General features: G+C 46.0%; 1 long non-coding RNA gene across 2 annotated transcripts; it reads left to right on the top strand.

The window, feature by feature from the left end:
- Nucleotides 1-998: 998 nt before the first annotated feature.
- Nucleotides 999-75,045, top strand: LOC146797805 (uncharacterized). Of its 2 annotated transcripts, XR_014968538.1 has the most exons (8): nt 1,482-1,614; nt 1,741-1,882; nt 21,714-21,822; nt 42,755-42,850; nt 67,453-67,581; nt 67,711-67,810; nt 74,741-74,879; nt 74,982-75,029. It is a non-coding gene; the product is annotated as an uncharacterized LOC146797805 (long non-coding RNA). The 2 variants fall into 2 exon arrangements; XR_014968537.1 differs by lacking the exons at nt 67,453-67,581; nt 67,711-67,810 and having other exon boundaries at nt 999-1,614; nt 74,982-75,045.
- Nucleotides 75,046-105,943: the final 30,898 nt, after the last annotated feature.

Here is a 105,943-nt window from a genome sequence, read left to right on the forward strand (position 1 = left end):
TAAAGAGTTTTGATTTGTGCGAGAGTGACAAAGATAAATTCAAGACCAGTATCCCAGCTGAACTTTCAAACTGGATACAGAGATATTTTCCTAGTTTATTGACTCATAATTTTATTCAAGACATACAGAGACCATTGTTATCTCCTCAATTTTGCAAATATTTTCTTGTTTCCCCTCCTGTTTAGTCCCCCATTACAAGTTTCTTTGTCTATTTCAGTTACAGCTTTGCCAATAGAAATGAGAGGACTTCTGATATATGGTTGTCATGGAAACACAGGCCGGCAAATGTATATTTGAGCGCCCCTGTTGCTACAGCATTGAAAATATAGGATAAGGTAGCGAAATTACATGAAATGATAGCCTCCCCTTCACACTTTACCCCAATACATTTTAACACATCTTTTCCACTGCAATGGCTGAGAGGGAGTTTCATGAATGGAGGACGGGAGGGTGATAGCTGACATGTTTGATAAGGGAACAATCAAAGCTTCCCCAAGGTAAAGAATGTATAGCATCCTGGGACCACCCTCGAGGACCTGGCAGTGCCCTCACGTGGATCAGGGGGTCGGCATCTTCCCAGTTGTTTTGCAGCAAAACGCCACCGCACTGTTCCTAAGCAGTCTGTCTGACTGGTTCCATGAGATACTGAGGCGGTGTGCAGCAGCCTTCTTTTTCCTTGTCGCACCTGCTGCCAGTGCAGTCCTGGCAGGGTAGCTGTGACAGGGCCGGGTGTGGGATGATATTTGAGGCCGTTTCCTGGTGGGTTTGTTCATCTGGTGCAACGGGTTTTACTGTTGATTTCTTCATACAGTCCATTCCTTTGCAAAACACCTATGCATAGTGTTTTGACAATTTCAAAACAGCCCGATAATCACATGTTCAGCACTTTTTAACTGTCTGATTTGCTAATCGGGGAAACTTTAATTTCGGTGCCAGGGCTTATTATCAGTCTCAGTGCGGCCTTGTCAGCGGGATGCTTCCTCTCCAGTTTGGCTGGCAGACAGGGTGAGCTCGCAGACAGTTCAGGACTTGACTGTCCGCAGCTCCTCAGCCAACATGAATTACGTTACCCGCTGCTAATTCCTGGTCCCCCCTCCCCATCCCCCCCCCCCCCCCCCTTCCACTCAGAGTAGCTGAAGGTCTTGGAAGACGCTCCCTGGCAGACACACTGCCTGGCACTTCTGCTGAGGCAGCCTACTCAGGTGCATGAGGTACTCTGCCTGCCCGGGTGTCGGCATCTTCCCGAATGTTTTGCAGCAAGACGCTACCCCACTGTGTGCCTGACCGGCCCCATGGCATACTGAGGTGGCGAGCAGCAGTCTTCTTTTTCCTTGCCAATGTGCAGTCCCCGCAGGGTAGGTGTGACCGGTCTAGGTGTGGGCTGATATATCAGGCTGTTTCCCGGTTGGGTTTCTGTGTCTGGTGCAACAGGGTTTACTGTTGATTTCAACATGCAAATTTCCATTGTTTTGTGATGTTGCCCCACCCTCAATCAATTTATATAAAAGTAAAATAAAAGAAAGGGCCAACAGCACCGATCAGACACAGCTGAATCAGAGCTCAGGATACATGTGAATCCGTTCAGCATTTGACCGTCGGCGTCCGGGACATAAGGTGAAGTTTGCTGCTGCGGCCAGTGTTGCTTTTGTTTTGTTTTTACAGTAAGCCACATTTTCTTCTTTTTTCCACTTATTCATAGTTCTATTTTGTCCCATTCTCCTTTTATCTTTCTTTTGGTAGGTTTATATTAAGCCACAGAAAACGGTGGGCGTTGACAGTGAAGACACTAGTACCTTAACTCTCCACTAGTGGGAAGGGTTAATCTGGAACAAGACCAGCGAGATGACTTCCTGAAACCTGCTGAAGAACCCCAGCGCTACCGGTGAGTTCCAGGGCTCAGTACGTTTCTCTGCAAGTATTGCCATATGTAAAAAAAATTAAAAAAAATACTGTAAAAAATAAAAGTGCTGCAGCCTTTGCTTTTTCTTGCTGCATAATTTAGTCAACCCTGTCACATTGTTTGGTGCTCCCTGGCCGCATAATTCCAGTGGCCCTACCTATGAGGTTACCTGTCCTTCTAACAGCATTTATATAGAGCCTTTTTACCCATGATGATTCGTTGAAGCGCTTTACGTTGGGCAGCACGCTGCTCTGGGATACCAAGGTTAGTGGTTAATTAATTGGTTATTGGGTTGATCTGGTTTTTTAAATAATACCATTCCATGCATATACGTACTCCAGTTTCTTGTGTGGTCGATTACATGAATAGGAATTAGGCATGCTCATTGTGGGGTTGGTGTAAGATGGTGTGGGGGGGGCTCTGGGGTATGTGCAGGGCACAAGTCTTCAAAAACAGAAGTGGGGGGACTATCCAAGTTAGGCAGTGTGCAAGTGAGATCATGGTGCGTGACATCAGTGCTGCATCACAGGAAGTGGTATCAATAACCCATGACCTCTTAGGAAATGACATCACAATACGTGATATCAGATCTTAACACCTCACACATATGTTTAGCAGGTCTATCGTGAGTACATTTGCGTGCATTACGACGTTTAACAAAATAGATTTTGCATTGGGGTTGTGCCAAAGAAGTGACACACCCCGATGCAAGATCTGGGCCTCAAGGTATCCATTTATTTTTTTAAACTGCCACAAAGAATTTGGCAACTAGGAGAAATATGGTAATAAATCTCTGATGCTTAATTGGTTGCAAAGTCTAAATTTTAAGATATCTTGTGGGGTTAAGGTACCTGCTGCAGAGATCTTTGTGTGCCCAGTCAGGGAACAGTAATAATGGTAAGATAACTCAGGAGGTTAACACATTTGCTGGAGAGATCTGGGTTTCATATAGCCCCAATTTTGAATCAAAGTAGCAAAAAGGGTTAATGTATTTCCTGAAAAGTACAGCATCTATCAAACAGATGACAGATTCTTATTTTATTTAGCTAGGTAAGTGAGTTACTGCTTTTAACTCAGAGATCCTTTTGTGACTTGCAGTTCATAATTTGTGATCCTTCTAATCTTGCACCGTGAGCGATGAAGGACATGTGACTCCTATACCTTGTAACCCTCACTGTCTTATGTAACACGTCATGTAGATTGATTTACACACTTATGATTCATTGTCAATGTATAATGTGTACATGTGTTGTAAAGTGCTCAGACAACCTGCACTGGGATGAGTTGCGCTATAAAATAAAACAAAATAGTTATATTTAAATTGTTATTTGGGTAAATACTGGGACAGACTAACACAGATGGCATTCCTACAGTGCATGCATTACAGGGGACTGAACAAAGTCAAACCATGCCTCTCTTAAGTACTTGTGAATTGATAAAGTAGTAACAGGTTGTGTGCCTTTCTTTCCAGTGGTGGCTGGCAGGGAATGGCGGCTGGCAGGGAATGGGGGTGGTGAAGCGGGGTTTGAAAAAAACAAAAGATAAGAAAAACCACTTAACTCTTTATGCCGCCGTCTCTCCTCCATCGTTGCTTCTCTTCTTGACGAGTCCAGGAAGCACACAGGCTCTCATAAGCCAATCATGACGCTGCTGTCACCATGACAGTAGCATCGTGATTGGTCTGAGCACCTTGGTTCGGTGCTCAGAGAGGGACAGGTTGCCGGTGCATGTTCACCACCCAATCTGTGTATTACAGCCTGGTGGAGAACATGCTTAGTGCATATGACTGTTTGGCCGGCCCAAGACGGACAGCCAAACCGCCATGCGCAATTAAGTGCATGAACCACTCCACCGCCTGTGAGACCAGCCCCGCCTCACCCTAACCCAGCCCCGTAGCTACAAAAAATAAAATGATATTAACAATGTTATTATCAATTTATTTTTCCACTGGTCTCAGAGCAGTGGGGTGATGCTTCACTGCCTTAGCAGAGAAGCTGCCCCTGTTTGTTTCCACTAGCATGTGTAAAGCACATGTTCACCTGTAGATATCTTGGTGCTGAATAACAGATGTTTCTTGTTACCCAACGGTACTCATTTTATTGACCTCAGATGGATGAAAGGCTGAGTGGACCTGCTGGGATTTGAACCTGTGATCTTGAAATCAAGCACAGGTCCCTGAGGTGACGCATTAGTCCACTGAGCCACCATACCCCCTCTATTGCATTTGCATCTATGTGTGAGGTAAAGCAATTTTTTTTACTGAAATGCAGCCCATTTTAAAATGGGAAAACGGAATGCATTTAAAAAAAAGTAAATGAAAAGCTACCTTTTCATTTACTAAGAGTAGGTAGTGCTCTGTGGGATCACTGCCTGCTCTTAAAAAATGTTGATGCCCACATTCGGAAAGGGCCCCTTGAGGACCGCTTCCCGTTTGCGAGTTACCACCTCGTTCACGAAGTAGGCAAAATATGAATATTTTGCAACCGCATTCCGGTTGCAAAATATTCATATATGCCCCTGCGACTCGTTATTAGTAATAGATTACTGACTCGCAAAATAGGGTTAGTACATGCCAAACAACTCTTTAGTGGTCGCAAACAGCACGATTTTCTGTTTGCAACTGCTAAAACGGATTGTATATGTGGCCCTTAAAATATTAAATCCCCCTTCTTGTCTGCATGTTGCTGCCCAGAACGAAGGCAGACAACATGCAGGCACTGAGGAATGTGTCCTGGTGTGGAAACTTACACCGGGACCAGTTCCTCATATTTCAGTGGGGCCCAACTCCTTGGCAGGGTGGTGAAAATAGTGGGTGGACACCATCTACCCATGTGTACCTCCGACTTGTGCCCTGGGTATGTGAGTTCATGCAGATGGTTAGTTGGAGTGATAGATGAAAGAAGAGATTAGGTATTTGTTGCATATATGACTTTAAAAGACGAGATCATTTTTTAACATTTTGGAATCAAACATGGACAATTCGCAAAAATACAATAATAAAGACTAAGGCAAATATGCACGTGACTTAAAGTAGGCTGTGGGAGGGAAAGTTTTTAGAAAAACGAGAGTGACTTTCTGGTTCAACAACTGACTGCAGGTCAGTCAATCAATAATCTGTGCAAAAAATAATTAACTTTACAAAATAATTACCTTTGGGAAACAAGTAGTGAGTAGGGCCGAACCAGTGATCTGTAGAGCACATATAGATCTCTTCTGCAAACACTAGCCATGTCTCATTAATCTGAAAACATCATCTCTCTTGGATCTGCGGTGGGTTTGAGGAGTGCCTGACATTTTGAGAACGCTAATCTACTTTTTGAGGTAAAACACCTACGTTTCTTTTTTGGGAGGGATATTTCTTTATTAAGATTTTACATTACACAGTGAGTTCAGTATACTTGTCAATATAAAAGACCCACATTTCAAGAGTAAATGAGCTCGGTTTATCAAAGACTGACATTGAAAGGATAAGGGTCTCTTTAGGAGGACAGGGTTCTGTCTCCTGCATAAGGCTTACAGGCAGATTGCTATATCTGCAGCTGAGGGCTATCAAGAATCTTCAGTTTTTCATTGATGGTAAGGGTAGAACCTGGAGCAGGGGCAGCAGGGGGCAGCAAAGGGAGTGAAGTTGGCATTGATTAGATCAAAACTTAGTCATTCTATTGTCACCTATTTTCAGTACACATGTATCTAAACACCCCAGTCTTATGAAGGATTGCAGTGGCGGCTGGTGACATTTGAAAGTGGTAAGACGTAAAGTTATCATGGTACTGCACTGAGGCGAGCGAGCGAGCCCTAACAACTCCTCCGAGAAAATTTTGAAAAAAGAGTGGATAATGGAGCATTTTCAAGCAAATTTGAGGAAGCAGGAAGGTTGATAAAGCACTTGCGAAAGTATTATGACAGGATCTGTAATAACATCCTTATATCCATCAACTTTACCCCAACACAAGTACAAACACACACTCAAACTCTTTCAAGTACACACATAAAGTACGAGTCACAAACATTTGTTTAGGCTTAAAGACCTATAAACAAAAAAGTATACAGAGACCGCTGCAGCTGCAAGCAGACGTGAAATACTCAATTTACTCACAAAGTGACAAACACAAAACCCGCAGCCAGACATACTGGGCCCGGTGCCACCTCATAAGCACCCCTGGTCACACCTTCCCCTTTCTGGGAGCTTCCAGGAGACGAAATCAAGGAGAAATTTAAAAAACAAATTGTTTCGGGGTTCTCATGTCCCCCTCTCATTTACATCACACAAACTGCTCTGGATGGCAAGGGAAAGGGCAATCACCATGCGCCTTACTAGGGACACATGCTTAAATCTGGGGCTCTCCGTTACCATGGGCTCCCTGTGATGCACCAGGACTACAAGACCCAAGAGTAGGCCAGTACTCAGCGCGGCATGGCTAAACACTTATAAGGTCCCTATTGGCTATGCTTGTTTAATAAGAGGTGAGCAGCCACCACCCGCAGTGCTAAATTAAGTCTTCCGGAAGGCCCAGAGAAGGGCTTTTTGCGTAATTCATCTTTCAAGTGATAAGAACATCGACCACAATTCTCTAGGAGTAAATCAGCAAAATAAAGTAATTTCTTGAGGGACTGCAAAAACACACAACACGAGCCCACAACAGCATCAGCCTGGGGTAGGAAGATGAGTTGTTGATCACATTTTACACCCAAGTTCTTTGCCACTGTGGCTGGGGGATGGGGGAGGAACCACAGACTTGCCAATTCCCACTTGGCACAAACTTGCTATTTTTCTCTGTGCATACACTTGCCAATTATGTGTGCTGAAAGGGAACATATTTAATAATGCGCACCTACCGGTCTGCCTAAGTAAGCCTTAAAATTGCATTTGAAACACTGGTAAATCACAAGACACTTTGTGCTACTGAAACTAGTCTTTTCATAAGATTCTTATGGATTGACTAGATAGTTCAATACACTTGAGTTCAAAATCAATTTAGGAGAAACTGGAAAGACGCAAAGTGCAAAACAAGCTTGTGCAGTAAGTAGCTTTAGCAGTAAAACTATTTTTGCAAACTGAGTGGCCATTACAATGGGAAAACGTGCTGCCTGTAACTGACAGTGTGCCACCACACACCATGCTTAAGTGATATTTTTGCAAATGTTTTGATTTCATTTATTTGTTCAACATGTGAGAAAGTGTCACTCTAAGTGTCACACATTTGTTCGTCACTCATAAGAACCCTGAAACCTTGGAAAAGGCACTCATAGGCAATCTCTAAACTTGCCAGCTATGCTTCGGGTCCATGAAAACAGGATGCAGAAAGAGCTCTGCATTCAAGAAACTGTGGCGAACATCTGCAGCGGCTCAATTGGAGGATGCCGTAACCTTGTCATGGCTCAAATCATGAACATGCTCCGCAAAATCGCCGCCATCTTGATTAGTGCGCGAGCCACGAACCTCGGAATAAAGATGTGGTTGACGCATCATGCACTATTAGTTCATAGTATTGACCCATGGAAGTTCAATGCTGTGTACCGTAGCGATATAGCACTCATCTAAAATACAAGAGGGAACTACTCTCATGAAACACGTGCAACTGTTAACTGGAACTGACTGAACTGAAGCACAACTATTCTACAGGCACCCCGTCCCTGTTATTACGAAAACTTCTTACCTCTTATCTTCGCCATGCTAAGAGATATAATAAATTATTTAAACTTTAAAAAACATATTAATAAAGACTAGGATTTTGATCTCATATTTTCGGAGTGTGCCGACTTATTCTGGGTTAACAGGTATTAATTACCATGGCAGAAAGGAGCAAATGAGTGTTTCATCTCCGTTGGTGCAATCTGATGTCTCAATAAATGCTGTCTTATCTGCTCAGGGCACCAACATTCTGTGCAATGCTCCTGCCCTGCAGGATGTGACGTCACCGTTCTTAGCACATCAGGGAGTAATGAAACTGACCTCCCACGGGTACTATCCGTTTGCAAAGCGTTTTTTTTTCAGCACGAGAGACATGCATTTAATGGGCCCCTGCACCGCTCTGGACATATCGCCGTTTTGATCTGATAATCCCCAAATGTGTATCTCTACGTGTATGAGAATTCAGCGGGTGCATTGGCAGGAAATAGGTGCCTGGGGAGTTGTCTGATCTCAGCCAGGGTTTTCCCTTTTTCATTTTCAAGAAGTAATTATGCAAATTTGAAAATAATCATTTCCTGGATCTGTAATTAAAAATCAACTGCACGTTAGGGCAATAGGTAATATTTATGGACGTAATTAGAACACAGCTGCTTTTGTAGCCCGTGTCACCTGTGTCCAACAACTAAAAAATTAACGCTCAATTTGCAGGGAGCTGGCATTTATTTCACTCCATGTGTGTCTTTTCATTGAGTTCTCAATACCATCACAGTGAATCTACATGTTGAATATCGCTTCATATAAAAAACCTATCATACGAGACATACATTTACCATACCTGCTGTGAGCTGCAGCTTACAATCAGTTTGTTATCTCCGTGACATCATAACAGCCGCAGCTCCATTCCACAGCTGCCCCATGTGCTTTGAGGCCCCTTCTCACACCTCTAAAGCTTGTCTAGCAAAAGAGTTCAACGACGGAGTGTAGAATATATAACGTAAAACTTGGTCAGTAGGTATTAATGAGGGAACGTTGTTAAAGGAAAACCACAGAACATGAGTACATTTTGTGTCTTTTTGTGTAAAGCTAAGCTTACCAGACCAGGTCAGCGCGGCGCCTCTCTGCTTCTCGGCCGGGTCCTGTTGGCGCCTCTTCTAAGGAACAGCACTGGTCGGTTGGCAACCCCTCTAAGCCAATACTGACGCTGCCCCAGCAGCGCCAGCATTGGCTTAGAGCAGGGTGACTCACCGCCCGCCTGCCCATTAGGAGACCGTGGTTTGAGCCTTTGCTCAACCCTCGCTCTCCTAATGGGCATACGCCAGCTACAGCAGACAGTAGTGCGCATGACTGGGCACGGAGCGAAAATTCGCCTCCTTCACCCAGCATGCGCACTGCTGCCTGCTGTGCGCTCTGCGCCACCCCTGGTCCGCTGCATGTCAGTCACTCAGCAGCATGACGTCGGACCGCCCTCCCCCTTCAGAATCTGAAGGGGTGGGCAGTCCGAGTTCGTGCTGTCTGCTGACTGTGACTGACATGATTGCAATTCTCCCTCGACGCCGAGGGAGCTGCCGGTGCGGGCGGCTTGTGGGGCAATGATTTGAGCCATGACAAGGTTACGGCATCCTCCAATTGAGCCGCTGCAGATGTTCGCCACAGTTTCTTGAATGCAGAGCTCTTTCTGCATCCTGTTTTCATGGACCCGAAGCATAGCTGGCAAGTTTAGAGATTGCCTATGAGTGCCTTTTCCAAGGTTTCAGGGTTCTTATGAGTGACGAACAAATGTGTGACACTTAGAGTGACACTTTCTCACATGTTGAACAAATCAATGAAATCAAAACATTTGCAAAAATATCACTTAAGCATGGTGTGTGGTGGCACACTGTCAGTTACAGGCAGCACGTTTTCCCATTGTAATGGGCACTCAGTTTGCAAAAATAGTTTTACTGCTAAAGCTACTTACTGCACAAGCTTGTTTTGCACTTTGCGTCTTTTTACAGTTTCTCCTAAATTGATTTTGAACTCAAGTGTATTGAACTATCTAGTCAATCCATAAGAATCTTATGAAAAGACTAGTTTCAGTAGCACAAAGTGTATTGTGATTTACCAGTGTTTCAAATGCAATTTTAAGGCTTACTTAGGCAGACCGGTAGGTGCGCATTATTAAATATGTTCCCTTTCAGCACACATAATTGGCAAGTGCATGCACAGAGAAAAATAGCAAGTCTGTGCCAAGTGGGAATTGGCAAGTCTGTGGTTCCTCCCCCATCCCCTAGCCACAGTGGCAAAGAACTTGGGTGTAAAATGTGATCAACAACTCATCTTCCTACCCCAGGCTGATGCTGTTGTGGGCTCGTGTTGTGTGTTTTTGCAGTCCCTCAAGAAATTACTTTATTTTGCTGATTTACTCCTAGAGAATTGTGGTCGATGTTCTTATCACTTGAAAGATGAATTACGCAAAAAGCCCTTCTCTGGGCCTTCCGGAAGACTTAATTTAGCACTGCGGGTGGTGGCTGCTCACCTCTTATTAAACAAGCATAGCCAATAGGGACCTTATAAGTGTTTAGCCATGCCGCGCTGAGTACTGGCCTACTCTTGGGTCTTGTAGTCCTGGTGCATCATAGGGAGCCCATGGTAACGGAGAGCCCCAGATTTAAGCATGTGTCCCTAGTAAGGCGCATGGTGATTGCCCTTTCCCTTGCCATCCAGAGCAGTTTGTGTGATGTAAATGAGAGGGGGACATGAGAACCCCGAAACAATTTGTTTTTTAAATTTCTCCTTGATTTCGTCTCCTGGAAGCTCCCAGAAAGGGGAAGGTGTGACCAGGGGTGCTTATGAGGTGGCACCAGGCCCAGTATGTCTGGCTGCGGGTTTTGTGTTTGTCACTTTGTGAGTAAATCGAGTATTTCACGTCTGCTTGCAGCTGCAGCGGTCTCTGTATACTTTTTTGTTTTATAGGTCTTTAAGCCTAAACAAATGTTTGTGACTCGTACTTTATGTGTGTACTTGAAAGAGTTTGAGTGTGTGTTTGTACGTGTGTTGGGGTAAAGTTGATGGATATAAGGATGTTATTACAGATCCTGTCATAATACTTTCGCAAGTGCTTTATCAACCTTCCTGCTTCCTCAAATTTGCTTGAAAATGCTCCATTATCCACTCTTTTTTCAAAATTTTCTCGGGGGAGTTGTTAGGGCTCGCTCGCTCGCCTCAGTGCAGTACCATGATAACTTTACGTCTTACCACTTTCAAATGTCACCAGCCGCCACTGCACTTACCACGGATTGAAAAACAAGGATTTCTCCCAACATCTTCTCATTATGAATTGCCCTCATTATGACTTGTCCGGGAGACTATATTCGGAGTGGCATATAGCTTTGCACAATTAAAAATGTTCTGGTGCCTCTGAGCTTGATATTAATGGGACCACAAATACCAGTCAGTAATCCTGGACAGAAGACTTGGACTCAAAGAGGGCCAGGTGGGACAACCGGCGGCTGTTGTGCCCAGCCTGTGCTTGCCCTACTGCATGGGGGGAGCAGTAGAGCACCCTTCATCTCTCTTCTTTACTCCTAGCTGTCCCGCCAGTCCTTAGACCATACCTAAAACAAAGCCCCTAGATCCATTTACCACCTGTTCTAACCAGAAGGTGAATGATTCTGTGATCTGGTCCATTATTTTCCACGGTTGGAATAAAACACACAGTTTTGGACCAGATACTCCTGGGGCAAAGTATTATTCCCCATTCCCCAGAAGATAGCACATTCCCAATTATTTGGCGCATGGATATTGTTCAGCATAGGAGATTCAGGCCGCCGGTAAGCTCACATCAAATAACAAGCCTTTTGTACCGAGGCCCTTAGTGCAGTATATAGAGTTACATTTAAATGCCAGGAAATATGATGTGTAAGGTTAGATTATATATTGTACTGCTAGCCAACGCCATCCAAACATTGACATCAACATCTTCTCACATGCATATGACCCAAAACTCATAGTCTCCTTCTCAGACGAAACCCACAAGCTCAGGGACAGGTTCACTGCCTGCTTGACTAACATCACTGGCTGGATGACGTGCACTGTCTCAAGCTTAACACCTACAGGACAGAAGTAGTGATCTTTTGAAATAACACATCACTCTGGAACTCCACATGGTGGCCTACCGACTGGGAAGCACACCCACCCCCAGTCCCCAAACTTGCTACCTAGACATCATCATTGATGACAAACTGGACATGTCCACACAAGTCCATGCCTTCACAGCCGCTGCCTTCATCACCCTGAAGTTGCTGAAGAAGGTCTTCAAATGGCTGCCAAGCATTTCCGGAAAAACCATTACCTGCACCATCATCAAACTGGACTATGGGAATGCCCTGTATGCTGGAATCACCAAGCGGTATACCAGAAGACTACAGACTTTATAAAAAGCACACGGCCAGACTCACGGTCAGCCTTCTTCTCAGGGCTCACATCACACCACATCTGCAAGAGCTCCAGTGGCTCCCTATACACAGGCACACCCAGTTCAACTCCTCACACACACATTCAAAGCTCTACCCATCATTGGACTGGACTAATTAAACAGTCACATCTCCTTCGACCGACATGCCAGACACCTCAGCTCAGACATACTCCCGCTCACACTTACCCCACAAATTCACAGAAATAAAGCCAGAGGTGGAGCCTTTTCATACATCCTGCCTAAAGCATGGAATGACCTCCCACCACATATCAGAGCCCCCTCTACGCGTAACATAACATCATTTAAGGCTAGGGTACACATTCTTATACTTAATTTATTCAACATAGTAATATTCTCAGTAGTGAGTGTGATACCCCTGTGAGACTCAGTGTTGAACCTGTCAGCCCTAGGGATGTCTCCCCTTCCATTTTTGTATCGTGCCTCATTTTTTCCACCCTCATTTTTATGTTGGACTAGGTCTCCGGGCCCCTTTTCATTGCCAATCAGTGTTAAGGTGCAGGTGCTCCCTTCTCCCAAGATGGCTGCCACAGACCCCTGCTACTGCAGAGTGGTCTTTCATAGTAGCACCCTAGCTGCCAGGAGCTGGCTGGAACCCCACAACAATGTTGCGACACCAGCCCGCCTTTTTGTCCCATAGGTAGAGTGGGGAAGCTCCTGGAATGTGCTGGAACCTTCTAGAAGGGAGGTGTGGTTTTTCTTTTGCCGCCTTGGCTAGAGGTCACCTGACCTAGGATTATTTAGGAGAGGGAGGGAACTTTTTGTGGTGAGTTGGCCATTGGGGTGAAGCAGAGCTGGAAGAATCCACCAGGAGTGTAGGCGGTAGGGCCTAGCCAGGGACTTATGCCTCTGAGAGTGACAGGATTTAGGTGCTGCCTCTTAAGTGAGTGAGGGACCCTGTGAAACCCACTGATCTTGCCCAGCAGTAGGAGGACCCAGAGACTCTCTGCCCAGCCTGACTAGGAAGGATCTAGTCGCCCTCTCCATTCCTAACCCCCTGTAACAGAACCCCCTAAGGGCGCCAGATACATCTGCGCCAATAAGACTTCATCTAACAGCTGAGAACAAAAACTGAATGCTGAGACTGCGTGTCCAGATTGAACTCTAAAACCTATTCACCAAGCACTGAGACTGCGTGTCCAGATTGAACTCTAAAACCTATTCACCAAGCACTGAGACTGCGTGTCCAGACTGACCCCTGAACCCTGATGCAAAGCTGACTGGAGAACCACCGGGGATCGACCAGGGATTAGCGCTGTGACCCCTGCGCTCCCTGTCCTTGTCCGGGACCCCACGGCAGCGGGCTCCGCTGAGCACAGAACCCCATCCTTAATTTGAGCCCCCCCCTGCGACGACGAAGCCAGCGCGCTCACCGCCGTGGCCTGGAGGCCTGGAGGAGTGCCCTGCCGTGTCAGGAGGCCCGCGGAGAAGCCCGGGGCCCCGTCGCTGCCGTCGCAGCTGCGTGAGGAGGTGTGCGAGGCCGGGGCCGAGTTCCCCCATCATCGTGGGAGCGGACGCCTGCTGACGCCGAGATCGAGGTAAGCCCGGAGGCTGAGATCGCCCCCGGTGCGCCCCCTGCTGGTTGGGAGCTGCACCGCACTCTTAGCCCGGGTTCCCCCTCCGTGGGAGTCCTCCCCTGCCTTCGCGAGAGAGAGACCCCGCCGAGGGATCCTTTCCGTGTGCCCCCTCGAGCGGTACTGAAGCGCAGTGCCCTACGAACTGCACCGGAGCCTGGAGACTCACTCCTCAAGTCCCGTTGCGCTCCCCGCTGGAAGCGCCATCCTAAAGTACTGACTATCAGTGATTACGAGGAGCGCTTTGATTTATATGCTCCGCTTCAAAGTACCAAGAGTCAGGGATTACGAGTAGCTTTATTTTACATGCTCTGCTTGACAGTATTACATGTCATCGATTACGAGAAGCGCTTTGTTTTCCATGCTCTGCTTGAAAGTATTACATGTCATTGATTACCAGTAGCGCTTTGTTTTCCATGCTCTGCTTGAAAGTATTACATGACATTGATTACGAGTAGCGCTTTGTTTTAGATGCTCTGCTTCAAAGTATTAAGTGCCATTGATTACGAGGAGCGCTTTGTTCTACAGGCTCCGTGTTGAAGTATCCAGTGACACCCCTCACGAGTATTGCCCGGTGCTAGACGCCCCGTTCAGAGATGGTCCTTGCTTCACGCGCACAGCGCGATAATCATCCCCAGGGCCCTACAGGTAGTTAACCCTAATAGGGAGTCCCGCGCTGGTATAGGTGAAGCGTGCCTCGCCATATTCATGAAGTGCATGTATAGATTCTGAACGGCCGTTACATCTCATGTCTGGCCTGTATACCTTGCTGGATTGTATTACCTCGCACGCATTGCACTGATATCTCATGAACTGCATCTATCTGGCTTTACTTGGATAAACTTGAAGTATTTGCATAATTTAACCTGTGTGGCGTCACTTATTGTGTGTGTCCCTCGTCGCATGTGAGGTGCGTGTTGTATGGTTGCTTTACACACAGTCCCCTGGTGGCCCGACCGCTCGTGTCACGTTACCGCCCCATAGGGCCTGGAGACCCCAGGTCCTACACTCAGGTAAAAAAACACTTGGATGCAATTTAATGTTTTTTTTTTTAATCATATTTTATTTGCATTTAATTCTCAGTATCACAGACATTGTTTAATGTTGGATAAGTCCATGACATACACAGCGAATGATCCGTTAACTTTCATGAATTCGTACAATCAGTTTCCCCAATAAGTAAAACAGGTCCCCCCTCTCCCCCCCTCCCCCCCCCCCCCCGGGTTGCAATCAAACAAACAATATATAAAAGAGCAATTTGTTAGTAGCTGTCCGTGCGTGTGAAACTCATCAGCCGTGCGTGGTGGTGACCTAGTTCGAGTGTGTTAAGTTTGGTTTCCTCTCAGCTCATTGCCTAGGGGCACGTCATCTGCTCTAGGGGAGCCCATCTCTTCAACGTCCTCCTGTCCAGAGGCTATTAGTTCATTCACCAAGGTTTCCCATGCTTTGACCTTGTCCGTCTTACCAATCCTCCAGCTAGCTTCCCTAAATAGTAGCCTACTTTCTGCGCCCGCCCACTTTTCTAGTTCTTTTGTCCAGGTGGTGACCTGCGGGCCTCTCGGGGCCTTCCAGTTTCTAGCTATCTCCCTCTTGGCTAGGACGTAAGCGAGGTCCTGAAGCTTCCCCGTTACTTTGTTCCTGGCCGTGTGCGGAAACCATCCTAAAAGGAAGTGCTCTGGTGTCTGTGGCAGCTCTTTTTCTATCACGTCGCCTACTATCTGCCTACGTCTCCCCAGAAGGTCGCAGTAGGGGGCATTCCCAGAACATGTGGAGTATGTGTGCGTGCCTCTCCCCGCATCTCAGGCAGGCCGCTGATTCTGCTCCGAAGTACCTCCTAATCCTGGCCGGCGTGAGATATGCTCTGTGCAGTACATAATAGTTAATTAATTTGAAGCGTGCGTTCCTGGACGCCTTTGGTATACGTTCTATACTTTTTTCCCAGTCCCTCTCTTGTATTTCTTTACCAAGGTCTTCTTCCCATTGTAATTTCAGTTGTTCTAATGGCCACCGTGCATCTGTCTGTATGGCCTTGTAAAGGAAGGACACCATTTTAATTCTGCCTGCGGAGAGCGCTACATATCTGCACCCCGCCAGCGCTCATGGCTTCGTGCCCCCGCCCCTCCAATGTGCCCTAATCTTGCGAGTCAAGGCCCTATGTTTCAGGAAGTGACCCCCAGGGATGTTCTATGTTGCCTGCAAGTCTTCGAAGGTAATAGTGCATAGTGTCTGTAAAGGTCTCCCATTTCTCACAGTCCCGCTTCTACCCAGTCCTCCAGCACTGCCCAATGCTCCCCTTGTGGAAGATACTGCAACATTGCCCGTGGTATGGCAGGAGAATAGGGAATCGCAGCGCCCACTTTCCTCATTTATCTGGACCAACAGCACAGTACCACCTTGGTAGCAATTGTGTCTGCTGGCGCGGTGCGGCAGACGCGTAAAAGGATTTTTGCTAGGTTGGCAGTGTCTGGTGCATCTGGGCAGCGTTCTCTGTCAGGATTGCGGTCTGTCGCTAGCCATTGGATCAGCCAGTATAGTTGCGCAGCTAGATAGTAGCTCTCAAGGTCAGGCACTGCTAGCCCGCCCTCTGCTGTAGGGCGTCGCAGTGACAACAGTGCCACTCTCGCCTGCCAGTGCCCCAAATAAAAGAAGTGACCATCGAGTCCAAGTCTCTAAACATCGCCCGCGGTATCCACACTGGCAGTGTCCCGAAATAATTTAAAAGGCGTGGCAATGTTATCATCTTTAGGACAGCTACTCTACCAGCTACAGAAAGCGGGAGTGTGCCCCAGAAATCCAATGCTGCTTTCGCCGACTCACTGCATTGCCTACATTACCTTCCAAGAGGTCCGATGCATCATGGTAAATTTTTACACCCAGGTATTACAGGCAGCCAGGCTCCCACCGCAGTCTTTCCAAGGTAAGCGGTGGAAGGGTATCCGGGGTTAGTGGAAACAAACTGGATTTTTGCCAGTTAACCCGGAGGCCAGACACAGTACCGAATCGTGCTAGCATGGTGGGCGCCCCTGAAGTTCGCCCGCAGTGTCGCGCAAGAAGATCAGAATATCATCCACATATAATGCTATCAGATGACGGCCCGTTGAGATCTCTAGCCCCCTGTAATCCTGGCCGCTCCTGGCTCTACATGCCAGCGGTTCCATGGCCAGAGCAAACAGGAGAGGAGAGAGGGGGCATCCCTGTCTCGTTCCCCTTTCCACCCCCATCTAGGTGAGCTGACTCTTCCAGTGCGCACCCGGGCTGTAGGGGCTGTGTACAGGAGTTGCACCCATTTCAGGAATCCCTCCCCCAGGCCCATCCCAACCAGGACTGCATACAAATATTGCCATTCCAGGCTGTCAAATGCCTTTTCAATGTCTACTGCAAGTACTGCTGCTTCCTGCTTATTGTATCCTTCAGAGTCCATTATCCGTAAAAGGCGTCTGATGTTTGTGGCAGTGTTCCGCCCTGGGATAAAACCCGCCTGGTCGGGGGTGGACCAGATGAGACATATGTGGCAGTAAATGGATCGCGAGGATCTTACTCAAGATCTTATAGTCCATGTTCAACATGGACAACGGTCTGTAGTCGTGGGGTTCTTTCCCTGTTTTAGGTATGGGGATAATTATGGCCTCCCTGGTGCTGTCAGGTAACTGCCCCAGGTCTCGGGCCTTCTGGTACAGTGCAGCCAGGTGGGATGTCAATTCTTCCACATACGTTGCGAAAAATTCGGCCGGTAGGCCATCTGTGCCCGGCGTTTTATTACGTGCCATTTCCTTGATGTCCACCCGAATCTCCCGTTGCGTGATATCCGCCCCTAACAGTTCCGCAATTTCAGGGGCCAGGCGTGCCAGGGGTAGATCAGTCCGGTAATCCCCCATGTCTGTCAACTCACATGTACATGTTTTGGTTTATAGTGAGGTGTAGTAGTGTGCAAAAACCTCGTTGATCTTATACTGGGCAAAGTGTCTGATCCCCCACTCATCTTCTATTTCCACCGGAGAAGAACCCCCGGCTCACCGGATTCATCAGCGATGCCAGGAGCGATCCAGACTTGTCTCATTCATCAAGCGTGCGTTCTAAATATTTTTTGTAGTCAAAGCTCCTGAGCCTCTCCGTTTGCTTCGCTACCTTCTCTTTGGCGTCCAGGAGCGCTGTTTGGAGCTCCGGATGTCCCGGCCTGGTGCGTTCCACTTCTCGGAGAGCTGACTCTGCCCCCTCTATTTCCTTCATAATAACCCTCCTGACTCCTGTGGCATGCGCAACGCACGGGCACCTTACAACCACCTTAAAAGCGTCCCATTCCGTGGTTAGGGATGCCGTCGTCCCAGTATTCGGTCGGAAATAATCCGCTATTTCACCCCTGATCTCCTCCCTAAAGACCTGATCCTCCAGTGTGTCTGGGCGAAGGCGCCAGGTGGGGATCGCCGCTGGTGGGTGCGCCCATTTCAGGGACATAATCAGTGGATTATGATCTGAAATGGTGTGTGCCAGATATTCTGCAGACGTGACCTATTGCTGAGCATCCACTGAGCACAAGAGGGCATCTAGTCACACGTGCACTTTGTGGACCGCCGAAAAATAAGAGTAGTTTTGGTTTGCGGGTTCAGGGTTCAGGGTTCAGGGTTCGCCATGAGTCCAACAGCCCCCAGCTCTATCTCCGAGTACTGAACGCATGGGAAACACGCGCTACTTAGGAGGTTGGCAGCAGAGGGTGGGACCGGTCCAAAAGTACGTCTTCTACACTGTTAAAGTCACCCCCCCCACTATCACAGTACCTGTAAGATATTGTGCTAATTTGTGGGTTAGCGTCGCAAAGAATGCAGGCTGATCTACGTTAGGGGCGTACACACTTATCATGGTAATGTCTAGGCCTTCCAGGTTTCCCTTGATGGCCATGTATCGGCCCTCCGGATCAACCACTGAATGGAGTAACTGGAACGGGACTCCTTCCTGGACCCACACCAACGCCCCCGTGCATAAGCCGAGTAGGTAGTGTAGAAGAGCTGCCCTCGCCATCTCCTGTGTAATGCCTGCCCTTCCTTTTGTGTTTGGTGTATGTTTAGACATAGTGTGTATGCCCCTAATGTTCCAGGTCATATATTTGTAATGTCGATTGTCAGCCATTATCGAATATGACCGTGATTCGAGCCCCTCCCAGGCTGATTAGCGCCCACCTCTCATTTGAGCCCACATGAGGTTTAACATTTTGCAACCCAGTGTTTCCCCCCGAACCCAACAATAAACTTGCCCTCGAACTCCCACTCCCCAGGATAAGTAGGAAAAAACAACCCCCCATCCAAACCAGTGTATAAAGTCTACAAGTGACTGCTTGTAGGGTAGTCAGTCAATCCCAGAGGGTGGCCAGCCGTTGAAGCTCTCCCAGTCCCAGCAGCCGCCATCGCTCTCCGCCCCTTCGGTGGTCCACCCCACAGCGCTTCCCCCTTAGTTACCCTCATACCTGTATGCAATAGTAGGGGTGTCCCGTTATGTTCATGTTCCGCAGGACCGGGCCCGCTAGGTCTCACCATCATATGATGCCATCCACCGTCTGCGGTGTGACACTCAGAAGTGACTCACTCTGTGCCTCAGAGTCACTGGAGCCCCCCTCAGGACTGGTGCCCCCTGAATGGTCGCTGTCTTCGGGAAGGTGCGAGAGAGTCGGTTCTAATCCTCTGTGGCCTGGAACATGACTGCGCCATCATTTTTTCGCCATGTTCTGCGGTGGTCGAGCTCCGGCATGGCAGTCCAGCCAGTCAGATGCCTCCTCTGGGGTTTTGAAGAACTCTGTGCCACCCGCTGTTAGCACTCGGAGCATAGCTGGGTATTGCGTCACACATTTGTAATCCAGCTGGCGCAGTCTCTGCTTCACATCTCCGTAGGATCCCCTTCGCCGTTGCACCTCTCGCAAAAAATCTGGGAAGGTGCGCACCGTAGAGTTGTGCACTTGTGTGTCTCCCTTGAGGCGTGCCTGTGTCAGGATGTGGTCCCTGTCTTTATAGTAGAGGAGTTTCGCGATCACCACTCTTGGCGGAGCTCCTGGCAGGGGCGGTTTCGCAGGGACGCGGTGCGCGCCTTCCAGAGCGAACAAGTTCGACAATCCCTCAGGCGCTATCTCTTCTTTGAGCCACTTCTCAAGGTAGGCCATCATGTCGCGGCCTTCAATTTTCTCTGGCAGGCCCACGATCTGCAGGTTGCTTCTACGTGATCTGTTTTCGGCATCCTCCGCCTTGTCCTCCAGTGTCCGCACTTTCGTTTCTAATTGAGCCATTCGATGCTGCATGGCAGTGAGCGACGGTATAGCCTCCGCAAGTTCTCCTTCGTTCGACATGACCCTGTCCGCCAGCTTCCTATGGTCTTCTCGGAGCAGCCCCATGTCTAAGCTCAACGAGTCAATTCTACTTTCCAAGCATTCACTAGATGTGGTGATAGCCTGTAGGATGTCCTGTAGTGTTGGGACTACAGGGTGTGCAGTCATGGTGGGGTCTTCTCTATCCTTCTCTTTAAGGGGTTTCCCGATGGCGTCTTCGCATCCTGCGGTGCTCCTGGTATTGCGCGCGCTCATGGGATGTCCCAAATTACCGCCTGAAATGCACCGTTCTCCTCCAGCAAGGTGTCCCCGTCTCTTACCTGTCCTCTAGATCAGTGATAGTGCCAGTCGCTATGAGACACACCCAGAGTCCAAGGCCCTGTCGCTCCAAGTCTCTCTCGCCTCTCGTCCGCCGCAGCTGCTGTCGCAGGCAGAGGCCGGGTCACGTATTACTGCGCATTGGGCAAGGTCTCCTCCTCAGGCGTTTGTTGTCCCCAGTCCCTTACGCCAGAGTCCTACGGGAGGGAGGGCGATGCAGACCTCAGCACCCAGGGCAGTTCCGCACTCGGGGGGGGGGGGGGAGTTTCAGCTTCTCTTCTTGCTTTGTTCCCGCCTGCCCCCACTGTTGTGCCGCTCTACACACTGTCTCATGCCGTCTCTCTCCCTCGAGGCGTACGCCGCTCCTCTGCCAGTCACACACTCCACGGGGCCGTCCCAAGGCCTGCAGGCGGTGGATCACCCACAGCGTACTTCTGCGCAGGGAGTCCTCAAGTCTGGCGCTCTATCTAGCAGCAGGAGCCTGGTCAGCTGGGCAGGTTAGGGCACACTATCGTCGCGCAGGACTCACTCCTCCATCCCAGCGCTGGGCTTCAGTGCGGTCGGCGGAGTTTGCCCGTCAGGTGCGACTTTTAACGGGAGAGTGTCCGGGCCCCCCCCGCCTGTTGCGCCTCTCCCCGCAGTGGGAGGAAGGGAGGGCACTCCGCTGACAGTGTTCTTCTGCGTCAGAGGCGGGAAGCGGAAAGGAGGGAGCACCCCAGGCCCTCAGGAAGGTCGCGCCAGCAGGAATGTACCGGGTACGTCTCTCGCCGCCCTACACTCAGGCCGCCATCTTACCGCAGGGCTTTGTTGCGGTCGGCGATCTCAACAACCCAGGCGTGGCTTCAGCAGGGGTCTATCCAGGCGCCCCGACACGCCGCGTTGTTCCGTGTAGAGGGAGGGAGGGAGGGAGAGAGAGCACCCGGTTGCTGGAGTTTTACTCCCCGGCGTAGGTAGTTGGCGCTTGTTCTGTCTTCTTCAGCTCCCGTTGGGCGCCGCCATCTTGGGAAGTCATTCGGCCGCGCCGTTCCCAAGCATTCCCCACCGATTTTCGGCTGTGTGAGCGGCTTGTTTCGCCTCCGAGACACTCCAGCTGTGTCCTCAGTGGCGTGGGTGAGCTGTGGGGTATTGTGCCCTCTTCAAGGGTTCAGGATGGCCTTCGATGGCGGCTGGCCGACGGGGAGCTCGCAGTTTGAGCTGCTCACTCCATCGGCGCCAAGCCACGCCCCCAGCAATTTTATGATTAATGACAGAGATTTTTTTGTTAATAATTTGCTGTTCAGCTTTTCATAATTGATTTTGTTTTTTCAAAATATATCATCACTTTTGCACCACTGTTATCTGAAGAAGAAATGTGAAGGGACCCGAAATTCGATGTATTGTAGTAGCATAGTTTACTTTTTATTTTGATAATCCAAAAAATAGGTATCACCACACGAAATATTTTAATAATTTTATTTAAGGTAGTCATTTTAGTTTCTATAATCTAGTATTTTCTTTCTCTTGACTTTTTGCAGAAGGATTTCGTCACTGGAATCATAAAAATCAGGGAGACGGATGGAAAATTGTTGATGTGCAAGGCTGTTGTAATGCAGTGGCGTCTCATGCATTTGCTTCTTCATTTGGGTAATTGAACAAAAATCCTACATGCGAGCTATTTTCATGACTTTTGTTCCTATCTTTCATTTTAGGTTTACATCTGTTTTATTTATTTGCAAATGTTACAAAACACGAACTCTCACTTACATCCAGTGGCCGGTGAGGTGAAACATGGGTGGCGCGGTCAGAAAAATGTGTGTGTGGGGGGGGGGGGGGGGCGGGGGGGGGCGGGATGACTAAAATGTGTTTTCAGGTTTAACAATCCTGCGGGGGGGGGGGGGGGAGGGGGGAATGAAAGAGGCTGAGCATGAGGGCGAAGTCCGGAGGGGTTGTACTGGTTGACGTTTTCTTGCTGCATTGAGCAAGTCATGTTCCTGAGGTGGTCTGAGGTATCTCCAGCTCTCATTCCCTTGCTGGATTATGCATCTGTCTAATTTATGATGACTCATCACGGAGAGTGTCTGCTGCTACGTGGGACTTCAAGGATGGTGGACTATTATGCAAGGCAGATCAGCAGTGTATCAATGCCCCCGTATGCATTTGCAGATGCATGAGTGGACAAATCTGGCTTTGGTAATTTGTTAAAAGGTTATTGCGCATTGGTAATTTTGAACCTTTCTATGAAAGGGAGTTTGACTCTTGTTCATGATTGGTAAATATGTACTTAGTCTGCTATTTATATCTAGGTTTACTACTAATGGGTAAACACATGCACTATACACATTTGTTGGGTGTAAAGCCATGGCAGACTGCAACTAGCGACTACCCTTGACCTTGCACGGTAGGTCGCTCCCCCCCCTGCTGCAGCTCCACCAGCGCTCTTGGTGTTTTGTGCTCTGTGCCCCACTGACCATTGTATTTTTTCCCCTTCTTGTGTATCCTTTTTTGCCTTGTGTATCCTTTTTGCCTTGTGTAACCTTCTTTTGCCTTGTGTATCCTTTTTGCCTTTTGTTCCTCCGTGCCCATTCCCCGTAGTTCCGCCGCTGCTGCCCCTGCGGGCCTGCGCCCATTCGCTGCCCCCTGCCACCCGCCTCCCGCCTCCCAGCTGCTCCTCCCTCCCACCTCCTCTTATAATGGCGGCCGCTGCGCGGTGAGGAGAGCGACCCTTGACCTTGCACGGTAGGTCGCTCCCCCCCGCTGCAGCTCCACCAACGCTCTTGGTGTTTTTTGCTCTGTGCCCACTGACCATTGTATTTTTTCCCCTTCTTGTGTATCCTTTTTTGCCTTGTGTATCTTTTTTGCCTTGTGTGATCTTTTTTTGCCTTGTGTATCCTTTTTGCCTTTTGTTCCTCCGTGTCCATTCCCCGCAGTCTCCGCCGCTGCTGCCCCTGTGGCCCCGCCCCCCAGCGCCCATTCGCTTCCCCCTGCCACCCGCCTCCCGGCTGCTCCTCCTGTGGTAAATATTCTTTTTACCTAGACTGAATTTCATACGGAATCTAAAATAAAGTAAAATAGCTCAGAATAACAAGAGGCAGAATCCGTGGTATAAGAGATTTTCTGAATGGGCTTTATTCCAAAATGGCCGACTCGAGTGGCGGCCTTCAGGTTCCGTCACCACGAGGGTTCAGGAAGTGAAGTACAATACTTTATTGACAAGAAGTAACTTTTATAGGTCATACATTACAATGAAACGAATGCAATAGGCGTAACAATTGATAAGAGAAATGACATAGTAATACGTAATTGAAACTAGGCGTAATAAGGAGCAGAAAGAAACATGATTGGCTTTGATTATCATACATAGGTGGATCTATAAGATAATACTTAACATAGATGCGCGCGCAGCAGCATGACGTGTGATTGACGTGCAACTAGGGGGTGAAGGGGACTTGACATTTAGCTCTACATGTGGAGACGAGAAGTCTGGGGGGTCAAGTCAACCTAATTCCAAATCATATCTAACATCCTATGTTTAGAGAACTATGTTATCCACAAGGAAAGACTCTCGGACAGAATCTATTCTATACTGACTGTGTGTGCGTGTACAAGCGTCTAAGTGTCTATATGAGATGCGAGGGGCAGAAAACTTTCCATGGCAACAGGGCTATGAATTTCTTGCAGGAGGACGGAAAGGCCGAGTCCTTTGCTTGTGAGCTAAAGGAAATGTTTACCTAAATCACTAGACAGGAATGCATCGGCTGAAAAGCAAAGTAGATAATTCGAAGGTGAAATACAGCTTTTTGGCAGGCGGGCGAAACTGGCCGAGGCAGGCACCGTTAGCTGCACAGGGAGTAGGACAAAGTTCATGGATACAGATGCGAGCTCAAGCTGAAGCTGTCAGAGACAGAGAGCAGGGAAAAGCTTTGAGGACAGAATCGGGCCTACTTGCCTGAACTGTAAAAATGGAGTAACTTAGCCATATAAAGTCGGTGGCCTTTCATACTTAGGAATCGAATATCCAGCCCATTGATGGCGGATCTGACAGAGAACATGTTGACGGTGGACGCACATATGTTTGCGTCTTGGAAACTGGAACTGGAGGGGACATACATGTACTTGTAACATGCATATAGAACCGTTGGGGTCCAAGATAGGGGACGTAACTGATCAGGAAAATCCACATTTCCACATTCCCTCCTTGTCCCCTACTTGCCCTTCAAGAGATATCAATCTTCATCATTCCATTGATTTGCTCATGGAGCATCATTTCTTCTTCCTTCTTCTTCTGGCATTTTGAACGAGAACCTTGATATGGAATGCATGATGTGGCACACAGACCACAAATCGCTGGTCCACATTGCAGGCATAAACAACAACTGAAGAGCATAAGAAGGCCAATACCTAGGAAGGATAGAACTCTCCATCCCCAGGCTGATATCACACTCCAAAACCACCCGGACCACGTCCAAGTGCCTGGATTCTCGTGTATCTGGCTCACAATCTTATGAAGGCGTGTTATAGCTTTATATACAGATGGCAAATTTTCTGGTATGAATATGCAGCAGCTGGATCCGATGACCCTGCAAGCTCCGCCCCTATCGGCCAGGATGACGTCAAGGACAAGACGATTCTGGAGAACAACAATTCTCATCACTGATTGTTCCTCTGTCAGATTGCCTAGGGCGGCTATAGTCTCGTTTACTACAGCTTCAAGAGTCTTGGTTAGTCTGCGTATCAGCTTACTATTTGATATTGTACCTATATAGGGAAAGATACCTTTATTGAAATCTACATACTTGTCCCATGCTGTCTCAGTATAATCGACAACTGGGAGATCTCTTCGCTCTCTATTCTGTACTAAATGAACATTTCGATAATAATCAGGGGGAGCTAGGAAAACAGGTGGCAAAAGGAATGCTATGTAACAGGTACCGTCCCAATCTAGAGGCAGACGCATATATGCCGTCTGACCACATATAAAGTAAGAATGGCGAGAAGCTCTAAATGAAGATTTACCTTGATCACTATATTCTACTGTAGTAACGCATTTGCTATGGCCCATATGTATGGAACCAACTTTTCTCACACATAATTCACCCTTAACTGGAAATACTGACATAGTGGGCAGAATTAGCTGAACTTCGGATTTGACATTCAGAATCATAAGATTAGGCGTAAAATTACCTAATTTATACACTTCATTTTCTAGATCAGTTCCTGTTCTACTGGGGTGACCCTCCTTATTAGGATGACAGACTTTGAATAAAACTAGATTCAGATTTCCCCATATCCAATGTTGTTGATAAACTGCTGTGTCTGGGTCTATGGAATTTAGTAAACTAAACCATGCTCCACAGGAGCCATTATGTGTGAACGGATGTGGAAAGAAAGGCAAAACTCCTTTGTTATTCTGATAGGGAGGGAGTCGGCCACACACCCAACAATTGGTGGCATTACTAGTCTGATGGGAATGATGTAACATACTAATGAAAGTGTTATTGCGCAGCGCAAGTCTATAAGATAATTCATGTGGCGGTAGGTCACTAAAAGAATGTTCAGCAGCAATATTATAAACATGTCTAGAAATAGGATGATATATGTGCAAAATCACACTCGTAATAATTATTAAAACACTCAATAAAAACAGAATTAATAATGTCCTCATACAGTAGCTACGCAGTGATTTACAATACGCCTGTCGTTTCAACATTTCTCGGGTATTTTCTCTACTCAGGTCCAAGGGATACATGTCAGAGACAATTCAACCGCTTCACCTTGGAGAGGACTTAAACAATCAAATTGCTCGACTGTTTGGGCCTAAGCTTTAATTTTTAACACTGAGAGTCATTCTGTTCAACAAAGGGAAGTTTTGAATCAGTCTGTGAGGGAGTGCAGGGCACAGTGTCTATATCCGAGGATAGTCCATGAAATTTCTTAATGTGGCTGGAATGTATCCAGCCCTTGCGGCCCTCAACTTTCACGGCTGTTCTTGTGGTCAGCAGGACTAGCTTCGGTGCTTTCCACCTGGGCTCCAACTGGGTTTTTCGATCAAAATTCCTCACAAACACCAGATCACCCGGAGCAACGTCATGGGGTTTCACCTCAGTGTTGTCAGGAAAAGCTGCTGATACCTGTGAACGACAAGATTGTAGTGCAGACATCAAGGAAGCCAAGTAATCTGTCAGCATATTACAATTTACATCAGTTATTTTACGTGGTATAGGCGTCCCCCACATATTTGGTGGTCTTCCGAAGATCACCTCATACGGGGATAGCCCTGTTCGAGAGTGTGCTACCATTCTTATGTAAAATAGTGCAACTGGTAAGGCTACTATCCAGTCAACACCTTTCTCCTTACATATTTTAGACAATCTGATTTTCAAAATTTGATTATGTCGTTCCACGAGACCTGCTGCCTCGGGGTGTCGGACACAGTGGAATTTCCACTGATATCCCAACAAAAGTGAGACATGTTTCATTAATTCGGATGAGAAAGGCTGGCCGTTATCTGAATATACAACACGTGGTAAACCGTACCGTGGGAAGAATTCTCGAACTAACTGTTTGGCAGTAGTCGGGGCCGTGTAATCTGATACTGGGTACGCCTCAGTCCATCGGGAGAGAGCGCAGACAACTACAAGAACATATTTGAATCCTCGACATCGTTCCATCTGGATATAATCCATTTGGAGCACTTCAAAAGGATGATCAGGAGTCTGGAATCCACCCTGTTCTACGGGAACACTTTTTCCTGGGTTGAACTGACAACATATCATACAGGTACGGACTTTTTGTTTAGCTGCTGCTCGTAAATGTTTATTGAACCAAATGTGTTGAATGCTATCTAGCATAGCTTTCTCTCCTAAATGCGCTGGGCTGTGAATTGTAGCTATAATGGCTTGGACCATAGAGTCAGGAAGAAACCATACAGATTTCTCCTTCGTCATCCATCCCTGATCTGTCTGGATCCCTCCTAGTTCAGTCCATTTCTTTAATTCTTCTGCAGTAGCATGTGTCTGTATGTCAATTACGTCAAGTGCGGGATCCTTAATTGTCATACACTGTGTTGGTGTCTGAACTATTGGCTTTGTCATGTCTAATGTGCGATTCTGAGCAGTCTGTTTAGCTGTTCTGTCAGCTAAATCATTGCCTTGAGAAATGATATCAGTAACCTTCGTGTGTGCTTTACATTTCATAATCGATATAGCAGTGGGTAGATGTATTGCGTCTAACAAGGCATGAATGAGGGGTCCGTGCTGAATGTGGGCACCATGGGAGGTTAAATAACCTCTCTCTCGCCACAGCACGCCGAAGTCGTGTACAACTCCGAATGCATAACGTGAGTCAGTGTATACATTAACTTTCTTATTTGTGGCTTGAATACAGGCTTGTGTTAGAGCAATAAGTTCTGCTGCTTGGGCTGACAAAGTATCTATACAGTTTGTCTCAATAACTTCAGTGTCTGTTGTGACTGCATACGCGGCCACTAAATCTCCTGTACTTGTTCTCATGCACGATCCGTCTACATACAACGTCAGGTCTGGATCTAACAATGGAACGTCTGTCAAGTCTTGTCTAGGTTTCGTCTTTATTTCAATGATTTCAACACAATCATGAGCTAGTGGGTCTGTTCCAATTACAGGTAACAGTGTAGCAGGATTCAATGTATTACACCGTCGGATCTCTATGTGTGGCTGAAACAATGTCAGTTCATAACCGGTAAGTCTTGCTATGGTCAAGTGTTGTGTTTGTGTTCGGTTCACAAGAACTTCTACTGCATGTGGTACTTGTACTGTCAATGGATGTCCTAACACTATGGCATCGCTTTGTCTGATTGCTAAAGCTGTTGCCGCCACTGATTTCAGGCATGCAGGCAAAGCCTGAGCTACGGGATCTAATGTACTGGAAAAATAAGCACATGGCTTGCGTGATCCTGCTTGTTCCTGAGTGAGTACTGACAAGGCAGTACCTTCGCGTTCTGTAACAAAGAGTGTAAAATGTTTGCTATAACATGGTGTTGCTAAAACAGGTGCTTGACATAAAGCTTCCTTTAGGCTTTCAAAAGCTTGTGTATGTTCCTGAGTCCAAGGGAGAACAGTCGATGTGGCTGCCTCCTGTGTGGTCAACTGAATGAGTGGTTTTGCTAGGAATGCGTACTGAGGGATCCACTGCCTACAATATGAAGTGAGGCCTATGAAAGCCCGCACCTCCTTTTGTGTCTGGGGTATTGACATGTTAGCAATTAACTGGATGCGATCTGGTGTAAGCTGCCTTCCCTCCTTGGACAGCGAGTGACCAAGATAAATAACTCGCTGGACACAGAATTGCAGCTTAGAAGGAGACACCTTGTGCCCCTTGTCGGCTAGAAAATGTAAAACTGTCAGAGAAGCCTTTTCACATTCAGGTTCGCTTCTCGCGGTGATCAGCAGATCATCGACATATTGAAGCAGTGCAGTATTGACTGGCATGTGGATACTGTCAAGTTCTCGTTTCAGTGCTTGGCTGTAGATGCTGGGGCTTTCTGTGAATCCTTGGGGAGCGCGTGAGAATTTAAAACTGCGCCCATTTAAACTGAATCCGAACAAATATTGGCTTTCCGGATCTATTGGGACGCTGAAAAAGGCATTCTTGAGATCAATTACAGTAAAGAATGTTGCTTCGGAATCAATTGCTGTCAATAATGATGATATATCGGGGACCACAGGAAATTGTGGCACAATGCACTTGTTTAGTTCACGCAAATCAATAACCAATCGGTATACTGGCGGAGCAGTAGGATCAGTTCGTTTAAGAATCGGAATTATCGGTGAATTACATACATTGGAGTCTGTTTCTACAACTACTCCTTGGGCAATTAACTCATCAATGATTTTCAGCAAAGCCACTACAGCATCTTGCGGTAACTTGTATTGTCGCATTCGTGGTAATACCACTCCTGCCTTGAGTGTGACTCGGTATGGTGTAATGTTCATACAACCAACATCAGTAGGGCCTTGTGCCCATAGATGCGCTGGTAAAGTCTGTAGTCGGGGATCCATGTCTCTAGACACATAGTGACCTTTAAAATCACGTAAAAACAACCTTACTCCTTCCGGAGAACAACATATTATGGCTCCTAGGGCTTTCAGAGTTTTAATTCCTAACAGATTTTCTGGGCATGATTTAGTAAGCAATAAATCTGTAGTTCGTGTCAAAGGTCCTATCGTAAGTGGAAGAGGCTGTGATACTTCATTAACAATAGGTTTTCCTGAAAAACCAAGGGAAACATTTTGAGAGCCTGAGAGGGGTGCCCCTGGAACTTCACTACGTTTTATAGTTGTTCGACTTGCCCCTGTATCGAGTAAGAATTTTCTATCTTGACCTAATAATTCACTATGTACATAAGGACCTTCTTGATCTACAGGAATCTCGATAAGGGGTAAGTCAACTTCCCTCTCTAGGCTGGTTCATGCGTAACGCTGATACTCAGGATATTCATACTGTGCAGTCTGATACATTTGTCGTGTTGTGGTTTGTGTGGCAGTAGCAGGCAACGGTGGTGCAGCTGGCACAAACTGTATTGGCTGTTGTGCGGCTGGCATGGCCTGGGGATGCGGCATAGCTCCTTGTTCATTCTGATCTTGTCTGAGTGGCCGTGATCTTTCTTGTGTTTTACCTATGGCGATATTATGTTTTAAAACTGGACAATCGTGTACGTAATGACCTGGCTTTTTGCAATAATTGCATGTCCCTTTTACCGGTCCTGCTGAATCGGACTGTGTCATACCCTTTTTATGTCCTTCAGCCGGTACTGTCTGAGACACTAGCATTTTCATTTTTGTATCTTTCATACGTCTTTGTTCGTGTTCTTGTTCATCTCTAATTCTATTGTGATGATACTGTAACATTTGTAGCATTTGTGACGGAGTGTTACTTTGCCAGGTACTTTCGAATTTCAATATTCTATTCTTTACTGGAGGTAATGCATTTTCTACTAATTTTGTCACAAATAAATGTGGGTACGACTCACTACTTGTTTTTATACCACTATTTATTCCAAAACATTTTTCAAATCGGGCATAATAATCACTTGTGTCTTCATCATGCTTTTGTTTACAGGCCGTGATTGCACCCCAATCTTCCTTTTTCGTAGTTAATAAACGTGGCAGTACTTGTACTAGTAAACCTGGTAATGCTTTGACTTTATCCCCGAGCCCTGAACCTGCAGTTCGGGCCTTTTCTTCCGTTTCTAATGCTGTCCAATCTATCTTTTGGTCTCCCACTTCCCACTCTTTTTCTTTCAGTTTTTCATAAATGCCAGCAGGCAAGAGCACCTTTAATATCGTCATAATATCAGGATAGGTATACTCTCCCATCAGTAACATGTCCTTAATTTCTCGGTGGAAACCCGCTGGGTCTTTGTCATGACTTGGTACTACTTTCTTCATTTCTAACAATTCAATTTTTGATATGGGTGTGTATACAAATACACGGTGAAACTGATTGTCTTCGCCTTTTATTGGGTGCACTTCTCGTAAGGGATTTTGTCTATCCATATAATACGGCGTTCTTTCTCTGCGGGGCAGTGAGAAAGAATCCGGGCTTACAAAAAGGACATACTGTTTACGTGACACTAATATTTCTTTAATTAACTTGTTACTAGAACCTCTCCATCTGCTCGTGAGTAGTTCCGTTAATATATCAGGTAAAGGACCAGGGTCAGCATGTTGGCTCTTATATAATATAAGGAGTTGCTGAATCATATAGATTCCAGCTAAACGTTGTTCATCTGCACTGAGGTTAAAAAACGTGTGTGCTACGGTCTCATCACCGTATTTTTCAGGACTGTCAATCCAGTGAACGGCTGATCTGGCTAATTCTTGCTCATCCATGGAATCGAGGAGGTGGTAACCCCTTCGTTCTCGTAGTATTTTATCTGCGGCTTGAAACAAATGTTCAGGAGACTTCAGATTTATTACAGGCGTCGGATACGTTCTGCTATTTGGACATACAGAGTGTATGGGATCAGAAAAGCATCTAGTATTATCACAGGATCTTCCTCTGCCTACGTAGGCTATGGTCTCTGACTGTCTTGCGGAATTCCCTGATTCGGACACTTCATCTGGCTCGAACTCGTCTGTTTCCAATCTTTCTTCATGAATACGCTCTATTTCTCTACGGATTTTTCGGCACATGGCTATTATACAGTTTTTCTTATCGTGTCTCCCTTCTGATATATTCTGGCTCCATCTTGTAAGAATAAGCATTGCATTCGGGTCTACCCCCGGTCGGTCTTGATTTCTGATCACACAGTTTATGAGGAAACGTAACAGTTCCCCCTGTATCTCTACTTTCTGGAATTCCATGGCTCTGTTAATACATTCTGGGTCTCGCCCTGTTTGGACAAAATGATATATTTTATCTAGATGCGTAGTCATTCCTGGTAACCTCGCTAAATACTCTGCGGCTCGTCTGATACGTAATGATGCCAGGACCATTTCGTCCTCTTTACCGACCACCGGGTCATATCTACAATCTATAAGGAGTTCCTTAAGCGTACGTTCACTTACGAATTTGGGTGTACGTGAATGCGCTGACTCTTGGAAAACAAGTTTATTTATTCTAGGTGGCGTAAAAGTATTGCTAGCACCTCCCGTGGCCCCTTCAGGGGCGTCGGGAGTGAATGGATTCGTCGAACGTGACACAGCAACTATGGGTGTCGATACCACTGTAGAATCGATTGCGGAGACAGATGCGGAAACAGATGTGCTTGCCGGAGCTTGTGTCGGGACTTGCTGTTGCACGGGGACAGATACCTGATCCTGACGTTGAATCCCTCCGCCAGACGGTCTATGTGGTGCGGGGTTAGCATACTCGGGAGCTGCGTCATCTAGATATGAGGAAAGAAAAACATCTTCTGCGGTTCTGGGATGCCCTTTTGGATGTACCTTAATTGGAAATAATGGGGGTGGCAAGTCCTTTGGCATCTCTGGAACAGCCTTAGGTAGTCCTTCGGCTAGGAGGGGATACATACCATTCATAAGAGCATTTCTTTGTCTATCTACTTGTTCTGATTTCACTCGGATACCTTCCTCAATTAATAGATTTTCTTGAACTTCCTTTGAACTTTCTTTACTCCTCTCTTCTTGTCTACGTGCTTTTTCTGTACGTCTATGAGATTCTTTACGCCATAACTCAACAGCGTCTTTCTGTGACTGTCTGACTTTTCTTTTCCATAACTCTTCCTCCACTTTCATGATGCACTCTGCATCCCAGGTTCCTGCTGCGGGCCACCTTTGACTTTCCGGCAATCCCTTGGTATAATCTACCCATAAATCAAGAAATAATATGGCATCTAAGCCATGCTTGTGATACATAAAATGCCCTGGAGTGTCCCTAGGAGGAATAGGAACTGCTTCTTCAAGCACCCCTTTTCTGGTAGTAATCTGTCTTAACTTCGAGAAGAGCGGCATCTTGACAACTGATCTGATACTTACTCTTGAACTCACTTAATACGAAAAAACACAATAATGAACAGTGAACAATGAGCAATCATTCATACCACAATATGCAAGACATTTGAACACTTTAAACATTAAACATTAAACATTTTAAAAATGACCGGCAATGATGACAGTCTGCATAACTAATCACCAAGCTGAATTCTTGACAATAACTGAATACTTCGGAATACTTGATATACTGCTAAACAGTACATATACACTGCTAAACAGTGCAGACCGGATTTGTGTACCCAAATCCGTCTTGACCGGCACAACCTATGTGCGCGTCAACACGCCTCCCCGGCGATGGTACTCACCGAGTAGCTCCTTGAAACGGAAGGCCTCAGAGAATGGACGGGACTCGATGACTGCGGACAGCGGACCCTCTGGACATCGGGATTTCGAAAACCTGGTGGGCCTCTGTATACCTCGGATCTTGCTCTCTCAGCTAGGCTCTGGTCGGGATACTTCGCACTTCTCACCGCCTCGTCTGGGTTGATCGCAGCCTCAGTCGCCCCCGCTTGACCGGAGGGAGCTACAGGAAATCCTGCTGGTACGCGTTTATGGTCCGTCCAGCTGTGGCAGGAGACCGGGCCTGCAACGCACCGCCGGCGCGTGAGATGAGAAAGTGTCCCTGTTCGGGCGCCATTATGTGGTAAATATTCTTTTTACCTAGACTGAATTTCATACGGAATCTAAAATAAAGTAAAATAGCTCAGAATAACAAGAGGCAGAATCCGTGGTATAAGAGATTTTCTGAATGGGCTTTATTCCAAAATGGCCGACTCGAGTGGCGGCCTTCAGGTTCCGTCACCACGAGGGTTCAGGAAGTGAAGTACAATACTTTATTGACAAGAAGTAACTTTTATAGGTCATACATTACAATGAAACGAATGCAATAGGCGTAACAATTGATAAGAGAAATGACATAGTAATACGTAATTGAAACTAGGCGTAATAAGGAGCAGAAAGAAACATGATTGGCTCTGATTATCATACATAGGTGGATCTATAAGATAATACTTAACATAGATGCGCGCGCAGCAGCATGACGTGTGATTGACGTGCAACTAGGGGGTGAAGGGGACTTGACATTTAGCTCTACATGTGGAGACGAGAAGTCTGGGGGGTCAAGTCAACCTAATTCCAAATCATATCTAACATCCTATGTTTAGAGAACTATGTTATCCACAAGGAAAGACTCTCGGACAGAATCTATTCTATACTGACTGTGTGTGCGTGTACAAGCGTCTAAGTGTCTATATGAGATGCGAGGGGCAGAAAACTTTCCATGGCAACAGGGCTATGAATTTCTTGCAGGAGGACGGAAAGGCCGAGTCCTTTGCTTGTGAGCTAAAGGAAATGTTTACCTAAATCACTAGACAGGAATGCATCGGCTGAAAAGCAAAGTAGATAATTCGAAGGTGAAATACAGCTTTTTGGCAGGCGGGCGAAACTGGCCGAGGCAGGCACCGTTAGCTGCACAGGGAGTAGGACAAAGTTCATGGATACAGATGCGAGCTCAAGCTGAAGCTGTCAGAGACAGAGAGCAGGGAAAAGCTTTGAGGACAGAATCGGGCCTACTTGCCTGAACTGTAAAAATGGAGTAACTTAGCCATATAAAGTCGGTGGCCTTTCATACTTAGGAATCGAATATCCAGCCCATTGATGGCGGATCTGACAGAGAACATGTTGACGGTGGACGCACATATGTTTGCGTCTTGGAAACTGGAACTGGAGGGGACATACATGTACTTGTAACATGCATATAGAACCGTTGGGGTCCAAGATAGGGGACGTAACTGATCAGGAAAATCCACATTTCCACACTCCCTCCCACCTCCCCTTATAATGGCGGTCGCTGTGCGGCCGCGCGCAGCGTGCGTGCCTCTGGCGTGCCGAAGGCGCACCTAAGGCAAGCCCGTCTGTGCCCGTCCGCACCTGGACCGCACCCAGTGCCAGAACCGCTGGCCCCCGCACCAGCCGTGAAGACCGCCTCCGATACGACGCCAGCACCCTCATCGCTCTCAACTCAGGACGGACCCCCACCTGCTGCAGGGCCACCCCGAAGCGCACCCACGGCCCCTTTACCTGCCAGAACTGCAACTTCTCCTGCATCGAAGACACAGAGACTCCCGCCATGACAGAACACAACAAGCTCCGATGCATCCTGATCAACACCCGCTCCGCACGCAAACACGCCGTCGAGCTCTGGGACCTACTCGACACTGCATCAACAGACGTCGCCTTCCTGACCGAGACCTGGATGAACGAAGCCTCCTCTCCAGACATCGCCATCGAGTCGGAGGAGGAAAACACATGCGCCATATGTTAGAATGAACAAAACATCCTGTTGCACAAGTGTGTCATTAGCCATGCTGCCGTCTTGCTAACTTCCACTTCTATCCCCACACATGTTCAGGGCCGGACTGGGAACTGAAAGCAGCCCTGGCAAATCTTTCCAGACCAGCCCCCGGCGCGTAGCGAGCGTGCCCAACCGCTACTAGGGTGGTTTGGGGGGGTTCTCCCCCCAAGAAAATTTTGGAAAAAGACAGACCAAAATGGTGAATTTTACAGCACATTTTTCATTACATATTCAATTGTATCACCTTTCAAAGCACAGTAAATAGTAGATGATGACCTTAAAGAGCACCAGGTTACCCACCCAGTCATATGTACCCATAGACATTCTTTCAGAGAGCACCAAAAATAGACACAAGTAGTGAATCGGAGAGTAAAAGTAAAAGTGAGACCAGCTCCCACATGTTGTGTAGTGAGCAAGCGCAGTGAGCAAACACTACTAGGGGGAGTTTGGGGGCTTGTCCCCCGAAGAAAATTTTGGAGACAAAAAGGCCAAAACATATCATTTTTCAACACATTTTTCATTACATATTAGATTGTATTAACTTTTAAAGCATAGTAAATGATTACCTTATGGGTTTTAGGCTTTTTTTTATAAGACTGTTTCAACGTCAACTTTACAGCATAAAAACTACATTCTGATATTCTTTTTTGTATTTTCAATAAATTATCACTCTCGTTGTCACACATTAAGCACTGACATGTGATGTCACATAAGCACAAAGGCCACTGAGGCCAGAAACTGTGGAAATGTTACACATAAGCACCTAGGCACTGACCCAGGCCTGGTCACACCAGGCCAGAAAGCACGGAAACGTCACACATAAGCACCCAGGCCAGTAAGCATGGAAATGTCACACATGAGCCTCCAGGTCACTGAGGCCAGAAACTATGGAAATAGCACACATAAGCACCCAGGCCAGAAAGCATGGAAAGATCACACATAAGCACCCAGGCTGCCAGAAGGCATGGAAATGTCTCACAAGGCACCCAAGCCAGAAAGCATGAAACAATCATACAAACGCACCCAGGCCAGTGGCACTGGAGCACTTTTCAGTGAGTGGATGCTGCCATCAATGTTGTCTGTACATCACTGAAGTCATGGGATTGTGAAAAATTCAGGAATCACACAAAGAACAAGGTTAGCAATTTAGCCATGCCTATTCCGGGACATTTAAAACTTAAAAGTATATGCCAAACCATTTAAATACACTGCACTCTGCATACTGCATCATGCCTTATGGAAAGGGCTTGCGCAGGTGGTGACATCCTGGTGACATATGTAGTAAAAGGGAATATTTTTAGGCCTGGCAGGTCAAAATGGCAGTTTTAAAACTGCACAGGCAGACTGCAATGACAGGCCTACTTACGTGGGTGGCACAATAAGTGTTGCAGGTCCACTAGCAGCATTTAAATTACAGTCCCTGGGTACATGTTGAACCACATTTCTAGGGACTTACAAGTAAATTAAATTTGCCAATTCGGTGTAAGCCAATTTTACCATGTTTAAAGGAAAGAGCACAAGCACTTTAGCACTGGTTAGCGGTGGCAAAGTGCACTGAGCCCTAAGTGCCAACAAAAATAGCCTTTTTTGATGCAATAAAGCAGATCAAACCTGAATTTAATTTGGAGGAATCTGAGGCCGACAAGGACTATCTAACCATGTCTCAGCAGTCAGTATGAACAATATGTATCTAAAAAACACTTCACAAGGGAGGCCTGTGGAAGACTAGTGCTACAGCTCACCATCCTTGAAGAGCATCTCCCCATGAAGTCCCAGTATCATTTTGAATATTTAACACAGAAGAGAGTTTATGGATGCATATTCTTTAAAGTTCTTTTAAAGTATTCTGAGTGTTATGTGAAGCAGATTAGCAGATACGTATGTCCATTTACTTTGAGGCATATCCCACTGCCATTGTATCAGCAGCCAATGGTTACAGACCCTACCAACAACCATTTAGCCCAACCATGAACATGAAGCATAGGTTGTTCTCAAAGGCACTTATGTGACAATTCACTTGTGTGACAACTTGTAGGACACTTTATGACAGGCATGTGCTTCAGTTCACTGAAGCAGACTGATGTACATGCAGTGTGACGTGGTGGATCTGTGATTCACAGATCCACCACGTCACACTGCATGTACATCAGTCTGCTTCTGCTGGCACGTCATTCACACCCTGCACTGCACTGCACTCCACCTTACCTAGCAGCAGTCAGGCCTGGCAGCAATGAAAGTCCTGTATGTGCTCTGCTTTATTACAAGTGTTCTGTGAGTTTAGTGCTGTTGTCACTCGATGCTGGTGCTGGTGCACTCGGAGGGATAGTACATGCAGGTTACACGACTGATGCAGGATCGGCGATAACCGATAAGTACGAACTGCTGGCTGCTCCCAGATAAACGGGAGGCGTGCGTCAGGCCACTAATGATTTACCCCATGGTCTGGATCAGGGGGGGATATGTCTGCAAGGATTTTGGACACTTGCATGGGACTTTACACATCGATCCATGGTAATTGGTAAATCAGTTGTGAAGTGACTTCACGACTGATTCACCAATTACCATGGATCGATGTGTTGTGTACACTAGCATCTAGCATCGGCCGTGCCGCAAGCTCGCTCAAACCTCATAGCCTCTAAAGCCAGGCCAGTCACAGACTGTAAAGTTTGACGTAAATTCTTGAACAATATAACTGCACACTGGTCGGACTCAACTAACTATGAGACTCCATGTCAAGTCTCTATGGTATTCCATTCCACAGCATACTCGCATCCAGTTAGCGCCAAAGGTTCCGCCAGCACTGGGTTCAATTGTCACGATTGCCAACACTGCTATTTCTAGGAGCCTTGAGCATAATTCTGAACTACTATCGATCCTGCTCCCACCAGGCACAGGAACCTTCCCATCAAAACATTATCCACCATTTCACGGACGGCTAATGCACATGAGTGCTCTGGGTCAATCTACTGGGAAACAGAGAAGCCACCCCAGTGTGTTTCCCCAAAGGACCTGCCTCGCAGGCCCAAGGTAAATGTCCTCATAGATAACACATTTCTCGGACGCTAAGGGCCCGGCCGGTCCATGAGAGGAGGGAGCAAAAGTTATGAAAAACAATCATGTTATCACGAGGGCGCATGGTCTGCGGGAAGTAATTAGTCACCTTCGATGAACAATAAACAGCCATTATCATCGGAGCTTCCAGTAACATGGGGGTTCGTAACCTGAAATGGGATCTGCGCCTCAGAATAGGCAGTGATGTCATGCCGGAAAGGGGTGCTTTATACAGGCACATAGTGATCGGTGGACGGGCAGAGGCATTCATGGTCGGACAAGCTGCACCCTCTGAGGCCAGCCACCGCCACCTCGCTCCGCCCTGGGCTGCTCACAAATCCGCTGCAGACAACCTCAGACAGTGCCATGATCAGGGTGGGATTGCATGCAAACGACTGGACCAGGACTGGACGGACACTCAGGAGACTCACCTGCGGGCGCCGGGTAACAGACACGGGGGCAGGCTAGAAATAATTAAATTATGGGGTGCCTCCAGCCTCTCTTTCTCAGTCGTCTCTGGCCTCCTCTGAGAAGCCTGCCTCCTCGACCTCGCCTCGCAGTCACGCGCACTTTTTATTGTGCGACCCCCAATGCGCATGATCACCAGGTCCACTCCAGACCCCACCCTAAGGGTGCACTGTAACGCGGCGGCAGAGAGTAGACATCACTGCGCGCTTCACGCAGCATGGTGCAGCCACCCAGGTGGATTTTTTATAAATAATAGCCTAAATGAAATAAAATTGGGTCACTCACGGACACGGACGGTGCATGCAGCACCACCAGCAGCTGCATTTTATGCAGATAGTTGTGCTTGTTGTTTGCTCAGTCACGCATCAGGGTCCAAATCGGCCCCAGCAACAAAACCTGCCCCCTGTCACAAAACCGGCCCCCACCCCATCCAGCCTACCGGGGGATTGCCCGGTGCCCGGAATTACCAGTCCGGCCCTGTCCACCAGCCCAAGACACCACACACCCGCATACTTTCATTTGCTAGGAGTGCCATCTAAGAATAATTCATCTGATGTCATCAGTGTGGCCTCTTCGAATTCCTTCAACTTCTGCGTCTTCACCTTCCAGTTCTGAGCCTGGTTCTTTTGCTTGGTCAATGACCCAGCCTTCTAATGCGATAGTTCCTCTGCCGACTTGGATTATTCTTCTCTAGGCTGCTTCAAGGATGTGTTGGGATCTGTGAGTGGTTCTTGTCATCTGTGTAGCTTTTACTTGTACAAGGCCTCTATGGTGCAGGTCATGGTGATACCTTGTGCTCTGCAGCCCAGGTCTCTGTCCATGGCCCTGTTTCTACTGGGTTTATGAAAAACCCTGTCTATTTTTATCAGTGATTTGTAGCTTTGCAGGAAAAAGGAGCATGTATTTCAGGCCAAGCATTCTGAGTGTCCGCTTAACCTTGAGGAATGGATTTCTTAGTTGTTGAACCAATATGGTGTAACCTGGGAAGAACAGCACTTTAGTGTACTCCACTGCTTATGTACTGTTTCACTGCGTTATGTGCAGTATGTTATCAGCATTCATCCATCAGTCGAGGTGATGATATGAATCTTGGTGATCATGGTGGTTCTTTCTATCATGAAAAATGTAGACAGTTCTTAGGCTGCCAGCTGTTTGACAATCCATTCTGCTAGAAGGAGTTCCATGTTGTGCTCTTCTTATTTTTCCAGGGAGATTCACTATCCTTGTGTTATGCCTTCTTGAATGTCCCGTGGAGTATTCTGCACTGTACTCTGAGTTTTATTTTGGCCTCTAGTTCAGATTCTTGTTTCTGGAGTTCTATATTTGTAGGGCAGGTGATGGCTATTGTTGACTTCACTATAATAAATCTGTCAGAGATCTTGCGCTCATCCACTCTGAGAAGATTCAAGTCAATTGACACTCTATTTATCTTGGCTTCCAAGGCCTCTCTAGACTCCACTATGACTGCCAGTGGCTAGTTCATCCACATTACTTCCTCACTCCATGTTTACTGGGATTATTGGGTCTGCCCTGCTTGGACCACCGCTTGGTGTTCTTTGGTTTACACATTTTATTATTGCTTAACCCTCTTGTGCAGTGTGATTGACTCAGAGTTGTACGGTTTCCTACTGGCCAGTGTGACATTTAACTAGCCCCAACACTGTACCTCCAACCCTGGCCACCTCCGAGCCACCTTGAACATGTCCCTGAGTTCCTTCAGCTTTATTCAGATGTTATATTGCTGTTTTTAGCAAGCATGCAACTTCACAACACCTGTGTCAATTTTGGAGAGCAACTCTCATAATATGTATTATGTTATTCTGGTCCACTACGGTGTAGGCATGGCTCCATGGACTATCGTTTTCTAGATCCATTATATTAAGTGGGTGGTGCAACCTGCTTTGCCCAGTTTCTGAGATATTTTGATTCAGGGACCATGTAGAGCAATTTCTTGCTTTATGGCTGACCTGTTGGCTCTAGTTCTTTGCCCTTCTTGCTCCCATGCCTTTAAATGGCGCCTTTGCACCTACTTCATTGCATTGCAATCTCTCCACTAGCATAGCACAAACTATTCCTATTTCAATGGCCACTTGCAGATGGCCAGTTTGCATTGCCTTTGTTGTGTGATGCTGCCCATATTTTATCATACATTTCAGTCTGCTGTACTCTTGTTCCCCTTCTGGGGCCCAGAGGAGTGCTTTCTTCATCAGCTTCTCATTACTTGTATTATGTAACCCGCGCTACCGCCTCTGTTGTAGTAATAGCCCTGTCACTGACTCCACTCCAGCTGCGGACATAAGTCAGCTCAGTCTGAATTTCCACATCCTAAATTCCACTCATCCTGGATGCCAGAGTGCTGTCATGTCAGGTCTGCTGCACCAGGCGACTCACCCGATGTGTCACATAGTGGTCTTGGTTTTCCACATGCTTCTCACGACTGATACGGGATTGTAAAGCAGCTGCATTGTCATGGACGAGTGTGTGTTGCTCTTCGTGGGGCAGCCTGTGCTGTTCCTCAGAACCACTCCACTGCCCTGATCTCTCTGCTGTCCAGCAACTCAGGATGTGAACCACTCCATTAATTCAGCTCTGCCACTCTCCTGTGGACCACATTCTCTCCTGGCGTTATCCAAGATGGTGGCTCCACCTGGCCCGCAGTTCCAAACTCTGTGGTCCGATGACTCCGGACACAGACTGCTTTCTCACATCAACTCTTCCACCACCCCGTGGGCGACACTCTCTTCCAGCACCATCCAAGATGGTGCCTCTGCTCGGTTGCGCTCATGTCTGGAACATTTTTACCTCAAGCCCTCTGTGGGATAGCTCAGTCAAATCAGTGGTGCCTGGGCGTTATCTCGAATGCGTTGCTGCCAAACAATGGTTCTGTGCAGCCAGTAGGTTAGGATGCAGCCGGATTACTTGGTGACTGCTCGAGCCTCAGCGATGCACGTCTAGTCGGCCATGGTGTCTTGGTCACACACCCCCATGGCAGCTCTTCAGATACTACCACTTCCAGTAGAGAGCTTAGTACTAAAAGTACCTCTGCTGTCACTGTTTCCCTTATTATGCTTTCACCATTTCAGCTGATACATTTAAGGTCTTAAAATAGCATTATTGTTAATGCTGCAACTCTGGAACTGTTACTAGCAGTGCTACTGCTGTTACTTTTAATGCTGCTGTTACTCCAAGTACTACTACATGTCCTACTCGTACTGTTAATGTTGCTAGTGCTACTACTACAAATACTAGTGATGACACTCTCACTACTCTTAAAGCTAAAGTCTCAATAAAACACTTTAATTAATAATGAGGATCTTGATTTAAAGTCTGGTTCAGATTCAGATTCCAGAGGGAGCTCAATCCTGCGGTGAATCGTGCGGTGGAATTTCCTGCACCATACAGGAAAGATATTAGACAAGTGGATTATCCACTGGACTTTGCATTTCCCCACAAATTGTGAGATTTTCCATTACAACTAACTTTAAATCGTGCCCTAGGTTTTCTGCAGTTTTTGGTGACTTTTTAAATGTATTCTCTTTACGTTAATCCTCTGTATACTTCTTTGGGTTTAGGGTCAAGTCCTCTGGTAAATGATTCTAACAGAGGCAAAAGTGGGCAAGATTACCTTATGTATAACTTTCTGTAACTGGAGGGCAGGTAGGTATTTGAGCTTTTTGATGGGAAGAAGAGAGCTGCAAATTTTTATTGTTCTTCATTGCTTCTATAATCTTTCCCTCCTCGACGAATGCCTCTTGCTGCTTTGGTGGCCAGGGGAGGCTCAGAAATAGGTGGAATACTTAAGCAAAACCCAAAACAGAGACTGAACACGAGAAAGATGAAAATGTGATTTCGATGGGTACATCTGACGAAATGCAAAACTATAACAATAAGTAAAAATTTGTTTTTATTAAAACAATAAAATGGTACAATTAGAGCACCACTTTAGGCTTATCTGCTTAATCATTGTTTAATTAATGCTGGAGTCTAGGATTAGTCATTCAGAATTCACTTTGTGTGTGTTTGAGGCAGTTTCATTGATGCAGACTTACAAATTGTGTAATGCTTAGCTGCTATGATGTTTCAAACACATCCATGACTGGCTGAAGTCCAATAAACACACACCTCGTATCTACTAAAAATTGGAATGGTGAAAATGTAACAACCTGAAAATGTCTGCAGATTACATTTTTCAATATGTACTTCTTATCCACAGGTGGTGCACCAAGTGGCAAACTATTGACCTCTATAGTGAAGGGTATTCAAAGAAGTATCTGGATGAAAAGCAACCAGAAATCCTCATCTCTGATTGGTAAGGCATAATGCACACACCACACTTCTTCGCAATGCATCAGCCAATTATGTTGTTATGGCTGCAAAAAGACTCAAGTAATCCAGTGACACCGTGTCCCAGAGATCTCCTATCTCTGCTCACAGGTTATTTTTTGCTTGTGGTCGACTCTCAGTAACCAATCAGCATTTTGCTCATTGGTCTGCTATCCCTTTCCCCAAAACATTGTATCATAACAGATGTAGGGGCTTATTCAAAGGTAGCCGACCAGCCCCAACATGGTCAGCAGAGATCTTGGCCTCCTGCCCTGGCAAAGAACTGCACGCCTTATCTAGAGAGACCTGTTTGGCAAGGATTTCTGTAATGGCAGCTCATCTGGCAATGCAGGGAATGTACTTTCTTCACTGAAGAATGCTGAGTGTCAGTCAATAAAAAAGGCCTATATTTAGTATTTCACAACCATAAAGCACACAATAAATAATTTTAAAACAGTCAAATTTAAAAGAATGATATTTCCAAAAGTGTAATTAATTGTTAACATTTTCAAACTTTTTATAAAGTTTTCAGTCCTGTATCGACCTCGTTTATTAATTTCATGCCCGCTTTTAGGAGAAGGTAGTCGATCAATGTGAAGAACTTTACCCCGCAGCAATTTAAAATGTTTGATGAGCCCCCCCATCCAGCGTGTTACAGCCTGCCTGCAGGTGCAGATGTTTAATTCATTTAAGATCAGTTTTAAGAACTTCCTTCTTTCGTCTTTTACTGTGGGGCAGACGCACATCAGATGGCATATCGATTCTATGTGGTATCCACATAAGCGACAGTTTTCGTCTTGATGTTTGCCTTTCCAGGTTGGTAACAAGTCCTTTGAGTTATGATCTCCTAGTCCGTACAGCATAAACTTCTTTTTTAATGTAAGTCGAAAATTTGCTGCTAAATAAGCTTGTGGTTTGGGCTTTGTATATGAATTTATTACTGACCTGGCATGTCGACGTTTAATCAATCTTGTTTTGTCTTCCAAAAAAGACAGTTTCCTTGCAGTGGCATTACACACTCTAGTGAATGCTGTTCTTTCCATCTTACTGTCCCAAACCTCTTGAATGCCTAATGCTTTCAGGGCTGCACTCAGGTATTCACCACATGTAATGTAATGTAATGTAATGTAAAAAGAATTTATAAAGCGCAGCTAACACCAGACGGTTTCTTGGCGCTGGGGGCAGAGAGAAAGAGAACAAAACAGTCCAGGGGGCTAGGAGATTCTAATTGTAAGCTATACGGAACAAATAGGTTTTCAGGAGAGACCTAACATGGGTTAAAGGGGAAGCCAGTCTCAGACTTAATGGAAGGGCGTTCCAGAAGGAAGGGGCAAGAATTGAGAACCTTAGTCCTCCATGTTTTTTACGTTTGAAGATAGGGATTTGAAGTAGGGCCAGGTAAGAAGAACGAAGGTTACGGGAAGGGACATATGGGTGCAGAAGTGAAGAGATAAACAGGGGTCCTGTACCAACAAGGGACTTAAAAATAATACAGCCCAGTTTAAATTTGCACCGCTCAGTGATGGGGAGCCAGTGGAGAGATTTCAGAAGAGGGCGTACGTGCTGGTGTTTGGGTTGGTGGTAAATGAGCCGTGCTGCCTGGTTCTGGACCAGTTGGAGCCTCTTTAGTTGGTATACAGGTAGACCAACATAGAGAGAGTTGGCATAATCTAACCTGGAGATAACAAGTGCCAGTAATACCAGGGTAAGGGCCTCGGTGGTCAGGAAGCGGGCAATCTTACGGATTTTTCTCAGTTGAAAGAAGCCAGAGGACACCACCGCACTGATCTGTGATTTCATTGAGAGATCATTGCTGATGATGATCCCGAGGCTCTTCACTGAGCTGACGGGGTTAGGGGCGGTGCCCAACCTGGAGGGCCAAAAGGTGGAATTCCAAGGGTTGACTATGCCCCCGACAAGCAGAAGTTCAGTCTTGTCGGGGTTAAGCTTCAGATGGTTCACCCCCATCCAGTCGCTGATATGACAAAGAGTGGATTGGAAATTGTCGATGGACTGGGCCGTGGAATTAATGTTGAAAACCAGCTGGATGTCATCCGCATAATTAAACGCGGTGACACCACTGCCTTGTAACGAGCGGATAAGGGGGGTGAGATATAAATTAAAAAGGAGAGGGGATAAGGAAGATCCCTGCGGGACACCACAGGTTAGCTTAACCTCATCCGCAGAGAACTGAGAGAGCCGGACCGCCTGATGGCGGTTGCTCAGGAAGGAGCGGATCCAGGCCAACGCAGGGCCCTGGATGCCGGCCTCCCCAACACGGCCGACCAGAATATCATGGTCGACCGTGTCGAAGGCGGCCGACAAATCCAGGAGCACCAGGACCTGACTGATGTTAGAGTCCGCCCCTCTCCGTAGTTCCTCCATCACTGAAAGTATGACAGATTCTGTGGAGTGGTTGGGTCTAAATCCAGCCTGTTGATGGTCGAGGAACTGAGAGTCCTCGATGAAAGTACTCAAAGTGTTGGTCACATGGGCCTCAAGGACCTTGCTGAGGTAGGGGAGGAGGGAAATGGGTCGAAAGTTGCTCATAATTGCAGGGTCTGCCGTGGGTTTTTTAAGGATAGGCGTGACCTCAGCTCGTTTAAATGATCCGGGAACAGTGCCAGAGGAAAGAGAGTTATTCAGCAATGCCAAAGGGGGAGAAGGGCAAGCTGTAAAGGCCTCACAAAGGACTGAGGGGGGACAGCAGTCAGTAGGGGATCCTGACGGAACCTTCTTGAGAAGGGCTAAGAATTCTGTCTCAGAAATTAGATGGATCTGGGTCAGCTGCCTGGGATTGAGAAAAGGCAAAGAGGGCTCAGACCCATGATGGTAAGAAAGGGCTGAAGATAGAATGCTGTTCTTAATCTTAACTATCTTTTCGACAAAGAAAAGGTTTAGAGAGTCACAGAGTGCCCGAGATAGGAGGGGTTTAGGGGTGATCCTGTCTGGTTTTGACAGCTCCTCGACATTAGAAAAGATGTCCTTGGTTTTAGTGGCGGGGCTGGCAATCTTATTTGAGAAATACGTGGATTTAGTTTGCAGGACTGCTAGTTTATAATCTTTGAGCAGGGTGGCGAAATGTAGTTTCTTGTCAGGGGCATAGCCTCGTCGCCACTGGCGCTCAGCCTGCCTAAGGCCCAACTTCAGGGCTTTAAGGTCGTCCGTAAACCATTTTTGGGCATCATGAGGGCGTCTAAGTTTTAATTGTCTATGAGGGGCCACGATGTCGCTAGCTGACTCTAGCCAGTGTGTAAGGGCAGAGGCTTGGGTGTCAATAGATCCCAGACTGGAAGGGATGGAGGTTTTAAGTAAAGTGGCAAAGTCGTTGAGATTAGCCCTGTTCCAATTCCGGGCTAAGAGGTTTCCCTCCTTGAGTCTACTAGGACTGGGACTGACTATAATAGAGAAGGAAATTATAAAATGATCTGACCAGAGGCAGGGGAAAATGAGGGGGATAGAGATGTCCAGGTTAGATGTCCAAACCTGATCCAAAATATGGCCCTTGATGTGAGTAGCTGTCTTTATGTGTGAAATACAATTAATGCTGGACAGGAGCTCAGTAAATGATATGGAGCAGGTGTTCTCCTTAGCATGAGAGGGCCAGTAGTTAAAATCGCCCAGAACCAAGATTCTGGAATTATTAATGATGAGTTGGGATAGCATATCGCCGAACAGCAGAGGGAAATTCTGCATAGGTTGGGGGGGGCGGTAGACTAACACACAGATGAGTGGGGTGGTAGGGGATTCCAGTCTAGCCGTAAGGAACTCAACTGAGGGAATACCGATTAAGGTCAAAGCGGAGAATCAAATGGGATTTTTAATAATTGCTGCTACCCCACCTCCCGGCCTTCCAGAAGCTCTATTTACATGGAGGATGTAGTAACCAGTAGGGATTGCAGCAAGTAAATCAAGAGCAGAGTCATCGTTCAACCAAGTCTCAGTGAGCAAGAGTATATCCGGCTGCTCAGAGTCTAGCAGTGCAAAGATTTCCAGCTGATGCTTTACCAGTGATCGTGAGTTAAGGTAGATCACGGTCAGCTGATTGGGTGAAGTCTGATTATTGGATAGGAAAGGAGTGTTAGGAGTATTAGAAGTGTTAGGGAGAGAAGTTAGGAGTGAACCTGTTATCTCAGGAAAAATGTCTCTGGTGCAAAGAAGTCCCAGTGACTCACAGTTTGACAGAATAAGAGGGGGGGGGGCCCTATATGAAGGAAGTCGGACCAAATCTATGGAGGAGTATTTCCTCAGAGCAGCAGGGGGACGTGCCCCGTGCCCCGGCCGGCCGCAGACGGGCGCAGTCGGGCTTGCCTTAGGAGCGCCTTCGGTGCGCAGACGGCGCGCCCGCAGCGCTCGCCCGCTGCGCGTCCGGCCGAGGCACATCCTTTATGGCAATGAGGGGGGGTGTGGCATCGCAGTGGTGGGCGTGGCCTCGCTTCAGGCTATGGCGGCGAAGGCAAGGTTTTTCCCGCGACAGCGTTGATCAGCTGTGCGGTGGAATCTAGAGCGAGTATTCCAGAGAGGGAGAGTGCCCAAGGAAAATATAGCAGTAAGTGATGCCACACACAAAGTAAAAGACAATATAGTTTTAAAAAGCGCTAAGCTATCTCCCGGCTTCCGCCTCAGGAGCAATTTGTTTCAATCTCAATGCTGAGTGGTCCACTATATTTTTTCGGCCCGCTCGACATTCTTTTTTGCTTTTCAGCCACACTCCCCCCCAAAGCGGGCTCTGTTGCCTGTAAAACGAATGAAAAATGTCACTGACATGCATAGGTTTTCAAGTTGCATGTCAGGGACATTTTAACAAAATATCTTTAAACGGTCTGCCATCCCTTGCATGGTGGTCCTGCAAAACAAAAACCAATGATGCTAGTCCCACCCTTATCAGGATGACCCTATTGTCAGTGTGACCTGCTGGCTTGGCGGTGGATGGGCCGCCTAGTCAAGAGTTTCCACTGGCAATCCAGCCAAGGCTGTGTCACAGGAGGACCTGTGGTTCGCCCTTCTTAAAATGAGGCAGGGGAGCCATCAGTTTAGAGGGTAGTCACACCATAAATTCATGGCTGTGTTCCCATCCAATTTAACCCAAAATGAGCCTCACAGTCTTGAGGTGTACTTTGGATCCAGGCCACACCTAATCACAGTGTGTGTCCTGTAAACTACATACTGCCACATCATGCTTTGCTAATCACTCTGTCCTACACTCCAGGGATGACTCTTACCTTTGTGTACAGTGGCAGAGGACAACTCGTAGAGACTGTCAAGACCACAGGGATATGTAAACCAGTATATTCTTTGCATGCAGCTTCTCAAGAGGTGTAGGAAGTCTGTTCTTTTGCCATCTATTGCGCTTTAACCAGAAATTAGTGGTATGGTGATGTTTAGGGCAGTGTGATGCCTTTTGATGTGCTCCAGTGGGAATTGAATAATTTCTTTGCATCCCACTTTGGCCTTGAGACACTGTCCTTAATTCTATTGTTTTTGACCCCTGCTGTAGTAAAGAGATTGCATATCAACTAACCTTTTGACTCTTATTCACTTTCAGTTCCAAGTTCAACAGTGCTATGACCCTGAAAAGTGTTTTTCAATATTGCTAGATTGGCAATTACTTGGCCTGGGTGGTGAACTCTGCTCCGTTTACAGAGTTTCCCACACGCCGTGCTCCGCCGAGTATGCAGAGTTCCAAAAAACTCCACTCCTGCTCTCGCTTGCCAACTTTAGGTTGGCGAGCCAGGAAAATCCAACACTAGATCACCTCCCAGCGAGGTTTCTCATCGCAGGTGGTCGCGGATGGCCACAACTGCTTGTGTTGTAAAATCATCAGTTCGCGTTGAGGAAGTTGCCGCTTGAGTAGAAAATGTACTTGAGCCGCAGAAAGAAGCAGCACCCTCTTGTGCTGCACATGGTGCAGTTCGCACTGATATTCCAGTGCGGGATAAACACCTGGAGCTAAAAATAAGTGTGAACTGCATGACCTAATACACTCTGCCACTTGCAGAACTCCGCCTAGGCCTAGCAATTACTAAATGATTGATCTGGCCCCAAAAAGTGATCCCATCACATTTTATGCTACCCCTCTGCAGCCTCTTCTTGCAGTTTGGAAACTGTTTGCTAATATTGCATACTTCTTGTTTAGTTCTTCATGTGACTCAGCAATAACATTGAGGAACACTTGCAGAAGTGTTCCCTATGTTTAGTCTTCTTTAACTCAATAATTGTACTTCATACAACATCTCATCTGCTGAGTTATTTAATGCCTGTTTCTATCCTTTTGTAGATGGGGTGGTTGAACATTGAAATTCTGAGTGGGGATTGAGAACTCTTAAACTTTTGATTCCTTTCGTTTCTTTAGCTTTGTCAAAATGATATACAGTTACCTCAAGAGGCAAGGCAGTACATTAGAGATTGCAACGTAAGATATTGTCACTGTAGCAAAATTAAAGAATTCTAATTCAGTATACTACATTTTCATAATCGATAATTCCAAAGTGTGTAAACTCCTCCCCAGAGTGTATCTAAAGTTTTTTTTGTCAGAGACTTCCTAGAGCACGTCATAATATTTTGCTATACACTATGACTGCTTCTTCTACAGTACTTGTCCCAGCTTTCGACTAGATCGACTATTTGACTCACTGTGAACTAATTGCACGTGATGTGGGACAGCTCTGGTGGAGTTTGGACTTCCAGGATTTAGGAATACCTCCCATAGAGTTAACTCAGAGGAAAGTGTGTTTCCGCACCAATTTCCACATTTTATTTCTCATTACTTGTTTTCAGATGTAGATTTCACCCTCTTTTAACAGGTGAAATGTCCCGGTGAAAATAAACCGAAGTTGAACTTTTCCAGCAACACTTGCAAATCAGTTACAGGCCAAATTGGAAATTTGTGGTCCCTCTGAGTGCCCAACATTTCTGCTGGAACATAATATGCTTATTGCCCTATAATTAAATTGTGCACAAAGGACATAGGTCATACCAGTATGTACAGAACTAAAAGGCACCACCCTTTTTGAACGATGAAACATAAACTGACGGTTGATTAGAAACAGATTTGTGTGTATCTTTTTATAATCAAGTAGCATTTAACACATCTTCCAACAAAATTTTATTTGACTGTGGTGTGATTTAGAAATATTTCTGAGATACAGAAAAAGTGTTATTGATCATGCTAAAGAGTTTAAAACATGACTATTAGTGTCCTGAAAGCAAGGGCGTTAAATATATCAGTAACTGCACCGTTCTTGAAGATAAAAGGCCGATGGCATACTTTAGTCTTTTTTTGTGAGGTTTAAAAAAATGAACCTCAATCAACTAATTAAATTGACCGTCTTACTTAAAAGACTGCAGCCAGAAGCACTTTCATATACAACAAAGAGATGTTAGGACAACTGAACTGAATCATTTTCATTATGAGAATCTGTGAAAAAAGTAAGTATTCATTCAATATATTCCTGCAAGCACGATTTACTAGAGACAAAATTGAAAGGGCTTCTTATCCTGTCATAGATTTAGGGATATTTTGAAATCTGTTACTAAGAATTTACAAGGTTAATTTAAGTTAAGAACGAAGGGGCATATTATCAAGCACGGCGTTAAAATTATCGCTGCTTTAGCGGCAGAAAACTGCCGCTAAAGCGGCGATAATGGGCTTGATAATATACCGTAGAGAATTCCCATAGAAGCCCATGTTGACACCAGAACATGGGCTTCTATGGGAATTCCCTAGAGCATATTGTCAAGCCCATTATCGCCGCTTTAGCGGCAGTTTTCTGCCGCTAAAGCGGCGATAATTTAAACGCCGTTTCTTGATAATATGCCCGAGTGTTTCATCAGGCATGATGAGAGTTCCTATTTCGTGGGTGAGACACCTCAGGTAGCACACATGAACCAGCCCCTTGCCCTGTTTAACAGTGACCATGCTTTCTGGCTCAACTTGAACAGTTGAAGGACAAAGTGAGAAGGAGAGCAATAATAATCGGACATTAAGAGTTTATCTGCTTATCTAGGGATGAGATGGCAAGATCATCTTGAAGATCGCAACTCTAGAGTACACTCTAATACTACGTTTTACAGAAGGACACCTGTAGGAAATTTGGTTTATAGTTGAGGGGGCGAAGAACCTTTTAAAGCAAGAATCACAAAAGTCAGGTTGAAAACAAGTCACTAAATTAATCTGTGCCTAATCCTCTGGAAGCTTGGCACAAAAGTAGTCAGCCTTAATTTAGAGGCAATGTATAAAGTATTTATGCAGCACACAAACAGGAATAAAGTGAAAACACAACAGAAGAAAAATCCTACACCAATTTAGGAAAATAAAGCACATTTTAATAAATAAATTGATACCACAACAACAAAAATAAGTTTAAAAATGTTAGGTAAGAATAGCACCTAAAAGTACAAAGCACCACTAGAGGTCATCTGGTTGTGCTAGACCCGGGTAAGTCACCAGTTCAGGCAAACCACAAAAGAGCACGGGCTGTGTACATGGACCAGGTTAGTCCTGCTGTAAAAGTTACTGTCACAAAGTCCAATTCAAATAGTCCAGTTCATGGTGGAGAAGGCTACATGGGAGCAGGGAGAGTGTCATGGATGGTCCTCCCTGTAGCACGAAGAGCAGGCTGGGAGTCGTGGACTGTCGTCACTATAGCACAAAGGTTTGGTTGGATTTTACTGGTGGTCATTGCTGGATCTTCATGTTGGCGTCACCACCATGGGTTGGTAATGCTTTAGTATGAAGTGCAGATCTCATGTTGCTTGCGGTCATTGTAGTGTGGAGAATCGGGTTCACCGGAGCTTCGTGTTGGCAGTCATCGTAGAGTCTTGGCTTGAACAGGCCCGTTCATGGAAGCAAAGAGCCCAAAGCATCAGAATTTTGTCTTTCTTAGCAGAGGAGTGCCGTCTGATGCCAGCCAAGGGCCCAGGTTCTGGGGAAGCACTACTCTGGTATCAGGGACCCTCTCTAGAAGAGGCAGGCAGGTCAAGTTTCAGCAGGTCAGCTGGGCAGTTTCAGGGACCATTGGCACTTACTGTGTCCCTGTAGCTCTGGACTAGAAGTCAGTCAGCAGCCCTTGGAGTCACTCTGGTTGTCCTGTGTTCAAGGAACAGGTCAAAGCTTCCCTCTGCAGGCAGCAGGGCAGGTATTCAAGCAGCATGGCTGTCCTTCTGAGTCTTCCACAGGTCCAGAAGTGATCTGATGCGTGGTTCAAGAGGTCCAATATTTATACCTCTGTGCCAGCCTTTGAAGTGGGGACACCTTGTACTACCCACACATTTGGTTCTGGAAAGTTCCTACCTTCCGCTGCCAAGGCTCTAAGCAGTCTGTACTGACAAAAGACTGGTGTCAACTTTCTTTGTGTGTGCTGGAGACAGCCCTTTGAAATGTAAGTAGGGCGGGGAACAGTCTTGCACCAACCATCCTAGCAGGATGGCCCATCCTGCCAACACCTAGCCCCCTTATGTTTCACTGTCTGGGAGGAATACATAAAGGTCAACTACCCACAGTTATGAGACCCAGTAGACAGGCAGCAGGTATCAAATGGTCAGGACAAGAAAAGGCCAACTTTCTAAAAGTGGCATTTTCAGAATTGTGACTTGAATTCTGACTTTACTATTAAAAAGGGTTTTAAAGTAGAATTACTTTGAGAGTAAACATAATTTTCCTATCTGCTCCCAAGCATACGTTACAACTTATTAGGTGTAATAAGGTAATCCAATGTTATCCTAATGGAGAGATAGGCCTTGCAATAGTGAAGAACCACTTTAGGTGTTTCTCACTACCATGGCATGTAAAATGTAAACATAGATGTGCTCGTTAGGTCTCGCCTAGCAGCGTGCATGCGCTGCTTAGGCAAAAAGACCTTTTGCAATCGATTCTGTTTTTCAGTCAAAAACATGCATGCATTGCATTGCTTTGAGTGCAACGCGTGCACGTTTGGCAATTTGCTTGCGGGAGCGAGCTTTAACATATGGTTCCTGCTCGCTCCCACAAGGGAAACAGCCGCAGGCCCTCTCCTCTCTCCCCTCCCTCTGCTGCCTCTTTCAGCGCGAGGCACGCGCTGGTTCTTTTTGGGATCCATTTCACAGGGAAGCAACTAAATGAAAGAAGGAAAGAGATGTTGTGAACCGTTTCTTCGAATCACGGTTTTTAGTAAGTGAGGAGCGAGGGGCGCGCTGGTTGTTCCTTTGTGGTTGCTAGGATGAAGCACAGTAGGGCATCCATCGGCGTGAATCAGTCCACCGTGTTTCTTTAATTGCATTTGCATATCTATGCTCAAGTAGGCCATTTGTTCGCGGCCGCGTGGCCGTACTTGTTATGAACTGTCTTGAGGAGCTCTTTGTTCCTACGCATGCTGCTGTTTTATTTCCTTATTAAAATACTTAAAGCTGCTGGAATAAATCCTCCCAGTGTCGGCGGAGACGCACAAGGGACCCATTGTCAGTTCCAGCACACCAAACATAAATAGGAGAATAGAAAGAGTCTGCCCATCTGTGGTCACACAGGCCGGCTTCAAGCAGCAGCGGTGTTGCGGGCCTTTCTTGGTTTCTGGAGTCGATGAATAATGTGTCGCCAGCCGGGGTTCAAATGATCGCTTCCATCGCAGTGAGCTAAATATACTTCATTGCTTTTGAAAACTTAATGCAGTGAAATTGGAGAAAGTGGTAGGATGAGCCACCTTGGATTAACTGCACCACGTAGCCTCGTCGGCGGTGTGTGGCACATATTTACAGCTATGATCACCCGTGCAGTCGATGAGAGTGACTTTTAAAATGATTGTTCCACAGTCGGCAGCAGGCTGTGAATCATGCTTTTAAGTGAATATAAATTCTCATGGTGAAACACATTAGCTAGGATTTTACGGTCTAGGTTTTGTCAGAATAGCTACATAACAAGCCTATCGCCAACAATATAAATTGTGTGGGCTTTTGATCCGACCTTTTCAACCTTTTTTCTTTCTTCGTCTAGTCTCTTTCAGGCATTGACTTGAAACTTTGTCTATCACGACTTGTCTCAGCGCCGTGGTGTATAATTTTCCCACCTAATCTTAATGGCTGCTGCAGTGTATCCATCCACCTCCACTTTAGTCTTTGCTTTGAAGTTCATGCATCACTACTTTATAATCTTATTTCTCTCTGTTTACACCTGCTGGCTCACTTCTGTATCTTTTTTGGATGCAATAGCATTAGATCATTAAACCCAACCCTACTGAAAAACGTTTTTATTAAGCGTTTCTGTTGCAAACTTAAGACAGTATCCAAGTAGCATTTGATATATCATACAGAGTAAATAAATGCCAGTTGCAGATACATTATAGGCAGATCACTGCACTCATAGAATGTATTGTATTGTAATTGTAATTGCATTTATATAGCGCTTACTACCCCTGACCCAGCGGCGAAGCGATTTTTCTGCGAGTATCACGCTACTCCGGAACCCAAAAGGGAATTTGAATAATGCTGTGAATTAACCATATGAAAGTTACAAGAATAAAGAATAAGAATAAATAAGAATAAATAAATAATAAGCCATGCAACAGTTGATGTTGTTGCACCAAAGATATTGTGCTAGATAACTAAACACTTATAAGGTCCCAAAGGCGAGACCTATTGGCTATGCAAATGCTTGTTTTCTTAATGCAGTGCAACCTGCCCAGTGAGCCTTCAGGGCCTACCTTAGGGTGACTTATATGTACTAGAAAAGAAGGTTTAAGCCTGGCAAAAGATTTATTTTCTGGATTCAAAATGGCAGTTTTTAACTGCGCCACAGGTTGCAGTGGCAGGCCTGAAACCTGTTTTAAAAGGCTACTTGGTGGGTGGCACAAGAAGTGCTCTAGGCCCACTAGTAGCATTTAATTTACAGGCCCTGGGTATGGGGAGTACCATTTACTAAGGACTTGCAATTAATCTAAATGTGCCAATTGGATGTCAGCTACTTGCACCATGTTTAAGACAGAGAGCAAAAGCTTGTTAGCACTGGTTAGCAGTGGTAAAGTGCACAGAGTCCTAAAAACAACAAAAAAAGCAATTCAGCAAAACATGAGTGGTGAAGTAAAAACGTTAGAGGGCTAGCACTCAAGGATGTCGGGTCTAAGATAACCCCATATAATACACCAATATTGGCTACCCCAAACAAGGCAGAAATGATGCAACATGCTGTTTGCATTCATCTGGATTTCCTGATATTGTACATACAGGAGTATTGTGAATTAGTAGGTACTGTTGAAGAACAAACAAACAACAATAATACTGTTGTAGGTATTGGACTATATTTTGGGGAGACGTTCAACTATTACACTGTTATAAAAATCAAATCTATATACACTGTTTGGAAACAAAGTCCAGTAGAGATCAATAAATAATGAAATGTGAATTTTTAGATGATAATTAGACACCGATTTAGAGCTAAGGAAGGCATCAGCAGTTACAAAAGTGATACAATCTAACATAGCGCACAACTTGTATTGCTCACCATCAAAACTGCACATTGTTTATAAGCTAGATCTGAATTTAGTCCACAATGTCAACACAACACCTGAAATCTCAACCATATGTTTTTGATGCCTCAAATGAAATATCTATTGAGATGAAGTAAAAAAAAAACGATATTATAGCTATTTGGGCAGTTACTAGCCCGCAAATTCATTCATGCGTTCTCAACAAACTAAATGTTAGTACTGTACACAATAGGAGAAGACTTTTTATGTACCAGTCAGATGCATGTGTATTTAATGTTGAAAACAATATTTTGTTAAGACTAGGTAAATCTGGAACTCCATAATTGAAGGGGATTTTACGCACATTAATTATTCGCGACCTTTAGGAACTGGTAAAAACTTCAAGGAGCCTCAGTGAAAAATTAGAAATGCAAAATAGTTGTCATCCTTTTTAGGTTTCACCTGCACAGCGCTTGCGCTGTGCTTGAGAAATCTATTGGTTTTAATACAAACTTAAAAGGGACTTTCATCGCGCCTCCTCTCTTTCCTGGTTTCTCATTGGTTCCTGTGCGTGCATTTTCCTCTATTGGCTGCAGCGTATTTCCTGCATTTACCAATGCTTGTTCCTCATCTACTTCTCTTATCAATTTCCTCAGCCGAAATGCTGTTCCCAACTGCTTAGGTGGGTGGAACTTTTTTCTTTCGGTTAAGGCTGCATACAGTTTACATTTTCTTATTCTGCCTATAAATTACTTCCTCTTACCTCTACAGCGCTGCCCGAGTGCTGTGGGCTCAGCGTGCTGTTATGATCTCCGTGGAGATCCTCTGTTATACCTTTACAGCCTCATGCATCAACCCAAAATCCAGTCGGTAAAATACCGATTCGGTAATAGCTCCCGGTATTAAGTAAAAAATACCCAATCCCAATGCATCAACCCAAAAGCAGAAATCGCTATTTAAGGAATCCTTAAATAGCGATTCTTTAAATAGGGATTCCTTAAATACCGATTCCTTAATAGCGATTGCATTTAAGGAATCCCAAAGTGAGATTCCTTAAATGCAATGCATCAAAGTTAAAAAATAAGCGATTTCGCTAATAGGGGGAGCAAATTACCATGAAGATGAACTGCATGGTAATTTGCAAAAACTTTGAAAAATGCACTTTTGTGCATTTTTCAAAGTTTCATGTTGCGCACACACATGCCCTTAGAGCATGTGTGTGTGCAACATATGTGCACATATCATTTTCAGGGGTGCAACAGGGTGTCCTTTTGACACCCTGGCACCCTTGAAAGTGCTCCCGCTATTAGCGATTTGGTAATACCGAATCGCTAATACAGACTGGCTTTACATTCATTCCTATGGGCCTCCAAGCCCATAGGAATGAATGGGTAGGTATTCCTTATTACCGATTCGGTATTACCGATTCGGTAATAAGGAATATTAAGGAATCGCTATTTGAATAGCGATTCCTACATGCATAGCCTTTTGCTATTCCTTATTAGCGATTCCTTATTTTTCGCTAATAAGGAATCGCAAATGGCATTGTTGATGCATAGGCCCCTTAGTTCCTTCTCCACAATCCAGAAGAAGAGCAAACGACCTAGTGCCCCCGGGGCACAAGCAGGGACCTACTTGAGCACGTTCCTCATTTGTTTATTTATCTGTAACTGTCTCCTCTCTAGGAAGTTGCTGGCACCATTTAACGCCTTTGGTGTCGTGGACGTAATGGTTCCGTCCATGGCTGTGGAGTTTAGGTGCCATGGACGTAACCGTTACGTCCAAGGGCCGCCACCGCCTAATCCCTCTGCTGAAAACAGCAGAGGGATTTCCTTTTTTTTTGCCTCAGGAGGTGGGGAAGAGCTGTCAGTCCTGAGCACCGAAACACATGGGAGAATTATTGTTGGAAAGGGGAGAATCTCCCCTTTCCAATGGTACCCTTGCTCCTAGCTTGGGGATTGCCGCAGAAGGGCGATCTCCATGCAGAGATCCACCACTAGACATCAGAGAGCGGGGAGTGGCACCTTGGGCAAGGGCCTTTGCGCCCCCCATTACTATATGGCCATATTCAATATCTCTTCCCCCCATTGGAGGCAGAGGGGGACACTAGCCCCCATTCTGCCCCCCACCCAGGGTGGACAGAAAGCACACTAGACACCTGGGATTCTTTTTTTAAGACTTAGGGGTAGGAGCTGCCCTAAATGGGCACTATAATGCCCCCACCCCTCCAGAAATGTGCCACAGTGTTTCTGCCCCAACTGGGGAGCAGATGGGGGCAACAGCCCCCGATCTGCCCCCCCGGCAGAAAGCCTACTAGGCACCAGCGGTGGTTGGATGGATGGTTTTTTTATGAAAGAGGAGTGGGGCTGCCCAAAATAAGCATACCAATGCATCCACCCCAACACAAAAGGGACAGTCTTTCTGCCCCCGGGAGCCAAATGGGGGTTATTACCCCGATCTGCCCCCCAGAGGAAGAAAGCACCCTAGACACCATGAATTATTATTTTGTAATACTTAGGGTTGAGGGCTACCCTAAATGGGCACTATATTACCCGCACCCCTCCCAAAAATTTGCCACAGTCTTTCTTCCCCCCGAGGGGGCAGAAAGCCCACTAGGCACCTGGGATGATAGTTTTTTTTTTTATAAAAGAGGTTTGGAAGCTGCCCACAATGGGAATGCCAATGCCCCCACCTCCAACACAAAAGGCACAGTCTTTCTGCCCCCAGGGAGGCAGATGGGGGTTATGATCCCTGATCTGCCCCTGGGGAGGCAGAAAACCCACTAGACACCACGGATTATTTATTTTTAAAACGAAGGGGTGGGGGCTTCCCAAAATGGGAACTATAATGCCCCCACCCCTCCTAGAAATTGATACAGTCTTTCTGCCCCCCCTGGGGTGCAGATGGGGCAATAGCCCCGATCTGCCCCCTGGGGGCGCAGAAAGCCCACTATGCCCCAGGGATGATTGTTTTTTAATAAAACAGGGGTGGGGGCTGCCCACAATGGGTAATTTAATGCCCGCACCCCAACACAATCTGTCCCCACTGGGGGCAGATGGGACAATAGCCCCACAATCTGCACCCGGGGCAGAAAACCCCCTAGGCACAGGAGATATGTTTATGGGCATGTCAGGGAGCAGCCCCTTAGGCAAGGGTTTCTCCCCCTTCATTCTGAACACATTTTGGCTGCTTCTGCCCCCCTCGGGGGCAGATCAGAGATATTTTTAGGCATGTCTGGTCCCAAGGGGGTAGAAAACCACTAGACACTAGCAAACATTTGTGTGTGTGTATGTGTGAACTGGAGTTCGGCTGACGGTCTGTGTTTACTGGCATTTGGCTGCTGTGTGTGAACCTGTATTTTGCTGGCAGTGTGCATGGACTTGTGCTTAGCTTTAAGGGTGGGCAGAATCTGCAAAATTGCCTTTCGCAAAATTTCGTGACAGCAAAAAATCTCCACGAACACGCAAAATTTTGCGTGCTCACGGAGATTTTGGGCTGATTAATGCGTTACTGAATTTGAGCTTCAACTCCGGCACCTGCTTTATTTATATCTGTAAGTGCTTCCTGTTGAGGTTTAATTTTTGTGACAGGAGCATCGTGCCAGAATGAATACTGCCCTGCATATTTACCCAAGAAGATGCCACCGTTTTGTGCAATACCTCTACTCAACTGGAGTGCTTTCTACTGGCTAATCAGTAAGTGCTACCTCGTTGGGTAAATGTATAGCTTTTTCCAACACTACAGCTGCGTAAAGGGCCAGAAGAATCTACAGCGCCGGGGTCTCTCGAGTGAGCTGTCCATCATAGTGGGGGAAAGGGCGGGAAGACGTTGCACAACGCTGGTGTGTGGGCCGGGGCCTAACGGGCAGGGCTTCCAATGTAGTTCACATGCCTCTTGTTTATAAAGGGCCAGAGACCGATCAGAGCAGCAGATGAGGAGACAGAACCTCCTGGTGTCAGGAACTACACGGGGATTGCGCTCGAGAAACTCATGGATGCACAGAGCTCCATCGAGGATTACAGCAAATTGTTGACGGTAGATATGGGGAGACAGCACACCTGCCTAGCCTCGACCGTGGTCACAAATGTTTTGTGCTGATTAATGCGTTACTGAATTTGAGCTTCTTCAACTCGGGCACCTGCTATATTTATATCTGTAAGTGCTTCCTGTTAAGGTTTAGTGACAGGAGCATCGTGCCAGGATGAATCCTGCCCTGCATTATTTACCCAAGAAGATGTCACTGTTTTGTGCAATACCTCTACTCAACTGGAGTACTTTCTACTGGCTAATCAGTAAGTGCTACCTTGTTGGGTAAATGTATAGTGCTTTTCCTACACTACAGCTGCGTAAATGGCCAGAAGAGTTGTCTACAGCGACCATGTGTGTCTGTAACGTTACCACCGCGCCGACGGGCGCCGGGGTCCCTCGAGTGAGCTGTCTGTCATAGTGGGGGAAAGGGCGGGAAGACGTTGCACACTGCTGGTGTGTGGGCCGGAGCCAAACGGGCGGGGCTTCCATGCAGTTCACATGCCTCTTGTTTATAAACGGCCAGAGATTGATCAGAGCAGCAGATGAGGAGACAGACCCTCCTGGTGTCAGGAACTACACGGGGATTGCGCTCGAGAAACTCATGGGTGCACAGAGCTCCATCAAGGATTACAGCAAATTGTTGACGGTAGATATGGGGAGAAAGCACACCTGCTTAGCCTCGACCGTGCTCACGAATGTTTTGTGCTGATTAATGGGTTACTGAATTTGAGCTTCAACTCGGGCACCTGCTTTATTTATATCTGTAAGTGCTTCCTGTTGAGGTTTAGTGACAGGAGCATCGTGCCAGATTGAATCCTGCCCTGCATATTTCCGTTCCGATGCGGATCGCGGAAGTTTCGACATTTTTGCGTTCCGCGCGGAATGCGAAAATGCCGAAATTTCGCAAGTTCCGCGAGCGGAACGGAATTTGTCGCCCACCCTTACTTAGCTGGCAGTGTGTGTGGACTAGCTCTTGGCTGGCAGTGTGCGTGGACTGTCACCTGGCTAGCGGTTTGCGTGGATGGCACATGTCTGGAGATGTGCGTGGACTGTTACTTGGCTGATGTGTGCGGACTGTCGCTTGGCTGGGGATGTGCTTAGATGGTGCCTGGCTGGTGGTGTGAGTGGATGGCGCTTGGCTGGTGGTGCGCGTGGATGGTGCTTGGCTGGTGGTGTACGTCGATGGCGCTTGGCTGGTGGTGTGGCTTGCGTGGATCCTCCAGCATTTTAATACCCAGAATCCCATACAAACTTCAAATTTAGCTAACAATTTACACTCTCCTAACATTTCTGTGTGGAAAGTTTGTCGTATCACTGCGCTGGCACAAATTTCCCACCATCCAGCATTTTCCTCAGTCTCCTGAAAAAAATGATACCTCACTTGTGTGGGTGCCCAAAGCAGAGAGCCTAAAAACTTCTAAAATGAAAAACTAAGGGGGAAAAAAAGTGGGTCCAAAAGGGCTGGGTTTTTTCCATACGTTTTATGACTGACACTGCTTTGGGCACCCACACAAGTGAGGTATCTTGTTTATTGGGAAACTAAGGGGAACGCTGAGTGGTGGGAAATTTGTGTTGGTGCAGTGATCTCACAACCTTCCCACACAGAAATGTGAGTAAAATGTGACTTTTTAGCTACATTTGAGGTTTGCAGGGGATTCTGGGTATGAAAACGTTGGGCGATCCACACAAGCCACACATCCCTCGACTCCCCTAGGTGTCTAGTTTTCACAAATGTCTGGGTTTGACAGGTTTCCCTAAATGGCTGCCGAGCCCGAACCAAAAAGGCAAGTGCCTCCTATCCATGACAAAACAACCTTTTTTTGCAAGGGAGGCACCTGTGTTTTTGGTCCCGGGCTTGGCTGTCATGTAGGGAAACCTACAAAATTCAAATATTTCTGAAAACTAGACACCCGGAAATGCCTGGATCCCCAAAATGTTCTTACCCAGAATCACCTGCAAAACTCAAATTTAGCTAAAGAAACCCCATTTTCCTCACATTTCTGTGTGGGAAGGTTGTGGGATAAACGGGGCGACACCAATTTAATACCATCCAGCAGGAGGGCGATCCCCTTGCAGGGATCCACCACTAGACACCAAGGAGGGGGGAGCGACACCTTGGGCAAGGGCCTTTGCTCCCCCCATTACTATATGGCCATATGCATCGACTAGATGGCCGTCGAGCCCAGGACCAAAAATGCAGGTGACTTCCTTGCAAAACCAGGCTGTTTCATGAAAAATAATTTTGATGTCTACACAATAAGTTTTGGGCCATTTCCTGTTGCTGGCACTAGGCCTAGCCACACAAGTGAGTTACGATTTTTATCAGCAGACTTGGAGGAATGCTGGGTGGGTGAAAGTTTTTGGCTCCCCACAGATTCTAGAACTTTCCATCCCAAAAATGTGAGGAAAATGTGTTTTGTTTTTACAAAGCTTGAGCTTTGCAAGGGATTCTGAGTAACAAAACCTGATGATAGAAGTCACCCCATCCTGGATTCCCCAGGGTATTAAGCTTTAAAAAATGTGCAGGTTTGCTAGGTTTCCCTAGGTGCCAGCTGAGCTAGGGCCCAAAAACACAGCTAGGCACAAAAAAGGGTCCGTTTTTACTGGAAAAATGTTGTGTCCACGTTGCATTTTGGCCTGTTTCCTGTGGCCGGCACTAGGCCTACCCACACAAGTTAGGTACTTTTTTTATTGGCAGACTTTTGGAAATGCTGGGGGGTTGAAGTTTGTGGCTCCCCACAGATTCCAGAACATTCCATTATAGAAATGTGAGGAAAATGTGTTTTTTGTTTTACAAATTTTGACGTTTGCAAAGGATTCTGGGTAACAGAACTAGTGAGAGCCACACAAGTCACCCCATCCCGGACCCCCTGGGTGTCTGGTTTTCAAAAATATACAGATTTGCTAGGTTTCCCTAGGTGTCGGCTTCAAATCCACAGCTAGGCACATTGCGAACAAAGGGTCAGTTTTCAGTCTAAAAATGTGGTGACCACGTTGCGTTTTGGGCCATTTCATGTCGCAGACATTAGGCCTTCCCACACAAGTGAGGTATCCTTTTTATCAGGAGACTTATAGAAATACAGAATAGTAGAACAATTGTTATTAACATTTGTTTTTCTAAGTATTTCTGCCTTCCAAATGTGAGTGTGTAAAAAAGAAGTCCTATTGAACAATAATCTAGTTCACATGCTAATATGGGTACCCACATATCCAGAGATGCACAAATAACCACTGCTTCTAAACTCCATATCCTGTTCCCGTTTCAGATATACATAGGTTTCCTTAATACCTATTTTCCACTCTTTATAATTTACCAAACGAATTACTGTATACCTGGTACACAATGAAAAATCATTGCAAGGTGCAACTCAGTTATTGGCTCTGGGTACCTCGGGTTCTTGGTGAATTGACAATCCTCATATATCCCCACAACCAGAAGGGTCCTGCGGACATAACGGTATAAGCTTTAAAAAATCTACCGTAGTTAGAAGACGTTAAAAGTGAAAATGTAAGCACAAATGGCTGTTTTTTTCAACTAAATTTCAATTTTTTTTTTTTTTTTTTGCAACTGTTCCTTTCTATTGGAAAACCTTGAAGGATCTACACAAATGAACGCTTTCTGAATTCAGAAATGTATCTACTTTTCAGAAATGTAATAGAGTTCTGGGATCCATTACTGGTTTTACACCCATTTCAACCACTAACTGGAAGGAGGTTGAAGGCACAAAAATAGATCTAATTAGCTATGTCCCAGTAAAATACCAAAACTGTGTAGAAAATTGTTTTTTCGACAAATGTTTACCTGTTCCTGAAATCTGGGAAGATGGTGAATTTAGCACCATAAACCCTTTGTTAATACCATTTGCAAGGAAAAAATAGATGCTTTCTTCTGCAGCACTTTTTTTCCCATTTTTCCCAAAAACCCATAATTTTGCTTTATTTTGCCTAATTTCTCGTTCCTCTCCAGGGTAATCTTCAACCCCTGGGTACCCTTACAATTCGTAGCATGTTGGAAGAAGAGGACACATATTTGGCGTGGATACCTTATGTGGACAAAATGTTATAGGGGCCTAAGTACAAATTACTCCAAGTAGCTAAAAGAGTGTGGCACGCAGGGAGGACTGTCAGCAAAGGGGTTAAGACAGAGGAATTTGTTTTCTACCCAGGGATAAGAAAAATACAATGGGGAGTTATTCAGCAAAATATTGTTTTGTGAACTGCACCGGTAAGAACTGCATTGTCAGTCTAAACACCTATCATCTTAAAATGTGGTTAAACATATTTGAATGTTCACACCAAAGAAAGCACTGTCTCGAAATTGGTACTCTTTCTTTCACTGAACAGCATATATGTCACTATGCAAAATTCCTTCCCTTGAATATTGCCATTCTTTGCTTGAAATATGTCTTCTTGGCAGGCTCACAGCCTGCATATTGCCATTTTACACAATCTCTTTCTTTGCCTTTGGTAGGCAGGGAAATGGGCGGGGCCTTAGAACTTGTGGCCTCAATTAACTGACTCCCCGGGGAACCAATGCCAAAACAAAACGTCCTCTGCCCACAGTTTCCGCCTCTCCACGAGACAAACAACCCCTGTAAACTTAAACAAACCTAGTCCCATTTCCAGCAAACTCAATGTGACGAGGCCATGTCATTTGCAGATGAAGGGTGGGATTCAATTGAGAAATACACTCAGACGTTTCCTGCTGTGTATTTATTTTATAATAACCAAGGAAACATAAAACGTGCTACATGATTGGCTGGTCGTGAAAAGAAGGAAAGCTCGTATTGAACTTATATTTCTTCATTTATAAAAAATAAAATGATTATTTTTTCCACCGCCATTTTTGGTCAAGTATCGTGGCAATTTGTTATTGTGCTGCCCTCTCGCGAATTGGCTGTTTTCCCCGATGCCCCCTCTAACTCTTCTCCCAATTCCTTCCCATTCTCCTCACCCAATTCACTCCCCCTGCTTTACCTGGCTATTATTTTCAGTAGCTGTTCTAAACACCCATTTAATCCCTCCGAATCTCCTTTCGTTCCCTTTCTATTTCTCCAGTTTTTACCCCTCCTAACTCCCTTTCCATTTTCTATATCTGCATCCTTTCCCCGCTCACCTAACTTCTTCTTTCTCTCATATGAGGTTATCACACCTCAGTCTATTCCCTCCATGCCCTTTACCCCAGCCTCTCTACCGTTGCCATGACAGCAGAAGGTTACTGCTGCGAGGTGATGGTCGCCCATTTCTCTATTCCCCGCTGTGCATCTTATCTCTCCTGTTTATTCCCCCTGTCCCTCTCTGTCAGCACTGGTTTACATCTGAGGCACTGCTGACCTTCTTTCTCGCTCCCCCCCCCCCCACTCTGTGATTATTATCCACCCCTCTGTCACACTGGTTTTCCAGCTGTGAGGATCTCTAAATGGTCCACCTGGTCGCAGGTTGGGCTCCTGGCCTCCCTCCCCCAGTTACACAGATCTGCAGCAGCACATGTGATCCAGCGCGGCTGGCCAAGGACCAAGCATAACTTTCAGTCAATCATTCAACAGGCCCGTATACATATTACTCAAATCATTCATTCACCATCCTTGGCCAAGATCCCACTGGGGAGATCAAGTTTTAATATTCACTCAGTTTTGATAAGTTCATTTTTCAACTAGACCGAACCATAAAATTGCAATATTTCTTGACTAATCTTTCACTGATCAACACTCTTCCTCTAGTCAATGGACCATTAGTTGAAAAGTCGACTTAGCTAACTAACTTGCATGTCTCAATGAAATAACCACAGTCTCGGGATAAATTCATAAGTTTTATCTAAAATTTCTCAGTCATAAATTGACCGTTCACAGATACAAATTCTCAGTGCGAACACCTTCATTCAGTTTACAGGAGAGATCAATGTATTTAGCATTCAATTTTAACAGATTCCTGAATAATATTGCATAAGAGTGGATAGTTGAAGAGACAGCAGATTCAACATAAGTCACATTTGCAAATTATTAAGCAAATTTGAAGCAAGCTCATAATTACCTAAAGGCAGAAATCTGGAAAATCGACCCCCTGGCCAAAGGACCGATGGTGGTCTTCTGTTTGGAATCAGGAGACAAAGACTATAGGGACAGGATCAGAACAGGACCAATACTTACTAATATTCTTTCTAGAACCTGACGCACCAGGACGCTTCCCTCTCTTACACTCTCTCCCTCCTCAAAGTTCTTCTGGAGTCTTCAAATCTAATCAGAAGTTGATTGTCACTTCTCTGCTCTCCGCTCAGCTCATCAGCTCAGATCAATTCGGCATACAGCTCAGATTCAGAATCCGATCAGCTCTCCTCAGTGCATGTGTGTGTGAGAATATGTAAAAATCTTCTCTCTAAGCTACTCTTAGTTATAGTCTTAATTCTGTGTGCCCCACCCTCAAAAGTTGCAAATTCTAGTGAGTTACTGTATGTGTTTGGTTGGGACTCAGAAAGTCTCATCATGTCATGCTTACGTTTTCATCTTTGTTAGCAGTCTTATTGTCTTACAAAACTCGCCTCCATTAAGTCATTTTAACATCCTTTCTCATACGCATTTTGTAACAATTTTCAATATTGCACAATTCAGTCCTCATAGGAGAGGGTCACACAACGCTGCATTCCCATGTTTTTTCTGTCCTTGACTCTTGGCCGTTGTTCAACTCTTCGGGCATCAGATCACATCCATATTGAACTGCGCATGTGCGATTCATCCGCCATCTTTACTTTTGTCATTGTCTCTTTAGTCCCAAACGTACACTATTGATAAAAGAATCAAAAACAGCTGTTCTTTTTGTTAAATATATGATCCTCACTGTTCACCACCCACTTCTACTCTGTCCCGTATTAATATTATTTTTCTAAGCAGAAGCATTAATGATAGCAGCCTTTTTTTAATTTCAAGCAAGCAGATGCTATGCATGTGGTTCCTCAAGACCACAAGTTAGGTTTTCTTGCTCATACGTGAGAAGTCTCCCTCTCAAAGCTAGTTAGTCACATGTTTATTACGAGGTGCAGGTTCACGCATGCACAGAGCATTTTACGCACATAAAGAGTTTAAATCACGTTTGGTTTTCATTCACATTATTTTAAGCCCACATAAAGCTTTTTCTCCCTGTATTTGATGTCTTGTGCGTATTACTTTCACTCTACTTACAATTTTTAATAGTTAGTGAACATTTAACGAGGATTCCATCCGAGCAAGTTTTGTTTCTTGAATCCTTGCTCCATAACATGGACAGATGTTTCCCTGCACCTCCTTGCCCTAGCTCCCTGCTCCCCTGTCACTCATCTGCACTGTGGGGGCTGGAGGGGACAGAAGCAAGCCAATTACAGCATGCACTGACACAGGCACCTCTTCTCCCACGTGCTGGAGGATGATGCTTACCTGACCGGCAGTGGAGTGATGTACACCCCCTCAGCCCCCACAGTGCAGGGGGGCACTCTTCTAAGTATGAAGGGGGGGTCCGTTAGCTTGTTTGTGCAGGGGGCTTTTGTAATTTCAATTAAATCTGAATATGTTCTGTAGTGATTTTGAGAGAAGTTCCAGCATTCTTCAAATTGCTGATTTGTTGCTGATCATCACCAAGTACTCAATCACCAGGCAGCCAGGTATCGAACTGCCACCACTTCTCACAATGGAATCTCCTTTTTATAACATTCTCTGATGGCATTGGTCATTCATCGTTGAGCTTTTGTGTAACATGTTGTAGTCATATATAGGTGTTTCTTTTTTTAAGCATGCTCAGCAGCTCATGCCAGGAATGGTCACGGTTTCAATGGTGTGATGTTCTAGGGATAATCAGTTAGAGACTGGGAGCACACTGGCAGGCTGCTGATGTTGGTGGTGTGTGTACAAGATCTCAATAAGGACCACTTGAAGATCACTGCATGTAGCTCTTAACACTGGTGACGAGTGACACTTGATTGGGGACAAGCTTCACCACAAACTCCGCTGAAAACCCATGTGTGAAGATCGTTGAGTATTATGGATTTACTGAACATGACATGCCTTCAAGCTCTGGATTGAAACAATTAAGGGCTGTCTCTGATCCAACTATCAACCGCCGGTGTGGAATGTCAAAAAGGTAACTTTTAGCTTTTATTTGGCAGCAAACAGACTTTGGCCAATGGACTTCTCGCACTCAGGATCATAGCAGCACACGAGCAGTCATCACTCGGCTATGAGGGGAGCGCGCACAAACAGCCATTGTCTCTGCTGCAAGGAGCACTGGAACATCAGTGAGTATGCACCACTGCGACCTCATTATGACACGGGAAGGCGTGTGACATCAACGCACAGGACGTGAGGCTGCCATATTGGATCGGTCTCATATTATGTTTTTTTTATTTCTCACAATTTAATTATAGATCGATCGGCTGTGATACGATCATTGGATTAATGACAGTGCTACTTTGGGAATTTCCTTATGCATACCAAGTTAATGCCTGGTAATGCCTGCAGATCAAGGTACAGTTTTTTTATTATTGTGATTCACGTAAGACATCAGTGCAGTCATGTCAGCTACCAGCATGTCTCAACCTCCTGCTTTTCTATTTGAGAAAGGAGAACCAATGCTTCTGTTGAGGCAATGCAGAAAACCTTTTCATTCGTATTTGGTGGCCTTTGGATGTGAGAAATTTTAGGCACATAGAAAACAAGCCATTCGTATCCACAACCAATAGGTAGGTGATGGAGATCCCTCGGGTGTTTTTTGATATGTCCATGAAAATGCTGGAATTGTACTTTGGTCAACTCATCAATGTTGTATTGGAGAGGCACAGATTTTTCACAAGAGCACAGGAACCGATTGAAACCGTGGGCAACTACATTGTGTCTTTAAAAACACTGGCTTGCGCTTGTGAATTTGGAGAGTTAACTGGTGAGGGATCAGTTAGTAAGGTGCACAAACGGCAGCAGAGAACAAGAGAAACTACTATTGAGGAATCCTTCCATTGTTGAGGGAATGGAAAATACATCTGACTGGGTGAAGGAGATAAAGTCACATGGTGGTGCCTGATAACGTCCCTACGCCTAGTAGCATACATGAAGTGGTGGAGAAGAAGGTGCAACAGGATACAGATGGAAACATTGTAAAGTGACTCACTGGGAGAAGGTTAAAATTCCAAATGAGGTTACTAAATTTAAATGTTATTGTTGTGGAAGTTTTAGTCAGGTTTCCAACAGTCCCAACTGTTATGCAAAAAATTCCACATATCGCAAATGTGGTCTTAAAGGCCATTATGCAAGGGCTTGCAGGTCCAATGGGGGGTACGAGCTGTGGAGAATGTGGAAAGTGTAAGGGATGGTCTGAGGACAATGGTGTTGAATGTGAAGGTGATGGTGAAATTGATGCTGGTTCTATAAGCGTGCCTAAATGTGAGGTTGATACTGGAGGCAAACAATTTGCATTTCTCGCAGACTCAGGTTCCCCATTTACAATGATTGGAAATGAGTTGTGGGCTGCAACAGTTCCTAATGTGCAGCTCTGTTCTCCGAATATTAACCCAGTTGGTTATGGTGGTGTACATATTGACGTCTATGGTTGTGTGGTAATGAGGATTGAATACAAGGGCAGAGAGACCATTGGAAAGCTATATGTGGCCAAGAAGGGGGACAAACTTCTAGGTTGGAGACATCGATTTGGGGTTTACATTAAATACCAATGCACACAATGCACGTGATCAAGTTATGTTATTGGATGATTGTGGGAGTGGAGAAAATCTCTTCAAAGAATTTCTGCAGGTATTTATCAATGAGCTGGGCCTGCTCGTGGACTTTGAGCATCAGATAGTGCAAAAGAAGGATGCTAAACCTTGTATGCACAAAGTGAGAAGAGTACCTAATATGATGCTGGAATCCTTGAAAGAGGAACTGGATAGACTATTGGCTCTGAAAATGATAGAAGAAATTGAATCCTCAGAGTGGATGGCTCCAGCGGTGTTGGCTCCTAAGGATGGTGGAAAATCCATCAGGATGTGTGTGGATTTGAGAAGTCTAAATAAATATATCTGGGTAGATTGCTAACCGCTCCCTAACAACGCAGAGTCTATAACCATGCTGGAGGGAGCTAAAATGTTTTGCCTATTTTCAGGATGATATCCTAGTGTGTGGTAAATATGTGCTTGAGCATGAGGAGATGCTGAGAAGAGTGCTGGGTAGACTGTTGGGCTAAGGTCTCATAGTAAAGAAACAAAAATGCAAAACTGGAGTGACATTGGTCACATACTTGGGCCATGTTATATCGGGAGAGGGAATTGAGCCTAAATTAGAGTTCGCAGATAGCATTGTGAATGCTTCTACTCCTTGTGAGAAAGAAAAAGTGAGGTCCTTTCTTAGACTTGCTGAGTTCTATTCAAAATTTGTTAGGGGCTTTGCTAGTATAGTAGAAACCATCAGGATGTTATTGAAAAAGGGAACTCAGTATGTCTGGTGCGTTGATTGTGATGCAGCTTTCAAGGCGCTGAAGCATAAGATAAGTAGAATGCCTACTCTTGATCATTTTCACACCAAGAGAAGAACTATCCTTACCACTGATGCCAAACTTAAAGGGTTAAATTCAAAAACAGTTTGCAGCAACACTGTGCTGCAACCCCAATCGCACAGCTTTAATGAGTCAACTTGCAACTTTTTCGTTTTCATCATGTTTATTCCATGTTTTTCCAATTATTCCAATTTAACTTTCTTAATCACAATGACGCTGTCCATTGGCCCATTTGCTTCACATGAGGCAGTTGTGCCAATCCAGGCCTCTAACCACATCACGTATGGACTCTACTACATATTTACAGCTTAAAATCTCATTCCCAATGGATTTCGGGCTATTTGTATGCCCTTCGTCAGGGGAAGCTGTTTGAATCTAAAAATAACATAGAAAGCCATGTTAATCTTCTGTATTTCAACGGTATCGTGTTTTTACTTGAATATATTCAGCCATGGTACAATCAATACTGTAAACTTAACACTACCCAATTCCCACTAAATGGTTTCTAGAATAAAAAGACAAAATAATGTCAAATTAAAAACAACATAAAATAAAAAATCTCTCAGTGTTTTCATGGTATGATAACTTTGTAAGAGTTTACCGCAAGCGGAGACCTCCCCCACTCCATCCTCGATGCTCAACCTGCCATTCTACCCGCATTGCTAAATAAACGCTCAACTTGCCTAGTGTTGTCAACGTTAACCTTGTGCTAAAATGAACTCTAACCCCTGCTGCAAACTAAAATTAATTACAAAATAACAACGTGACCTCTCTCAATTCTGTTTCTGGTTAAAAAAGGGGGTTACCTGCTTGTAGTTAAAAAATCGTTCTAACTGCTCAGTGCTCTCCTTTTTTTATGTCTGCCATTGAACCTAGACTTCTACTGAATGCACAATTTAAACATTGCCTCGCTACTAATTCAACCAATAGCGTTGATTCAATCTAATTGGATTACTTACAACTGAACATTACGAGATCTAATTCGCCCTAGACTTCAACCCCATGTTCCTCCCTCATAACCTCCATGACTACATCCCCCCACAAGTCTTAACAACGGAAACAACCATATTATAAAATTAAAACATACAATAAAAACTGAAATAGTGAAAACTGAATCATGTTGCCAACCCTTCTGTCTTTCATAATGATGTGTCAGCACATTGTATAACCCACCCGATCTTAAAGTACGTTCATTTGTACCAATGCAATAAATGAAAACATTATGCATATTTATTTGGCTCAATTTTACGAGTGTTCATATAATGTCTCCATTAAACTCGATGCTTGTTGAAACACAAGAAAACAGTCCATAGATCCGTATTTTTATCTCCATTTCCAATCATTGAGACAGTGTTCTTCGTCAAGATCTTCCTGGTGTAGCAAATAAAGCAGCTGACTGTTTATCATGGTTACCAGTGGAAGGCAATGTGATGTTGCTACTGTTGAGTTAGCTGGTGTGAGTGGAGTTCAAGGAGCCTACCACTACAAAAGAGGAGTGGGAGAAAGGAAAAGAGGAAGCTACGTTGTTTCCCGTGGTCGTGAATTATGTTTTTAAGGGCTGGCCTGATTACAAAGGTATGGATTCCGATTTGAAGCCATTTTGGTCAATAAGAAAGAGAGTTGTTCCTCCCAGGAGTATGAGCTCGTGTTTGTGAGAGGTATTGGTGAGAAGGCCTGAATCGACCAGTGGAGGAGGTGGTTAAGGAGTGTTATCAGTGTGCCTCGAATGATAAATCTGCATTCTATAATTCTGCCCTCCTTTCACCTATGGTTGTCCCAGGTGAGCAGGGGACCAAGTTAAGTCTGGATATGGGCCCATTCGAGTTATTGCAGCAAACTGAGAGATGTGTGTTGTTACTAGTAGACTACACTTCAAAATGGGTATCCACAAGGTGCATTAGCACAGTAAACGCTTAGGTGGTTTTAGAATTTCACAGAGATGAATTTGCAAGTAAGGGTGTACCCAAGTTTTTAGTCACTGACAATGGGGTGCAGTTCACCTCACGAGAAATGCAGGAGTTTTACAAAGATTTTGGGGTCACGCATCATAGGGCAGCTCTATATGTGCCTCAGGCCAGTGGTCTTGCGGAATGTATGAATAGAGTGGTAAAAGCTTGTGTGTAGAGAGCCATAGAAACAAGAACTCCTCTTAAGGAAATCCTCAGAGACAAGTGGTGGGCATATCACACTACCCTCAATTGTGTAACACAAAGATCCCCTTTTGAGCTCTTGAGGGGTAGAGTAGCCATGTCCAAATTGAATCCTGAATGCGGATCATGTCCCGGTTAGTGAAGTACAGTGGCAACAGGTTGTCAAATGAGATAGAGGATGCAGTTCCATCAGGATTGAGGTTGCATGAGTATAGAACAAGTTTGTCTCATGATTCTCTCAGGAGGAATACTCCTATTAGACCCAGGAGTACTCCTGAACGCTTCAAGGATTGTCATGAATTGGTGCTATTTTCAGGCATTTTGGAGTCCCTGTGTGAAATCAATTGTTCTTGTGTTGTGTGTCCAGTCTTCTTTTACCATTAAGTGATTATTTAGTGCTGCCTTATAGTGTGTGTAGCAATTTTCTGATTGTATATTTTTTTCTTGTTTTAACTTGCTTTCTTCCTTGCATTGTTGGGTAAGGGGGATGTGTTGTAGTCACATGTAGGTGTTTGTTTCTTTAAGTATGCTCAGCAGCTCATGCCAGGAATGCTCACGGTTTTCACAGTGTGATGTTCTAAGGAAAATCAGTTGGAGATTGGGAGGCTGCTGATGTTAGTGGTGTGTGTACAATATCTCAATAAAGACGACTTGAAGATCACCGCGTGTAGCTTCTTAATACATCCAGACTTGCAGCCCACTGTTAATAAGCTACATTACAAGTTCTTTTTACAAAGTTGTTGGCTTCAATGTGAGACTGAAAGTAGGGTCTTTTTTCCTCTGATTGTGGCTGTGTTAAAGTCTCTGTCATGGATGCAACGCACATTAATTAAGGACACGTACTCTAGAGGTGGTTCACATATTAGGAGCAGAGTAAGATGCTTATAGGCCTCGCACATCCCCTACAACTAATGGTATTGCTGTTGCTAACATATTGACTCTGAGCCCCATGACCAGTTATTCCTTCCATCAACTGGGAGTTGGCACCAATCATGAGAAGGCCGTGACACAGTAATCTTTGCATCTGTATTCCCTCTTGCTCCTGGGAGGAGTTTCCTTTATTTTGGGTAAAATTTCCTTGCACCTGTTGTTTACAGAGGTATTGTGCTTACCCATAAATTGAGCTCCACCCCTTTGATTCTAAATTGAAATGGTATGCAGCAGAGGTTTACCTTCCTCAGTGTAGACCGTGTCATGCGGACTCGAAGCTCCCTGATTGAGCTTCATGGTTTTGGGGTCTGCCTGAAGTTCCTTCAAGGCTGCCTGCCTACCTCCTGAAAGTCGGAAGGAGTATACCTGGCCCTGCAGGAGGCGAGACTGTCCAAGAGGAGGTGTCCAGCATGTTCCTGACTTAAAAAGCACCTAGAGAAATCTAACTGGCACAAAAAACGAAGACATGAGGGGCCTGTGCTCTCTGTTTACCTGTGTCAGCTGCACTAAGACTTTGTAAGAACAAATACAACTGGGTAGCCTGGTAGTCTGCCCTGGGCTCTTAAGACAGATGCTGCCACTACTGACATCAGGAAACAAAGATATGTTGCCATCGAAGCAGAAATGACAAAGGCACACTATGGGTGATTCAGGTCCGAGGCTGCAACTGCTGAGTATGAGTACCTGTCTGTAACCAGCTCCTAAGACCACCACTTCTAAAGATGAGTGCTTCCTAGTAGGCCTGACCCACCTACTGCATCCCTTCATCCCTATTGTGGTACAGGACTGTCGCAACGGCCCGCAGAAGCAGAGGCATCACCACAAGGAGGGGAATGCATTCTTCCCCATCACACTACTAGGACTGCCAGCAGGTAAATGCAGGGTGTAGCCTACATCTAGGACAAGACACTAACATGCGAAGGAGATTATTTTACCGAGTAAAAGCAAGGGGTAAAAGATTTGAACTGAGATACGAAGTTAACAAATGAGAGTATTTAATATAATCTGCACCTGCGCCTAATCAGTGCCTCTGCTCTTAGTGCGTTGGGGACCGTAGTCAAGGGAAACAAATCATAGCAGGGCTGAAGGACCAGAAAGGGATTGAAGCAACTCAATGATTTAGGTTACAACAACTGTGGTATTTCGTTTTGCTGTGATTTTAAAAGTTTCTTTTACATAAAATATAAGTGCCTGCCTAGACAATAAGTTAATGAGTTCTGAACTCTTGTGCTCCACACTACTTCCCTGAAAAGCCTGTGATTGCTGACCTTCTCACCCTGAGATTGAAGTGTGGAAAGGTTTGTACTTAGCTGAGTTTGCAAGTACTTGGCTGAGTTTGTATAGCCATCATGTTACAGACCTCAGGACACCAGTGACAAGTTACCTCAACCACCATGGTTGAGGCCTGGGTGGCCCCTATATGTCCAGAGGCCCCCCAATCAGACTCTGAAAAGGAGAGAACATCTATGGGGCTATATGACTGGTCACTTCCTCACCAATGTATGCAGACCTGCTCTTCAAGCATACCTAAATGCCTACTGGTAGGGAGGAGGGCCAAGCATGTTGATCAAGTGATTATTCCTCTTTGCACACACATCTGTTTTCCTCATGTCCTGCCCTGACCAGATTATGTTTGATGATTTCTCCAAGTCAGGTTGCTCCCCCAAACCCAACTACCCACAGACCTGCTGTCTCAACCATCCACAGACTTGCTGCCTTTCAATTTGCTTCTCATCTTGGCTTTGCTACGTGCTACTTTTTCAGACCAGTGATGTTCTTTTAGTATACCTCACACAAATTGTTTGTTACAAACAGTATTTGTTTTTCTCCATTAAGGTACGGTGGACACCCCGATTGTGGATGCGTGTATGAAATTTTAGTGACGCTGCTAGCCTCCGATGGAAAAGTGATAATAACGGAGTATAAAGAGGCACCCAACAGCATTCCTAAACATAATGATGGGAAATTTCACCAGGTACAGATGACCAGGGGGTCATGAGGGGGAGGCATGGTCATAGGGTTACTGATTTCCATTAATATAAAGTAATTGTTTTACCTTGACCTGATTCTCTTACAGGTCCCATTTCCAGTTACAGCTAATCGGGGAGGGGTCACTGCTGGGAGGAGAATCCAATAACAGCTGTCAGTAAGGCCAGATTAACTGACTGTGCAGTGGAGTGTTTAATATGATTATGACTCGATTCCTTCTAGTTAGCCTATATTAGTATGGAGGTTACAATAGTTATTCCTAGTATTGTCAACTAAGATGTTCAGGTTTAGGGTTGGGATTATAAAGACTGTCAGTATTCCTTTAAAAACTTATTTATGGGTAGGCCCGAGTTATCAAGTAGAGTGATTTCTGGAGATGGGTGGGGATAATGGATTTTTCAGAGGTTAGTTAAAGTGGGGGAAGAGGGAGTGGGAATGGCTGCGATAATTACATGTGGCATCACCAAGACTCTCAGTGTCACCAGCTAAGTTGCTTTTTAGAGGGGCACATCCTTTACCTTGCAGTTACGACAATGATCTGCCTTTACAATACAGTCACTACCCTGACTATGAAGCTACCACGCATTCCTTTACCACACAGGTCGTTACTGCGATTTGCATTAGGGGCGCGTTGTTGGAATGGTGTTGAAATTTAAGTCCAATGCCTTCCCTACTGTTGCATTGACTGGATTTAGAATAGTGAATTAAACTATTCCTAAGTCCAGAGCCCCCTAAGGCAAGTCATTGTAAAGACTTGCGTGGTAAAGGAATGCATTATCACGTCGCAGTCGGGGTAGAGACTGCAATATGAAGGCATGCGTGGTAAATGTATGCAGGGCTCCAGCATCAAATCTGTTTAGAGGGGCCACTCATTGTGCAATTTCATAAATGGGGTATCATTCTAATATGGGGGCCATAGAGCAGACAGGGGCTACTGCATCACAACTGCAGTGGTTGGTTCGTTTGCCTGTGGTCCATCCCTCTATGGGTCCACAAACTGGGCCAAATACACGCCTTCCACACCTGACTCTAGCTGTACCAAGGGTGAAAATGTAAAGCTTTCTCACAGAGATAATGGGGGTGGCAGCATCTCCAAACTCAGCAGTCAACCAAGAGACACAATAATTTGCTGCCAGACCAATGCTTTTGTAAAAAGAGAAATACTTTAACTATATGAAGAAATATACTACACACAGGAATCTGGTTCCAGTACAGGGTCTTTCCAGTGCTCTGGGTTACAACCAATGGTAGAGCTCCTGCATTCAGACTACACAAGGCGAGCAATGTGCCGCCCGACAACCGGGACCCAGTACTATGGCTTCAGTACCAATCCATTGAAATGTGTGTGTTACTGTGGGGACTCTCAGGAAAGAAGTGATTCGGGTGTGAATACTCTTTTATTTAGTTATGCAGGTGATTACCCACAATGGGAGACCTGAACGTCAGTTCAAACTGTTATCTTACTAAAGAGTTTTTGGCTGTACTTGTGCCAGATTTCAGTACGCTTTCTAAGGCAAGACACGGTCTCTTAGCCTTTCAAACACAGATGTGTGTTGACTTTGTGTGGAGCGCTGTTTTACATTTCTGCTGCTGTTCTACGCCGTTCGGGGTCACATGGCAGATTTATTCAGCAGTGGGAGACAGGGACGTGACTTCTTTGGTCCGGCTGCGCTTGAGGCAGAACATGCAGAGAATTTCTGGTTGCCTTTTTCTTGGCTTCTGTAGTCTCCAGACCATAAGGGAAGTCCTTGACAACAGCGGCAGTGAGGTCCGGATGCACAGCACGGCAGCAGGCATGCCCCACCTTTTGCAGTGTAGATGATGGATGGCATTCTGGTATTTAAAGTTGGGGGCATTTGCGAGCAGGGACAGAGAGCTGCACCTACCTACCTGGGCTCCGTGAGTTGCACCTGGGACGCCTACGCTGTTGGTCTCCTCTGCCGCCGACGGAAATCACCGGCCGCAGTTGGGGGAGACTACAGCTCCCAGTGTGCTCAGCGCCATCACCTGACTTCCGCCTACCTTCGCGCCCGGAGGCGCAGAAAAAGGAGAGGCTCCCTCGGTGGAGCAGGGGCATTTGCGAGCAGGCACAGAGAGCTGCACCTACCTACCTGGGCTCCGTGAGTTGCACCTGGGACGCCTACGCTGTTGGTCTCCTCTGCCGCCGACGGAAATCACCGGCCGCAGTTGGGGGAGACTACAGCTCCCAGCGTGCTCAGCGCCATCACCTGACTTCCGCCTACCTTCGCGCCCGGAGGCGCAGAAAAAGGAGAGGCTCCCTCCGCGTCGCGGGACGCGCGCGGGCGGCGCCGGGCTAAGCCTGGGCAAAGGGCGGGCCGTTGTGTGGCCGTTAGGGGGTCGGAAGAGGTCGGGTCGGGCCACCCCCCTAAGCCATGCGGAGACAATCAAACAGCAAGCCCTTGTATAACAACTTTGGTAGATAAATATTGGTTTTATATATTGGTTGTGTCAACTAAATATCCATGTTGCATACCCTAGTTTAAATTGTGATAATGTTTGTTTATTTTATTGCTTTTAGGAGTATATGTGAGGCTGGTAAATTCTAAATATTCTCATGTGCTTTACTAGCCGTGTGTTGGGCCACTATTGCTAGCTAGCATCACCAGTTACCCCTACCCTTTTCCTGTGGTCGATAAATACGTTACTTCTAGCATAATATGGCAAAAAATAAAGCAACCATGGATAACTACCTGGTTAAAATGGTGAGCAAGATTAATAATGAAAGAAGAAAATCACTAGGAAAGGAGCCTCTCTTAAAAATCTTGCCTTCACCCACAGATGTTGGTAGTGGTCCTATTATGGCGGAACCTCCTAGTATTGAAGCCTCCTATTTGGAGAATTCAGTAACTTTACCTTCAGATCATGATGCACCAAGCCAAGCTTTATTGGAGAACCCTAGTGAGTCTGTATTACTTCACTCTCCTGTTAAGAGAGCTGTTAGAAAATGTAGGAAAATTCAGAACATATGGGGGACTGCACACCATAAGCCAATGTTGGAACAAGGTCAGAGAAGTACTGCGGTTCACATTGAGACCCTGACTATTAACGATGATGTGAACTCTGTTCTCTTGGGTCATATTGCCAAGCTGTTTGAGGCAAATTTAGAACTTATGATCAAACCACTTGTAGATAAAATTGTTTTGTTATCTGTTGAGGTATCCAGGTTGGGTGGTCTTTTAGCCAAGATTAATAAGGAACAGATTATAAAATCGCCAGGGATACTGGTACAACCTGGTCACCCTGCACAGTCGGCCGTGATAGAGGGAGTAAGTTCCCCTAAATTCAGGGAGATATCGCGAAAAGTTGGCAGTACATTCCAGACCAAAGCAGCCCCACCTAGTAGCGCGAGGTCTACTGCCCTTGCGAGAAAACCATATCATACTAATCTTCCGCCAGACTGTGAACCTTATGTCATTGTCCTTTCAAATGTTCCACCCTTAGACCCCGTAGCACCTAATTTCCGAGAGGAACCACATGACTCACTCAAACGGAAATCAGTCGCTTGGCTAAATAAAAACTGTGGATTCCCTACAAATTTTTCTGATCAAATACTGTCTACCAGACGGGTCTCTTGGATTGGCAATGCAAAGAAAACATGTAAGGGGGACTGTGTGATTATAAGTTTTAGACACCCCCAACATGTCGCAACCGTCCTACTTAGAGCAGCATCACTGGTCTTGGGGGAGAACGATGTGGGTGTGCACCCCTTGGGTTATTTTTATAGCCATTTAGATAGGACATCCCAATTTACCAACAAAAGTAGGCCCATGAGTACCAGCAGAAGCACAACTTTTCATATCCCAATTGAAAATAGATATTCGGCATTGAGTTCACTGGACCAAAATGATTGACTTCCTCAGGTTGGGAAAAACATTACAGAGATATCAGCAGATACCCAGGTGTGGGGGCCTAACCAGAGCACTGAAGTCGTATAGACGTGTTGCCAAATGAGTTGCCAATTAGCGACGAATTTGCTTATGCTCGGTTGCGCGAGGTAGCCAGATTGGACGTGGTTGTTCAGTGTCACTTAGAGAGTCTGGAGGTAAAGGAAAATAATAAAGATGTCAATCAAGTGGAAGAGTTAAATTCTTTATTTACACTTGAGGATGACATAGATAGTGACGATATATTAATAGGTACATCTCCATCATGCGTAGAGGAAAACTCAAGCATTAGACTGATATCCTGGAATATAGCTGGATTATCCAGGAACTTAAAGGATGCGGTATGGTGTTCTTATATTGAGAACTACGATATCATACTTTTACAGGAAACTTGGTCGGTAGAAACCCCCCATAGGCTAGGGTACAAAACATTTAGCTCTGATGCAACTCCGCCAATTAGAGGAAGAGCATCAGGGGGGCTGGTTATCTGGGTTAAAGTCACTCTGGAAATAGATGTCATCCAGTTATCTATTCCTTCTCCTGATCTATTAGGCCTCAAAATAGTGGCAAGAGGAAAAGAAGTTATATATTTAATAAATATATACAATAGACCGTATCCATCAAACAAGGAATCAAAGGTGGTAGAACTCTTGGATTCCATTCTAGATGCATTAGGACAAAATGTTCAGGTGGTAGTCGGCGAGCAAGACGCTGCCAATGATATCTTTCCCTTAGATTCCATAGATCAGTTAAAAGTACTATAGCCGCCACACAGATTTTACAGTTGACTGTGTCGCATGACTTAAGAGCATGCAATGGCCGCTTTCGATCTGATAGACCACCAGCTCCAACTTTTTCTAAGGGAAATTGCAAGTCACACATAGATTTTGTAATGGTCTCCCGAAACCTATGGGATCTAATAATTGATTTCAAGATAGACCCCAGGACGGAGAGTGACCACTTCCCTCTTCAATTATGGCTAGACCCCCAACCTTTCATTACTAGATCATATGGAGAGGCCTTATTAAATAATTCGGTTGGGGAGATACAGATAACAAATCGTGCTCTAAGATGGCCATATATCTTGGGAACAGAAAAGGCGTTGATAAATATCTATAATACATTTACTGAGACTGTCGGAGCATCCCAGTTGCCCCTATTGGGTACACAGGGCGTCCTTGATCTACATTCCAAGTTGGTAGATGCACTAACACCCCTTTTGAGTAAAACATATAAAAAAGATGGAAATCGGAAAGGGAACTACCTCGAGTTAGCGAACCCATGGTACAACAAAGAATGTCGAATAGCAAAGTCCAGTCTGATTCAGGCAGTAAAATCCAAGAACCAACTGGACATAAAAAATGGTAGACAGGCTTATAATAATACTATGGCCCAAGCAAAAAAAGCTTGGGATGAAACTATATGGGAGGACCTCCTGAGTGCGGCCAAGTTACGTGATCAGTGCACGTTCTGGAACTTAATCTCTAAGGGAAATAAGAAGGGTAGATCGCCAAAGGATATCTTCCTAGATGAAAACACATGGTGCGATTACTTTTCTAAGCTTTACGCCAATAACAAGGAGGGTTTGATCCCTGAGGACAATGAGACTAATTTAGAATTGAGAATCGTTCCCCTACATTTCAGCCTAGAAGAATCCATCCAGGCACTGCAAATTGTTAAAATGGGTAAAGCTCCAGGCCCTGACAAAATTCCCGGCGATTTACTAAAACATGACGTGGAAGTGTGGGGGCCATATATAAACTTCCTGAGTAATTCGATTGTGGCAGGTACACCGGTCCCCGAATCATGGAAAGGGGCAGAAATCATAACAATTTTTAAAAAAGGTGATCGCTATGATCCGAGTAATTACCGCCCAATAAGTTTAATAGACATTTTACAAAAGATTTTTGCCAGACACATTTTAAATAGGCTTTTAGATTGGATTGAGGAGACTAAGATACTAACCAAATACCAAGCAGGATTTAGATCAAAAATTAGTACGGTCAATCAGGTGTTTAGGTTTATGTGCATCTGTTGGAAGTGCATTAACATAAGGAAGGGTAGCCTTTATGTGGCGTTTGTGGATTTGAGGGCCGCCTTCGACCTTGTTCCGCGCAACTCGTTGTGGATTACATTAAGGAAGATGGCGGTTCCAGGCGAGCTACTTAAAGAACTTATCAAGTTACACACAGGGAAATATGCTAAAATTAGATGGGGTAAGGGAGGAGAAATTTCAAGGGCCATACCTGTGGACCGTGGTGTGCGCCAAGGTTGCGTGTTAGCACCCACACTCTTCTCGCTGTATGTTAATGATATCCCGAGCTATTTAAAGAACTGTGTACATGACTCCCCGAAGTTAGGCGGTGAGACGATCACGGCATTACTTTTTGCTGATGATACCATTCTCATTTCTCAGACTCCGAGGGGTTTACAAAATTTGGTTGACTCCTTCCAAAAGTATTGTGTAGGGAAGGGGTTAGAAATAAATCCAAGCAAAACTAAATATATGCCTAAAAACCCCAAGAAACCCTTTAGGAAAAATCTGTTTTTAGAGAACCAAAAACTGGAACATGTAGAGAGTTTCAACTATTTAGGATTAATGTTGGATAACAATCTTACTTGGAAAGGGCAGCTGGAAAAAAGCATTTTATCCCTTACACAAAACTGAATGCCTATTTTAAAAGTGCACGGCGCAAGCTATTCTAAAGCAATCTCGCCGGCACTTGAGGTATTTAAAGCAAAGGCTCAATCAGCCGCCCTTTATGGTGCTGAGGTTTGGGGTTATTGCTGTAAAAGCAACTTTGGAAAGGTGGAAAACCACTTTGTACGTAGGCTGCTCAAAATACCGACTAGAACTCCTCTAGTCCCAGTATTTCTTGATATTAACCTTAAAAGAACAGATTACCAAGTCACACTAAGACCACTGTTGTACTGGGTTAGGTTATGGACAACCCCGGAGTTGAGCGATTATAAGAGTGGATTGACTGAAATAATCCAGATTGACGGGCACATGAAAACCCCATGGTTAAAGTACATATTTAAGTGGTATGAGAGACTAGGGCTTTCTCATTTATGGGAGGTTCCTCAGAACATGACATTGTCTTCTAAAAAACTTGTAAAGGATACCTTCTGGTCCTATGTCAACGGTGAGCTAGTGCATAGTTCTACGATTGGCATATTGACCCAGAAATTCCTGAATTTAAAAGACATACCCAACTTTGAACAATTCATGGATGAGATTGGTCCACCACTAGCAAAAACACTATATTTGCAATTCAGGTACGGGGTCTTACAGATTAGTGCATACACGTGTAGGTGGGGGGGGGGGAAATGGTACTGATTTGTGCACTCTCTGCTCTCTAGGGGTAAAGGAAGACGATGTTCATCTACTCTTCTTTTGCCCGGCATATAAGAAACCGAGGGTTCAGTGGATCAAACCCCTATGCAAACACATGGGGGCCAGATCCTACAAAGAAGCAGAACGCATAATCAAGTCTAATACCTCACAACTAGTGGTGTTCGGCACAAGTGGATTCTTATTTAATGTGTACCTCATCAGGAAACGGTCTGGTTATGAACTGTAATGTACAGATGGGAGCCCTTTCTTTCTTTTGTATAGAAACATGATGCACTGTCCTCCTTAATCCTAACTGTTTTTAGTTTCTGGCTTTTAATTAATTTAAAATTGTTATTTATATTTTTATAAGCGGTATTGCTCAATCATGGAGATAACTAAAATTATATCCTGCCCAATTGCATGTATTAATTTTAGAATTGATAATTATGGTCATGTGTATATATATGTGTTTTGTCTTATTCTCTTGTACTTGGATTTTAAGGCTACATTGGCCGAAATAAAGTTTAAACAAAAATTTAAAGTTGATGTTGCTTCACGAAGGTTGCCAGCGTAGGGAGGTGGGGTGACCTTACTCAGCTGGGGCCAGCATCGGGTACACTCGAATACAAGTCAGCATCTTAAGGGTGTTTCATGCACAAGGAACATTTTTGGGCTTCTTCGCATGAACAGTCTCCCATCCTGCAGGCCCAGGCACTCTCCTTCCCTCTTTGAGCAGACAGACAGACTTCTAGGCTATAGACCACCCGCATCTTCACCAACAAGTTCTGCAGACTTCAGGTGACGTCTCCTTACCTCTGGGAGACTGGCTGTCTTGCAGACAAAAGCTCTTGGCGGTTCTTCAAGTACTCTGCAGAGCAATTCCGTCCTTAGTCAAAACAAACTTGGAGCTGGAACCATGCGCAGTAGTTTGGATCCCACCTTTCTACTCTGTTTCTAACAGGGGATGTGGACCGACTGTCTGTCTAAGGCCCTGGAACCAGTTTGAAGTGAGTCATTTTTAGCTGAAGATGTCTGTGACAGTGCTGGCTCCAGGAATGTGTAGACAAAGCATTGCACAATGAAGTGTGAAGTCACTCAACCAGTGCTAATTTGTAAAAAATGAGGTGCCAGGGCCCAAGCAAATTCACATGAGTCCACTGCAGCTGGCACCACCACATGTCACCTGACTGTAGAGATAGCGTGGAAGTCCTTGGTTCATAATTTGTAATTTATTTTAAATAGTGAAATGGGCCATCAATTAACTCTACTAATATATAGACACAGAGCACCACCATGCGGTGGACTCACTATCATTAATGCATACCACTTATTTAAAAAACGTGCCAGTTCCGAGCAATGGCAAACACCCGCTAGGGGCGTAACTCAGCCCCCCCCGTGCTGAGGGGGGCCCTGCGCTCCAGGGGCCCCCTCAATCTCAGCGGCAGCCAGCAAGCCTAAATGGTGCTCATGGCCTGAAATGGTGCACGCACGACATGCCACGGCATCTTCTTCATTAATTAAGGTGAGCACACCCGGACTCTTAATTAATTATTGGTGTACAGGCACGGGCCTCGCCGCCTCGACCGACAGGCCCTCTGGGCCCTTCATTAATTAAAGTTGGGTGCGCGGCGCGCAGTTGTCTCCGTGTCAGTCTTCAGGGTGGGGCGTAGAGGGGCTGGTGACCAATGCCATTTTCATGCGCATACTAATTTAAAGTGCGCGTGACCAGTGAGGTGAGAGGCATCCTAGGACCCAGGCCAGTCGGAGACTAGTGAGAACTTGGAAGGACCGTGCTGGTGCCGGGCATTATTTAATTATTACTAGCCCCTGCCTGGCTAGCCTTGCCCTCTTATGCTGCCCGCTCGCGCCTGCCTGCTCTGAAGCTGCAGGCCAGGCCTCAGGTAAGTCTGTCCGAGGCAGGAGTGATGCGAGGGTGGTGGTGGCGAGGAGTCTCAGTGGGTGGGGGCTGACATCTTTGCTCAAAACAAATTTACTGGTTTCTTGCACCAGCTTTGTTTTCCAATCCGTAAAATCATGCCAACAGGGGGTGCCGGCGGCTTGTGTAACTGCCAGACCTCTATTGTATAGTGGACGGGAAGTCGTTTTAACGCTGACAGAGAGATTGAGAAAGTTGTGATTGTCAGAATGCAGTGGAGAGCAGACAGCTATTGGTGTCTGTTATGCTGCTGGAATTTTTCAGGCCTTGTTTTCCAGTGGTGCCACTAAATAACAGCCCTGCCTTCATTAAATAATTGACGAACGCAACAAATACCTTCGCAAGTCACTCCAACAGTGGCCGATATGCTTTACGTGGTGGGCAACCCTCAGTGATCGTTTACATTGATTCTCATAGTGACCACACTGTCATCCGCTCCACTCAACACGTATGCACAGACATCACCCAATGATTACACTGACACATTAGTTATGGGTGAAGAACTGCTGCAGGTTTATTTCATACAACATAAGTATGACGGTAGAGTGGGTTATCTTACGGGCGATCCAGGGCAAGCAGCCCCTCGCTGCTCCGCCCGCCTTGCGAGCCAGCACGCACGGTGGGTCGATGCCCGGCAGTGCGGCACATTTTTCAGATCCTCCTTTCGATCGTCTAATACTCCCGCCCATTTTAACGGGGGCGGAGCGTGTTATGGCACACCCCCGGTTGGTTAGGCCCCCCAACCGCCCGAAGGACTAACGGGGCGCCGTCGCGGTCTTCCCAGAACCTCCTTCGGCTCCCGGACCTTGGCTCGGGCACCCTTACTGTGCCGGACAGGGGTACCCTTACTGTACCGACTGTCGCAGAGGTACCCTTCTGCCTCCAGATCGCCCTGTAACTCCGCCTGCAACACAAGAAAAAGCATTATAACATTCCAGTTGCGCGCGGCTTACGCCGCGCAGGGTAAGCGGAAAGGGTGGGAACTCGCGCGGCACAGGAGTGTATCCCAGGAAGCAGAGGGCGATCTGCGGGGGCGGCGGGCTTAAGTAGGGCCTAGCCCCGCCCCGCCCAGCACCAGTGGCCCGTCTCCCCCAGCATATGCCTATTGAGGCCTCCCCTCCCCAAGGCACGGCCTCTCAGGAGAGGTGGAACGGGGTGGGGGGGGGAGGAGGCTCCGACGGGTGACCACTAGAGAGTTGCCCTGCTGATGTCCCTCTGCGTTGGACGCGGGCAGCGGCATAGTGACCACACCGTCATCCGCTCCACTCAACACGTATGCACAGACATCACCCAATGATTACACAGACACATTAGTTATGGGTGAAGAACTGCTGCAGGTTTATTTCATACAACATAAGTATGACGGTAGAGTGGGTTATCTTACGGGCGATCCAGGGCAAGCAGCCCCTCGCTGCTCTGCCCGCCTTGCGAGCCAGCACGCACGGTGGGTCGATGCCCGGCAGTGCGGCACATTTTTCAGATCCTCCTTTGGATCGTCTAATACTCCCGCCCCTTTTAACGGGGGTGGAGCGTGTTATGGCACACCCCCGGTTGGTTAGGCCCCCCAACCGCCCGAAAGACTAACGGGGCGCCGTCGCGGTCTTCCCAGAACCTCCTTCGGCTCCCGGACCTTGGCTCGGGCACCCTTACTGTGCCGGACAGGGGTACCCTTACTGTACCGACTGTCGCAGAGGTACCCTTACTGTACCCTTCTGCCTCCAGATCGCCCTGTAACTCCGCCACAGCTCTGGGGAGGCTCCCGTCGCTGCCAGAGCCCCCCCTTCCTCCCTTCGCTGTTATAGGTGCCCTGCCCCTGCGAGCTAGCTTTAGTGGGCTAAATTATGGGTCCTGTTCTCTAACCCGTAAATCACAGCATTAATTTGCAACTTTACTCAGAAGCCCAGACAGACTAACAAAAGAGATTTCTACAAGGAGCGAATTGACGCAAGGATGTCTTTTGGCCCCACTGCTGTACAGCTTACACGTGAATGGTGTTCCTAACTTTCTTTGCGATGCGACTGCAGATCTTCCAAACGTAATTATGTGAAGATCTAAAACCTACATATGGAGCCAGAACTGAAACATAGCTTTTTTTTTTTTTTTTTAATTCTTCAATCCATCATACCCTTCATATCCTAGCACGAAGCAGGTTTTTAATTTCCACTTTGTCTACAAAGGTGATGTGATGATAGTGTTGTGGTTCCCGGATTGCTGCTGCTTCGAGGATTGCATGATTTCTAGGCAGGGTAAAATATTTAACGCTGACTGCTATATGGACGCCTTTTATCATGACTCCGGATAAAGCCAATATGCTGACTGACTAAAAGATGGGAATATGCTTCAGAAGAATAAATATCTTTCAGCTCGAGGACCAAAATTTGTGAACGTTTCAAACTCCCTAGGCTCCAAGGAAAGACTGAGCGAAGGAAAGCAACACCTAAATCTGTTTCTCAGGCTGGAAAATATGGCATGGGTAACAAGGCATGGTTAGATAGGCGCTTATGGACATGAAATCCTATTTTGATTTTTCAAATGGCCAAATTAGGGTCCTTTCTGGCTTAGAAGTGTGTTTCCAACAGCTACAGCACAATAAAGCAAGATGAAGGTAACGTGTGAGTTAACTGCCTTCCCTACGTTTATAAACACAAGCTGACATCACTGGTATCTAATGATGGGATGGGCACTTAACTGTGAACATCAGACAGTATGGGGGCAACAGCCTCTGTCTTTGTACTCTCACCCAGCACACGGCAAACATATGCTCACTGTCCCTGGCTGCTTCATGTCACTGTCTCTGAATGGTTAATGCCACAACCTTAGCTAGTGACAGCATTATTGGCAAATGTTTCGTTGAGACAGTCTCCCCTCCTTACGGCATGCTAATACAAATCAATGAAAAAAATCGATAAAACTGCTAACTCTGCCGTATTTACCTTTTCGGCCATTAACTCCCTACTTTTGCTTCCTTTCACATTGTCTTATTATCCTATTGTTTACTTCAAATCGACCAATGTCTCATCAACATCTCCTTGTGTTAGCCTTTCTACTGCCAATAATGACCTAGCATTCAGGGGATCTATCTTAACTAACCAGGTAATACAGGCTTTATTGAATATTTTTGCTAATTTAGTTACGGTAAATTAGATGACGGAGTCTTATTCTAGCCTTGTTGTTCAATAGTTCATATAAACTCAAACTAAGATAAATATTATTGAATATGTCGGTTCATTCCTACTGTTTAATTTACTTAAAATTAAAGTTTATTACCTGAAGACGACACGTAATTAGAACTAATATTTATAGAAATCAAATCAGTTTCAATAATTAAATTGGCTCAGCCCCCCGTTCCCCAATTCAAAACCTAATGCTAACCACAACAATTATGAACCTATGTGCAAGTGCCTTTTTTTTTTTTTTGTTTATATTCCAAAACAAAATTACTTTCGAGATTTTCCACCATAACCACTTGGTATACCATTGGCTTGGCTTTTTGGCAATGTCCTTTTCGAAGGAGTACAGCTCTCAGATATCATTCACCCAACACCGGGCATCTATGAGCGACACCAAATATTTACAGCTCCTTGTGCTTATTAAAATGGACCCGATCCTTAGTTTCCAGGACACACTGCACTTTAATGTCATCTGGCCCTGGTGCCTCTCAAACAACTGTGATAGCATCTGTCACCGTCATAAAATACATAAACGAACTTCAAAAGGTCGCAGGAGAGGCAAGCCGGGCTAAGTCTCGGCAGACCATGTCACTCTGGGCTTTACCTTGCCTCCCTGTGGAACAGGGAGAATAACTTTAAAGATGTTATGTTTGACACACAAACCCCAGGCCTTACGCTTGTCTCATCACAGCTCAGGCTGCTGACTTTCCTGTATAGACTAGGCTGCCACTATGACTGTGAGTTGAAGAAAACATTACCCCAGCTGTTTCCGAATGGCAAGGCTAAAGATGAAGGCAGCAGCATCTCTTGTCTTAAGCGTCGAACTCACAATAACAAATCAGTATTCCGAATCCAAACCTTTAACCAATATTTGATCTCATGTGACTATCTTAATCCCCATCAGCCTAGGCCTACTTCCTTATTCAAATCGCGAGTGGCTGTCAAAGAGTACGTTTGAAATATCAAAGCCAAGCATATTCAACATGAAGCCAGGAATCGAAGGAAAGCTTGGGGACGATAGTGTGAATAGTGATGGTGGCATCTGGTTCTGGGCTTCCAGGAATGAAACATCCTTCAAGTTAAGAGAGACCACTAACTCAACTCGAGCTTGGGAACTGCCCCATAGGTTGCTTGCATGGATTGTAGTTCCACCAGTAGGTGGGCTGCAATAAGAATTACAGTATAGGGGCCACTATGAGCATGGTGTGTGGACAACAATCGGAGAGGTAACCCGCAGCAGCTGGTCCGCATGCCACCCCCGCACGGCGCCGCCACCCGGAGCATCCACCCCGCAAGGGGGGCAATGACCCAATTCCCACAGCGCTCAAAGGCCACGCGATCGCCACACACCCAAAACCAACGCAAAGAAATGTACGGTCAACAGTGCATGCAGCTAAGTCGGTGGCAGCAAAGGCGCCCACCGCCTGCCCCGAGGGAACCAAGGGAAACCGAATGCCACAAACCCTGAATTCCAGGAGCTATCCCGAAAATGTAAAACAGAAATTCAATTCTCGTGGTATCCACAGGAGGGGGCTGGCAGTCAATGAAATTAAGCCTCGTGGCTCAGGACGCGAGCCTGCCCAGGGTGACACACTGGGATCGAGAAATATTTTAAGTAAATAAATGAGCCTACGCGAGTAACATCCACTAACATGTAACAACCTGTGATGAAGCGAGAGTGAAACTCCAGAGTGTGGCACGGAACCTGAGGACATCGTAACATCTATAGCCCCTTCACAACAAACTGAACTTCCGTAGCAAGACCTGAGCAGAGGCTCCTATAGACCCCACCGAATCGAAAAGGTAACATTTGTTTACGGAAAGCAACTCACTCCTGGTGGACGACACAATCAACTAAAGTTTCATAGAAGGGATGCATCATTAGACAATCGTGGCATGTTTTCGAAAACAGTAAAGCACCACTTCACTTCCACCTCTATCTCATACAAGCTGCTCATGTGAAGGTGGAAAGACACTGGCAGCGGCCCACCCCATCGAGCACGCGAGCGAGCTTCCCGAGCAGGAGCAGGCCCCCAAATCTGCGGCCATGCAAACAGTGCACAGGAAATCAGTGCGCCATGGGCCCGAAGGCATAGGAGCGCTTTACATATCGCCGCATTTGCACTTACACTCATTGGCGAGGAGAGGAATATAATTGCCCCTAACAATCGTGCGCCCAACATAGTTACAACATAACCGCATCAAACACGCTCCGCTGCGCATTGTGCTTGCTGTGTGTGGAATGACTCAAGTGTTGTAGAACTCACGCACTCTTGCGGTAAACGGCGATGCCGGCCTGGTGATGTTGGCGCCCTGTGCAACAATGTTTGTTGGCCCCCCCCAAAGCCGCCTCCACCACAGATTCTCTCACTATCCCCCTCTAACAGTGACCAAGTCTTCATAACCACACTCTCAGATGCATTGAATTAGTTATATAGTGCCACTCCTACCAGTGTAGGGTGTCCGAGCACTTTGCATCTTACACATAATCCGCCGAGCCAGTCAATCATATGCATGTGAATCAGTGTATAGGAATGTTACCTGAGCCAAAGGACTCAACGTGTAGGAGACACATGTCATCCCTACTGGCAGGCAGTGTATTTTGAGGCTGCTAGGTGTGGAGAAGCGCAAGCTCAGTCGATTTCTAGCCAAATTAACCCGTTGTGCAACATTAATCAATGTTCTAATAATGTATGCTTAGCAGCGTGTATGCAGCTCTAGGATGAACGTTCGTAGTTCACTGTTGACTATTAGGGCTTTAAGATATACATTGCAAGTCACAAAAGGATGCCTCTTCTGAACACAGTAACCTGCTGACCTATTTACATCATACGCACTCTGCAATCTACTTGGTACACGTTCTTTGCAGCAGGTCCATTAACCCTCTGCACTAACTGCACCGGAGCCAAAACCTCAACTATCCAAAATCCTGATCTCTCTCCAGGAAAATAATGAATCACACGAGTTATCTTGACATTTATTAAGGACTGGTACTTGCCGAGGAAAGAAACGCAGCATCCGGTGCTTCAAAGTATAATAGACTTCCAAACCCGGCGCCCCCTAGAAGCCCGTACTCGGTGCGGTGGCCCCGGTCGCACCGCCCATATTCACCGCGCGACTCGACCCGAAGGCATTGGAGCGCAGTACATGAGCTCCGTATTTACACAGATATCCAGGCACGGGGCAGATTAAGTGATTTGCCCAGAGTGCAGTACATAGCAAACTCGGGATTTGATAGATTTACACACATATCCCGGCACGGGGCAGATTAAGTGATTTGCCCAGGGTGCAGTACATAGCGAACTCGGGATTTAATAGATTAGCCCCGGGTCACGGCGCGACACTCCCGAAGGTATTGGACCACAGTACACAGAGAATGGCAGCCCTCTCTGTTCGCCGCCAGCTATTGACCTTGCCCCCCCTCCGCCCATGACAATCCGTGCCACAGGGGCCCGCATCAGCAACCCCCACTTTGACCCAACTCGGGGCAGTGGCGATTAATTTTCCAGGATCACGCGACGCGGGGATACTAAATGGCTAGCCACAGGGTGGGGGGCGGCTTCGAAGCCAACCTCACCCAAGGGATTACCTGCTTGCAAAACGTGGGGTGCGGGCATCGATCTCTTTTAGCACGCCATCGGGAGCTCTACCAATCGGGGCTATGTCCCTCACTACACCGATAAATTCGGCCGGCGGAACGCGTCACTGCCCTTTAGCATCAGCGCGAACTCGACCCGAATGTATTGGAGCGCTTTTCACGAGCACCGTATTTACATTACGCATTCAGGCATGGGGAGCTTAAATGATTTGGCCGGAATCACAGGATGTGGACGCGGCCCGAGGTGGTTAAACCCTGGTTACCAGCACCAAAATCGGCAGTCCATCCGAGGCCCATCCCTCCGGCTTTCTACCTGACCTGCTCGTTGAAATCCCATGCTAACTGCACTCCCAAAACAATGGACTATCCATTGGACGATAGGTGCACCCATTTGAAAGGCTGCAAAATTTGCTGCAAATTTATATAGCGCGAGCTTCGACCCGACGGTATTGGAGCGCTATACACGCGCACCGTATTTAACATACGCATTCGGCCATGGGGAGCTTAAATGATTGGGCCGGATTCGCAGGATGTGGACGCGACCCGAGCTGATTGAACCCTGGGTTCCAGCACTAAAGCCGGCAGTCTAGCCTAGGCACACCATCCCTTCAACTCTCAATCGGTGCGAGTTCGCCCGAGGGTGTGGAACCGTATTTATGAGCACCGTATGAGCACCGTATTTATCTATACGTCCCGGCACTAAGGCGCCCCTACCATAAGACTGCCTGACTGCGCGTGTGCACGCACTCACCCTCCCCCCTGACACTGCCTCTTTCCTCGGGCTGACGTTGCATGGGGGGGGCGGTGCCGGCAACAGTGGCCTGCGAGCGCTGAGGCGCACACACGCATCCCCGCACATCGGCTGTATACCGGACCAAGCGGCCCGCACCGCACCCTCGGCGGCACTCGTTGCCCAGGACCACGCGGTCCGCTGAGTGCCCCCCCCGCCTGCCGCCCCCCTGCTTGCGCGATGTCCGCCGGAATGCCTGTCACGCTCTACCTAGCACCAGTTGCCATACAGCAGACACAGTATTCGTTAAGCGCGAACTTATCACGCCTAGGGGTTTCTACGCGGTGGGGGCCGTCGGGGACATCAAGCGAGCAATTGCCCAAATTCGCACGGTGCTGGGCTGTGCAGCCCGCCTGTGCTGGAGATCGAACCCCGATCCCCGCGCTCGGGAGTCGGCCGCTACGAATGGGGCACAGCAAAGCCACTGTGAGAGCCTTTGACTCACATGCTTCTGAGTTTTATGGCTTTCTAGGGCCTGGGGGGGCTACGCACACCGGGTGAATACATTAGTCAGTGTCAGCGGAGGCCCGGTAGTGATACAAATCACGGCGCCTACCGAAACCGAGCTTTGAAACCGTGGCTTTGACGCTGACGCTGACGAAGCGTCCTACCGAGGCACGACGGCCCAACTTGCGCCCCCCCCCCGCCCGTGGCCATCCGAGCCACAGGGCCCCGTCGACCTGGTACTGCCCAGGGACGGGGCCGGGGCGGGAAGGGTAGAGCAAGACTCACTGTTGTTCAAGATGGTGGAAGGGCCGGGAACGCAGCGACGAGGCGAGGACGACGACCGGAGACTGCGACCGATAAAAAAGGCGAGGTGGGCGAACTCGCGCGGCACAGGAGTGTACCCCAGGAAGCAGAGGGCGATCTGCGGGGGCGGCGGGCTTAAGTAGGGACTAGCCCCGCCCCGCCCAGCACCAGTGGCCCGCCTCCCCCAGCATATGCCTATTGAAGCCTCCCCTCCCCAAGGCGCGGCCTCTCGGGAGAGGTGGAACAGGGGGGGGGAGGAGGCTCCGGCGGGTGGCCACTAGAGAGCTGCCCGGCTGATGTCCCTCTGCGTGGGACGCGGGCAGCGGCATTCAGCTTTGTTCTGTGTGATTTTTTTTTTTTAATGACACAGTCGGTACACAACCGGAAGTACATTCCACAACGGGTTTTCACAGTCTGTATTTCATACCATGTTTTAGATCAGTCTTTGGCCAGACCTTTTGTTTTAAAAGAAAATACATCTGTACAATATGCTTATTTAAAGGGGCTCTTGGCCAGCTTTCATCTATTGGGCCGTTGGTGTAATTCACATTTTGCTACAGCATACAGTATGGGGGAGGGGACCATATCTGCCAGGTTTTCACTTCGCATATGTGTGACATTTACAGGTCTTCAATAATTTATGAGTGACATTTCACTGCCTTATGTGTGCACTTTAAGCGACACTGCATAGCGAGGTCAAGAAAGCAGTTGTTTACATTAAATATTTGTAAGCAGCCATTTTTTGTAAAATGTGACGAACTTGAATCGCATTATAACAGATGCTACGCTCATGACGTATTGCAATACCTAGCAATCCCTATCCTTACTGGGCACAGGGCACTTGACTCCTATGCTACACAATGTTCTTTCCACTGTGTAATTCTGGGCCTGGTGCTGATGAAGGATTTATTAAACCACAACTGACGATTAGTGAAACTATGTCAACAATAAAATCACATAGCAGCAGTTAGTGACAGCCTGCAGAAACAGACCTCAACGTTTACAGATGTGAATCATTCTGCACATTTTTTTAATGCCTTGTTATTTTGTATTTCAAGCACCTTCGGTATCTTTTCCTTGCAGAAGTGAGCCAAAGAAGTGAAGGGGCCTTTTCTGTTTGTGGCTGTGACATACCTAGGGCTTCATTTCAAGTTGTGTGTTAATAGACATCATGGGGGAAAAACAATTTCATGCAAGTTTCTTATTTCCATAACACTTCTTGTAGTAATTATTTTGACAAAGGACAAAGAATATACCTCAAAACAAAGACACAGCACTCCTCTTTGGCACATGATTAATTTCTACAGACCTTTTTATTATTGCTGCTCCAAGGACTTGGAGTTTCTCGTTGTTCTAATAGGTGTAAGTTCTGATATTTATATGTTTATCTCGTCTTCATTCCTTAATTTTGCTTGCGAGAAAGTGTCACTCATCATCGTTGAATGTCACTCATAATTGCACTGGAATTATGAAAATGTCACACATAAGCAATCTGAAACCTTGGCAGCTATGTAGAGGTCCTCTTCCCTTACCAAATAATCCATTGGCCCCCATACACACACGGTGAGTCAGAAACACACTTACTCATACATACATGCACAGGTCAGCGTCAATCAGCCCTAGCCCTGCTGCAGTGGTGTAACAAAGGCACCCGCAGCCCCCGCAGAGTGGGTGGGCCCCGAGCTCCATGTGGCCCCTTCAGAACAGCACCCAGGCTTGAGCGCTCCTGAGTGAGTCTGAAGGGGGCCCCCTCCATGTACTTTGCTGGGGGACCCCCTCAAGTTTCGTTACGCCACTGGACACTCAAAGGGGTAGGCCCTCCCTAGAAACGTCCTCATCTTTAACAACAGAATCTGATGCCCCTCTCTGACCTGCCATCCACCAAATGGCAGTGCTCCAGAAGTACTGTAGCAATCCGTTGCTAAAAGGGCCGCATAGAATTTCTAAACGTAGCCCGGTCTCCATCCTACCTCATTTAAGTTTCTGGGTCTCCATCCTTCAGCCACAAAAAATGCAGGCATTATCCTTCCACTGCCTGAGGAAGCTGTATCCACCTTCCATCTTGTACCATCATAAACCAGTGGTAAAACATACTGATCCCAACAATCATACTGTTGCAACACACTGATTCTTGGTACCAACCATGTACAATACATCACTATGCATACACACATTCAGCATGCACACAAAGTCAGCACAAAGATCTGGGTGTTACATCTCCATAGAACTTTACACAAGTCGGGACACTCCCCCTGGAATATTAAAAAGGTCTGATTAGATGTATGAATCTCCAAACTCAGTAAACATCACAGTATGTCAACAACGCCAGAGATGGATGCTAGCCCCACTTTGCAGCAGAGGGCATGCTTGATTTTCCCCTCCATGTCACAGAACAGGTTCTAGGCCTTAGCTTAACCATCGACAGGCCTAGGCCTCTGTGGGCGCAGACTTGAGTTACTATGCTAACAGGACCTGAAGTGTTTTTTCATGTAGTCTCAATCACAGCAAGAGTGTATGCCTGTGAATCATGCAGGGCACTTTCCTGTGTCAATAGACATTCCTAGAAGATCGGACTAGCCAAAACCTTACTCAACCATTGGAGTAATCAGGCCTTCAGATTGCCAAAACCAACAAGAAAGTTATTCACTCCAATGCTGCAATCCAGCTTTGTGTTCTACAGTGAAATCTAGGCCTTGAGATGGACCTTCTCAGCAACTTGTGATTCTCATCCTTTAATACTATTAACCATTTAAGTGGTTTGTTAACTGTGTGGACCACAACCTTGGTGCCAAACAAGTTAGGTGGAACCTCCTCAGGGTCAAACTATAGCAAAGCATTTCTTTTCAATGGCAGCCCAGTTCTGTTCCCAAGGAAGCAGTCTGTGACAGATCAGTGCCACTGGGCACTCTCTACCCATTTCATTGAGTTGAGACAGTACTGCTCCAACTCACTTGTCTGAAGCACCATTCTGTTCAATGAAGGGACTGATTGTTGGCTTGTGCCTTTAACACAGGAGCATTGCATAGCGATGTCTTCAGGTTCTAGAAGGCCTTTCTTGTCAATGCAGACACTTTCCTATGCTGTTTTAGATATCTGGGTTATTAAGGGCACAGCTATGGATTCATAGTTGGCCACATAATTCCTTGAAATATCAACGAGTCATAGAAAGGCTCTCACCTGGGTCTAGGTAGTAGATACCAACCACTCTTAACTTAGACTGGATCTTAGAATCCAACGGGTGGATCTTACTGTTGCCCCCCTGACATCCAAGATAGATTTCAGAGGACTGCTGCTATACCTGGCACATAGTTGCCTTGATGGTCAGGTTTGCTCCCTGTATCCTGGCAAGTTCCTGTTCTAGGTGGCTCAGGGGATCCTCCCTCAAATTGCAAAAAAATGCAGTATTGTAATTCTAGGCCCCACAGAACTTCCACAGGCCTGATAGAACATGGTTTACCAGATGCTGAAAAACTACAGGTGCTGAAAAACCACAGAAAAATGTGTAAGCCCAAAAGGCGTGATCTTATACTAGTACAAGCTCTCTGGTGTGGAGAATGGAGAATGCAGTTGTCTTGGCACAAGGCACCAAAGTAAGTTGCCAATACCCACTAGTCTGATCAAAGGTGCTCAAGAAGCGAGCAGTACCCAGATTGTTCATCGAGGAAGTAGATGTGCAGCATTCTGGTTTACGTCTAGGGGCGTAGCTTGGTCAGTAAGATTGGGATGGTGTAAGTTTCTGATTTCCCAAAAATCACGCTGGCATGTCTTGTTAAAATACATTATAAGAAGCAGGACACCAGGGAAGCTTAAGAGGCAGTGGAAAGAGAGAGGAGTGTGGATTGGTAGGGGTACTTAAAACTCAGTGGTTTTTAAACAAACCAAGTTTTAAGGAAGAGACGAGAGAGAGAGAAAGTGTGTGTGTGTGTGTGTGTGTGTGTGTGTTTGTCAGTGTAGGGATGTAAAATCCAGAGTGAAATCTAACAGACACTTTACTATACCTAACTGAAAGTACTTGTACCCAACTATTTACTACAGAATATGTTTTTAGGGGGGTGTAACACTGCAAACCCCCCCCCCCCTTTGAAACTACACCCCTGTTCATACCGTTGAGGACCCACTATTCAATACAAAGTGCATGTCTGGGGACTCTTGCTTTTGGGCCAACAAAAATAGACTGGCCCTAAGATCAATGGAATATTCAACCAGTCCTGAATCCAAAGGCTTAGCAGTCTTTACTTTGATGCACTCTTGAACGCGATCCAACATCCCATAGGCCTTACTCTTTGCTGGTAAGCTATAATCTGTGGCTATGTTGACACAGAAAGGTGTTAGTCCTGGGGTCAGCAAGAAGAGATAGGAAAATTATCCCAATACCTCTCCACACTCTTCTTGCAGCTGAGAAATCATTTAGGGGCAAGCTGTAGCCCTTCTACAGAATTATCCTTATTATTGTGCAAGAGGTCAAGAGTGACTTACTGCCCTTCTCGTCCTTTTTCCGTAATTTCCAGGATGTTTGGGTTAGTCTCCCCGAAGGTATGGCTTCAGCCAATTCATGTAGAACATCCTTTTTGGTTCTTCTGTGGCACCTCTGTCCACCAAGTAGTGAATCTCAGAAGAACTTCTGAACTAAGTTGTATGGTCCACTGCAGTATCCTGAAGCCAATCCCATAGTCAGTCACGTCTTTCTGGGTGGCTCAGAAGTTTCTTCCTAACAATCTCAGTTTAAGATGAGTGAGCTAAGCGCTGGGGGCCCAACCAGATGTTTTAAAGGACGGAACCCAACTCCTTTATGTGGAATGTGTCTGTCAGTAGGTAAGAGGTATTGCAGGAGAAGATCCCACTTTCACCTGAGTTTCTCTGGCATGATCTTATCAACTTAACCAACCCGTTGGTCTGCGTGTTTTATGCCGTGGAGAAGTGGTAGGTTACACCAGCTTTCTCCCACATCTCACACATTAAAAGGACCTGAAGTTTGATTCCCAGTTGGAAATGAGTCATAGGAAATCAAATACTTGAAATGGTTACTAAACGTACCCCATTTAATACCCTAGCAGAGGTACCACTTTTAGATACTTGACGGCATGACCCATCTGAGCTAAGATATACTTGTTGCCTGATGTTGGGGGTGGGAGCCAAATGGACTAACAATGTCAGTGCCCTCTCTCCCTCTCAAAACTAGCCCTGTAAGCGCTCCCATTCCTCAGGACAAGAATCTTTCTCCCATTGATAGCTGCTTCAACACATGGTATTCAGATAGATGTGGTTTAGTGGTTTGGGGCATCTGGGTCCTTTTCGCAGTGTCTATTGATGGTAGGTGGAGTGCCACTGAGCACACCAGGGTCCCTTCACCAATAGTCAGTACATTCAATATAAAAGATAGAGCTGTTACAGGGTGTTTTACATAACAGTTTCTTTTGTAATGCCCTGACTTGTGATATGTATAACAAATAATCACTTTGTGCATTAAGGAATCGTTCTTTCATCCTTTGTCGCTCTGCATCTGACTTGGAACCCAATTCCCTTTCTGCTTGTGGCCTCACTTGCCCTGGCTCTTTTCCTCTGTATTGGAACCATTTTATTGAGTGTTTCTCTCTCCCTTTGGCTTAGAGTCAAGCTGCTTCAACTTTTTGTTAATCCTGTTAGCTAACCACGAGACGGCTTACCACTTATCAGCCAACACTTTTAGTTTCTCTCGATCTTGCCATGCCATGTCAAGACAGACTGGTATTGCCTATGTGAAGAAGAGTACTCTTCTTGCAATCTGTCTTTATGATGGATATTTCTAACCACAGAATCCTCACTATTACAATATCCCCAGGCGCAAAACTGCATTGGGAAGATTTTTCAGCATAGCCCCAATCACCAGTAGGTGGTGTTGTGCAGCTTCACGTCAACTCCTCTTTGGCCCAGAAGTGACAGCTGGAGCTACATATAAGTGTCATCCATGTGTTCTGACATCAGTTAACTTCTTTTTGAGCCTTTGTACACAAATCCAGAGCTAGCTCCTACTTTTTCTTATCAGTTGATGAGCCTTATTCTCCTAAATTATTTTCCAGTGTGCAAGGGAATATGTCCATCCTAATACTACAGGTTTGTGAAGACAAACAAATGTCTATGAGAGAGCCCCACAAAGCCTGCCTTTAGATGTTTGGGATTGGGCTATGACTCCAAGTAATGCGTGGAATGTGCCCTAATGCGACCAGGGCCTGCAAAGTCAAGCTATGTGTCACAGCGCACTGAAAAAAGCTGTGTAAAGGCGGTTCCCACTCGGCATCAGTTGCACAAACCAGTTTCCATTCTCTGACCCAGTCCCATGACAGATCTTCATCGTGTTCCAGGTAGGGTGAGGTAAAAAAAGAAACACAAGAAGTCCAACTGGGTCTCGTCCCAGCCTCGCCACTCTGTTTGAGAAGTTGCAATGATGTCGGAGTGTCCCACGGGCTCGATGTCGCTCCCCTATTGAGGGCCCAGTTCTACAGCTGATCCCGATGCTCACCAAATTTCTGGGTCCATTGTTGATGCCACAACAGGTTGAGACATTTTAGGAGGCCATGTTCTGCATCTTCAGCATCCTACCAGACTCATCTGCCCCCTATCAGTCTTCATGGATCCACGGAGATTGCCAGTTGGGTTACTCTCTGTTTGAGAAGTTGCAGTGATGTCGGAGTGTCCCACGGGATCGATGTCGCTCCCCCATTGAGGGCCCAGTTCTACAGCTGATCCCGATGCTCACTAAATTTCTGGGTCCATTGGTGATGCCACAACAGGTTGAGACATTTAAGGAGGTCATGTTCTGCATCTTCAGCACCCTACCAGACCCATCTGCCTCCCTATCAGTCTTCATGGATCGATGGAGATTGCTAATTAGGTTACTGCCAATGGGTAAGCCCTTGGCACCGTCTGTGCCTCCCCAACCTACCCTGCGTTTAGTTCCAATTTGAGAGCCAACTCCACTCCCTCAATCACTGTCCTTGGTGGTTCCTCCTGCCATCAACACTGGCACCAATGCCGTTAGAGTACACTGAGCACATAGTCCTATCAGACACCGAACCAAATCTGTCTGCTTCGACCACAGCAAAAGCTGCGCTCAAGTTCAGGTTTCACACGCCAAGCCCCCATACAATTTGACTCCTTCGCCTAGGAGCCACTCTCCAGTGCTCCAACAACTATCCAGATCGGACTGTGACCAGAGTCTTTCAGAGATAATGGTGACAGACTGTGGGGAGATTTCATCTCCACTAACAATGAAAAATGTTATATGGACCTGCAAGAGGCCAGGGGTCTAGACACTTCCCCTAAAACAAGACTGGCCTCGTCCTCGGATCTTCCATGGAAGAGTGCTTCTTTCGCCATGATTATCAGACTGGCAGTCAGCCCTGCTCTTGTTTACCTGTAACCAGGCAAGTGGAACATCACAACAGACCTGCTGTTTCTGGTGACTCTGCCTTCTTCACGCAGCACCGTACTAATGAGATCCTGATAGTACAAGCCTCCACTAGCTGTGTTAACACCAATTATTTTCTTACTACCCCACTCTATATAGTAAAAGCAACTGAGGTATTTGGGAAGAGGATGTTTTCTTCGGCTATCCTCTCCCTGTCAGTCAGTATAAGCTGTTTGATGGGAAGATACTCTCACATTATGAGACCTGGTAGCTAAGGTCTTTCCATTAGCCCCAGAAGAATTTCATGCCAACTTGACACAGACCATTCAAGATATCCAGGATGCGACCAAGTACGTCATATGGTCAGACCTGGACATGACCAACTGTTTATGCAGTATGGTTCTCCAACTCCGCTCATGGATGAGATCCACAGGCTTTTCAGACGACGTTCAAGCATTGCATATGGATATGGCTTTTATCAGGTCTTGCATGTTTTACTAGAAGGCTGACTGTACCCTTGAGTGCTTCAAAGAGGAGAGTCACTGCACCATATGTTGGTCCTTCCACACCGAAATCAGTATCCCTGACAATTTCACCCCTGTCAAGGTATCTCATGGGGGTTCACTTTCAGCAGTTTCAAGGTCCAGCTCCAAAACAACAGACACCCCAGCCTTTAGAGGCCTGGATAGAGGATCCAGCAGACAACGTCCAGCCTTACGGGGACAACAAACATTCTGGTCTACATCCACTCCAGCAGTCTCAAAGCTTCTTTAGTGTGTCCTTAGCAGCACACAGCCTCCTTGTGGGAGGCAGGGTCAGACATTTTCTCTATGGGTGGCAAGCCATAACATTTGACAGGTGGCTCCAAAGGGCCTATGCCCTGTCACCTTCCTGTCCCACCATATATTCCACCCACATCAGAGCGGCTTACAGAAGATCATTTGTATATTTTGATGCAAGAAGATCTGTCTCTTCTCGAGAATAGATACATAGAGAGGGTCTCAGAGATAAAAACAACTTGTGATTCTCATCCTTTAATACTATTAACCATTTAAGTGGTCACATTGTACTGTTAGAGGTACCAGTTTTCCCCTACCTTAACCTCTTCAGCGCTGCGCGGATTCCCGCGCAGTGCTGAAAGATCTGAGCGCGGACGGGGCCATGACGGAACGGTTCCGTCATAAGCACAGCCCAACCGGCGTGCATGACGGAACCGTTCCGTCATCGGCATCGAAGAGGTTAACGACTTGCTGTTGAAGGGGAGCTCATCACAGCTGTAGACCACCTCTAGATGATGGCAAACCTCCTTACATCAATGGAGTTCACTGTCAACATGCCGAAATTATACCCGACTCCTTCGCAGAGGTTCCCTTTCTTCTCTGCCATCCTGGATACAGAGCAGTTTTGGGCCATCCTTCCGGATCAATGAGTCACAGGAATTCGGGCTATGATACCGATGTTTCAGCCTCACTCTTGGGACTCAGTGGGGATGGCTCTGAGGATTCCTGTTGTACTGACCTCCTGCATCCAGCTTACCAACTAAGCTAGATGGCACATGCGGTCTCTGCAGTGGGATTTGAAGCCTCCATATAGGCCCAGTACTTGAGAAATTTGTCAGATTCCATCCAGGTTTCTGAGGAGGCTGCAAACTGTCAACAGTGGTGACTGCTCGACTGCAAGAGGACCAATGGCAGAACCGTCTCCCTTCCCAACCCATAGCAAATGGTGGTGACAGACATATCACTGCTGGGTTGGGGAGTTCATCTGGCAGAGGTGAAGATCCATATCAACTTGCTAGAATGACAGAACATTTGATTGACGTTGAAAGCCTGCCTACCATCCATTAAGCGGAAGCGGGTTCAGGTGCTAATTGACAAGACCACCACCATGTCGTATTACAACAAGCAGGGCACAGTGGAGTCCTGGGTACTGTGCCAAGTACCCCTGCACCTCTGGACATAGTTGAATTGTAAGACCCTGTCCCTGATGGTACACCACCAGGTGGGATCTTTAAACGTCAGGTTGTATAAACTCAGCGAATGTTTAGTGGACCACAACAAGCAGGGATTCTCAGATGCAGCAGGGTGTCCTCCAGCAGCGAGGAGAACTCTGGCTGGACTAATTTGCCACCGCCAAAAGTGTGCAGTCACAACATTTTTGCTTATTGGAGTTGCAAAGAAAGCTCTATTTCGGAGACATATTCCACCTAGAGTGGACCCAGGGACTTCTGTATGACTTCCCCCAGCTCGCTCTCCTGCCACAGGTTCTGAACAAGATCAGGAGTGACCAGGCCCAAGTTATGTTAGTGGCTCCAAATTGGGTCAGGAGAGTATGGTACCTGGAACTTCTGGGTATAAACATCTATCCTCCAATCAGGCTGTTGCCTTTGGAAGTTATATTGCAGCAGCAGGGAACGGTCCTGTGTCCCTGCATGCACAATCTGCACCTCCATGCTCAGAGATTGAGTGGCAGCAGCTGACTGTGTTCTATCTCCCTCCTGAAGCAGTAGATGTTGTCATGTTGGCTGTGTGGCATTCTACAAAATCTGTTTATGCAGGATGCTGGGACAAGGTTGTGGCTTTGTTTGGCACCCATGGCGAAGACTTGTTCCGGACTAAACTGTTGGATGTGTTACTGTTTGTTTTGTCTTTGGCCCAGCAAGGTTTCACAGTGGGCACTGTTAAAGATTCTCTGTCAGCCCTTTTGGCTCATTTTGCGATTACCGGACCATTCATGCATGTTCAAATCACCTGTTGTATGCATTTTACCAAATGTTTGGCCCACATGTATACTTCTAAAACTTTTGTAAGGCCACAGTGATCCTTACTTTCCTTATGCGTACCCTTTTGAGCCATAAAGCAGGCCTCTTTAATACAGTATGGAGTGCATGGTTAAGTCTTAGGCCATGGCTTCAGTTTACATCTAGAGAATGCACATCTGCTGCCTTCATTGACCAGAATGAGTTGTCTAAATAAAGTTGAAGTTTGAAATCAGCCCTCATAAAGAGCTTTGGTTCTGTTATGTGACTGGATAACCTTTTATCTCAAAATACATGTTGAGCTGAAGTGGACAGGCATTTAGCTATGGATGCTGATGGAGGTTGCTGCTTTTGATTAGTCAGTCTTAGAGGAGAGTACCCAAGGAAGGAGAGGGAGGACAACCAGACAGAATAGGATTGAATATGACAGAGTTAAAGTGGTTTACTAGAGAGTGAAGGATCTACCTGAGAAGTGTGTCACTGTGTGGAGACAAGTATATGAAAGAGATGTGCTGGAGTAAAAATGGAATGAAGAAATTAACTGTCAAGTGCTAGGGGCCTAGGGGGAAATGTGTGCACCTTGATTGTGTTTTCCACCTTCTTACTGCACCTAAGCTATAATATACAAGTTGAGTTGATTGTGTCTGTTTGTGATGTAGTTATTGTCCTATTTGTTCATTACAAAAATGGTGAATAATAATTTTAATATAATATGACAGAGTGGTGGCATACAGTGGTGAGGCTAGGTGAAGTGCACATAAGAGGGCAACGGAACTGAGGAAAGAGAGGAAAAGGAGGGAGGAGTTTGGAAATGTATAGTGACAGGAGAGCAATCCTGCTTTATATAAAGTGAGAGAGAGAAATGAAGATGGCGTTATTGGCAGGGCAAATATGGGTGAGGCTAGGTGTTCTCAGATGCAAAGCTCTGATTATCTGAGCTTGACGTCTGGCCTTTAACCGATCTTGAGCTCGAGTGAGCCTGGATCACATTAGCAGAAGATCTCTACATCTGTCTAGTATTATCATAAGCAAAGATCTGGGTATAAAGAACGTTGATGCAGCGGAGTTTACCAGCTCTATACACACACATACACACAACTCTCCCTTTGGGCCCATACACATACATACATTCAATGAGCTAGCAAGTATCCGCTAGTCATCAATTTTGATTTACCTTAGAGACCTGCTACACCAGTATCATTACCATTCCCTGTCTCCTTATGTAAATGTACTTTGTCGAGAAATCTAGTTGTATATTAGAATAGGAAGGAAATAATAACACATTTAACCTTTATTTTAAGAACCACAGACACTGTAGGAGTTTTAAAGATTTATCTGAATTAATAATTTTGTGAGTCAAATCAGAATACACGTAGATACACCAAATTCTCCATCAGGAAAAATAGTACCGTTAGCTTATAAACAATTCACACTAATTAAATTCTTGTAATGACAGTACCTGAGGAGAGAAAGAACAGAGAGCAAATAGGGAGCACAACCCCACAGAACTATATTTACCTAGAATGGTGTGAGGCCCTAGACATCAGAGTATCAAGGTTTCAGTACAGGTTCAGGACCGGGAAGGTGATCTCTTCTAGTTGCAACGCCAGCGTTGCACCCCTCTCTGGTGCTACTCTCTCCGGCTCGGGCTCGTCCCGACCCCTTCCTAGATGTGCCTCCTCGGTTGGATTCTTCTGTCAGATTACAGCAAAATCGGGCAGCATCTCAGCATAGCATCAGCATCAAGTGGGTCAAGTGTGTCTAACTAACTAAAACGTACCTCTGTTATACCAATTCGAATGTATGATCCACCCCCAAATGTTTCAATTCTATGTACACCCCTCAATTTGATTGGGCCAGGCAGTGGGGTGAGGACATCACACCATACTAAGTGCGATAACCTTCTTTAGTTCTATTGTCTAATTCCGCGCCCCTTAATTTTAATACCCACAAGCATTTTATATGCGGATTGATAATTCTGTAGTACAATGTTTCAGCTTCTTCCTTTCGTAGGTTCAAGAGTTGAGCTTCCCATGTCCTTGCTGGGCACATGTTTTGGCAGCCATTCAATGACCTCATTGGTCTCAGGACAAGGGTGTGGTACGCATGCGTAGTTGTCACAAAGGGATAGGGACATCGGTCACCCTCCAAGGCCCAAATACGAGCTATTAATAAAGTCAAAGAAAAACATGTTAGAATACGAAATTAAATGAATTCACTGTATACCACTTACTTCTACTCAATCCCCATTTACTTAATATATCTTTTGCATTAATGGCTTAGTAAAACTTGCACAGGTTAGTTTCAGCATGGCATGTGCGTTAATGCAAGGGTTTCGAGCAGCCATATTAAAAGCTATTGCGCAGCTGCACAGATTTCCCACCAAACGACAGGAAACGTCATACTACGTAGATGGAGTAGACGCATGCGCAGAAGAGTTCCCGCGTTTTTGGCAGCCATTTTAGGGACACTCGGGTTACTGGTTAGTAAAATACATAGAAAAGCTTCCCCTAGATACAATATGTAAAATGTGGTGCAACGTTAGTACTCACAAACATGTTGGTTATAGTATTACTGGTTATCTGAGAGGATTGCATACGAGCATTTTTCTTTTATACAAAACCTTGCTCCATCATCGTCAGAGCGCTGAGTAAGTCTGAGCAGCACCCCACTCCCAGCTCTCAATGCGTCTGATTATTACCTAATGCAGAGGTCTCAGTGAATGTGTATTTTGTGTATTTAGGAGCAGGGTTGTGAAAAGTCAAATGATAGCTTTAATTTCTGTTTTCGAACCTTGAAAACATCACATCTCTTTGGTCAAATCAGGGGCCGCTCCTCCATTATAGCGGAGGAGCGTTACCCCAATGAAATGCCTCCAGAGACAAAAAATAAAATGGTAACGAATACCATTCAAGTTTGTGTCACCTCGTCCCGAACTGAGTGTCAGGACAGGGTGGGGCCTGCTGAGTGGCAGCATGGAGGAGTGTTGGGCAGAGGGCTGCCTTTGCACTGTTTAAAGTCCCTTTGGGCAGCCGTCTTGCGACGGCCAGCTAGACATGCGTACCTTAAACCTCTCAACTGAGCTGTCTTAAGGCAGCTGGATTGGGAGCAAGTGCAGGCCTCCAGTGCCCTCTGGAGTGCCAACAGAGGCCTATCCCTCCAATCCTGGCACTTCTCTCATTCCGGTTAACAGCATGAGAGGAGCACCAGAATTGGTTAAGGGAGTTGGCTGGGGCCATGACGTCACAGAGAGGAAGAGGACTGGAGCGAGGATGATAGCTACTGCACGGTAAGTAACTTTTATTTTATTTATTTACTGTAAAAGGAAGAGCAACTGTTTACGTTTGTTTTATTTGGCTGCTTCATCAGGAGGCCCATTAAAGAATAACACTGTCTAAAAACAAAGCAATAGACTGTGCAAA

This window comes from Triturus cristatus, chromosome 9, assembly GCF_964204655.1.
Source record: "Triturus cristatus chromosome 9, aTriCri1.1, whole genome shotgun sequence".
Classification (NCBI taxonomy): Eukaryota; Metazoa; Chordata; class Amphibia; order Caudata; family Salamandridae; genus Triturus; species Triturus cristatus.